The following is a 125,495-nucleotide window of genomic DNA, read 5'->3' on the forward strand; positions in this document are numbered from 1 at the left end:
GTGTTTGTGTGCACCGTGAATCATACAATCCCAGGGGGAGGCCCTTATTTTTGAAAATGGCAGCTTTTTATTTATGATTACCCAATGGCCCATACTTGTACTAAAATAGTATATTATTATGAAAATGGTTTATGTACATGAAACAGGGTTTTACACATGAGCTGTTTTATGCAATATCTTTTTATAGAGACCTACATTGTTTGAGGGGTATAGTTAGGGTTGCCACCTTTTCTGGAAAAAAATACCGGCCTTACTATATATTTATCTTTTTTTCCTATTGATAACATTGGGATCATCCGTCATTTTTACCGGCCAGGCCGGTAAAATACCGGCCCGGTGGCAACCCTAGGTATAGTTTTCCTTTGAACAATGAGCACAAGCATTTAAGCGGTTGTCATTGGTTACTGATGGGGGCATAGTTTGGCCAGTGTTTATAAATGAGCGCCTAATTTCCTCACTGGAGTCCTTATACCTCATGTCAGTCCGGCCCTCATAGTGCCTGTACCTAGGGTTTCCACCTTTTCTGGAAAAATGCCAGCCTTCCTAAAATTGTATCACTTCACTATTAATAACATAGGCATCCAGCATCATAAAATACCAGCAAGGTGGCATCCCTAGCAGGGCACTGTACTTTAACCTTTTAAGTGCCAGCAGAATTTCACATTTTGGTTACGCGAAATGCCAGCCGTTTTTGAAACATTTTGTGCTCTCTCACTTTAGGGGCATTTTCTGAGGGGAAACCTATAGTTTACCTAGGAAAACTATACATTGTTTTTTTTGGTAGAAACTGAGCTTTCTAAATCTGCCTGAGTTTTCATGTATTTACACCTGTGCAAAAAAATTTATAGTGCTAAATACCAAAAAAAAATGAAAAATTACCATTTTTCATCGTATATCAATTTATACCAGAAAAATATTTCATTTTACGGATGAAAATCCAACTGATTTGGAAAGCCTTATGTCTCTCGAACGTGCCAATACCAGATATGTATAGTTTTAGGGAGATTTAGGATTTCTGTACAGCAAAAACTCCCGGCAGTCTATTACCAAATTTTGAAAGCACTAAGGCAGAAAACGGCATGCTTTAGATTCCAAGGCAAAAAATCCTGAAACCGTAGGTTTACCCCAGAAAACCATACATTTTTGAAAAGTACACATTCTGCCGATTACAAAATGGGTAACTATGTCTCTCTACTCCCAACTACCAAACATAAAAGCTTGTCTGAACATAGCGGTTTTTCAACAAAAAATTCAAAATTCTGAAAAATCATTTCAAAGGTTTTATTTTGCTGCTCCGCATATCCCAAACTATATTAGGTACCAAGAAAAAGCACCTGAAATATGATTGCCAGGGGTCCACTGAACAATTTGATACCCATTATGCATAGGTTTACCAAAGTATCTGGCATTTAGAGACACCAATATGTAGTTAGCACATCCAAATTGTTCAGGACTTTACTTCAGCTACTGAGAAATCAACACATTGACTGCATTTTTTGTGGGGTAAAAACACAGAATTATATGTTTACCCCCCAAACCCATATATTTTTGGAAAGTACACATTCTACTGAATCTAAAATGGGTACCCATGCCTTTCTGCTCCAAACTACTGAGTCGCAAGGCTTTCCCAAAATTGTCGGTTTTGGTGAAATATCTGAAAATTTCCTCAAACCTTCAACTTCCCAGCACCATATCACCCATGTATCATTACGTACTAAGAAAAAGCACCCTAAATATGATTGCCAGGGTTCCTCTGAACATTTTGGTGGTCATTGTTCATAAGTTTACCAAAGTATCTGGCATTTAGAGGCCCCAAAATGAAGTTAGCGCATACAAACAGTCCCGTGGGTAACTTCAGCTAATGAAAGATCAACACATTGACTGCATTTTTGTGGGGTAAAAACACAGAAATATATGTTTACCCCCCAAAACCCATATATTTTTGGAAAGTACACATTCTACCGAATCTAAAATGGGTACCCATGCCTTTCTGCTCCAAACTACTGAGTCGTAAGGCTTTCCCACAATTGTCGGTTTTGGTGAAATATCTGAAAATTGCCTCAAAGCTTCAACTTCCCAGCACCATATCACCCATGTATCGTTACGCACCAAGAAAAAGCACCCTAAATATGATTGCCAGGGTTCCTCCAAACAGTTTGGTGGCCATTGTTCATAGGTTTATCAAAGTATCTGGCATTTAGAGGCCTCAAAATGAAGTTAGCGCATACAAATAGTCCTGTGGGTAACTTCATCTAATGAAAAATCAACACATTGACTGCATTTTTGTGGGGTAAAAACACAGAAATATATGTTTACCCCCCAAACCCATACATTTTTGGAAAGTACACATTCTACTGAATCTAAAATGGGTACCCATGCCTTTCTGCTCCAAACTACTGAGTCGCAAGGCTTTCCCAAAGTTGTCGGTTTTGGTGAAATATCTGAAAATTGCCTCAAAGCTTCAACTTCCCAGCACCATATCACCCATGTGTCATTACGTACTAAGAAAAAGCACCCTAAATATGATTGCCAGGGTTCCTCTGAACATTTTGGTGGCCATTGTTCATAAGTTTACCAAAGTATCTGGCATTTAGAGTCCCCAAAATGAAGTTAGCGCATACAAACAGTCCCGTGGGTAACTTCAGCTAATGAAAAATCAACACATTGACTGCATTTTTGTGGGGTAAAAACACAGAAATATATGTTTACCCCCCAAACCCATACATTTTTGGAAAGTACACATTCTACCGAATCTAAAATGGGTACCCATGCCTTATTGCTCCAAACTACTGAGTCGCAAGGCTTTCCCAAAGTTGTCGGTTTTGGTGAAATATCTGAAAATTGCCTCAAAGCTTCAACTTCCCAGCACCATATCACCCATGTGTCATTACGTACTAAGAAAAAGCACCCTAAATATGATTGCCAGGGTTACTCCGAACAGTTTGGTGGCCATTGTTCATAGGTTTACCAAAGTATCTGGCATTTAGAGGCCCCAAAATGAAGTTAGCGCATACAAACAGTCCCGTGGGTAACTTCAGCTAATGAAAAATCAACACATTGACTGCATTTTTGTGGGGTAAAAACACAGAAATATATGTTTACCCCCCAAACCCATACATTTTTGGAAAGTACACATTCTACCGAATCTAAAATGGGTACCCATGCCTTATTGCTCCAAACTACTGAGTCGCAAGGCTTTCCCAAAGTTGTCGGTTTTGGTGAAATATCTGAAAATTGCCTCAAAGCTTCAACTTCCCAGCACCATATCACCCATGTGTCATTACGTACTAAGAAAAAGCACCCTAAATATGATTGCCAGGGTTACTCCGAACAGTTTGGTGGCCATTGTTCATAGGTTTACCAAAGTATCTGGCATTTAGAGGCCCCAAAATGAAGTTAGCGCATACAAACAGTCCCGTGGGTAACTTCAGCTAATGAAAAATCAACACATTGACTGCATTTTTGTGGGGTAAAAACACAGAAATATATGTTTACCCCCCAAACCCATACATTTTTGGAAAGTACACATTCTACCGAATCTAAAATGGGTACCCATGCCTTATTGCTCCAAACTACTGAGTCGCAAGGCTTTCCCAAAGTTGTCGGTTTTGGTGAAATATCTGAAAATTGCCTCAAAGCTTCAACTTCCCAGCACCATATCACCCATGTGTCATTACGTACTAAGAAAAAGCACCCTAAATATGATTGCCAGGGTTCCTCAGAACATTTTGGTGGCCATCGTTCATAAGTTTACCAAAGTATATGGCATTTAGAGGCCCCAAAATGAAGTTAGCACATACAAATTGTCCGGTGGGTAACTTCAGCTAATGAAAAATTAACACATTCACTGCATTTTTGTGGGGTAAAAACACAGAAATAGATGTTTACCCCCCAACCCCATATATTTTTGGAAAGTACACATTCTACAGAATCTAAAATGGGTACCCATGCCTTTCTGCTCCAAACTACTGAGTCGCAAGGCTTTGCCAAATTTGGCGGTTTTGGTGAAATATCTGGAAATTGCCTCAAAGCTTCAACTTTCCAGCATCGTATTGTCCATGTATCATTACCAGCATAAAGCATCCTAAATATAAACATATGGGTCTACTAAACAGTTTGATGCCCAATGTGCATAGATATACCAAACTATGTGGCGCACAGAGACCCCCAAATGACAATATGTATAGACATTTTCACGGCTGACGCTCTGGCTGCTGCAATATGAGCACCTGGAGTGTGTATTATGCGACATTAGACCCCCCTAACAGTACAGAGACCCCAGAAAACCATATATTTTCAGAAAGTACACATTCTGACGAATCCAATATGGGTAAATAAGTGTTTCTACTGCAAACTGCCAAACTGCAAAGCAATGCTGAACATAACGGTTTTTATCAAATTTCTGAAAATCGTCACAAAGCTTGAATTCTACCCCATTATATGCCACACATTTCGTAACGTATCAGCATAAAACATCCTAAATATGAACGCCAGGGGTCTACTGAACACTTTGATGCCCAGTATGCATAGATATACCAAACTATGTGGCGCACAGAGACCCCCAAATGACAATAGTGTATATACATTTTCATGGCTGACGCGCTGGCTGCTGCAATATGAGCACCCGGTGTGCGTATTATGCGACATTAGACCCCCCTAACAGTACAGAGACCCCAGAAAACCATATATTTTCAGAAAGTACACATTCTGACGAATCCAATATGGGTAAATAAGTGTTTCTACTGCAAACTGGCAAACAGCAAAGCAATGCTGAACATAACGGTTTTTATCAAATTTCTGAAAATCGTCACAAAGCTTGAATTTTACCCCATTATATGCCCCACATTTCATAACTTATCAGCATAAAACATCCTAAATATGAACGCCAGGGGTCTACTGAACACTTTGATGCCCAATATGCATAGATATACCAAACTATGTGGCGCACAGAGACCCCCAAATGACAATAGTGTATATACATTTTCACGGCTGACGCTCTGGCTGCTGCAATATGAGCACCTGGAGTGTGTATTATGCGACATTAGACCCCCCTAACAGTACAGAGACCCCAGAAAACCATATATTTTCAGAAAGTACACATTCTGACGAATCCAATATGGGTAAATAAGTATTTCTACTGCAAACTGCCAAACTGCAAAGCAATGCTGAACATAACGGTTTTTATCAAATTTCTGAAAATCGTCACAAAGCTTGAATTCTACCCCATTATATGCCACACATTTCGTAACGTATCAGCATAAAACATCCTAAATATGAACGCCAGGGGTCTACTGAACACTTTGATGCCCAGTATGCATAGATATACCAAACTATGTGGTGTACAGAGACCCCCAAATGACAATAGTGTATATACATTTTCACGGCTGACGCTGGCTGCTGCAATATGAGCACCTGGTGTGTGTATTATGCGACATTAGACCCCCCTAACAGTACAGAGACCCCAGAAAACCATATATTTTCAGAAAGTACACATTCTGACGAATCCAATATGGGTAAATAAGTGTTTCTACTGCAAACTGCCAAACTGCAAAGCAATGCTGAAAATAACGGTTTTTATCAAATTTCTGAAAATCGTCACAAAGCTTGAATTTTACCCCATTATATGCCCCACATTTCGTAACGTATCAGCATAAAACATCCTAAATATGAACGCCAGGGGTCTACTGAACACTTTGATGCCCAATATGCATAGATATACCAAACTATGTGGCGCACAGAGACCCCCAAATGACAATAGTGTATATACATTTTCACGGCTGACGCGCTGGCTGCTGCAATATGAGCACCTGGTGTGTGTATTATGCGACATTAGACCCCCCTAACAGTACAGAGACCCCAGAAAACCATATATTTTCAGAAAGTACACATTCTGAAGAATCCAATATGGGTAAATAAGTGTTTCTACTGCAAACTGCCAAACTGCAAAGCAATGCTGAACATAACGGTTTTTATCAAATTTCTGAAAATCGTCACAAAGCTTGAATTTTACCCCATTATATGCCCCACATTTCTTAACGTATCAGCATAAAACATCCTAAATATGAACGCCAGGGGTCTACTGAACACTTTGATGCCCAGTATGCATAGATATACCAAACTATGTGGTGTACAGAGACCCCCAAATGACAATAGTGTATATACATTTTCACGGCTGACGCGCTGGCTGCTGCAATATGAGCACCTGGTGTGTGTATTATGCGACATTAGACCCCCCTAACAGTACAGAGACCCCAGAAAACCATATATTTTCAGAAAGTACACATTCTGACGAATCCAATATGGGTAAATAAGTGTTTCTACTGCAAACTGCCAAACTGCAAAGCAATGCTGAAAATAACGGTTTTTATCAAATTTCTGAAAATCGTCACAAAGCTTGAATTTTACCCCATTATATGCCCCACATTTCTTAACGTATCAGCATAAAACATCCTAAATATGAACGCCAGGGGTCTACTGAACACTTTGATGCCCAGTATGCATAGATATACCAAACTATGTGGTGTACAGAGACCCCCAAATGACAATAGTGTATATACATTTTCACGGCTGACGCGCTGGCTGCTGCAATATGAGCACCTGGTGTGTGTATTATGCGACATTAGACCCCCCTAACAGTACAGAGACCCCAGAAAACCATATATTTTCAGAAAGTACACATTCTGACGAATCCAATATGGGTAAATAAGTGTTTCTACTGCAAACTGCCAAACTGCAAAGCAATGCTGAACATAACGGTTTTTATCAAATTTCTGAAAATCGTCACAAAGCTTGAATTTTACCCCATTATATGCCCCACATTTCGTAACGTATAAGCATAAAACATCCTAAATATGAACGCCAGGGGTCTACTGAACACTTTGATGCCCAATATGCATAGATATACCAAACTATGTGGCGCACAGAGACCCCCAAATGGATATAAAGTAGATAAAATTTACAAGGCAAAACAAAATAAGGCAGTAAAGAGTGAAATGCAAAAAAATCCAATAAAACCACAAAAATCAATGTTTTTTTTCCAGACTAGTGTTATCGGCCGTCAGAATCACAGTTTGAATATTTTAGCTGGGCCAAACAGGTTATACGGCTAGAAACAAGTGAACACAACATACGCAGAGCTGAAAATGCAATAAAATGGCTAAAAATTCAATAAAATGGCTAAAAATGCACCAAAATACCCAAAATTGCAATATAATCACCGAAATAACATAAAAAAGATATTGCACAGTACGGTTAGCGAATACGCTATTCGTAATGGCAATAAAACATTTTTTTCAGCCAAAAAAAGAGACGATGCGATAAGAAAAAAAAAAAAAAAGCCACAATGCCATGTATGTGCGTGTGCGTGTGTACAAATGGTAAATTACATGTTATGTGCGCGTGTGTGCGTGTGCACATGTGTGTAAGTGCAGTGAGTGTAAGTGACCCCCCCAATCCCCAAAAATGTATGTGTAAGTGTGTGTAAGTGTGAATCTAAGTGTGTATTACTGTAATAAGTGTGTGTTGGTGTGTTTGTGTGTGTAATTGTTGCACTAACCTGAAAAAATCGCTGGAGACTGTTGCAGGCGATCAGGAAGACTCCCTGGAAGACATCTGCCTCGTGGTTCCTGTCTGTGTGCTGTGGGGGCGGAGATCGTCGATCCGGTGCAGGCTGCAGCAGCAGGACACGTAAGTAACACGTGCCTGCTGCTGTTTTTGGGCCCCTGGGCAATCGCGCCCCAGGGGCCACTCGATCCCCTGCTCTGCTCGTTGCCTAGGGGCAGGGGATCGAGCAGGAACGGAGCGAGCGGCTCTAACAGCCGCTCCTCCGCTTCTGAACCCGGAAGTGCTGCAGAACGTAGAATCTACGTTCTGTGGCATTTCAAGTACCTTTGCCACAGAACATAGATTCTACGATCTGTGGCATTTAAAGGGTTAATCATTATGGTTGTGAATTTCCCAGTCTCCTGCAGTTAGGGTTGCCACCTTTTCTGGAAGGAAGTAACAGCCTTTCTATATTTTTACCTTTCTTTGGACTGGAAGTCAAAATAGGACCTGGCATTCTGAGTACACAGAGGCCCAAAACAGCCCAATAGCCCACTAAATAGTAATGGCATCTTACAGCAGCCCCTCTGCCATTTGTCAGAACTCAAAGATTGCCAGTCTGGGTCTTTCTATATTTTTATTTCCTTTTAATGCCATTGTTACTTAAAGGAGACGTAAACTCCTTATTAAAAAAACCCTACCCCCCTACCCTACATAGACCCCCCCTCCCTCCTCCTCCCCCCAGCCTTGCTGCTACCCGGCAAATGACCCTTACAGATTCATGGCGTCAGAATTCACGGACGCCATCTTCTTCGGTTGACAAAAACCCGAAGACTGTTCCAGCTGCTCATGCGCCAATACGGAACTTACTTCCCAATGAAGACTGAAGAGAAGAAGATGACTGCCGTGAACTCTAGTGCCATGAATTTGCACCGAGGGGTAAGTAAAAAGTTAGGGGCATTTGCCCGGGGTAGGCTGGAGGGGGGGGGGTCTATGTTGGGTAGGGTTTTTTTTAATAAGGGGTTTACTTCTCCTTTAAGCATGTTTTACCAGCCTTGTGGCAACCCTAAGTAATAGCTTGATTTGAACCTGAATTAATTTTATTGAAGGTAAGGTTGCTACCTTTCCATACGGCGGAAACCAGGCAAGGGGGCAGGCTGTGACAACGGGGCAGGCCGTGACATAGATGGGAGTGGTTGTGACATCAGGGGGCGGTGCTATGACTCAGCGATTGGCAGATCGCCGTGTCAATCAAGGGAATACTGGCTGGTTGGGTTTATTTAATGTTTAAATTATTTTTTAGTAGACAGCATGGATATCCAAATTACAGATAGACCCTCAGGTCCCAAACATTGTGACTAACAGGTCCCATACCTTTACTTCTAATAGGAAAACTGTGCTCTCATTTAATGAGAATGTCCCCAAAACTCTGTAGTGGTACCACCCAGCCATTTCACTTACAGTGGCCACATCCCAGGAGCGCTGGTGACATCACCACTGGCCAGTAGTAAAAGGAATTCGCCCCTCAAACCCGAATAAATATTCATGTTTGACATCCAGGTTTCTGGGTTGGGTTGTGTTATAGCTGTGCTACAAATTGGCAACACAAGGCATGGATAAATGAAAGCTTGTCACACATCTCTGACATTTTAGAGATGATAATAGACTGGAAAACAGGGTCCCATGTTTTTTAGGGGATGATATATGGGTAGTATATCACACTAGTTTATCATATCGAAAGTGCAATAAATTCTCTTAAGTATACTGGTAAAATGTGTTAAATAAAAAAAAAGGCAATGGCAAATGACTGCACATAATGAGGGGCAACTTGTTGGACTCCAGTTTACCCTGTAAAGCATTTTACTTCTGGGCACAATCCAGTGGTAGTTGGGGAATTACTAGGTACAGCAGCAGTAATGAGTGACTGAAGTTTATCAGACTGGGGGACAGGGGGGGAGAGTTGTAGGGGGCCCCGACGGTAAGAGGGGCCCGGCCATGCCGCACTTTCTTGATTATCAGGGCCCCCTGCTTTCTGAGAGCTGCTGACTTAGGGAAGGCAGGGCGGGAGCACAAGGGAAGGTATCTTCTGTCCATTACTTCCCCTTATTGGTCACTGAGTTTAAGTCCCGTTTGAGCTGCTTGGGGATTGGATAGCTGAGGTTTGAACTTCCCCTCCAGTGCTCCCCTCCTCCCTTCTGTAGATGGCAGCTCACTGACAACAGATGGGCCACACTAATGAAGTAAGTGCAAAATGGCAGGGCCCCCCTAAAGGTAACCCTTTGTGGTCCCTGTTGTGTGGTGGGGCCCTGGGCACCAATATTTTTTAAACTTGTGGGGGGGGGCAAGCTTTTTTACATGGACATTTAAGGGGGGCTCTGACCACCAATTTTCTTACAAGTGGGGGGGGGCCTGGCCACCAATTTTTTTCCCCCATGTTGGGTCCTAGCCACCAATATTTTTTAATGGAGGGCCCTGATCACAAATGTTTTTTTTTAATGGGGGGGCCCTGACCACCAATATTTTTTTTATTAACATGTGGGAACAATAGCCACCAATGTGTGGTGGGGGGTGCAGACCTGTAGGTGGGGCTTGTGGTGGGTGTAGCCCAGGGGGCCCAGGAAATTTTTTCTTATGGGGCCCTGCGATTTCTGATGGCGGCCCTGCTGGGGGTACCTGGGAAACTGACAATATGTCTAGCCCCATGTCAGATTTCAAAATTAAATATAAAAAATCTGTTAAAAAACTGATTTCAGTGCAGAAATTTGCTGGAGCAGCACTATTAACTTATACATTTTGAAAAAAACATGTTTTTCAACGACAGTGTCCCTTTAAGCTGGTCAGTCCAATTAAGGGCCCCTCTGGAACAAGCCTGCATCTTATTGGGTAGTGTATAGCAACAAACCAACAGCCTGTTTGAACAACATTTGACTGAGGATAAGTAAGATATCTATCTAGCAAATCCCATTAGGCAAGGACTACATCACCTCTTGATGATGATCCACATGTTGCCACAGGATCCAGACAGTTGAATCAGCCCAATTTAGCTCAGCATGTGGGTGGCCAAATCAGGCAAATAACTGCTTATTTGTGGAACAGCAAACATATATTTTTTGGTGTGTGGCTGGCTCTCTATGAGGACAGTTGCAAAGTTACTTGTTTCCACTACCTCTGGGGGAAGCGGTTGTATGAAGGGGTGTGCAGTTATGTTTAAAAGTGACAGTATAAATTACAGTAATGAATTAACGCAAGGCCTACTTCAAGGCACCTCGTATACCTGCTTTGTTTTAAGTATGAATAGTTTACTGTTAAGCTCTCTAGTCTCTGTCATTACCAGCTGTTGGGTTGTGCTTATAGTTGTACTTCAACATCAGCTGAAGGGACATAAGTTGTCTAGTGCTTCCTTGTATAATTTGACCTTAGTCTATACAAAGGGCCCATGGATATATAGGGTTATAAGGTGCACACCCAGTGAATAAATGCGAGGTGCAAATCCAGAGAAGGCTCCCCATGAGAGTCTCCAAAGCTGCATGAACAAAAATCAAGTGAGGGATTGCACACTTAGATAATAAATCAAAAGAATGTATTACATCTAAAAAGGTTACAAAGAAAAATTAATTCAAAATAAGTGTCATATTAGCCCAACGTGTTTCAATCAAAAGTGGTCTTCCTCAGGGGCAAATAAATCGAAAATGAAAAGAAAAAGGCTGCAGCCCTGCACAGGTAAAAATATACTGTTCATAGAATGATATATAACCTTTTATTGGACATGTACTCTATTTGCTATAACTGATGTTATCTTCTTTTTAAGGTCTATGTCCACACTCCTTAAAATATGTCATGAACACAGAGCAGCCCATAGAACTCCATGACGTGCTACACTGACTATGTGAAACACTCAGAGGTCTGTAATGTAGCCACTAGGGTGACAGCTGCTGGGGATGACTAGTCACAGAATACTCTCTGGCTCACGTAATCCCACATCAGACTTTGTGATTTGTCCTTTAATTCAATGTGAAATGTCATGGCTGGAAAGTCGTCTATTTTTGATTCAGAACTTTTTGGGTTTTCATTCATACAAAGGTCTTTTGTTGGCTCATAAAACAACATGGATGTTTACTGATTTCCCTGGGAATTAGTAGATCAGGCCTGGATGCTGAACTGCAACTACTATTCGGTATGTGTGTTTAGTTAAACGCAATACAACAGCTTATCCATGGGAGAAATAAACTGTGACAATTATATTGTAACATTAGAAGCAATAGACTCACAAGGCACACTTAAAGATCAGCGCCACAGGCTATGGAAAACAAATAACAGAACCTAGTGCAATATTGTTAATATTCAGTGCAATCACCAAAGTGTTACAACACTAATCTGTGTGTGTCTTGAACCATAGAAAGACTATGCACAGATTTTTTGTGTGTGTTTTAAAGTGCTATAGTGATTTCTACAAGGTCCTCCAAAAAAAAATTCCAATTAAGTCAAACAAAGTGCTTTCTTCCAAAGGTAAAATTAATTAAAATAAGGTGCAATGGTGTTTTCTTCAATCAGTAAAAATCAGCATGTGGCTTCTCCACTCTCTGGTGGGATTGGCAATTTACAAGATTCCTGATTTCAAAACAGCATATCAATATCAACTCCAGGGTATTCCTTTTTCTGTAAAGACATTAAAAAGCAGGGACAGCGCCCATAGTGTAATTTGCCTTTATTTTTTTAAAACTTATTGCACTTACATAAGTCAAACTTCTGAGCGCATATCAAACAAGCCAGTCTTATAATGTAGATCATGGAGGTGAACCTTGGCAATACAAAGAGATGGGTTCTGTTGGTGTCTCCCTCTCCCGTATATTCCATCTGTACATCCACTCACTGCTGAGACCGGAAGTGATGTCACACCTAAAGGATCCATTAAAATGAAGGTAAAAAAGATCTAGTGGGGCCCCAAAATGTGTTTTTTTTTTTAAACATTATGGGGCCGCTTCACTAACTTCGAGTGAAGGGTTCGAAGTTAAAAAACTTCGAATTTCGAAGGTTTTTTTTGGGCTACTTCGACCATCGAATGGGCTACTTCGACCTTCGACTACGACTTAGAATCGAAGGATTCGAACTAAAAATCGTACAACTATTCGACCATTCGATAGTCGAAGTACTGTCTCTTTAAAAAAAACTTCGACCCCCTAGTTCGCCATATAAAAGCTACCGAAGTCAATGTTAGCCTATGGGGAAGGTCCCCATAGGCTTGGCTAACTTTTTTTGATCGAAGGATATTCCTTCGATCGTTGGATTTAAATCCTTCGATATTCGAAGTCGAAGGATTTTAGTTCCTAGTCGAATATCGAGGGTTAATTAACCCTCGATATTCGACCCTTAATGAATTGGCCCCTATATGTTTTTTCTACCGTTTATTATGCTTTAAATCAGGGATCCCCAACCTTTTGAACCTGTGAGCAAAGTAGTTGGGGAGCAACACTAGCATGAAAAATGTTTTTGGGGTGCCAAATAAGTGCTGTGATTGGCCATTTGGTAGTCCCTATGTGGATCAACCTACATTGAGGCTCTGTTTGGCAGTCCAGCTGGTTTTTATGCAACCAAAACTTGCCTCCAAGCCTGGAATTCAAAAATAAGCACCTGCTTTTAGGCCACTGGGAGCAGCATCCAAGGGGTTGGAGAGCAACATGTTGCTCACGAGCTACTGGTTGGGGATCACTGCTTTAAATAGTGCCAACAAGTTTATGGTAAACTTTACAGAGAGAGTGACATCAGTCCCTGCCAATGGCTCATGTGCACACACAAATATTGAGACCAGTGCACACAACAAATTGTGCAAAAACACAAAATTTTACATTTATTATGAACTGAGCACACAATATTTAGAAATGCACACATACGTTTAAAATGTGCGCACAAAAGAATTTATAGTAGAGAAGAAATTAGAAGGAATATTGGTTCCTGCCCCAGTTGAGCTTACAATCTAAGGTATCTGTCACACAAAATAGCAGGGTCAATATAATCAGGAGCCAATTAAATGAACAGTAACACCAAAAAATGTAAAGTGTTTTAAAATAATAAAAATATAATGTACTGTTGCCCTGCACTGGTAAATCTGGTGTGTTTGCTTCAGAAACACTACTATTGTTCACATAAACAAGCTGCTGTGTAGCAATGGCGGAAATTGAAAAAAAGGCTATATGTCACAGGTTAAATAGTGGATAACAGATAACACCATTATGTTCTACAGAGCTTATCTGCTGTGTAACCTGAGCCTTTTCTCCTTTGAATGGCTGCCCCCATTGCTACATAGCAGTTTATTTATATAAACAATAGTAGTGTTTCTGAAGCAAACACACCAGTTTTACCAGTGCAGAGCAACACTGCATTATATTTGTATTACTTTAAAACACTTTCATTTTATGGTGTTACTGTTCCTTTAAGCTGCATGTATCAGAATGTTCAGTTAGCAGCTAAGCACCAAAAACCATGTCTTAATTTGATGCACAAAAATTCCAGTTATGACCTAGGTCTTATGAAGCAATCTAGAGAAGTAAACAATCTGCAGATGCTCTTTCCTCTTCAGAAAAGGCGACACGGCGATGATCCATCGTGCTGCGCTCGCTCCCTGGTTATCTCGTATAAGGAAGGCAGGGAGGAGAAATAGGGGAAAATTTACTAAAGGGTAAAGTGACTAACGCTGGCGAAAAATTCACCAGCGTGACATCATCGGTACTTTACCGATTTACTAACGGTCGTTGGCGTAACTTCGCTAGCAAAGGAGATAGACTCTAGCGCTACTTCGCTCCCTAACGCCTGGCGAATTTGCGATCTGGCGAATGGACGTAACTACGTAAATTCACTAAGATGCAGATTTTACTGAACGTTATCTCTTGCGCCAGACTTGCCTTCACCACCTCAGACCAGGCAAAGTGCAATAGAGTAGATAGGAGTTCCTCAAAATTTAGTTGAAAAAGTCCCAAAAAACGCTGGCGTCTTTTCCTTTTTTCAGGGTGATAGGCTTCAAAAGAGTGTAAAATTTTGTTTGGGGTAACTGGCTTCCCCCCTACATTTCCTAACATACGGCACATAAACTATACACTGGACTCATGTGTAGGGCAATATAACAACTTTATTTTATTTTATTAAGGTTTCCCGGGCTTGTGTAGTGTAATGTATTTGCTGCAACGTATACGTTAGTGATGTGCGGGCCAACCCAAAACCCGCGGGACCTGTGGGTCGGGCGGGTTCGGGTCGACCTCGCATGTGGCGGGTGGGTGCGGGTTGAGCTCTTCTTCTGCTCTCCCCACCCGCCACCTTCAAATGCCGGCTTCCGACTTCCGGGTTCCGGTTTTATAGTCTCGCGTCTGCTCGGCGCGGGTCTATAAAAGGATCCCAGAAGCGTGGGTGTGGGCAGGCGCGGGCTGGAGCAGGAAAACCCTGACCCGCACATCACTAATATACGTCCATTTAACTTTAACTTCCCGCCATATGCAAATTCTGCAATTCACTTTGCTTAGCGTAGTAACTTAAGCACAACTTCACCAGTGCTCCGCACCCTGGATGCAACTTCAGATTTTAGTGAATTAGCGTTGTCCTGGCGAATCTACGCCTGTCGAAGTGTTGCGTTGTGAACAAAGCCGTTACTGGTGAATTTTCGGAGGTGAGTAAATGTGTATATATTGTTATATCAATAAATAAATGTGTTTATTATGTTTTAGCATTCCACTATGTCCTAAGGTTTGATGTATTTGCCATTGTGTGGGGTTATGCAAACTTAAAGCAAGAAGTACTTAGAGTATAGTTGCATACCCCCCATGTCATTGTGTATTCCCCCCAAAAGTAAATCTGTGGTTTAGTGAAGGGCTGTAGTCGACTGATCAGTACAACTAGGAACATCCCAGCCTGCATAACTTTCTTTCTGTACCCACTGGGATTTTTTTCTGGTTGGCCTGGTCGATTGCAGACATTTTTTTGCTGTGCGCACTGCATGGGGCTTGTAAATTAGCCCTATAGTTTAGATTTTTGCAGATATTTAGTGGAGGCTGACACTGGGCAACACAATTTAATTTTGCAGATAAGAACACTTGCAAACATAATTATATCCTTTGTCCTTATGCCATGCTCTTATGTGTTCATATACCATGTAATTATACAGGGCACAGTATTCATAGCTAGTAAGTACAAACCTGTTACATAACCTGATAATAATCAGAAGCTCAGCACTATTGCTACACAGAATAAGGCAGTGCCATATACATAATCTGTGTCACATACAAACCTGTTTTTCCTGTAACAGCATAGGAAATATAGGAAAATATGCTTTGTCTTCATGAAACTGTATTCTCTAACCCATTATCACTCTAATCAGGTCCACGTGTCTACAACCACGCAGAGTAGATATTCACATGCAATTTCAAATGGCATTATAGTATTATTTTGTTTTTTTCTACTTTCCCAGATTAATTAGGTAGTGTAAAAAACGGCAGAATAATTCACTACACATCACCAGGCATCGCTGTGTAAAAGTGGGGTTTTGCACTCTTTTTCTTTGGATTACTTACAGAGGTCTGAAGCAGTGTAAAATAACGGTGGCAAATCTGGAGTTCACATTAAACAGAACACACCTTAATAAATGTACTATTTATTTTACACAGCTAGAATAGACAGGGCTGCCATCAGTAATCACCGGGCCCCATAAAGTTAACAGGGCCTCCTCACCAAGGCACAACAATTTTTTGCCCACTGGTTACCTGGACCTCAGGGTGGTGGGCAGGCCCGGACTGATAATATGCCGTTTCGGGCAAATGCCCGAGGGGCCGCTCTCCTGTATTCAAGTGGGCCGCCCACTGCCTTATTACATGCGGCGCTGCACTTAAACTCTGCCCGGTTTTTTTTTTGAGTACTGCCCTGCTGCCTTTAAAGCTAAAACTAGCGTCAGACTGAGGGGGTGGGGACAGGAGCACAGGGCCGGCTGCTCGCTGACAGCGTAGGAGCAGCTTTTCCTTCCTGCACGTGTCAGGCTGAGGAGGAGGGAGAGGAGCACAGGGCAGGACGATCGCTCAGCATTTAGGACCCAGGAGCAGCTTTTACTTGGTGCAGACTGTCACAGAGGTTTCCCCGATCCTCTTCAGTCTGAGACCCGCCTCCTGCCTGTTATTTTCCTCTGCCAGTGAAGAACAAGCGATCGCCAGCACAGCAGAACAGCCAATGAGCTGCAGACACTCATTCGAAATTCCCACCCGCTGTTGCACTGTGCTGCACTCCTTCACACTGGTAAAACTGTGTAAGACTAATAGTTTGTGGCTGACTGCTTTCCAGATTCCCCTCCTTCTGCCCTCAACCCCCCCCCCCACACACACACCTAAACTATGTGCAGGGAGAATAGTGGTAAGTGGAACTAAAGCTTTTTTTTTTTTTTACTAAAACTATCTGCCAGTCTTAATTTACTCTCCCCTAAGCATTGCCTTTATCAAGACTCTTGCAGGCATTTGGCTTATTTTTGTTTCTCCCACTGTGACTCCATTAATTATTATATGTATAAATATTATATGTATATTATAAGGGATAATGTACCCCCTACTGTAAATGATAAGGATATTAGAAGTCACTGAGGGGTTGTTCTGTGACCATATAAAGGCACAAGGCAGCAGGCTGAGTTATACAGGGAACTCGGAGTATCACTAATGTATTATAAGGAATAATGTACCCCCTACTGTAAATGATAAGGATATTAGAAGTCACTGAGGGGTTCTGTGACCATATAAAGACACAAGGCTGCAGGCTGAGTTATACAGGGAACTCTGAGTATCACTCATGTATTATAAGGGATAATGTACCCCAACTGTAAATGATAAGGATATTAGAACTCACTAAGGGTTGTTTGAACATATAATTTATCGCAGTTTTATATTAGATATATGTGTGTATATATATATATATATATATATATATATATATATATATATATATATATATATATATATATATATATATATATATAAAAAATGTGCATGTGTATAAGCAAAAGACCTGCAAACATTTATGTGTGGACTGCTTTTTTTTTTTTTGCCAGGGCTGCTTTTTACTCCCAGTCCGGCCCTGGTGGTGGGCCCTGCCAACAAGTAAAATGGTGACCTAATGGAAAAATAATGCCACTCATGTGGACCGTCATACCCTCTGATCCACAGCAACCACACCCTGATAATGCCAAAATGCAGCTCATAGTCTACCCAAACTTCACCTACTCACCTGCAAACCCCACCCCTCCCACATCATGTGAATCACACCTTCCCACCTCACTGCAGTAACCCATAAACTCCTCAGATTGCATCTCTGCCCCTAGATTTTCTTATAGGGGACTATGTAATAATAGGTGCAATGTTTGCTACAGGTTTAATCAGCAATAACAACTAATCAGAAGGTATAATTTACTGGCCACCTATTTATAAGCAGGCATCTTATTAGTTGGACCTGGGTAAAGTGCCTTTTATTACATATGGGGGTCTACTGAGTCACCTATACAGCTGCTCTGAGGCTCCATTAAGGGCTGGTTCACCTTTATGTAAACTTTTATTATGTTATAGAATGGCCAATTTTAAGCAACTTTTCATTTGGTCTTCATTATTTATACTTTTATGCTTTTTAATTATTTGCCTTTTTCTTCTGACTCTTTCCAGCTTTCAAATGGGGGTCACTGACCCCATCTAAAAAAACAAATGTTCTGTAAAGATACAAATGTATTGTGATTGCTTCTTTTTTTTACCCGGCCCCGTCCTATTCAGACTCCAGCATCTTCATCTTCAGCATTCAAATAATTGCATGATTACTAGGGTAATTTGTACAAATACTGTATGAATCCAATAGTGGAGGCTGGTTCAGTTTTTCTATATCTCCTTTATCTGCCTGTTATTGATGTGCATGCTCTCATAATATATGCCCACTCTTCTCTGATTGGCTGAGATATAGCAAAAAACAATGTCACATATCTCCAGGCCTTCAATTTCACACCAGCTGCGAGTAGGCTTCTTTGGAGCAGAGCATGCAACCCAAACAGATATAAGTGAAGTTCTGGAACTAGGAAGTGATTGGTGTGGTGCAATCCCTGGTCAAGATGAGATTCCTACTCATGATAAACCCCCCCTGTCCTTCTGAGTGCAAGTATGAGTAGTGATGCCTTATAACAGATAAAGCATAATACATTCTACAAAGTTGAACGAGCAAGGCAGACGACCAAGCCCAAAAAGTTCCTCGCTTCTCTCACCATTTTAAACCCAGATTATGTATTATAAAATACTATTGAAAGTAGAGGAGGATTTTATTAATAATAATAATCATCTTTTTTCATGTGAGTCTATGGATGATCTGAAGAAAGATATTGTTTTAAAAAAATCTCCTTCAAGCTGAATATAAGCAGAAGATTGAGGAGCATGCCACGAAGATGTATGAGAGAATGAACTATACTGTACAGGATCTGGATCAGGATCAGACGTGGCTGTCGGCGCATGCGCAGTTGTTCGGGACCGGAGAATTGTTACAACTGTACATGTGCTGACACTTGGTAGGGGGTAGGGGTTATCATTAGTTTGGGGGTTTAGTTCTCCTTTAAAGGTTAACAACCCCTTTAAGCTAGGCAGTTAGAAAGCAAATATATATTTTTCATTAATGTATAGAAACCACTTATTGTCCATGCCCCGTTATGCTCCCTATATTTCCTGAGCCCCCCGGCAGTTGCAAGGGCTGCTTCCCCAGATTTGACATTATAAATGCATGCCAGTCAATGGTAAGCTACAGTTAGAAGAATTGCTGTGATTAACAGTGTTGCATTGTGGTTGAAGTAGGAAAAGCTGAAGTGAATCCATGGTTTTAGTTACCGTGAAATCCTATCTGTGTTGTGCTTTGTGCCTATGACATTACTCCGTGTAGACCACACTCATTCAAAATGCATGGCCAGTGATCAGGTCCCATGGTTCCTATTTGATTGATAGGTATCCACTGTACTTATGTGCTGTAATGTATTAAGGTACGGTTTATTGTGAGCACCAATTTTCCCTTATCGGTACATATGCTTGTGAGCATATACAGTTGTGTTCAGAATAATAGCAGTGAATAAAGCTCACAATCCTCACATTCACATTGCTCACTGAACTAATATTGAGTTGTATAATCAGTTTTTCTGAGAACTGCTGTAAATCTGTGTTACATGAAGTCCACCAACTTCTGGCACCTGTTACATTCCACAATTCTTCTGCATTTCTTGCTTTTGCCTCAAAAACAGCATTTTTGATGTCACCCCACATGTTTTATATTGGATTAAGGTCCAGGGATTGGGCTGGTCACTCCATAACATCAATCTTTTTGGTCTGGAACTAAGATGTTGCTCGTTTACTGGTGTGTTTGGGGTCATTGTCTTGTTGAAACTCCCATTTCAAGGACATTTCCTGTTCGGCATAAGGCAACGTGAGCTCTTCAAGTATTTTGATGTATTGAAACTGCACTTCTTTATATGTGTTCCCCTCTCCAATCAACTTTTTAATCAAAGTACGCTGTTCTGAACAATGTCTGGAACGACCCATTTTGCCCAGATTTTCAGAGAGAAATGCACTATAACCATACACAACATTTGTTGCCTTCCTTCCTTAAATTAGGGCCATAATTGACCCTGTTTTGTCAAAGAATGAATGATCTCACTACATAGGAACATAGTAAGTTAGATGTCCAACTTAGCCTGCTGCTTGCCTGTATCCCTTCAAATATTACTGTCTTGCCGAGCTTTCCTTGGCAGACTTATCACATGCAGGGATAGAAATAAAACACACACACTGATGAATATTAGAATAATATATTGTAAGAAAATGAATACATCAGCAATTGAACGCAACGTCTAGCCGAGCTTTCCTTGAGAGGAACATCAGCTGGGGGACCCCGGGCCAGGTGCAGCGAACTCTCAAAGCCAGATCAATCGGGTAAGGTTCTACACAACACGTCTGTTTGTAGATAACGTTCCAAATCCCCCTCTACTGAGTTCCTTTTTTATATTCATGTAATAACAAAGTAATAGATAGCTACGTGCTACAATGGCCTGCCATGTCACATTTGTATCACCCCCCCCCACAGTGCAGCCTGAAAACAAATGAGGAGCATCGATCTCCAGACTCAAGCCTGTATCAAAGGGAAATTATAAGGAAAGATACACAGTTATATAATATATATATCTATATATATCTATATATATCTATATATATATCTATATATATATCTATATATATATATCTATATATCTCTATATATCTCTATATATATCTCTATATCTCTATATATCTATATAACAAACAAGGGAAAGTTGTGCTCACCACTATTTTTTAAAACCATTAGGCGGGGGTGTAATGAGGCTGTGACCACAAAATACATATAGTCAACTACAAGAGTCCTCTGCACTCAACCCATTATCAATATATTTAAGACAGAGACATTTTGTGCATACTGCTACTAAAAAATGCCTTACCCTTTAAACAACACAGGGATTCTTTGTCCATATATTGCAATATGGCCAGCTTAAATATATTGCAATATATGGACAAACAATCCCTGTGTTGTTTAAAGGGTAAGGCATTTTTTAGTAGCAGTATGCACAAAATGTCTCTGTCTTAAATATATTGATAATGGGTTGAGTGCAGAGGACCTCTTGTAGTTGAATATATATATATATATATATATATATATATATATATATATATATATATATATATATCTGTCAGTGAGGACCAGCTCATTCATGTCATCTATGAATAAACAGAGATTCTTTATCACATTCAGACCTCATTCCTTTTAGATTGCAAGCTCTTTTGGGCAGGGCCCTCTTCACCTTTTGTAATTATCGGTTGCTATGTATGTCATTCTTGGGTTCTTTGTATAAACCCATTAATTGTACAGCGTTGCAAAATATATTGGTGCTCTAAAAATACATGTTAATAATGATAAATATAATAATTGGGATTTTTAATCTTATATAGGTATTATATCCATTATCCAGAAACCTGTTATCCAGAAAGCTCCAAATAGCGGGCCAGCAAAATAATCCTATTGGGTATATTTGAATGTTTATATTTTCAGATTATGGAGAGAGCCCGTATCCAGAAAACCTGAATATTCTGGATAACAGGTCCCATGCCTGTATATATATTTACTTATGTGAGTATAAGTTGATAAATATCAGATGCCGGAAAAAGATTGTTTTATTGCCAGTGAATAAAGCTCCAGGAGCAAGAGCTCAGTCTATTGGTACAGGGGTCCCACTAGAGTTGATGAGGGCCCTTATCTAGAAAACCTGAGTATTCTGGATAACAGGTCCCACACCTGTATATATTACTTATGTGAGTATAAGTTGATAAATATCAGATGCCGGAAAATGTTGCTGAGAAAGAGCCTCCGTGTACTTTGGCAAGCTCTTAAGAAGTGCAATCACAAATTTCCCCACTAGCTAAAGCAATTGAGACAATGCTTGAGGCAGGGGCTGCCATAGAGAACAATTTGGAGAACTCCGGGGTTACCCAGTGTTCACTAAGGCAAAAACAGCTTTTGATTAATGAGCGCTTCAAAAGCAGCACCTGCAAGCACTATTGGTTGTGAATGGGCCTGGCATTGAGAGATGGAGCATGTACCTGAAACCTGAAAGGGGACCTGCCACCCAAAAAGATTATTCATAATCCTATTTTATCACATTAGTCAAGCAAAATGAACTTTAATTACACTATTTAAATTATTTCAATCTTGTTTCCTTCAGTCTGGGAATTCATAATTATAGCAAGCAGGCAGCAGCCATTTTGTGGACACTGTTATTAAGACAAGCCTTGTATCATCTCAGAATCTTGTTTGTGCACCAGAATGGGGGACCTGATGTCCATCCCCATGCCCTGGTTACACAATTAAATGGTGAAGAGAGAGGGGGAATGTGGGGAGAGCAGTGACATCTAGGAAGTGCTGAATGGAAAGTGAAAGTAATTGTCTGCCCCACCTCTATGCCTAATGCATAGAGGAGGGGCAGACAATATTTGATTGACAGCTGAGATTTTTAAATGAGCTTACAACAGCTATAAATGCTTTAATAAAAAAAACAGAAATTGGATTTCATGTTTAATTTGAAAAGGAATTTTATTATACAGATTTTTATGTCTGGGTGACAGGTCCACTTGAACTGAGAAAAAGTGTGAAGGTGAACAACCCATTTAAGCAAATGCTGCTTTCAACAGCAATTGTGTAGAGACCCTAAGGCTTAGGTATGTTTTACTCAGGCAGTTTCCTCTGTATTTGGACACCTAAATGGTCATTTGATTCACCCAGGCAGCTATGTCCCTTTTCCTGTGTCCATTGCAGTTCAAGGTTTGCTCAGTAGATGGCAGGATAATTATGGATAAAAGCAGAGCACATGTGGGAAGATGGGTACAGGATTGGGTGTGGGCAGTTCCCAGGTCTGTTAGTTAATGTTCAGTATGGTTAACATTGTTATAGTCGCTCTAGGAGCGAAAGGCAGGGGCCAGGTGGATGGACTATTTTGCTAATGCCCCAGGGGCAGCCACTGTTTTTTCTAACCTATGCCAAACCCATTCTCAATTAACCTAAGCTTGACCTGCACCCACTTACCCACTTTCTGAAATCTAAGGAAGCCTACCGGACCTGTTCTCGCATTAAGCATTTTGTGTCGTCATTGACATTTAAACACTTAAATCACACTTAAACCAGAAGTGATGTCACAGAGCAATCGCTTTTATATTGTAAAAGGTAGATTTTTTCTAATTGTTCCCTAAATGTCCCTCGGAGGAGGGCTCCATACATGGGCAGATAAGCTGCCAAATCGATCTAAAGCAGGGGTCCCCAACCTTTTTTGGACCGGGGACCGTGGGTGGGGTCAGGGATGGGGTCAGCAGGATCGGGGGCAGGGCTGCGGGGTTGGCAGGGTCGGCAGCAAGTTTGGACGCGCCGGCGTCCAATTTGGCGCGCCTCGTTTTTGTGCACTGGGCTTGGCGGCCCAGTGCAGGAGTGTCCGCGGCCCAGTTCTGGGTTGCGGACCGGCGGTTGGGGACCCCTGATCTAAAGGGCCCCAATCTGCAGTTTAAATCTGCCTATATATGACCACCTTAACCCTCACATATATACATACTTGATGAGGAACTGCTGCTCCTTATAGCACCAGCGAGTAGGATGGTCAGCGGCCGCTGAACTTCAAGGGGGATTGTGATCAAGGGAAAGGAGAGAAAGCAGCAGTAACAATCACCTGTATCTCAAAGCAGGTGCAAACGTTTTAACAGATATATATGACAAAGTTATATTAGCTATCTTATGCCCTCTTGTGTTCTAAAACAAGATTTTAACTCTAACAGTAAATTATTACGCTGTATCTGTGCTGTAAAACCAGCAGTTCTGGATGAATAGTTGGCCACAGGGATATAAAGGAGTGATTTGCATATCTCCTCCCATAATGTCTTATGTGAAATTTAAACTCTTATTTTGGGTATTAAGGCAGTGCTATGTATATGGCACGAGGCAAGTAAATACCTTCTGTTTTCTGAAGGCTTTACACTGCATGATCCTTATATAAAGCCCAACTTTAAAAAAGACACATGACTCTCAGGCTCCCTCTTGTGGTATGATTATATTTTGCTTTAACCAGAGAAGAAAGATGCAGGTTAGGTCACCCATGTATGAAAGGATTTTGTGCCAGATTTTTCCAATCTAGTTTTATATGGTCCCCCTAGAATGGGAAGTGCTGAGTTGTTAGAATTTAAATGTTAACATGAAACCTATAGGTGAAAATACCCTCTCCATCATATAAATGCATATACAGGTATAGGACCAGAATGCCTGGGGGTTTCCATAATTTGGATTCAGAAAATAATTTAAATGTTAAATAAACCGAATAGGCTGGTTTTTCTTCCAATACGGATTAATTATATCTTAGTTTGGATCAAGTACAAGATACTGTTTTATTATTACAGAGAAAAAATAAAAGTTTTTTTTTTAAAATTTGGACTATTTGGGTAAAATGGGGTCTATGGGAGACACCCTTCTTGAAATTTGGAGCTTTCTGGGTAACGGATTTACGGATAATGGGTCCTATGCTTGTATACAGCTTTTCATTCATTTCCCTGTAATTATATGCTCACATTGATTTATATTCCTTATTCATTAGTGTTAACGCACATTTCTCATTTGCACTTTCGATAGGCACCCTGTGATGTATATACCCCAAACATAATGTTCTGGGATGGTTACAGCAGGATCTGGTCACCAGCAGGAGGATAACCAGGCAAATGCAATCTCCTGCACTGGGAATTGCTGGGAATGTTTGCATGGAAACAGCCTCTTCACATCTGGGACCCTGGCTGGGAGTGTAAAGGTGGCCATACACGGACAGATTAAATCTGTCGATATCAGTCCTTTAGACCCATCCGGCAGCTTATCTACCAGTGTATGATGGGTCTTCCCAATCGATATCTGGCCAAGGTTTCATTTTTCTGGCGATGATTTTTCTGATGTGGTCCTCATCTCGTTGGCGCCCATTTTATTCTTTAAAATTCGATCGTTCGTGCCGTTGATGATCATATCGGGGGAAAGATCTCACCAAACTAGCAGATCTTATAGTGTGTGACCACCTTAAAGGAGAAGAAAAGGCTAAAATTAAGTAAGCTTTATAAATACACCAGTAAACCCTCAAAGTAATGCTGCTCTGAGTCCTCTGTTAAAAGAAACACAGCATTTCTTTCCTTCTATTGTGTACACATGGACTTCTGTATCAGACTTCCTGGTTTCAGCTTAAACCTCCAGGGCTAGGGCTTGAGCATGCTCAGTTTGTTCCTCTCTCTCTTCTCCCCCTCCATTTCCCTCCCTCTATCCTCACCTCCCTGCTGTAATCTGAGCCCAGAGGTATGAGTGAGCAGGGAGAGACTCAGGCAGGAAGTGATGTCACACCAAGCTAATATGGCAGCTGCTATCCTGAACAAACAGAGAGTTTCTAGAGCTGTTTACTCAAGTATGGAAACACATTCTGCAGAATAAATATAGTGTTAAAGCTTGCACTATTGTGGCTAATCTATTGGCAATAAACTTCTCCGATAGCTCTCCTTCTCATTTAAGACAATGCATGCAGTCATCTATCTATATTCTATTGCCTGTGCCCCTGTGCATGTGTCCTGATGTATAATCATTAACCCTTTTATTTACCCCTCCTGGTTGGATGTGGAAGTGATTGCCTTTTGCATATTAACTATATTTCCCTAACCCTTGGTCATAACAGACACATTGATTCCCTTGTATGTGTCATATAAAGGGGAAATATGCCCAATATATTTTCATTCACTTTATTTTCTCTAAATGTCATCTAAAAGTAATGGCTCCACAAGGAACTTTTATCTGTATATTTATGCTTCTTCTTAATGTATAATAAACCACAAAAATAAAAAAATGAAGCACAAGTAGAAGTTGTCTCAATATATCATTGTCTACATCACATTAAAAATGTATTTAAAGGCAAACTACCCGTTTTAAGAGAGGGCTCATCATAGTCTTGTTTCCCTCTAGTGGCCAAATTACTGCATCATGAAAACTGAAACCCTCTCATACATGGGAATACAAGCCTGTTTCTACCCATCAATGAAAGACATACCATATGTGTTCTTGTATTATTTGTTTATGCTGTTGGTCATATATTTTGGAAAAGTGTGGGGCTACCCCTCACCAACTAAAATGTGAGCCGTTTCTGATTCTGCTGTGAAAGTCACCCATGCTCCCAGCCAGAAATACACCTGTAGCAGTCACTGCACTGTGCAGGACCATGTGAGTCTGGGATTTGATTGGGCCCAAAATTAATTAAATTAAATAATAAAGGCCGCCCCCTGAGATCCTACGATTTGCAATGCACACAAACAAACCAAGGGCACACACAGGCTGATACATTAGATAGCTTTTAGAAGGGGTTGAATGGCTTTTTACCAAGTGAGGGAATACAGGGTTATGGGAGATAGCTCAGAGATAGAGTCAGTAACAGTGATGGCTGAATCTGGTCTGATTGCCATCTTGAGAGTCAGGAAGGCATCTTTTCCCCCCTCTGAGGCAAGTTGGAAAGGCTTCAGGCTTTTAGCCTTCCTCTGGATCAACTTTTAAGATTTATAGATTTAAAAGGTTGAACTTGATGGATGTGTGTCTTTTATTCAACCAAACTTCCTATGTTACTATGTAATTCTTGGGTTTCTATTCACTCAGCTTTGCAGTGTGTTGGTATGTCAGCTGAGCCCCTGTAGTAATCAGTGGCAAGTTCTGCCGCAAGTTCTGTTTTTACCTGCGCTCCCCTGCGTTCCGTTTTTCGGCGTTCAGCCGCAGGGAAGCGCAGGAATAGACGCATTTCATTTTTTCAAATGGGGCTGTACTCACACAGGCGCATGTAGGCGCCGAACGCAGGAAAAATGCAGCATGTTGCGTCTCAACCTGCGTTCGGCGCCTACATGCGCCTGTGTGAGTACAGCCCCATTTGAAAAAATGAAATGCGTCTATTTCTGGACTCCCCTGCTGCTGAACGCCAAAAAACGGAACGCAGGGGAGAGTAGGTATAAACGCTCATGAAAATGCCATATTCTGGGTGATATATTTATCAAAGAGTGAAGCCACAGTCGTATTTATCAAAGGATGGACCATCACTTTCACCTGTAGATTAAATACTCGTTTAAAAATCCCATAGAAATGAATGGAGAGTGGTGGAATTACACTCTAGAGGACTATGGCGATCTCTAACTTCACTCTTTGATAAATATACCCCAGGAACTCATTTACTAAAGTGAAAAGTGCAAATTTCAGACAAAAATTGTATGCCAAAAACCTAGTTTTTTTATCAGCAATGAATTGTTTTATCTAAAATGTAAGCATCAACTTTTGTACAACTCATCACTGCAAATTGATTTCAGCTGATACAAGGCAGCTGGAGTAAATATACAGGCAGCTTTGCACACATGGATTTATTCACAATCATGATGCTGTTTCTTGCCTATTTCATATTAAATATAAAAAATAGCATTTTCCCATTTTCCCATTTGCTGTGTTTGTTAAAATATTTAACAAATTGGAGTTTTTATTTGTCTTTATCAGAAGAATGTCTCCCTTTGCTGTTGTGTTGCCGTCGATGTGGGTGATTGCTGGGCAGAGAAGTGAAAGCAGACACAGAACAATGCACTAGGGACTCTCCTGGGGATGTGTTTCCATGCAGCCATAGTAACACAAGATGGTTTGTGTTTGTGCTTTGGAATGTGCACTGAGCACTCATTAGCAAGCAGGTACAACAACAGCAGCAGCAGCAAGGTACCAACAATCACACTGTATCAGAGAAGTGCTATGGCAGAACCCGCTCCAGCTCACAGAAGAGTCACATCATGTTTATTAAGCAGATTTGCACCCTCTCCATCTCTGGCTGAACTGCAGGTGAAGGAGAAGCATTTTATTCTGGATTGCGTGGCAGTGGAACGGATTTCCAGGGACTATAGCTGCTCCCTGCCAAAGCTCGGCTCCGTCATCCCTGCTTACAATGCTCAGAAGGATTCCCATGTCAAAGCCTACTTTCGAAGCCGGCCGGTCCCTCCGCTGTTGAAAAGGACAGGGCAGGTCGGTTCATAAATATTTCATTGCTCCCACATTGTCAGTATTGCACCCTGCGCTGGCTGCTTAAAGGGGTTGTTCACCTTTAAGTTAACTTTTAGTAAGATGTAAAGAGTGAAATTCTGAGACAATTTGTCATTTGTTTCCATTTTTTATTATTTGTGGTTTTTGAGTTATTTAGCTTTTAATTCAGCAGTTTTTCAGTTTCGGCAATCTGTTTGCTCGGGTCCATTTTACCTTAGCAACCATTCATTGATTTGAATAAGAGACTAGAATATGAATAGGAGAGGGCAGGGCCGGAACTGGGGGTAGGCAGTAGAGGCAGCTGCCTAGGGTGCAATAATTGGGGGCAGCTGAGAGCCCCCTAGGCACCCTGGCCAGTCGCGGCGCTGGCTGGGCACGCGCATGCACAGAACCGCACATAGCCCGCGAATATAGAACAGAGACATGGGGACCAAACATGGGGTAGGCGACAGAGAAGGTACATGACTGGTGCACCCAGCTTTGCGTCCTAGGAACATGCCTACTCTGACTACCTCTAGTTCCGGCCCTGGGCAGCTGCCTCTAAAATTGTCTTCTGCCTACCCCTAGTCCGCACCTCTCAGTCCTCTTCCTTCCCTCCTGACACCCTCCCCTCCATCTATTTCCCTCCCTCCCCTCTGTCACTTACCTCTCCCGTCCGTCCCTCCCTTACCCTAAAAGAACGTATGGAGATCTTCTAATCCTTCCTACATCTCTGTCTATGACCATGGCAGAGCTAGGATTAAAAGCCGTGCAGGCGCAATGTGTAGATTGCAAAATTTGAAAGCAACATCCCGTGTTTTTATTACCAACAAGAATTCCAGTGTATTATTGGTAGTCAGAAATGCAGGAACAAATTATGACCATCCATTTTGGTAAATCACACACAAGCACAAGTGAATTTGGGCATCAATGGCATCATTTGAGTGTCATTCGATAGGTGGGTGTGTGGGTGCAACACACTCAGGGAACCTTGGTAGTAACCACTCCTCTAGGCACAATCATGGGCAGTTCATTAGGGGAGGTTAAACCTGGTACCTTTGTTAACAGACCCACCAATCAAAGCCTGAGGCTTAATAAAAGAGAGGAGCCAGTGGCATAACTATAGAGGAAGCAGACCCAGCAGTCGCAGGGGGGTCTGGGGAACAGGGGGGGCTGGACTGTGGGGTCTGCTTCCTCTATAGCTAAAAAAACCCCTCCTCCCCATCTGATCTATTACCTTCGTTCTGGAAGGGGGGCGCAAGTTGGGCGGAGTGGTGGCGGGGAGTGGGCAGGGCGTGGGCAGGTCAGGAAGTAGGCGGTGGGATTGGAGTGCATGGGCCCCTCTGAAGATTTTTTTGCAGGGGGGCTCGGGGGGGCTCGTTACACCGCTGGCAGGAGCCTGAAACATTGCCTGGTCATTATCGCAAATAAATAAAATAATATAATAAAATAATAATAATAATTAAATAATAAAAATAAAATTATCGGAGTGCTGCAGTGTGAATTTTCTGGATTATAAGGAATAATATTTGCTGTGCTTGGCTGCAGCCATACAGGCCTAACAGGTCTAACCAACTGCTGGGTGCAGCAAACTAGGCCCCCCCTTGTGTACTGCACCAAGCCAGCTGCAAATCCTCGACAATATATAGTGAATAAAGTACCCCCTGTTGTAAAATATAAAGATATTATAAGTTACCGAGGAGTTTCATGACCATATAAAAACACGAGGCCGAAGGTCATGGAACTCCGAGGTAACTTCTAATATCTTTATATTTTGCAACTGGGGGCACTTTATTTATTATAATACACACGTTTTAGTGAGTCATGTGACAGAAATGACATCAGAACTCACTGTTTATAACTGATGGCATCAGAACTCACAGTTTATAAGGATATCATTTAGATATTCATGGCTTTTGTGTATTATATAAAATATATTGTCATAAATAAAGGTATTTATTTTCCAGTCACACGGAGGGACGTCTACCTATGGGGAACTGGCTGATCGCTTCCAGTACAAAGGAGCTGCCGCTCTTTATCTGCTCACCAGGAATAATGCAGGGGCGGGTAAGTTCAACAGACAAACATCCCCACACAGGGCCCCTAAATTGAGATGGTTTTGTCCTTGAAGTTCTAAGTGATTTCCAATATCCTAATGCTTAGCAGCAAGGGGCGATTTACCCGTACATCCTTCACAGTATGGATCCCATATCCTAAATACCTGCAAAGCAGACCTCCACTTTTTAAAAAGTGTAACAAGGGAAATACATAGACACAATATATGCACTATATTACTGATTTACAAGCCATGCTTTGTTTGAAATACTGACACTGCATATTAAATACAATATAATTTATACATAATTGTAATGAAATTCTGTTCTGATAACTCCTTCCTTTCAGGCCATTCTCCTGAGCACAATAGAGGCCACGGCTTCTTCCTTTCTTCTGTTAAACCCGTGTTTGGATACAATGGAGAATTCGGCTACAGAAGAAACACGCCCTCCCTCCGACGAATGCCCTCCCCGTTTGGCACCGTTACCCGCTCCCCGCTATATTGATTCTTTACACATAATTGTTACAGCAAAATGTCTTCTCCACATAATGCATATGGTTCACTTTTACATAGGCTGTGCTTATAGTGGGAAAGAGACAACAAGAAATTCATAATCTCATCTAAGAAGCTCTGTGTAGTCTTTGGTATGAAAAGATTGAGTTAATATCCTAATGCTCTGCATTTTAATATGTTATAGGGCTAGAAACCTGACCAAACGTCCCTTTTTATGTCTTTCTTATTAGCACTGGGCGGTTTCTTGTTACTAAATATATCCAGTTTACATAAACTTTCTTTTTTAAACTGCTGTGAAGCTGTTTGCTTAGCCTTGCTATGCTTTCATAAGCTAAATATACAAAGTTTGATACTGGCTGCTTACTACTGAGTGACCAAGTCATGATCCTGACAAATAGTTTTTGTACTGACATTGCCTCCAGACTGACATTGCCCCAGCTGCAATATTACCAATGATGCCTGGGTGCATTTGCATAGGCTGCACAACCCATAGCAATCAGTAGGATATTAGGTTTAATATTAATATTAATTAGGCTAATAAGTACAGAGCAACAGCTTAGACCCAACATCTCTCCAAGTCATATAACAGGAGAAGTCATTGAGAGAATAACTATAACAGTACACTTATTAATGCAATTTGTTTGGGTTGGCCCACAGTTTGGAGTTGGTGTGGGAAAGGTGGAGCTTATTCTATGTCTCCCATCTCCTTCTCACACTCTTACATATTATTACATCTTACATTCTTGCCCTGGTTTTTATTTCTGTGCTCTCTATTTATATCACTCCCTGTAAATGTATCCCTGTTTATAACATTGCATGGCTGTATTGTGCCAATTTAGCCTGTGCTTCTAACAGACGGTGTGTGTTCCAAGATCTAATGAAACTTGTTGCTTTAGGGTCAGTCCACACAAACAGATTCGGGGAGATTAGTTGCCCTAGCGACAAATCACCTCTTCTTCGGGGCGGCAATCTCCCCGAACTACCTTCCCCCTGTCCTCCGTTGGCTAAAATGAAAATCGCCTGCGGCAATTCACACGCGGCACTTCGTTTTCCAAAGTCACCTGAAGTTTCCTCGTGAGGCGCCACGTGTGAATTGCGGCAGGCGATTTTCATTTTAGCTGGCGGAGGACAGGGGGAAGGCCGTTCGGGGAGATTGTCGCCCGAAGAAGAGGTGATTTGTCGCTGGGGCGACTAATCTCCCCGAATCTGCTCGTGTGGACTGACCCTTAAAGTCCTGCTGGTTTTGTCTTTGAGCTAAACATTAATAGAACAGACACTATTGTTAGCCAAGTGTATAGTAGCAATTCATGGAGCATTAATTCTCTTTATCGCACATGATCTCATGAAATAAACAAAGCAAAATAAATATTATGCTTGTTTAGCTGGTTCAGTGCAAATAACCCATCAAAGCAAAACAAGGGAATCCCAGGTGTATCCCAGCTAAACTAATCCCGTGCATTCATATGGAAATAAGCCAACATAATGGGACACCCTTTTCACTAGGCAGCCACTGCCTCCTGCAATAATGCAGCCACCTTGCTCAATTAATATGAAAGGTGTTGGCTCAGTCATGTGTATACTTATGCTCAGAATTCAACCAATTATGCCAAAACAACCCTCTGCTTGGATTTTTAATACCAAGACAAGTACAATGTTTCCAATGCCATGGGGATAGTTAGGCTCATTAGGTATGTGCAAGTGGAGAGAACACAAAAATAACATTATGGATGGGCAGTAACTGTTGCCTCAATTGGCACTAAAGGGTAACATGGGCCAAGGTATTAGTTGAAACTATTTAAATCATTTTGTCTGAAATGTGTTAGGACTATGACACGACATGCAGCGATTTTATGGTGTTTGCCCCACTGAAAAGTAAAAATGTCAACCGCAGCAGGTTTATTATGTACTGAGCCCCAGCTGCAGATGGAAGGACCAAGTAGAGAGGAGGCTCTTTTAGACCTGGTACTGCCAATGCTTAATCTTGAGAAAGGGTTTCAAGAATAAGAGGAAAATAAATGAAAGAAAACTAAAGCACCACAATTATCTATACCCTTGCTTTATGGATTAATTGGAGGACACATAAGATACGTGTGTATTGTTGGGATATAGGGTTTGGAGAACTTATAATATGAAGGGACTTTCACCCTATTAACATCCACAAACTGTTTGGGTCTGAACCTTCCACATGGGCCTCACGTTTGAAACAGACTTTTTTGGTCTGCTACATTACACTTTATAGTAGGAGCCCCTCTTTAACTGCTGTTTCAGGATGTTTTTAACTATTTGGTATGATACCTTTAAAAAAAAAAAAAAAAAAATATATATATATATATATATATATATATATATATATATATATATATGTTTTAAATTTTGTAATTACATTATTTTGGAGTGAAAGTTCCAAGCCTGAAACTTGTGATTTATAGTTCCAATATACATTTGGAGGCACAGTCAGGTAAGAGCTGTAATGCATGGCACGGATTCTATTAGGAAAGAGAGCACCAGATGCATCATTATCATTTTATATAAAGATCCATAACTGCTGTAAAATATATATTTTTTTAATGTAACCTGCACCTTAAGGTAAGATGTAGTAGCCAGGTTTGGACTGTATTTCTCGCTGGTGCTTGATAAAGGGATAATATGTTACAGACTTTGTACAAAGCTTTTGCATAGAGCACCATTTACCCTAATGCCAATTCTGTTGGTTGCTCCCCTGCAAGTACCATGCCTCTTTCCCCCAACACTGGAGCAATTTTGCTCCCCAGCAGAGCAAGCAGCCATGCAGGTTCACAATGGGTGCAGCAGTATGTCTAGGGACCTGGGGGGTTTCCGGATAACTGATCTTTCCATAATTTGGATCTTCATACCTTGAGTCTACTTTAAAACAAAAAAAACTTTAATTAAACCCAATAGGTTTGTTTTGCCTTTAATAAGTATTCGATTTATCTCAGTTTGGTCAAGAACAAGGTACATTTTAAAAATGTGAATTATTTGGATAAAATGAAGTCTATGGGAGACAGATTTCTGTAATTGAGAGCTTTCTGGGTAACGAGTTTCCTCAAATGGATCATATACCTGTACTATTCATCTCCTGTGGCCAGTGCAATGTATAAAGGCACATTAGAGTTTGCAGTCCATACTGGGCTCTGAATTAGGCAGAGACCAAGGGGACACACTATCCTATATATTTCTGCAGCTGGCAAAGAGCCACAGCACAGATTTAGCTCTAGCTCAGTGTCAGTTTGTTTTGTTGCTCATCACTGAGCCCCTTCTGTCCAGGAAATCAGGAAGATCCTGTGAACAGATGGGCTATAGGCATGGGGACTTAAAGGGGTTGTTCACCTTTGAGTTTACTTTTAGTATGGAGTAGAGAGTGATATTCTAAGACAATTTACAATTGGTTTTTATTATTTAAGTTTTTTGAATTATTTAGGTTTGTATTCAGCAGCTCTTCAATTTGCATTATAAACAATCTGGTAGCTAGGGTCCAAATTACCCTAGCAACCATGGGTTGATTTGCATAAGAGACTGGAATATGAATAGGAGCAGACCTTACTAGAAAGATGAGCTATAAAAAAGTAACAGTAATAATAAGTGTGTGGCCTTACAGAGCATTTGCTTATTAGATGGGGTCAGCGACGCCCATATGAAAGCTGGAAAGAGTCCAAAGAAAAAGGCACATAATTATAAAACTATAAAAAATAAATAATGAAACCCAATGGAAAAGTTGCTTAGAATTGGCCATTCTTTTACATACTAAAAGTTTACTTAAAGGTAACCAATCATTTAATTAAGATCATTGTATTTTATATTACTTCTATCCCTTTATGGGAAAACAATAATTAGACAAATCTGCTTTCAAGGGCTAAAATTATATTTGCACTATTTAAACACTCTAATTTTTCACTACCCCCAAGCTCAGTATAGGAATATTTTCCTTGGGGAGAACCTGTTTGTGTTATTTCATAAGCTACATAAGTAGAATAAAGTGAACAGGGGAAAAAAATCTCTCTTTTCTTACATAATTCTACAATATAGGTGAGAAAAACCCAACGTGTTTCAATCCTGTAAATAGGGTCTACGTCAGGGGCACATGCAAGATTAAAAAATGCAGTCCTGATGAAGACCCTATTTACAGGGTTGAAAATGCATTGTTTTTTTCACCTATAGTGTAGAATTATGTCATAAAAGAGATTTTTTGCTAGACTGGTGTACCCTGTTCATACTTCAGTTCCAGGTTCTCCAGTGCTGGTCCCTTCCCAAGGACATTATCCAATTGGACAGGACTCCCACAAATCCTCCAACCGGCATAGAGCACCCTTCTAACTCTTTATCAAGCACAATAGAACAGCTTGAAGTTGTCCAACTTTGGTCAAAATTGCAGGTAGAGTCCATGCCAACATGAGTGTCCATCTAATCAGTAGGCATGTACAGGTATGGGATCCGGAAAACCCGTTATCCAGAAAGCTCCAAATTACATAAAGGCCATCTCACATAGACACCATTTTTAATCAAATATTTCACAGTTTTAAAATGTATTTCCTTTTTTTCTGTAATACCAAAACAGTACAGACAGGGCATCCATTATCCAGAATGCTTGGGACCTGGGGTTTTCCAGATAACGGGTCTTTCTGTAATTTGGATCTTCATAGCTTAAGTCTACTAAGAAATCATTTAAACATTAAATAAACCCAATAATCTGGTTTTGTGTCCAATAAGGGTTAATTATATCTTAGTTTGGACCAAGTACAAGCTACTGTTTTATTATTACAGAGAAAAAGGAAATCATATTTAAAAATCTGTGTTATGTTGATGAAATGCCAACTATGGGAAGATGGGCCTTTTCTTAATTTTGAGCTTTTTGGATAACATGCTTGTACCTTGATGCCATGTATAATTAATGCTTATTGGAGACAAAACAATTCTCCTGGGTTTAATTAATGTTTCAATTATTTTTTAGTAGACTTAAGGTATGACGATCCAAATTATGGTAAGACCCTTTATCCAGAAAACCCCATTCTGGATAACAGGTCTCATACCTGTACTTAGTTTATTATAACACTAGTTTAAACATCTTCACCAGAACACATGTTCCTAAAATGAACAGATATTAGCAACTCAGCCCTCTCCAGCCAATATAAACCAAGAGGATTAAAAATCAAAGCCAGCATTGTGAAACAAATATTATATTGAAATGTAACACATTTTCACTTATAAAACACTTTATTTAGTACTCTGAGCAATATCCTCTATAAACACATCTTGAATATAAAGAGTTTTTTTTTTGTACAAATTTACAGCGACAAAATACAATGTTTTCTCTTGTTCCTTCAGCATCAAGCGACGAGGCTGGTGACATTTGGCATCAAGAGAGCGGGTAGCTAAGCTATTTATGATACACTCATCCTCTTCAAATATATTTTTATATAAACCAACAGACGCATTGGAGTTTCTGTACAGAAATATGTGCAAACGTGGCACTGTGGGATGGCTGCACACATGCCAGGTTTCATGGAGCTCCCTTTTATATCAAGTGATGGTGTTACATTTATTTATCTTCTCATTAAGCCATATTTTCTCATTAAGGCTGGCCTGTGTGCAACCAAACACCCTTTACTAGATATCTTTCTTTTGGCACCCATTAACTGCTGGGGGAAGCCTGGGGGTTGGACCCCCCGAGCAGCAACATCAGAAGATCTAAATGTTTTCTATGACGGGCCTTCCAGTACTAGGAGTACTTTTTGGCAATAATAAGAACTCACAGGCACCTGGTACAAAAATAAAGACTAACCACACACAATATGGCACATTATTGATGCCCTGTACTGATGGTGTCACATTTACCACAGTCTAGACAACAATGTAGCATGCTTGGCAACAAGGTGAGACTCTTTTCCATTATCCACCATTCCGTATCTCTCAAAGAGTTCTAAGTTCTAGGTTTATCAAGTTCTAGGTTTAGCAAGGGCCATGGGTGCCATGTAGCTAAGTGTCAGGAGGATGAAGGTTCTGTAGATACAACAATCACATTTATGTAGTCAAACTGCACCGGCCCAGACTGGTAAGATCAGAGAGTTCCATTGAGTGTCAGTAGCAGAAGCCATTAAACACATGTAATAAGGACTAGATCAGTGGCAAGGAGGGTGGAGCACAAATCTGAGACAGAGAATCTTGGCTCAGTTCCCTGACAATGGTCATATTGCTGCAGCAGGGATTATCAATTTTTTGCAGTATTAAGACGAATACTGAATGAGAACGCTGTTCACAGTACAGGACACATGAAAGTGACAAATTTGGGGGGGGGGGTGCATTTTTGTTTGGCATTGAGCCAAACCTTTTGCATAAAATTTATCATTTCTCCGAAACTAAAAATGATGGACTTGGTGCATCAAGGCCCAGGTGGGCCAGGTGGGCCTGGTGGGGTCAGTATGTATCTGAGTTTTAATGCTAACTTACAGTAAATAAAATGATATTTTTTTACTGAAAAAAGCCTCGGGACAGTTATCTTTTGATAAAGGGGCGAGTCTCTTAGGTTTAACTAAGGTGGAAATCAGATGTGGACTCCCAATTGATGAATAATATATTGTCTATAATGGCTGCCTTGCTTGCTGTAAAAGCTCTTTATAAAAATGATTCCCTTCCCCTTTATAAAGTGCTCACGTCAAACTAGCAATAGAAATAGTAATAGAAATGCCATCAGAGTAGTGAGACGGCTTGGGGCAGTAAATTACCTAAGGCTTTCTCATTGTGACAGATCACATTTTCCTTGTTCCATAGGAAATACTTTGCAGAAGGGGATGTTGAAGTTCTTTATAATGCACAAAGGTTAGGAAATATTTATAAAGTTAAATATTTGGGGCTCACACTAGTGATGTGCGGGTCAGGGTTTCCCTGACCCACACCTGACCCTAAGCCACCCTGCTATGACCCGCGCCCGCCCCCACCTGCTTCCGGGGGTCCTTTTATAGACCCGCGCCGCCCCACCGATGACGTCACAATGACGTCACAAATGGCGAACAGACACAAGACTATAAAACCGGAACCCGGAATTCAGATGCCGGCATTTGAAGGTGACGGGCGGGGAGAGCAGGAGAAGAGCTCAACCCGCACCGCCCGCGAGAAGCACTGCAAAGTCGACCCGAACCCGCCCGACCCGGGGGTCCCGCGGGTATCGGTCGTCGCCCGCACATCACTAGCTCACACTAATGTATAGACTGGCAATGTGATACAGGATACACTGGTGCTCATAAACCTGACGGCAGAAAGAGCAGATCTGTTCAGTTCTGCCCCCCGTTCACAGATCCATTCAATCACCAATCATTGTAGATTGTAAGCTCTTGTAAGCAGGGCCTTGATCCCATTCTGTAACCCGTTTCTTATACATGAATGTAAAACGATGTGTAACTGACGAGTGCTGTATAAATAAATAAATAAACAATGATGACCCGATGTTCTTGGTGCATTGTGACTAATGCTAATATTATCGGTGATGTAAATGCCATGGGGTCTCTGCCAGTGATTTCCAGCTCAACTCTAGTGCAAGATTATTATGTGATTAATGGGAAGTAACTGCTGTAGTCACACTGAATTCTATTCCTAGCAGTGCAAGTATGATTGGATGGAGAGACCCATGTGATAATGGAAAAGAATCTCACATTAGGATCTGTTTGAGGCTAACGCTTAACAAGTAACATTCTCAGTGGAAATAAACTGATTCACATTCAGCACCACTTACTACATTGAACTAGGTACAAAAGCTAATGCGACGCTGTTGATGCAGAACCTCTGACCCTGCGGGGGAGGTCCGTCTTCAAACACATGGCCCAGATGTGCATCACACTGAAAGAAAAAAGGAAGGAGACCCACATTTATATCTAAGACAGTGGTTGTGGACAGAGAAAAGGGGATGTCATTCATTCTGTGTATTTTGTACTATAGCAACAGGTCTAGTAACCCAGAGCAACCAATAAATGCTATGGGCTGTTTGGTTGTCTGGGTTCCTAGACTTCTGGCTGTTATTAATTTATAACTCACTTGCTGATAGAAAAACACAGAACATTGTGTGGGTGCGTCATCAATAATATATTCTATCCTATATTAACATAGCAACATAGTAAGTTAGGTTGAAAAAAGGCACATCCATCAAGTTCAACCTTTTAAGTCTGTATATAACCTGCCTCACTGCCAGTTGATCCAAAGGAAGGCAAAAAAACCCCATCTGAAGCCTCTCCAATTTGCCTAAGGGGGAAAAATTCCTTCCTGACTCCAAAATGGCAATAGGACCAGTCCCTGGATCAACTTGTACTATGAACTATCTCCCATAACCCTGTATTCTCTCACTTGCTAAAAAGCCATCCAACCCCTTCTTAAAGGACCAGTAACAAATTTTTTTTTAAAAATGTTTCTTTTTAACGAAAAAAAAAAACACCAACACAGTTTAAACTTTTAATTTGCAAAGCTTTTATTAAGAAATTACTTACCGATTCTCTGCATGCGCTCCTCTTCTGAAACGGAGACAGGGCGACGATCTATCGTCCGGCGCTCAATTTCTCCTCCCTGGCTACCTCCTATAGAAGGCAGGGAGGAGAAATCAAGCGTCGCACGATGGATCGTCGCCCTGTCGCTGTTTCAGAAGAGGAGCGCATTTCTTAATAAAAGCTTTGAGAATTAGAAGTTTAAACTGTGTTGGTGTTTTTTTTTTTCGTTAAAAAGAAACACATTTTTTTTAAATATGCTTTAAAGCTATCTATTGTATCAGCCTGTACAACTGATTCAGGGAGACAATTCCACATCTTCACAGCTCTCACTGTAAAAAAAAAACCCTTCCGAATATTTAGACGGAACCTCCTTTCTTCTAGGATTGCCCTTTTGGCCTGTACACAGTGGGGCAAATTCACTAAGATCCAAAGTTGCGCCAACGACAGCTTCACCGCACTTCGCCAGGCGTAGTTTCGCCAGCGCTACGCAAATTCACTAAAATGCGAAGTTCCGCTCAGGGAGGTGAACGGTAGCGAAGTTGCGCTATCGTTAATTCGTCAAGCAAATCGAAGTTACGCTAGCGATGCCTCATTTGCATATGGCGCCAAGTTAAAGTACAATGGACGTATTTGTAGCAACAAATACATTACACTACACAAGCCTGGGAAAGCTTCATAAAATAAAATAGAGGTGTTATTTTGCCCTACACATGTGCCCACTGTGTAGTTTAGGTGCCATATGTTAGGAAATTTAGGGGGGAAGGAGGGTACCCCAAAAACATTTACGATCTTTTTCAGCCTATCACCCTTACAAAAAGGAAAAGACACCAGTGTTTTTTGGAACTTAGAAAAAATTTCAACTTTTTTTGAGGCAATTCCTATCTACTCTATTGCACTTCGCCTGGTCTGAGATGGCGAAGGCAAGTCTGGTGCAAGAGGTAACGTTCAGTAAAATGCGCAAGTTAGTGAATTAGCGTAGTTACGTCACTTTGCCATAGCGGAACTTCGCCTGGCGTAAGGGTGCAAAGTAGCGCTAGAGTAGGTCCACTTCGATAGCGAATTTGCGCTAGCGTTAGGCGCTTCTCGCTTTAGTGAATTTGCCCCACAAGGAGAACAGGATCTCCCATACAGAATACTCTCATGTGGCTCTGCTCTTTTAACTTTAGTCTGCTTAGAGAGAGGGTAAAAAATAGACTGAGCATGAAGCATAGGTTTCACCATAGGATATCTAAATCATTAAAGTCAGACACCTATAAATTATGCTACACTGTGGAAGGCAGACAGTTCAGATTGTTAAAGGAACAGTAACATCAAAAAATAAAAGTGTAGGTAAGTAATACAAATATAATGCAGTGTTGCCCTGCTCTGGTAAAACTGCTGTGTTTGCTTCAGAAACACTACTATTGTTTATATAAATAAGCTGCTGTGTAGCAATGGGGGCAGCCATTCAAAGGAGAAAAGACTCAGATAACAGAGACGTGGGACTGCACTTGTACTACAGGTAAATCCGAACATAAGCTGTTTTCCTTCGACTTCCTTCAATTCTATTCTATTCAATTTTCTAATTCTATCGGGAGATTTTCGAGATTACCTCTTTGCAAATGACTTCCGTTCCTGTGGAACCCAGAGAGTTATCCAGCCGCCTCAGTACATTAGTATTGCTCTCATCAGCCCCTTGTGCTCCGTACGCCTCGGAGAAGGAAGGCCACCCTGTCCCAGAGTTGTACTTCTTTTCAGAGCTGCAAATACGGAGAGAACACACGGACATTATGAATGACTCCACAGCTCACATCAATCTTCCACTGCCACAGAGAACTTGTTTTCCCACCAAAGCTGCCCTTCCTCCAATAATTCACTGCTTCCTTTTAGCTGTTTCTTCCCTGAGCGTCAGGCCCATTTATTGTAACCACAGGGATGTGCTGTACATTTATTTTTATAGTTGGTGAAATCCCTGAGACACAGATGGCTTTGTGCTGGACACTCCAGTGATAGGTCTATATGGCTTTATGTAGCTAAACTCACAGAATCAGGAATCAGTGGGTTTGATGCTGTAATTCTGCACAATTAGAATAGACATATTTGCTACATACCATGGAAACCTTTAACAAGAAGTATATAATCAGAAACATATTCATTTCAACCCAGCCTTGTACTGCTAATCAGCAGGATTCAGCATAAAATGCATTAAACTAAAGCTCATCTTTGAGCCTATGTGGTGCCTAAAGTAGCAGTAGGATAATAGTATCTGGGAAGGGATTGTGACTGTGGGATAGCAGGTATAGTAGGGAGAGATGGTGCCTATAGTAACAGTGGGTAATAGTCTCTGGGAAGGGAGTGTGACTGTGGGATAGCAGGTATAGTAGGGAGAGATGGTGCCTATAGTAACAGTGGGTAATAGTCTCTGGAAGGGAGTGTGACTGTGGGATAGCAGGTATAGTAGGGAGAGATGGTGCCTATAGTACACAGTGGATAATATGTCTCCTGGAAGGGAGTGTGACTGTGGAATAGCAGTATATGTAGGGAGAGATGGATGCCTATAGTAACAGTGGATAAAGTCTCTGGGAAGGGAAGTGTGACTGTTGGATAGCAGGTATACTTGGGACAGATGGTGCCTATAGTAACAGTGGGGTAATAGTCTCTGGGAAGGGAGTGTGACTGTGGGATAGCGGTATAGTAGGGAGAGATGGGTGCCTATAGTTAAACAGTGGGATAAATAGTCTCTGGGAAGGGAGTGTGAACTGTGGGATAGCAGGTATAGTAGGGGAGAGATAGGTGCCTATAGTAACAGTGGGATAATAGTCTCTGGGAAGGCAGTGTGACTGTGGGATAGCAGGTAATAGTAAGGGAGAGATAGTGCCTATAGTAACGTGGGATAATAGTCTCTGGGAAGGGAGTGTGACTGTGGGATAGCAGGTATAGTAGGGAGAGATGGTGCCTATAGTAACAGTGGGTAATAGTCTCTGGGAAGGGAGTGTGACTGTGGGATAGCAGGTATAGTAGGGAGAGATGGTGCCTATAGTAGCAGTGGGATAATAGTCTCTGGGAAGGGAGTGTGACTGTGGGATAGCAGGTATAGTAGGGAGAGATAGTGCCTATAGTAAAAGTGGATGAATAGTCTCTGGGAAGGGAGTGTGACTGTGGGATAAGCAGGTATAGTAGGGAGAGATGGTGCCTATAGTAGCAGTGGGATAATAGTCTCTGGGAAGGGAGTGTGACTGTGGGATAGCAGGTATAGTAGGGAGAGATAGTGCCTATAGTAAAAGTGGATAATAGTCTCTGGGAAGGGAGTGTGACTGTAGGATAGCAGGTATAGTAGGGAGAGATAGTGCCTATAGTAACAGTGGGATAATAGTCTCTGGGAAGGGAGTGTGACTGTGGGATAGCAGGCCCTATAGTAACAGTGGGTAATAGTCTCTGGGAAGGGAGTGTGACTGTGGGATAGCAGGTATAGTAGGGAGAGATGGTGCCTATAGTAACAGTGGGTAATAGTCTCTGGGAAGGGAGTGTGACTGTGGGATAGCAGGTATAGTAGGGAGAGATGGTGCCTATAGTAGCAGTGGGATAATAGTCTCTGGGAAGGGAGTGTGACTGTGGGATAGCAGGTATAGTAGGGAGAGATAGTGCCTATAGTAAAAGTGGATAATAGTCTCTGGGAAGGGAGTGTGACTGTGGGATAGCAGGTATAGTAGGGAGAGATGGTGCCTATAGTAGCAGTGGGATAATAGTCTCTGGAAGGGAGTGTGACTGTGGGATAGCAGGTATAGTAGGGAGAGATAGTGCCTATAGTAAAAGTGGATAATAGTCCTCTGGGAAGGGAGTGTGACTGTAGGATAGCAGGTATAGTAGGGAGAGATAGTGCCTATAGTAAGCAGTGGAATAATAGTCTCTGGGAAGGGAGTGTGACTGTGGGATAGCAGGTATAGTAGGGAGAGATGGTGCCTATAGTAACAGTGGGGATAATAGTCTTGGGAAGGGAGTGTGACTGTGGGATAGCAGGTATAGTAGGGAGAGATGGTGCCTATAGTAACAGTGGGATAATAGTCTCTGGGAAGGGAGTGTGACTGTGGGATAGCAGGTATAGTAGGGAGAGATGGTGCCTATAGTAAAAGTGGATAATAGTCTCTGGGATAGGAAGTATGACTGTGGGATAGCAGGTATAGTAGGGGATAAGATGATGCCTATAGTAAGTAGCGTAGGATAATAGCCTCTGGGAAAGGTATAATGGGTGAGATGATGCCTACAGTAGTAGAGATAATAGCCTTTAGGAAACGTATGTTGCAAATGGGTACAGTAAGATAAAGTGACAGCAGTGATAAGGGTCCATAGTGACATTAAAGGATTCTATTTGTAGCATAGTACTGTAATGCTGTCTAGCATTAGTTTCCAGACACTGCCACTGGAATTAATCTGCTGCCTAGAAGTCATCTGGAAACTGTATTATTTCTCTCCTCCTGGCAATGAGAGTGAACAACACTTGACAGAACTGACTATCCCTCAGACTTCCACCATTAACCGTTAGACAGTGAATCCTATTTTGTTTCATGATCTGAAAGTTTACAAAAAAAAATTCCTTTTAAAAAAAACCTGCTGGATGTGATTTCAAGAGAAAGTGCCTTCCCTTTCCCAAAACTTTCCGCAACACAGATATCAAATTGAAGACTCTTTTCCATTTTAATATACTTATATATTTAATTTTCTCAATCAGCGAGCTGGGCATGAAAGGGACAATTCCTGTTGCACTTCGTACCGGCTGAGCACAGTCAAGGTCCAGTAGTAAAATACAGAAACCTGGTGCTTTAACTCGCTTTAAGGGTCCATGAAATGAAAGAATAATGATGGCATTTCAATTCATTTTGTAAAATTGCACTGAGACGGTGGGATGGTAAAAGTCACCAAAGCGTACCGGCCGGCTTTTGGCTGATGATGGGTTTGTGATCTATTTTCCAACCAATGGGTTTATATTGCAGTAATCTGCAGCCCAGCTAGAGACAGAAAACACATACGGAAAAATAATAGTGTTCTTACCTGAACAGCGGGGAGCTGCAGCAAACGCAATGATACATCCCTTTCTCTGTATTGTTAAGGTAGATACCGCTGAAAGGCTAAATACACAACAATACATTTAGCTCAGTGTGATGCAAAGGACAATTTGTACAATTTCAGCCAAAGGCAGATGGAGAATATGCCCATGCATGCGTCAGGGCTGGATGTGGGTTATACAGTGAAAGAGCTACGTCTGTAACCTTTCCATTTACAGGGCACTTTCCATTTATTCCACTGGACGGCTACCACAAGTCTTTGCAGAAAATGACTCTCCCTCATCCTGAATTTCAAGGAGAAATCAAGGTAAAGTGTGAGATTAAGAAAGGAGGCGATGCTGCGAATGCCCTGGATAAGGCGAAAACACAAAAACTCTAAAATATATCTAAATTAAATGGTGCTTGGTGATATATTTTCTAAAGAATATGTATGGATAAAGGATATATGAATTTACACTTGGAGTCCCACTACCTGTATTAAAGACCTTGCCCTGCAGCCTCGTGCCTTTATATGGTCACAAAACTCTGCAATGTCTTCTAATATCCTTAGTATGCAGTAGGGGTTACATTATACTTTATAATAAATAAATGATACTCAGATTTCCCTGTATAACAGCCTGCAGCCTTATGCCTTTATATGGTCTCATAACCCCTCAGTGACTTCTAATATCCTTATCATTTACAGTAGGGGGTACATTATCTCTTATAAGACATGAGTGATACTCAGAGTTCCCTGTATAACTCAGCCTGCACAAAACTCCTCAGTGACTTCTAAAATCCTTATAATTTACCTTAGGGGGTTCAGTATCCCTTATAGTGTATGAGTGATACTCAGAGTTCCATGTATAATTCAGCCTGCAGCGTTGTGCCTTTATATGGTCACTAAACTCCACAGTGACTTCTAATATACTCACATTTTACAATACAGGTTACATTATTTCTTATTTAATATACAAGAACTAGAATGGAGGATATATATATATATATATATATATATATATATATATATATATATATATATATATATATATACACACACACATATATACAGTATAATGTCCTATAATATCCTAGGTGTTTCTAGGTTCTCCAGGATAAAAAGGCATATAATGTCCAGGGATACTCCTGGAACTAATGTAGTTCCTATATTGCCATGAACCTCCCTAGATTTAGATTTATCATGGAGGGTTAATGTTATATGATTAATTAACTCATTAACTGGTCCGTGTAAGCATGTGATTGATACATGGAAGAAGACAGACATTACTCAGTTTACAGCACAAGTGTTGGCACTATATTGTGGCCTCACTATAACTCCCTGCAATGATACAGTCTAAGGTGCAGTGACACCTCATCATTAATCAGAATAAAGTCCACTTTAACAGGAAAGTTCACTTTCAGGTAACAGTTACTGTAGGCAGTGCTACTGTAAGGCCAGGAGCAACCAGTCTCAGGTTTTGAAGATTTTGCATCAGGCTGAACTTAAAGGAGAAGGAAAGGCTAAAATGAAGTAAGTTTTATCAGAAATGTCTATATAAATACATCGGTAAACCCTCAAAGTAATGCTGCTCTCAGTCCTCTGTCAAAAGAAACACAATTTCTTTCCTTCTATTGTGTACACATGGGCTTCTGTATCAGACTTCCTGGTTTCACATTAAACCTCCAGGGCTAGGGCTTGAGCATGCTCAGTTCACTCCTCTACCCCTCCCTCCTCCCCTCCCTGCTGTAATCTGAGCCCAGAGCTATAAGTGAGCAGGGAAATTCAGGCAGGAATTGATGTCACACCAAGAAAATATGGCAGCTGCTATCCTAAACAAACAGAGAGCTTCTAGAGCTGTTTACTCAGGTATGGTATAGTATTCTGCAGAATAAATAGTGTTATAGCTTGCACTATTGTGGCCAATCTATTGGCAACAAACTGCTTTGCTAGCTTTCCTTCTCCTTTAATAGAGCTGTGTATTTTTACCAACCTCACTTACTATGGGTCCAATGTCAAGCTGATATCCAGGATACTTACCAACTCTGTTCCTTTCTCTCTCGTCACATAATATTGCTCAGGAGTGAGTTTCTTCTGCCAGTCGATGGACACTGCTGAATCGTCGTACCTTGTCAGAGACCCTAAATCTTTGGAGGAAAAAATACAAGTCATATCTGGCACAGTGTAAGGGCACAAAATTCCATTTCTCCCAAGTTAAAATCCAAATTACTGATAAATCAACCTCAACCCTGAGGTGGCTGCTGCAATGCTGCCCCACTGCGTTGGAGGGGGTCCATGGTCTGCAATTGCGCTCTCTGCACTAGAAGAGCAGAATTTCCAGTTCAGTAACCAGAAATTCAGCTCTTAAAGGAACTGTAACATAAAAAAATTAAAGCGTTTTAAGTAATAAAAATATAATGCAGGGTTGACCTACACTGGTAAAACTGATGTGTTTGCTTCAGAAACTCTACTATTGTTTATATAAATAAGCTGCTGTGTAGCAATGGGGGCAGCCATTCAAAGGAGAAAAGGCTCAGGTTACACAGCAGATAAGCTCTGTAGAACATAATGGTGTTATCTGTTATCCACTATTTAACCTGTGCCATATAGACTTTTTTCAATTTCCGCCATTGCTACACAGCAGCTTGTTTATGTGAACTATAGTAACGTTTCTGAAACAAACACATCTGGGCAACAGTACATGATATTTTCATTACGTTAAAACTCATTTTTTGGTGTTACTGTTCCTTTAAAGGACAAGTAAACATACACAAAATAGGAACAAAGAAACAAAATACATAAAAATAATAAAATTCCATTTCTCCCAAGTTAAAAGCACAAATAATAAAATACGGAAAAAAAACGTAAAGCAGGCAACGCAAAGATTGTTATTTCAAGCTTCCAGCCAATATGCATTAACCTCTGACTTGATGTCAGTTTTACCAATGCAGGTCAACATTACATAACATTTTCATTACTTTAAAACACTTTCATTTTTTGGTGTTACGGATTGATTGCTATGGGTTACATCATTGGGGCAAATTCGTTGCTATCTTGTCAAATGGGGCGCTGAGTATGCAACATTGTGGCAATTACTAGAGTTTAGTGCATTAGTCATATCTAATATGTGATCACAGGAGTGTTCCCCTAGTTACAAATGGTACCCACCAAGTCCCTGCTCCTCATTGTTTACGGTCTTTGTCGGTGCCTGGGACAGATGCATTTCAGGGGATAACACAGGGGTTAAATCCAATACCCACAGTGTCGGACTGGCCCGGCGGGACAACGGGAAAAAACCCGGTGGGCCCCGACCCTCGTGGGCCCCCGCCGGGCCAGAACCCTTCGACAGAATTGCGAAAAAAAATTCCGGCGCTGCGCAACGCCGCCTGCGTACGGCTCTAACGCGTTTTAGTAGGGGGGCCGGAGGTGGCCCCTAGACAGCAGTCCCGGTGGGCCCCGGGCCCCCCAGTCCGATCCTGTAAGTGCATGAGCCACTCCTAATGGCAAGCAGAAATATTAATGGCAGGGAGGACTGGTTTGGAGTTTGGACACGTTTCTGAAGCCCCATAATAACTGAACTCATTGTACAGCTACTATATGGATACAATCAGTGGCTATAAACACGACATTTATGTGTGAGACCATGGATAACCCTCCAACATTCAGATGGAAACTTGTGGAACCAACCAGGCCTCCTGTGTTTTTGCTTGTGGCACCAACGGGACGAGCTCAGATGACCGTTGTCATGTCACCAGGGCACATCATGGAATGTCCGAATTAGCAGGAATGTTTATTATTAGACATCAGCATTCTCATTCGCATATGCCAGACTTTGGGGTATAGAGTTACCAAATTCTAAAGAGAATAAACGGTTCTTTTCCTGGATAAATCTCATGAGAGTTTGTACTTGATCCATTTAATGTTTACATCATTTTCTAGTAGATTTAGGGCAGAGACACATGGTCAGATTCAGGGAGATTAGTTGCCTGGCGACAAATCTCCACTTCTTTGGGGCGACTAATCTCGCTGAACTGTCTTCCCCTGCCTTCCTGCTGTCTAAAATGTAAATCGCCGACGGGATGGCACTCAGATCGCTTCGTTTTCCAAAGTTGCCCTCACTAATAATAAACAATCCTGCTAATTTGGACATTCCATGATTAATTATCAGAATATACAGACTGCACTGGGTCCTGTGTTGTCATGTAATCTAATGTGGATTTTATAGTTTTTGTATTGTCTAATACAAACTTTCTTCAACTCTGCAGAACCAGTGGCTGCAGCAAAATAATCCTCCAAATAGTTTATCTGTTTAAGTCTGGCTCCATGATATTTGTCCCTGCAGCTGGAGTTGGAAACAGTAAAAGGGGATGTAAGGCAAAAATTAAATCCAATAGAAATTTCTACACAGTCGCCGACTGCTCTAGAGGGAAAAAAACAAAGCTTCTTCGAGTTCTGCATGGCTGGGAAGTAAGGCGGGGGCTCCCCCTGCTGTTCATAAGTATGATTGTTTCCCTGCTCAGCAGTTAAGGAACATCTGACAATTCCTATCCACAGCAGTAAATGAAGGGAGAATTTCACTGCATACAGTCAGGTTTCTTATAAAAACGGTACACATTTTTTAATTAAAGTATATTGGAGAAATTTTTTGTTTACATAGAAGAAAGTAAAAATGGGATTTTATTTTTTTGTCTTTATATGCCCTTTAAGGAAAGAATATCTAAATTACAGAAAGATCCATTATCCAGAAAACCCCAGGTCCTGAGGATTCTTGATAATAGCTCCCATACCTGTACTAGGGTTATAGAGTTATTGGTGCCTGAGGCTGCACAGGTCAGAAATATAGTCATAACTAGTGATGGGTGAATTTGACCTGATTCGTTGAAAATTGCCGAAATGGCTTTTACAAGTGACAATTTTTTTTCACCCATTGGAGTCTATGGGCGACTTTTTTGTGGCAAAATATCGCTCATCGCTTGTCATAATAGCCCTGTCTATATACTTAAATAGGTTATAGGGTCGACACTAAGGGGCCTGGTTATATGTTCTGTGTTTGTGACACTCAGGGGCAGATTTATCAAGGGTCGAATTTCAAGGGTTAATAAACCCTCGAATTCGACCCTTGAATTTGAATATCGAATTCGAAGGATTTTAGCGCAAATACTTCAATCGAATAAAAATCCTTCCAAATGATTTTAAGTGATCGATCAAAGTATTTTTATTCGATCAAAAAAAACGTAGAAAAGTGTTGGGGAAGGTCCCCATAGGCTAACATTGCAGCTCGGTAGGTTTAAAGTGGCGAAATATGAAGTCGAAGTATTTTTTAAAGAGACAGTACTTCGAATATCGAATGGTCAAATAGTCGAACGGTTTTTACTTCAAATCGTTCGAATCATTCGATTCAATCGAATTCGATCGAATTTGAACCATTCGATGCTCGAAGTACCCAAAAAATACTTCGAAATTCAATTTTTTTTTTTTTCCATTCGAATTCTTCACTCCAGCTTAGTAAATCTGCCCCTTAGTGAAAATAAAATATGGGAGTGTTCTGCAGAATAACATAGGTCAGGTTTTTACTTGTGGGAAAGAGTCTCATTGCAAATAAGTGACCTTCTGGGCTATTTCTGTCCTTCACCCACAATTTACACTTTGCCTTTCTTTTAGCCTGGCCTGCTCTGTGGTGCCCTATTAATAGTAAGAACCTTATCATTTCCGCTAAAGATAAGAAACAGCGACGGAATAACCTGCATGGATTTGTATGGATGGTGCTGTTCTTGGAAAGAGGAACCTGTGCCATAGAGAAGATATAAGAAGTCAGCTCAGGTTATCTCTGCCAGAAGCAGCCTGTTTATCTGCACAATTACATACACTGCTGCAAAGAACCCTGATAACACTATCACGTACAATACAGGCCAGTGCTCACAGTTCCTGTCCCTGGATTTCAAGCATTTGAGTCTCATGTTTGAGATGATGGTCCTATTTGCTCACAGACCATTTGGGCACACTGTTACCTGTGTATAGCACTTAATGGGGTGGTTCACCTTTAAGGTAACTTTTATTATGTTATAGAACGGCCAATTCTAAGCAACTTTCCATTTGGTTTTCATTATTTATTTTTTTATAGTTTTATAGTTATTTGCCTTTTCCTTCAGACTCTTTGCAGCTTTCAAATGGGTGTCGCTTAGTGACCCTAACCAGCCCTTCGCCAACCTGCCCCCGCCCGAGCTGATGATGTCACAAAAGGGGCAGGGCAGGAAGTGCGCGCCTTTAAAAAATGAAGCCAGAAGTCGGCAGTTACGGGTGGCGGACGGGGAGAGCAGTAAGAAGAGCTCAACCCCGAACCCACCCGACCAGCGGTTATCGGGCCTACCCGCACATCACTAGCGACTTACGGCCAGATCTCGATCGGGGAAGCCCATCGGGGGGCCAATAAGCTGCTGACTCGGTCTGTCGGCAGCTTTTATCGGCCCGTGTATGGCCACCTTTAGTCAGAGGGCAGGAAGACCCCACAGTGCAGTGATAATGACCCCTCACCCTGAATAATGTTGGAGCCTCGGCGTTACATGATGCGGATCCTCATTAAAAGTCAATCAAAGTGTAACCCCTCTGCGCCTGCTATAATTCAATCCTATTGAGATCAATATAAGGCATTAGGCACAATTAATTTCCCCAGTAATGACATCTGAACGGGGATACTCCATCAACCATGAAAATCCATAATATCAGGAATCAGGAGGGGTTTTGGGAAGGAGGGGGGTGTAATTCCCTGTAAACGGCCACAGATGGTGCAAAGGAGAATGGAAATTTCCAGCCTGTATTATACAGTCAGAGTCACAGTAACATCTGAGCCAAGGGGTCGTGCAATGAGCTGCTTACCTGCTCCTGTGTGCGACATTCTCATTAGGCTCCAGGCTGGCGGTCTCGGTGCAGCAGTCACGTATCTGAGACTTTGCTCTCTCACCCGCAGCAGCAGTCTAATGCCTCTCAGTGTGCGGCTCATGTTGCAGCAACTGCACAGGGAATCGGCCGAGCAGCAAACACAGGGCGACTGTCAACACAGCGATCCTCACTTCTCTGCAAAGCTCAGGAACGCAGATCTCCTTGTACTGCTTCCAGTTGTGCCCAGTGTGACTGTCAGACAGAGAAGTGAAGGCAGTTGTCCTTTTGGAAAGGCGCAGCTTCATCTGCAAGTTGGTCTCTGCTGCTGCTGCTTCTGCTATAACTGTCTCTGCGCTGCCTGAGCCTTGAGCAGTTCCCTCTGCTGCCGTCACTCCCACTCTGACGTCATCCCCTGCCCCGGCAGAATGACGCGCAGCCCAGTCTGTGTATATAAGTGACAGTCGCGCAGCAGCAGCAGCATCATTCCTGCCTGCTCAGCTCAGATTATTGCATCTGGCAGTTGGGAGAAGCCGGACAACAAGGAGCGTTTTATTATGGCTGCTGCTTTCTAGAGAATGTAAACAATAATAGAAAAGAGTCGTGTGTCAGCTTCTTGTGGTGTACAGTCACTGGCAGTTGAGCTACTGGGACACCAGGGGCCTACCCAAAAACCTTAGACCAGGGGCCCACTCTCAGTACTAATATTCTTCATCTCCTCACTCAAACTCTATTCTCCTAGTCTCTTTTCTTTACATACTATAATCTATTATTCCATCTATTTAGCCTCATTGTTCTCATAGAAATAGGGAATGGCCATGAAATAAGACAAAAGTTTAGCAGCAAGAGGGCCCACTGACACCTGGGCCCACCGGGAGTTTTCCTGGTATCCCTGTGACCCAGTCCGACACTATTTTATGAATGTTTATACTTTATTAAGTAACACGCCTTTTAGATTGTAAGCTCTGCTGTCCAGGCACCTCCAGTGAGTGTAACTAGAGAGGAAACAGACCCCAGGGTCACCGGTGTATCAGCATGCCATTGTTCCTCTTGAATCATGAACACAACATTTACATATTATTAGTAACATAGTAAGTCAGGTTGAAAAAAGACACACGTCCATCAAGTTCAACCTTTTAAAGGAATTGTTCAGAGTAAACGGCCAATCAGTTTAAACCAAGAGAGCTGAAAAGCAGGAAGTAGTGTTCTGGCTATTATGTTACAGTCCAGTCACTCCAGCCTAACTAACTATTTTAGAAACATTTTTTTATTTTGTACAGCCTGTCTATTTACCCAGTTTTTATTTTCACACTGAACTGTTCCTTTAAGTCTGTCTATAACCTGCCCAACTGGCAGTTGATCCAGAGGAAGGCAAAAAAAAAAAAAACCCCATCTGAAGCCTCTCCAATTTGCCTCAGAGGGGGAAAAATTCCTTCCTGACTAGTGATGTGAATAAATTCAGCAGGCGATTTTCCGGTTTTCGCCACCTGCAAATATTTTCGCGAAACTGTGGCAAAAATTTGCAGCAAAATTTGCAGCATAATGTTCGCTCGTCAAAATTGTCGCACACATAAAAATTGTCGCATGTCAAAATTATTCAGACACCCATTGACTTTAATGCATTTGGACATAATAATTGCATGTATACTGTAAAATTGATGTTCGCGTCAAAATTGACTTCAATGCGTTTAGCAAATTTTTCTCAGTTTCACAAATTTTTGGGCGAAAAAGGACAGATTCAGCCATCACTGTTACTGACTCTAAAATGGCAATGGGACCAGTCCCTGGATCAACTTGGACTATGAGCTATCTCCCATAACCCTGTATTCCCTCACTTGCTAAAAAGCCATCCAACCCCTTCTTAAAGCTATCTAATGTATCAGCCAGTACAACTGATTCAGGGAGACAATTCCACATCTTCACAGCTCTCACTGTAACAAACCCCCTCCGAATATTTAGCCATAACCTCCTTTCTTCTAATCGGAATGGGTGCCCATGTGTCAGCTGTAAAGGACCTACTGATAAACAAAGAGATTATTATTTGATCCCCTTATATTATATTATATACTAATATATATAATGTACTGACCCCCTGTCTGTTCTAGGAATATATTGTACTGCTGTTCAGCAAGCAGCGCAATACATAAAATATACATAGATAGACTGAGGCCCAGACCCCTCTAACCAGCTGCTGTATCCCCAAAAATGAAAAAAAAAGTCACCAAAATCCAATCTAACTGATTAAAGCAATAAAAACAACAGCACAGCGAGATTAATGTCCAGAATCTTAGAGCTCCACTGGTCTCACTGCGCAATGATGTTTTACAGGCGGAAACTAGCAATGGAAAAAATGCATTAGCACTGCTAGACATGCAATCATATCAATAAAGTAATTAAAAAAGTATCTAGTGCCATTGGTTTATTAAATTAATATAATGTATGCACAATTGCACAATGATGCTATTAATATTGTATTGCGGTTTCCTCTTGAGCCTAGATAGAATATATATTCTTGTTGCATAAAAAAACGACATGTACTGCCAATTAGATCCTCCTGTAGGCTGCCAATTCACATAGGGGCTACCAAATAGCCAATCACAGCACTTATTTTCCAAGGGTTTGTAGGAAGGAAAAAACTCACATGCCCATACTGTGGCCACTCTTCCATTGTGTCCATTGTGTCCAATCTCAGATGTGTTGGTGTGTTGGTTCCCTCATACTGGTCTCCAGTCCAGTAGACATCACATGTAGGGGGTTTGGTAGGTGAGAAAACCATTCTTCACACATGAGATAAAATTCACTGTCCAGCTTTATTGGAATAATAAAACAACAAACAGGCATCTATTGCAGATGTACTCCTACCCTATGACATGTTAGGTCACCTAATAGCCAATCACAGCACTTATTTTCCAAGCTTGTGTTGCTCTCCAGCTCTTATAACATTTGAAAGTGGCTCACGGATAAAAAGTTGGGGACCCCTGATCTATACATTACAAGGATCAATCTATACATTACAAGGAAAAACACATATTTGTCTGAACGAATGTAATTCTAAGCGACTATTCAATATATCGATTTAATACACATTTTTCAATGTCTATAAAATGATTTGCAAATGCTATTGAAAGAAGCATTTCAGTTCTCTGGGTCTGACACTTGAAACGTAGCAGAAGTCAGGTCTCCTCCAGGCTTGTTAACCGGCTGGCTTCCACTACATTGTTTCAGGAGGGCACAGAATGTAAATAAACAGGTAGACATTGTAACACAATCCACATACTCGATTGTCGCAAAGTGCAGAAACCACAGCATTTGCCCCCTTTTTATAAATTAACCCTCTTTAGCTCATGCACTAATATATGAGCAACACTGCAGTTTCCTCTACTTCTGTGAGTGTAACAGGGGGAGACCAGGAGTCATATCTGTCGGAACATAGTATCTGTGTTGTTTCAGAGTTTTTGTATTTGAAGGTTGAAGTGTGTTTAATTAGTAGAACAACCCTCGTTAGTAAATATTTACGCACGTGTAGCACAGATAAAGTGCACAATTGTTCCTTCTACTTACTGTGTTTATGATTTTCCACCATTTGTTTAGGGGCCTTACTCATAAAACAGGTTTACACTGGTGTGTGGCAGAAAAGGTGAGTCTGCGGTGGAGCCAGGGGTAGGGTAGTTGGGCTACGGGTAGGCTACGTGCCTGGCACCCCCACACCATTGCTCCCTATGCATGTGCCTCTTCTGCCTGCCCCTAGTTCAAGCCCTGATATATTGACACTATACAAATAAAATTCCTAATAATACACAATATTTAATACCCAAAGTGCTAATGTAGCAGCTTATTATGACATTAGAATGTATTTTAGTGACACAGCTGACTTGTACAATAATATGAGCTGTTAGATGTGTTGATAGTTGTCTGCATCCGCGCTCCTATGCACCAGACCCTTGCTGGGGGTCCGTCAATCTGACCTCATTCCATGGCCGCCCATATTCTACACGGATAAGGCACGCGGAAACTCCAATTGTCGGCAAGAGCCTATTAATAAGAAGAAATGTTGCAATAATTAAAGTTATATCAGTTATTGGTGATAATAAATGCATTAGTGGTATGTATCTATTCTCTCCGTTCTTTCTACCAGGGATGAACCTCAGGTCATCTTCTTCAATGGCTTCTGGTAGTTCTGTTCACAAGTCAGTGATCCAGTGAGCTGCATCCTTACCTGCTTTATATAGCAGAAATGCTTTCCTGGTTATTTCCGATTACTTGATTCCATGGGTGTCCACAGATAGGGGCAAGGGGGGCACTTCCCTTGCGCCCGGACTTGTACTTTATAATAAATATTATCCTGCCATATGTCTCAATTATATCCTTACTCAGGCCATCCCTGCCATGAAGAAAGGTGAGCACCTTGCCTCAGGCAGAAGTGAGTGACCAGTTACCAGGGGCAGAAAAAGCTCCATCTGATAACCTTAAGAGCAGAATTTCTATTTTTAAATGGGTAAATTGGCTTCACTAGTGTAGAGAGTGCTTAAATGTTGAGTAAGAAGGCACACAGCCTTAAAGTTAATTACGAGGTGCTAATCCATAGGAGGCTCCCCGTGTGGGTCTCCAAAGCTAACATCCAAGAAACGGATTGCACACTCGATTTATAAAGATAAAAAAGGGTTGTTACATCAAAGAAAAAGGGGGTTACAAAAATTACAAAAATAATAATTGTGAGCCCAACCATAGTGGTCTTCTTCAGTGGCACAAATAATAATCAAAAAGGCAGGTCCTTTTATTTTTGATTATTTATTCATGGAAATAAAATTCTTACCCAGAATAGGGCAAAGGGGTGTAGGGAGAACACCAGACTGCTAGGAACGGGGGTGGCACATTTGGAAATTCCTATCCGGAGTAGGGCAGAGGGGAGCATGCCAGGCTACTAGGAGGTGGTGCAAGGATGAGTGGTGCATGAAAAGTGGGGTTGTGTATACACTAGCAGCGGAATGTCCTTTCAATGTAATCTGCAGAACTGTCGGTGTTAACCTGCATGTGAGTCTGTCAGAGAATCTGCATAGATCTGGATGTGACAACTTGGATGAGAGTAGAGTGCATCATGTTAAATAAAATGTGTTTCAGTTACTGGTGTCGGAATCCTGCATTTAAATGTAAGCTCTTCTAGGATTGGGTTTTACACAATTTGAGAGCAGCAACTCACCATATGACCATGAGATGGCGCTGGTAGAACTGACAAACTCTCAGCAATATGCACCCAATAAACTAATATAATAATGGCACCCTTAATTAAGTTTATTAAAATTCCCCATGAAATGTCATGGCTGCTGTGTATAGCAATCTAGAATAATCACGCATGCACAAAAACCCCATTACATCATTAATTCAATTGAATAATGGGAGCTACGTGTTATAATAACCAATGTTCAGTTCCTTTGTTACACTCCAGTACTGCTGCTATTATACTAGTCTATACATGCACGGCTATTGCCTGAAAATCTAGATATTTATACAGCTGCCAGAACCATTTCATAGCAGTTTTGAGCTTATATTCGCTTACTGTGGTTAGGAAAAGGGTTTTAGTATTTATCTTGGATTCAGTGCTCTGGATTAACATTCAGATAAAGCAGGAGCAGGCAGTAACACCACCTTGTTTGGCTTCAGAAGGGAATACTGGGTGCCTGGATGGGCGGCACTGTGTGTAATTATTCCAAAATGCCTCACATCCCAATAAGGAGCACTGAATTTCACTTTAGTTTATCAATATTAGGGCAGCACATTATGAATTTGATTTACATCCTAAAATAACAAATAAAACAACAAACAAATACAAAAAGTATTGTAGAAGGGATACCTATATTGGCTAACAATAAAAAAAAAAAAAAATACATTTCAAGCTTTCAGAGCACCATTTGTACTTTGCCTGACGCAGGGGCCTTGGTGCTCCGAAAGCTTGCAATGTATTTGCGTCCGACAGTCGTGTCGCGTCGGATCAATGCTGCGACTTCATCCGACATTTCTATCTCTCACCTTATTTTTGTCGCATGTGTTTTGTCGCATCACGTCGGATCGTGCCGAAAACGTCCATGTAGTCCTACCCTTAGACAGTTTTGCGAGCCATGCAGGTGCACTGGCAGTCCTTGCCAAACAAATTGGCCCAGTGTCTAACTACATGATGTACTAATGCAGTGTTTTCTGCAAAAGAAAAAGCTACAGCCCTATGGACCTTTTCAGGAAACCATTCAGTAAGGGGTACTAGAGGAGGAGGAGGAGATACTGTTGAACTTGGACCATCACCAGGGTCAGAAGTCTCCTGAACAGTACCAGAAAAACTGGTTAAGGTTACATTACTAGTTAAAGAAGAAGATCTTGTCAACCGTGCAGCAGGACCAGCAGCAGCAAATGTGTGTCCTCCTCTTGCTTCTTTGGAGAAAGTTTCTAACAGGCAGAAGTCTTCCAGCAAGTTCAGCAGCATCCCAAAATGTAAACTCTCCAGCTGCTCTTTATATACCCTTTAAAAAGATTTCATTGGTCACTAGCGCAACTACGCAAGCAAATTTTCACACCAAAGCAAACGCTAGCGTAACTACGTTACTGTTATCGCGCCAAAAAAGCAAATCTATGTAATGGTGGTACGCAGACAACCGTGAAATTGCGCTCCATAGTGAATTGGCGTAGTCGGAGAGACTTTTCACCTGGTGAAGTGTGGCGATGTGAGCGAAGCCGTCGCTGGCTCAAGTAAATTTGCCCCAGAGAAATACAACGTGATTGCTGGGAATGCCTTTGATTTTATATGCCTTGTTACCATGATCGCTGGCGAGTGTAATTTTAACTATCTATAAAACATTATTCAACGTTCCTTCACATGTCACTTTTTATTGCCCACACAAGGATTTAAGAAGATCACAAGTGGCGATCGAGTACTTGTATTCTGATTAACGTCTAAATCATTTGCGCTCTTGTGAGTATTATCAACCTCTAGAACCATCGCATTATGTATTGATTATGTATTGATATTACCCTAATCCCTCTTGCACAGTTATTTGCTGCACGTGTGATGTAAGAATATTCATTTCACTTTCCATATCTATTAGATGGGGCACACTGAATAATGCTCCTTTTGAACACGATGGGTGTGAATGGGTGTGAAACGACACAATATTTTTAAATGTTTCTGTTTTTTCCCCACTCATTGACGCTGGTTATTCAAGGTGTACAGTGATCCTCATTTGAAATTCATGGATGCTAATGTATGGATGAAAAGGATAAACTAGATGTTTTTATAGTTGTATTTACTACAACCTGGATACAACATGTTTTTAATGCTCACACTAAGAGCACTTGTGTTTGGGGTCTGGCTACGGCTGGAACTGGAGTAGACAAAAGGGACATGTGCTTAGGGTGCAACTGTGGTTGGACCGTATTGGGGAGCACATTGGTGAGGGGCACTGAGGTGATAGGGGTAAGAAGCAGCAGGGCTGGGGCCAGGGGGTTGGGGCAGCTGCAGTCGGTGTTCAGACTGACATGCAGGGTAAAGGGAAGGGCAATCTGTGAGCATGCACAGGATGGTTTGCCTTGGGTGCAAATAGTAGTTGATCCATCACTGCGCCTGGCTGCACTCTTCACCTGCACAAGTAGGGGTCGGAATGGGGAAGCCTATGCACCACTGCCACCTGCCCCTCATGAATACAGTCCTGCCGAACACTGTGTTGCATAAGGGAAACAAAGATATCTGTGCTTGCGGAATTTCAAAATAGGATGCAAAGTGTCCAAAAAGATGTGCACCTCTTAACCTTGCAGTGTCAACTATTTGCAATCACAGTATACAAAAAGATATGCTACTTTAATTAAAATTAACCCCAAAACCTTACTAGTATCATCCAGACATCCCATTATAGTCTGTCTGTGCCTTCTGTATCTGTCAGTGTTTGTATGTATCATTGTATTTCATCAGTGACGTAACTAGAGTGCGCCAGGCCCCTTGCCAAAAAATCTTCATCCGTCCTCCTGCCCACTTCCTGCCCACTACCCGCCCATACCATGCCCACTCCCCACCTGGATCCCACCTACTCTCTCCCCAGACCCGCCCACTCTCCACCCTGTGCTGACACGCTCTGTTTGCCGCTGCAGGTAAGATTGCTGCTGGGGAAGGAGGGGAGTTCTTGTTAGCTATATGGGAAGCAGACCCCGCAGTCCCCGGGTCCCCCATGCAACTGCGGAGTCTGCTCCCTCTATAGTTACATCACTATGTGTCATGCATATACCCACTGGGTTTTATAGCACAAACATGATAGTCACGGTTCAGATCCTAATGTCAGACCAGTTTGCCTTTATTCAGGCTTTTAGTGCAGTGTAGGGCTTTTTTATCAGTCAGGGAAAGGAACATTTAGATTAAGGAGACCTTCTTTGTTTTTACATGAACTGCACTGAAGAGCCCTGGTAGGGAGTGAGACCAGTGGCTGCCCTGGGTGTGATTTGAAGCCCAGTGGATGAGCTTCCACATACAGGGTATTCCATGTAAATGGAAAACTCAGGATCAAAACTTGCATTCCTTTCCAGAATTCCTACTATTTTTTCCCCAGGCACTTCTGTGTTAAAATATAGAAATATTACATACCTTGAAAAGCAGTGCTCGGTGATAGAAAATCCCTTTCTTTATTTTTCCAATGGGTATGACATTAGATTTTAGCGCAAATTTAAGTTCACTAATATGAAGCTCCCAGCTGAAGTCATGCAGTTGCTCTTTTTCAGTTGGCCCACCCATCTTTTTTGCAATGAGCCTGTACAAAGTGAAGGCAAATTAAGCCAATTCAGCTTTTTATGTACTTTTTTAAGTACTCTTAAAAACAAAACTAGTTTTTTTTTTTGCAAACTGCCATGGAGTGATTGCTGTAATTAAGGTCGCTTGGTTCAATGAAAATGTTAATGTATGGAAGTCATTTAAGCACTTGTCTGCCGAGCTGCAGTTTATACTAAAAAGGGTTACATAAAAGATTACATCAAAATCAGGTTACCGTAAGTATTAAAACTGCCGAAAATTGAGCAAATGTTTAGATTATATGGTAAAAATATTTCAAATGTTGCGATAATTTGTTAAAACGATGCTGTTTTTCCAGTAAATTGGCTCCTGTTTTCTGGAAATGCACCAGCCCAGGGTACTACTCTAGGGTTGTTTCTTCTTTCTGGATCTTCTCTACATTCTGGTCCAGGTGCCACTAACAGTGAAAAGCTGAATTTAGAAGCAACAATAAATTCATTTTCATTCTACTGTGTATGTGCACCGGCCCAGGACCACAGAGAAGATTACAGAAGCTAAATAAGCTAGAAAATAATGTTTAGCACATTTCAGCCTTTGCATTTTTACATAAACTGACCAAACACTTTATTTGTAAAGCACTGTTAAGGAGCCACAGTGCCGCACACTGCATAGAAGCAGGGCCGGAACTAGGGGTAGGCAGAAGAGGCAAGTGCCTAGGGCGCAAAGGCTGAGGGGCGCCAGGCACGGTACCTCTTCTGATGCCTTCCCCTAGTTCCTACCACTGTGCTCAAAAGCTGCGGAGTAATTCTTGCTAGTGTGCACTCTTCTACGCATGCGCACTTGCCTTGCACATCCGTGGTGCTCTCTGATGCAAGTGCAGTTGTGCGTCCTTGCCATTCTTTTGCGCATGCGCACCGAACGTCCTCGCGACTTGCGCACTTTTGCACATTTGCAAGAAGCGATGGGCGAGTAGATGGCCGGGTTGCCTAGGGCGCCCGACAGACTTGGCCCGGCACTGCATAGAAGTACAAATATATATATTACACCCTGACGACGGTTCCCAGAGGATCGAAACACATTGATGGCCATAATTCTGTAATGGAGTAAAGTTTTCACTGTTTGAGAATTATTATATATATATATTCTCAACGTTTCGATCCCCCACAGGGATCTTCATCAGACAAATACAGAACAGTTCTCGTGACGAAGATCCCTTTTGGGGATCGAAACGTTGAGTCTCCAATAAAGTATCACATTTGTTAAGCTTCAGAAGAGTCCCGTGAGTGTCGCTATTCCTGTAGATATATCATTACACGTTTGCTGGCACCCGGGCATTTACACAGGAAATGGAGTGCACCTTTGGGACATATATATATATATATATATATATATATATATAGTGATTGAGATAACGGCACTCACGAAAAAGTTGTCTTTGTTGCCTGGGTGCAATTCCACAAATCATATGACTCATCCAAGAAGGTAGCCGCACTTGCAGGACTTATAGTGGACAAAAGATGCTTTATTGCATCTTTTGTCCACTATAAGTTTTGCGAGTGTGGCTACCTTCTTGGATGAAGGTAGCCTGGAGGCTATTTAATTGGTTACACTGTTTGTGCACAATATCCTTGAGAAAGAAAAGGACCGAAACGTCGGATTGTGATGTGAAAAATAAAAGTTGTTATTTTGAAATGAAAATGAGAGTGCGGATCCTCTATTGCCTATATATATATATATATATATATATATATATATATATATATATATATATATATATATATATATATATATATATATTATAACATAATAAGCATTGTCTTGCAAAAACTTGTGAGAAGTATTGTGTAGAATCATTCCGTGGGCTTGATTTTCATCAGCAGAGCCTAGGTTAATTATTAGGCAAGAAATGGTAGAAAATACAGTAAGAAAACTTGTTTCAGTCTGTTAAAAAACTAAAGCTTGGGAGAAGGTTCATCTTTCAGTAGGATGTCGATCTTAAACACAAAGAATAGCTCAAAAAACAGAAAGGTGGATAGTTTGAAATTGTCATCCAACCTGGAAAAAATCTGCTTAAAAAAAACTCTTCCAAGCAATGTGCAATGCTGGTACATACTTACTCCAAAAGACTTAAACAGAAACTCCCCCCAGAACAGTGTGTTTGTATAAGGCAAAGATGTAACTGTAAGCTTTACTACTCAAGAAGATGAGAATCTGCTGTGGACAATTTTGAAGTCCTGGGTTATTGTTGTTATAGGGCTGCTGAACCTCTGAGATGGCACTGTAAGTTTACTATATAAAATACATCATTTCTACCCATATTCTTTTTATTCTTTTTTAGTTCTCCTTTAAAAGGAATCCACAGCGAGAGAATAAAAATACCTTTCCAACATATATTAATTACAAATACATTCAAAGTTGTCCCAATCCACACCTACACTGTATGATATTACAAATTTTGTGCCATATTGAAATTGGCTCAGATGAGGAGCTGCTGTGGCTAGTTATGATGGCCTGGGTTTTTGCTGATAAGTACTTTTTTAATGTGAACACATTAAAGGGTATATTTATTTTTTACTGAGGCATAATGCTGGTTATTTAACATATAGGGAAAAGCAAGTCAGTCATTTTGTGTATTTAGTAAAAGTAGTATTTGATGGCGGTCTGACATTCCCCAGTAATGTTATTAGAATTGGGTACATTGGGATTCAGTTATAGTGGATATGGTTAGCCACTTATTGGCACAGAGGTGCCTGAAGGAACGCTGTGCATCGTCTCTAGTTTTGTTTCCACAGTAATGCCAGAATTCCCATCAGACATCTGTATCCAGTGATCTCCTGGCAAGAAATGACTCTCGTAAATGCTCCAACTATGTGCAGCTCTGTGCCAAAGTAAGCAAGAGCACAGTACTTCGAAATAATTTCATTCTACACAGACCGGCAGCCAAAATCAATCATTATGCAACCTTATTCAGTCTCTATTGCAGGTCAAGAGAAATTCTACTGTTAAAGGACCAATAAACCTATAAACGACAAAGCGATTTGTGTTTGCCACAACTGTTACTGATCGTGTGTCCCTGTAGAAGTCACATATTGATGACGAAATGCGTTGGGCAAATGTAATCATTAATTGATGAGTCTTTGATGCCTGCAACTTTGCAAGTGCATTTTATTCTAATAAAGCCCAACATTTTTTTTTAAATAACACTAGGGGAACGAGCCCTTCTTTTTTAAGCTTTAATAGTGAATGGGCTGTATACGCACAAACAATCCAACGTGGGGCAAGTTAACACTGGGCCAGTCATAATAAAACATTCTTGACATACTGTATACATACAAGCAGATATGGGAATGTTCATGTCAAGATTTGTACAAAAAGAGTATGCCTGTGGGTTTCACAAAGCCCATATACCAAGGTGCGTTAAAATATTTACCAGCGTAAGTATTACAATATTCAAAAGCATCAGTAGCCAGATTGTGTCATTGACTTTCATAGATAGGCAAAAAGCAGTGGGTTGGTTAAGGCTCTATTAATTTGGGATTTTGATGTTTGCATTCGTACAGGAAATTGAGGGCTAGTATGACCTTGATGTAACTGTGACATTGGTATCAGCTAAGGGGGGAGGCTGACAAAAGTTTACAATGGGGACTTGATTAATTAATAGCAACATACCTCTGTTCTAAAGATTTTATTAGACTAAATGTGTTGTTTGCATCCTTCTTAGCATTGGGCAAAGTGCAAAAAGTAGGCACAATGCTTTTGCACTTTGCACACTACCTTCTGCTATTGCAGAATTGCCACCGTCCTCTGTGCAAGTAGGAATCCCCCTTGCCAAATTGTACCTTTCCCCTAACTTGTATGTCATTCAGAGCAGCATAGGACACAGGCAACAATGGAGTCCTGTCCTTACAACCTTTCCAATGGCAGCCACTAAGGACAGGACTGGCTTTAATCTGTGCACAGTGCAGTCATTCCCCTGGACAGAAGTGCTGCCTGACCCCTTATATCTGAATCAATATACTTAAATATGCTCTTACTGTAGGGACCTTAAGGGTTAATTTCCCCTTTAGTCAGAGCCTCATGGTATATACCGGGTTTCCTAAGGGGCAGAGCCCTTGTGATTGGTGCAGCATGGCTGATCCCAAAGGCAGCCACAAGGTGTCGCTGTGCACCAATATAAAAGGAGATGCCATGTGCTCAGCCATTACAGGATTACAGATTACAGTTTTACGGTTTTGCTGAGTAACCTTGTTCACTGTGGAGATAGTGAATCCTTTCCGGCAAAATGTAGGCAAAAGGGAGTTCGATAGGCCTGCCAAGGCTGGGCAGGATCCTCCAGTGCTTGAAAGCTCAACCAAGGAGGGTTTTGAGTTTGGATTTCCGGATTTTCATGTTCACACTATGGAGAGTGTTGAAAGCTGCAGTTCAGCAATGGATGTCGGGAGAGCTCACACTATAGACAGTGTTGGGAGCAAATACCCGAAGGATTCAAGCCTTGTTATGTGCTCGACTGGGAGAGTCTGGAGCCTATAAAGAGATCAACGCTGTGGATGACTGTCAGCTCTGTATGAGACTACCTGTCTGTGTGACTCCTTTGGGGTGAGTGTTACCTGAGGGAAGGGGTTGGAAAAGATAAGGATCCAGTGATCTCCTGTTTGTAGAAACAGGCTGTTTGTGTGCCTGCCACGTGGGAGCAAATACTTTCCATCGGGAAAGGTATTTGGGCAGGTAGCGCTACCTAGGACTCGTGCTCTTTTGGGGACATGGGATGGGGATTTTGGGCTGCCAAAATGGAGTTGTGGGACTTTTCCTGGCAGGGAATTGCCAGGACTGGATTGCTACAGGTTCCTAGGGTAGTCGATCATGCTTTGAATGCATTTATGTGTATAATGTTACAGTTTACTTCCCCTTTAAAATTGCACTTCTTTGTATAAAGTTTATATTTTTATATAATAAAGTGTGTGATTGATTTGTTTCCTAATGAGACTATCCGCAGGTGTATTCCCGGGTTTCCCATTAGGTGGAGGCACTGCCAGAGAGGAGTTTCCCAGTACCTTTCACTTAGCAAAGGGGACTCAGGACCTGCATCGGTAAGAATTATGTGATGTACCACCTTGGCATCAGGGGGGTGACCAAAAATGGGTTACATTACCTTCCTTTTTCTTTAAAAGCACTTCTCCCATGTGATAATGGGGTTCTTACAATTGTCTGTTCTGGTTTTTCTTCAGCAGATGCCCTTCAAGAAGACATTGAAAAAATTACAGTACAGGTATGAGACCTGCTATCCAGAATGCTCGGGACCTAGGGCTTTCCGGATAACGGATCTCAATAATATGCCATTTAAGCACTGGAGACCAAAACTATACGGCATATTCATAATGAGGCCTATATAGTATTTTGTAAGGGAAGGAATGTGTAATAATTTGAGATGTGTTCCATGGTGAAACATTTAATTCAGTGGTCTCACTGGGAAACAAAGTACATTTATCTCCTAGCAAGACAGGTTTAGAGGAGAAAAAGGGGCAAACCGTAGAGAGAGAAGTGAGAGAAAGGGGATAATATAGGAAAGGAGAGCACTCAAAAAAGCAGAAGAGAAATGGAAAAGGGAGATGAAGAGGAGAGGATTGAGGAAAAGGGCATCAAGAATGAAACATGATAGAAGTAACAAAAGTAGAAAAAAAGACAAGATTGAATAAGGGAACAGAAGATGATTTAGGGTGACAACAAAAGTTCAGACATTTACAATATATCAGACACATTGTAGTGAGTCTAATATATCTGTATTATATGTGGAACACACTCAGAAGTATTTGTAAACAAAGGATTCTGTAGATATATGCATCGTTTAATACTACACCCCTCAAATCCCTTCATACCACCTGTAAGCGTTGTTTGTTGAATAAAAAGATTGATAGGGGGAATATGATGGCAATATCACTATTCATGAATAAATATGTTCTTGTGTGTGTGTTTATCAATTTCATTATCAATCATTATATCAATCATTAAAGGTATTCGGCAAACATGTATTGCTACGCTATATGCCAAGAACCCATAACCACAGAATGAGAAGATGCAGAATATGCCAGTGTTCTTACCCCACTGTATCTATGGAAGCATTTCGACTTTGAGAAGGTCGTGCCCCGGGTGGTTCTTGCTTCTCTTTCTCTGTAGGTGCTGCTGCGGTTCTGAATACACAAGTTACTTTATTGCAGAGAGGGTCCTGTATTCAGGCAGGACATTATTGAAAACAGTTGCGATTGGCACTGGTGCCCAGTGTCGGACTGGGACACCAGGGGCCCACCCAAAAACCTTAGACCAGAGGCCCACTCTCAGTACTATTATTCTTCCTCACTCACTCAACCTCTATTCTCCTAGTCTCTTTTCTTTACATACTATAATCCATTATTCCATCTATTTAGCCTCTTTGTTCTCATAGAAATAAGGAATGACCATGAAATAGGCCAAATGTTTAGCAGCATGAGGGGCCACTGACACCTGGGCCCACCGGGAGTTTTCCTGGTATCCCGGTGGGCCAGTCCGACACTGCTGGTTCCATGTTTTTTCCAGCATGCCACCCTTATATTTTATTATATCATGGCACGCCTAAGGTAATTATTAGAAAGTACATAGCTGTAAATATTAGCAAGCTTTAAGCACCTTTCAAGCTACAAGTTCCAAAATACACCCCAACACTGAGAAAGGGGGAGCATACAAGAATGTTGCACAGAAGAACCAAAAAAATCGAGAACCTCTAAGGGGGTTATTTACTAAGCTCTGAATACCCGAAATTCCCCGAAATCTGAAAAATTTGTGATTTTTTGTGTTATAATAGGCTTTTAAAAAAATCACAAATTTTTCAGAATTTATTAAACCCCGAGGGCTAAAAAGCCTGAATATAAAAACGTGGCATCTCAAACCTGTCAAGGTTGCATAAAAGTCAATGGGAACAGTCCCATTAATTTTTGGTTGTGTCAGAGTTTTCGGGGAAAATTCATGAAAAAAACGTGAAAATCTGAGCTTTTCCCGCAAAGGTAATTTTCGGGAAAATGTAATAATAAATAAGCGTTAAAAACCCGAGTGGCTTAGGACCTTGATAAATAACCCCCTTAGTATAGGGGAAGTCAAAACTGTATCCCTCCGGCTGTTCTTCACATGGAAGAATGTAATGAGACTTGTGCTTTACAGTAGCTTAAGGGCTGAGAATTTTGCTTCCCTGCTTATGAGGGTCAGAAGCCTTAGTGGCCCATTTACTAAGGGTCGAAGTGAATTTTCGAATTCAAAAACTTTCAAAGTAATTTTTGGGTACTTCGACCTTCGAATAGGCCAAAATTCGATTCAAATTGAAAAAACTTTGAAAATCGAAGTACTGTCTCTTTAAAAAACTTCGACTTCGACACTTCGCCACCTTAAACCTGCCGTATTGCTGTTTAGCCTATGGGGGACCTCCTATAAACTTTGGCTAAGATTTGAGTAGTTAAAGTTGTTTTTTTTTTTATAAATCATTCGATTCGAACGATTTAATCGATTGATCAACGATTTTTACTTCTATCGAAAACTGCTGTTTTCGATCGAAAAAATGCTTCGACTATTGAAGTATCAAATTCGATGGTCGAATTTCGTCGTTTTTTAACTTCGAAATTCGACCCTTAGTAAATGTGCCCCTAAGTGTACAGGTGAAGGTTGTTGCCATAGTCAAGCGTAAATAAGGAGCCTGACCCCAGTTGTATCAAGACCTTTCCACCTATGCCTACAGTCCAGACAGTTTATTAATATAAACTGGAGTGTGAACCATAAACCAGAAATAATCGTATCTGATTCTGAAAAATGCAGGAGAGAACCAAAATGGAATTCTCTTATTCTGTATAAACATTATAATACGCCTGTTACGTATTAAAATATTTACACAATAATTCAGAGTGTCTGGGAGAATGTTTGTTATATCAAATTAAATTGTTAAGTGTGATGTGTATCACAAGTGATCATTCACCTGGATATTTATCTGGCAAAAGGGTTTATTTTGTTTTAGAAGCAAAAGAACAAGCTTGAACTAATACATTATAAGATTAGATGATGGAATTGTACTAGAACAGGGCTGTCCAACTGAATAAATCTAGTTGATCAAATTCAATATATTCTATAAAAAATCTGTTCAATGTATTATGATTATTTGAGAATCTGTCTGTAAGTGGCAGGTGAATGAAAGGAAATAACTATTTAATGAAACCATTCACTATACTTACAAGTCGGGACATTTATCAAGATAATAGCGTGGTTCTGATTCAGCTCCTGCTTGCTGAGCTCTTCTAAAGACAGTAGTCTTGCATCTGGCTTTATCTGTAGAGATATTATAGTAACAGCTGTAGGACAGGTATAACAAACAATGGAAAGTTGTGCTCACCACTAGTTTTTAAAACCATTAGGCGGGGGTGCAATGAGGGTGTGACCACAAAAAACATATAGACAAATACAAGATTCCTCTGCACTCAACCCATTATCAATATATTTAAGACAGCGACATTTTGTGCATACTGCTACTGAAAAATGCCTTACCCTTTAAACAAAACAGGGATTGTTTGTCCATATATTGCAATATATTTAAGCTGGCCAACTACGTCAAAGTCATCCCATATCTGGCCAGTCCTATGCTCAATTTTATCTGATTCATTAAGAATTCTATTGCTTCATTATACATTTTACAAAGGGACTAAGTTTTACCTGCAACTTAACTTGCTGCTTTCAAAGTAAAACTCCCAAACTTGGCTGCCCTTTTATTAGACACCAGTGGGATCACCTGACTATAGTTGGAGGGGGTGGGAGCTACAACATGGAGCTGGTCACTAGCAGTATGCACAGTAGCAGTATGCACAAAATGTCGCTGTCTTAAATATATTGATAATGGGTTGAGTGCGGAGGAATCTTGTATTTGTCTATATGTTTTTTGTGGTCACACCCTCATTGCACCCCCGCCTAATGATTTTAAAAACTAGTGGTGAGCACAACTTTCCCTTGTTTGTTATAGTTATACAGAAGCAGTGACCAGCTCCATGTTGTAGCTCCCACCCCCTCCAACTATAGTCAGGTGATCCCACTGGTGTCTAATAAAAGGGCAGCCAAGTTTGGGAGTTTTACTTTGAAAGCAGCTAGCAAGTTGCAGGTAAAACGTATTCGTCCCTTTTATAAAATGTATAATTAAACCATAGAATTCTTAATGAATCAGATGAAAATTAAGCATAGGACTGGCCAGATATGGGATGACTTTGACGTAGTTGGCCAGCTTAAATATATTGCAATATATGGACAAACAATCCCTGTTTTGTTTAAAGGGTAAGGCATTTTTCAGTAGCAGTATGCACAAAATGTCTCTGTCTTAAATATATTGATAATGGGTTGAGTGCAGAGGAATCTTGTATTTGTCTAGCTGTAGGACAGGTAGCCCTTCTGACTGTATTATAGAGGCAAATTTATTATAGAGCAGCTTGTTGAGAACCAACTCACTAAAGTTGTTTCTGCGACTTGTTCCTGAAGAAGGTTCAGAGCTCTAAATATTTCACAAATTATGGGATGGGTTTCATATGGTCAATACATAGGGTTGCCACCTTTCCCCCCAACGAACTCCGATACAGTGGAAGGGCGGAGCAGTGACATAGTGGGGCGGGACTGTGATGTCAGCGGAAGGGCAATTGGCAGATCGCCGTGTCAGTCTCAGGAAATCCTCCCAGGTTTTCCTAATTTGGAAAATCAGGCAGCCAGTTTTGACCCGCACAGCCCTTCAAAAAACCGGGCTGTCCGGGTCAAAACTGGACAGATGGCAACCCTATAACATTATTTTAATTATGTCTGAGTGGTCTATAACTTTCTTGGTTTCTTTCATGACTGTAGGGTTGCCATCTGGCCGGTATTTTATTGGCCTGGCCAGTAAAAATGATCGTTGATCCCAATGTTATTAATAGGGAAAAAAGATAAAAATATAGAAAGGCTGGTATTTTTTTCCAGATAAGGTGGCAACCCTACATGACTGTAAAATTGTTATTTTACATATTTGCATTCAGGAATTCAAGTACATGTACATTAGACTTCATTTTTTTTTTAAATTCACATTTTTAAAAATGATTAGTTTAGTAGAGTATAACAGTGCTTTATTAGCAGGCTCTCAGGCAGCCATTACACAACAGTAACTTTTAACTGGATAACAAAACATTCTATTGAACAAGTTTCCAATAACAATTAATCAAACATTTTATTCAATGGTTCTAAGGTCATTTGTAAATGTGATTGTTACCGAAAGCAGCATTTGTGTTTCCCTTTTTGGGCCTCTGGGTCTACAAAAATGTTGCCGATGTCAGTTCTCTCCCAGGTCTGTTAATCAGCTGGCTTGCAACATTGTTTCAGAAGTCAGACCCAAAAGAGCCAAGACTGTAAACAAAGCCAGGTAGATGTTGCTTTATATTGCAATTACAGTAGAACTCCCATTTTACATTTTTCAGGGGACCAGAAAAAATCCAGGAAATTGTAAAATCAGGGATATGTTTTATGTATTGCATTGTATGTATTATGCATAATATATAAGTGGGACCACAAAACAACAATGTGAAATGAGGGGAAACTTAAAATCAGGGGATGTAAAATTAAGGTTCCACTGTACTTGAAACTAATCATTTTAAACATATGGAAACTATGTAATGAATGTATATGGAAAGGTTGCATAAAATAACTTTTCTTTCACAGTGCAACTTTTGGGTGGAAATCTTTAAGTTTGTTTTTCTTTCAAAACTTCAGAAGTAAAAACAGAAACATGTTTATCACATATGACCTGCTTCTATGGTATAAATTGGAGAACAACATGCCAGCAATGTTTCTGTGTTCTGTATTGCACTTGATTCATTACCAGGCAACTTGCGACCCTCCTTGAAGGACACCTGTTGGGCAAAAATATACTCCCCAACCAAAAGTGCATGATAATAAAGCCTGCACTCCAATTGGGGGAAACAGTAGTTTTTTTTAATTGCCCCAGCTCCCATATAGAATAGTTTTGGTCTCCAGTGCTGAATGAGAGAGGGTACTAGGGTTGCCACCTGTCCGGTTTTGACCCGGACAGCCCAGTATTTTGAGGGGCTGCCCGGGTCTATACTTCCTGCCCGGTTTTCCAAATAAGGAAAACCGGGCGGGATTCCCTTGATTGACACGGCAATTTGCCAATCACTGATCGCCGCATCATAGCCCCACCCACTGATGTCACGGGCCCACCCACTGATGGCATAGCCCCGCCCACTGATTTCACGGGTCCGCCCACTGACATCACAGACCCACCCCCCGCCCGGTCTCAGCCAGACATATAGGTGGCAACCCTAGAGGGTACATAGAAGGGCAACTAAGCTGGTAAAAGTTATGGAAAATCTTAGCTATGAGGAAAGACTGGCCAAAATGGGGATGTTCATGCTGGAGAAGAGGCGCTTAGGGGCTGATAAGATAACTACATATAATAATCTCTCTAATGCTTTATTTATCAGTAGGTCTTTCCAGCTGACACATGGGCACCCATTCCGATTAGAAGAAAGGAGATTCCTTCTAAATATTCGGTAGGGGTTTTTTTTTTACAATGAGAGCTGTGAAGATGTGGAATTCTCTCCCTGATTCAGTTGTACAGGCTGATGCATTAGATAGTTTTGAGAAGGGGTTGGATGGCTTTTAAGCAAGTGAGGGAATACAGGGTTATGGGAGATAGCTCATAGTACAAGTTGACCAAAGGACTGGTCCGATTGCCATTTTGGAGTGAGGAGGGAATTTTTTCCCCCTCTAAGGCAAATTGGAGAGGCTTCAAACAGGGTTTTTTTGCCTTCCTCTCGATCAACTGGCAGTTAGACAGGATATATATAGACTTCAGAGATCAGCTCTACGATATGCATTGCTGAAAGAGCGCGAGGAGCACTGAAGGACAAGAGAAGGACTCTGTATTGTGTTTTAGATTTAATAGGAAGAAATTCTATAAATATGGAAGCAGATGTCAGCCTCAGGGATATATTCTCATGGAAGAATGTCATATGGGTTGCATGTTGGATATCTGAGTGCCAAACAGTGAACTAGTCATATTCCCAATAGACCCATAAAACAAATCCATCACCATGCTGTCTCATTATCATTGCCAAATGGATGTATGCCTCCATGACTAATTATCATTTGTTAATTATTGTAAACCTATGATTATTAATTCCTTTACACCTATCATCAACACATCAGCAAATTGTGATTTTTTTAAAATCACATTTATCACATCTGACTCGGTACAGTGTGTATTTCCTTTGGCTATAAGCACTAAAACTGCAGCTGTAAAGAGCATCAATAAAATGTTCATTTATAACATCCCTCCTATGTATATCACGAGTATAAAAGATAGAAAGAACATAGGTACCCATTCATTTTAATGTGTGGCTAAATGTCTAAAACATTGAAAGGGTTGTTATTTACAACGTTCGATGTAGGTCAATACATTTTCCAGTCAGTAAAATGAAAGGATGAAATAACCTACAGTATAATAATAACAGATAATAATAACCAATACATTAACCTTTGGTCCTGTAGATTTATGCAGGGGAATTTGTGGTCTGTAGAGGGGGTGAGGACCTTCAAGGGGCAGGAAAATTCCACCCCATGAAAAGTTATGTGATCAGCCTATAAATTTAAAAGCCAAAATGAAATATGTGGTTACAATACCAGCACTCCTCACAACCCCTACCCAGGTCTCAAGCAGTCTTGGTACCCAGAAAGGGGAGGGGGATTCAGGAATGGCCAGGCTCTGGCAGCAGAATATCCCAAAAACATCCTGAATTTACACAATCCAAGCAATGTATTAATTTGTGGATTGTGTTTTTATGTGGTTGCCTCTTTTTGATGCCTTGACTGCTATTGGAATCACATCTAACTGCTAGGATCAGAAAATGGATTCATTTGCACAACAGATTTTAATGATTACTATTATTATATTTTGAAATATATTCATTCTGTTGCTATGCAAACCATGTCCTATTGATCTTTCTTTCTGTCATTGAAACCACTGCCAGGTTTCTAGGGTAAGTAGCACTATAGCTACAAGATAACGCTGGATCAACTCAAAGTTAGGCAGGATTTATCAGGGATGCACCGAATCCAGGATTCGGCCTTTTTCAGCAGGATTCGGATTCGGCCAAATCCTTCTGCCTGGCCGAACCGAATCCTAATTTGCATATGCAAATTAGGGGCAGAGAGGCAAGGAAGTAAAAAATGTTTTCCCCTTCCCACCCCTAATTTGCATATGCAGATTAGGGTTCGGATTCGGTTCGGTATTCGGCCAAATCTTTCGTGAAGGATTCAGGGGTTCCCTAGTGGATTCGGAGCATCCCTAGGATTTATATGGACCAAAGGCTGAACTTGATGGATGTATGTTTTTAACTTAAACTACAGTTATGGGAACTGTAACCAGAAAGCTCAGAATTACGGAAAGACCATCTCCCACAGACTCCATTTTATCCAAATAATCCAATTTTCTAAAATGATTACCTTTTTCTTTGTAATAATAAAACAGTACCTTGTAATGAGCTACAATTAAGATATAGTTAATCCTTATTGGAATCAAAACAAGATTATTGGGTTTATTTAATGTTTACGTAATTTTCTAGTATCTGAAAACCCCCAGGTCCCATGCATTCTGGATTACAGGTCCCATACCTGTATTAGGTTACTATATATGAAATCATGGGACATATAGCAACAAATTGCAATTACGTAAAACAGTTTCAGTGTTGAATTAATAATGCCACATTCATATATACAATACATCACAAATGATTTAAATTATCCAACCTTCTGCACTGAAGTCCTTATTAATCAAAATAACCATTACTGTTCAGTAATCAACGATATCTACAAAAAGTATCTTCCAGGCAACCACCAACCTGAATTACATTTACAGCCATGATTGTATGTTTGTCCAGCACTGGATACATCAAACTGAAGATGAATAAAATACATTTAGTGGTGGTCAGTGGTTGAAAGGAGAAGTAGTTTAGCAATAGGAGGAGCTCAGGGTAATAATGGCCAGTTAATAAAGTGCAGTTAAAGGGAACCTGTTGGCAAAAACATTTCCCCAACCAAAGGTGCACACTAATAGAGCCCACACTCTGGTTGGGGGTAACAGTAGTTTTTTTTTGTAAAAAAATTGCCCCGCCAACGCTAGGCCACCCATACTGGTAGGAAGCACCAGGTACAAGCAGCACATGCACATAATGAGTGAATGCCGCAACTTGCTCGTTATGTGTGTGACAACAGAAGTGCATTATGCGCATGTGCTATGCAGGACATGGCCATGGAGCTCTCTCCTGATGCGAGTGTCCTAACTCTGGTGGGGGCAATTTTACCCCCAACCAGAGTGCAGCTTGGTTTGGTTGGAGAAAATGTTTTTGGCCAACAGGTGCCCTTTAAATAATGTTTTGCCATCAATGTTTTAATCCCTGTGGGTGGAGTTAGATATTTTAAAGGGGTCTGTAGTCTGAATTCAGTATAGCTTAATTAATATATTTTACAATATAGATTTTTTTTTAAGATTATATTTTTTATTTTTGAATATAGATCAAATACTAATCAAATCTGCACACTCCAGTTGAGACTTTAGTTTCCCTTTAAAAACCTATGAAAGGACATTTCAAATGAGTGTTCACATTAGGTGGCCTTTAGCAGTAAAAGAAATTCCTTGCTGGGAAAGTGCATTTACAGTGCGAAGAGCACAGAGAAGCCTGTATGTAATGTAAATATATAGGCTTGTAAAATGAAATCCTATACTTAATCCAATAGATGGCAGTAGTGTTCTAACATATCTCAAATTTAAAGGCTGGTGAAATGCTTTGGTTTTTTTTTTCCTTTAAAGGGAAAACAATAAAATGTATCACCATTTTTCTGAAAGGCTGAACTTATTAAAGGTATTTACATACGTTAATCTGGTATAATACTCTGAATGTGCATGCTCTAAAATTCATATACAGGTATGGGATCCGTTATCCGGAAACCCATTATCCAAAAAGCTCCAAATTACGGAAAGGCTGTCTCCCACAGACTCCATTTTATCCAAATAATCCAAACTGTTAAAGATTATTTCCTTTTTCTCTGTAATAAATAAAACAGTAGCTTGTACTTGATCCAAACTAAGATATAATTAATCCTTTTTGGAAGCAGAACCAGCCTATTGTATGTCTACATAATTTTCTAGTAGACTAAAGGTATGAAGATCCAAATTATGGAAAAAATCCATTATCCGGAATACTTCAGGTGCCGAGCATTCTGGATAACAGGTCCCATACCAGTATATGTATAGATATATATATCCTTACACCGTATTAAGTCATAAAATTGTTCCTGATCTATTAGGCAGATTTCAGTAGGGTAATTGTGACTTTTATCATTATGTTATATACAAGAATTGTGAGATGAGAATCTAGAAAAGTCATTTGACCAATCAGAGGCCTCGATTTTTATTAACTGCAGCAATAATTAATTTAATTTCAGGTTGCAGGAGTCTAATATAACCTCACAGTAACCAATCAGCATGTGCTATTGATTAAAATTTGCCTAATAAATATATGATTGGTCTTTAGTGGTTAGCAGAGCTATGCAAGCTTTATCCCTTATCACATCGCTCATAAAATTCTATTAGTACTAAGGTTCTTGGAGTGATAGAGCTGCGCTGGAGCACAAAGAAATGGCTACTGTGGCATGAACAGTTGGAGAAGAGAGCAAATAGCTGTCAGTCAAGTCTAATGAAACGCAGATATTGAAACGAGTTCTATTGAGTTTAAAAATGAAAGGGCTATTTCTCTGTGCCCCCAAGAAGAATTAGATTAGTTTAGAAATTGACCCTATCAGGTTTTCTTTTTAAACATGAGTTCAATGAACAGGACTTGTTGTGAAAATATTTGCCTATTGTTTTAATGAAGAAAATTTAATGAAGAAATATTATTATCTGTTATTTGTATATTGCTGGCACATTTAGGTAGCACTTTACAGAGATCATATCATTATCATCAACCACTGCCCCAATGGAGCTTCCAATCTAAAGGTGGCCATACACGGGCAGATAAAGCTGCCGATATCGGTCGTTTGGACCGATTTGACAGCTTATCTGCCCGTGTTCCGACGGGTCATCCCGATCGATATCTGGCAACAATATCGATCGGGAAGGTTGGATTTTTACCCGACCGACCCGTCGGAGCCGCTTGGCGCATCGTTATTCGATCGTTCGGCCATACGGCCGAACGCTCGAATTACCCCCGATATAGCCACGCAGTTTAGTGGCATATCGGGGAAAGATCCGCTCGTTTGGCGATGCCGCCAAACGAGCGGATCTTTAAGTCTATGGCCACCTTTAGGTCCCTATCACATTCACTAACAGTAGGAGCCAATTAACCTGCCTGTATGTTTTTGGACATTGGACATTTTGGAAAGTGTAGTTCTCAGAGGAACCCACACACACACCAGGAGAACATACAGAATGTATGGTTTTTGTTATTGTTTGCCCATAAATCTGAAATTAAGTGGACTATCCATGCTCATTCACCTGCAGGTGTCTCTACTGCACTCCATTCCACAGTAATACATATATCTGTTATTAATGGCGTTCAAAGTGTGTGTGGCTCTTTAAATCCATGGTAGAGCAGTGGCCTCTTGTAATACAGTGGAGGGGGCTATTCTAAGCACTTTTGTCATTTATATCCATTATTTATTTATTTTTTATTCCAAGATTTTAAAGGAAAACTATACCCCCCAAACAATGTAGGTCTCTATAAAAAGTTATTGCATAAAACAGCTCATGTAAATAAACCATTTTCATAATAATATACTTTTCTAGTAGTATGTGCCATTGGCTAATCATAAATAGAAAATTGCCATTTTAAAAAATAAGGGCCGTCCCCTGGGATCGTAGGATTCATGGTGCACACAAACATACCAACAAACCATACTTGTTAGGTCACATGAGCCAATTAACAGACAGAGTTGTGTCTTTTGCTCCCACACTTCTTCCTGTTACAGTTAGAGTTGAAGTATTTCTGGTCAGGTGATCTCTGAGGCAGCACAGAGACCATCACAAAATGGTGGCTCAAGGCAAGAGATGTAAAAGGGCAATATTTACTTAAATATATATTCCAGTTTGGTGAGATTCTTTAATATGCCACTTAATATGATATGAACTATCTGTTGCTTAAGTGTTCATTTTGGGGGTATAGTTTTCCTTTAAGGGATACATGTGCTGATAATAAGAATTCATTTTGTTCCAACAGCGACACCTGCTGGTCAGTTTCCGACCAGTCTGACCACCAAGTAGTCAAGGAAGTTGTCAGAGGAGAGAGAGTGAAAGAGGCTGCTCTGATGTTCTTCTGCTTAGGAAAGATTTGAGAGAGTTTGTAATTTTTTTCCTAAGCAGAAGAACATCAGAGCAGCCTGTTTCTCTCCTAAAAACTTCCTTGACTACTTGGTGGTCTGGTGGGAAACTGACCAGCAGGTGGCGCTATTGGAACAAAATAAATTCATATTAACAGTACATGTATCCCTTAATATCTTAGAATAAAAAATAAATATAAAATGAATGTAAATTACAAAAGTGCTTAGAATAGCACCATCATCAATTTTACGTTCACTTGTTTTAAAGGTTTACTTATCCTTTAAGGGATTGAAGGGTTTAGCCCAAATAAAACCTATTTATTGTATAGTGACAGAACATGTAATCTTAATGACATTTTTCAATATCCATTAATATGTTTATATTCTTCTTTTGCATTTTCTTTCATTAAACGCAACATAAAAACACCCTGTGTGACCTTGCCCTAAAGATATGGTTGCCCTAAATAAACATAAGCTTGTGCTATTATGCAAACACCATGAATTAAATATGCTAAGAATGATACTGTGCCCAACACAGGAATATTGGACAGTTACCAATAAAGGTGCACTCACTTTGTATTTGCAGGGCAGTTTGTGGTTAGATTCGCCAGCACAAACGCTGCAGATTCTCTGACTTCAGCATTCTCTTCAAATAATAATGGGACAATCTGAGGAATTCCTGCAGTAGTCATGAACAGGTAAAGTTAGATATCAAGAGACTCTGCTGATACAGGTATAGGATCCATTATTACGGAAAAATCCCTTGTCTGGAAAGCCCCAGGTCATGTTCATTCTGGGTAATAGATCCTATGCCTGTACCAATTACTCCAAGTAACTCCTAAATACATGTCTTGTTTGTTGAAGACATTTTTGATTTCCAAGTTTTCACACATGGCCGAAATAGTGAAGAAGACCACAGCCTTGACTTCATCGTTGTCAGTATCCAGCAGGGCCGTTCCTGCCATGAGGCAAGGTGAGCACCTTGCCTCAGGCGGCAGTGAACGGCTAGTTACAAGGGGCGGCAAAAAGCCGCCTACAGTAACTTTAAGAGACGAATTTCCGCAGTACTCGCTCATTGCACTAGCAATACCGCCCCTTTTGACTAGACGCACAAGATAGACCAGGAAAAGCTACAAATAGCCCCAATCAGGAGTTTAGTTGAAGCAGCCTTCGGGTGGATACTCCAGGGGTACAGTCAGGCCTGGACTGGGAGTCAAAATAGGCCCTGCCATTCCAAGTACGCAGAGGCCCAAACAACCCCCTACCAGCCCAAACAGCCCCCAACCAACCCATTCTATGGTAACTTTCTATGGAACCATACAGCAGCCCTTCTGGCATTTGCCAGAACCCACAGATTGCCAGTCCAGGCCTGGGTACAGTGATAGTCAGGGAAAGCTGTAGAGTGGGACCACAGGCCATAGCCATCATAAAAATTCATGTCCAGAATAACAAGGGGACACTAACAAGGAGCATGGGGTTGTTGAGGGCAGGTGGGGATAGTGAGATCCTAACAAGGGAGGTGGGACAAAAGTGGCCTCAAGGTGTCAATAACCCTGTTGAGAAATTGGGGCATTTATGCAAGTGCAGAAAGACTCTTAACGCCAAAGCACTTAGGATATTATTGTTATTATTTACAAAAATGTATAATGCTCCAAGGATATTGCCGGTAATCAGGGTAAGGTGAGCACCAGTTCTCTCTGTGATGTTTGTCTGTCATCCTTTTTATCTATATAACATATTATGCTGTATATTATATAATTTACAAAAAGGAAAGGTTGTGGGAGCACTCCATGGCTTAATAAAAATGTACTATAATACAATGGAAGTGCTACTGATCTGGCCAAATTAACTACAGACATAGAAAAAAAGAAGAACAATTGATTAATGCACATTCCCTGGTCCCCTGTCATATCAGTAATCTATGCAGATGCATGTATTTACAAAGACAGGGGTTTTTTAGTTACAAAATTATGATCATAAGAATGATAAGCCACCATACCACGTCAAGGTAAAACCCATATGGCGGTCCCTAACTATTTACCTTTGGTCATAATTTCAAATGCCAAAGCCTCCCGGCATAAGAGCATTACCTGAAATAAAAGGTCTCCCGACCTGGGCATTGGTTTTCATCATAGGGCTTAGTCCTCCCCCGCCATTAGCTTTCAAAGGGGAGAGATAACCTAGACCCCAGCATTGGTTCCATGAGATTAATCCTCCCCCGCTTGCAGCTTTTAAGAGAGAGAGACTGCCCAGACCAACACCCATTTCTTATTATATCATTTACTAACCATTTTGCTCTACCCTCTCCTATTACTAGCTACCCTTTCCATAATGATTTCTATTAAAGCCACAGACACCATGCATCTAACAATTAAAAAAACGAGGACGGGTAATATTAGCTGGGAATATTAGCTGTCTGTTACATACCATTCTGAGCCGCTCTGCTAATAGCTTTTGCTGTATTTATTTGTGCTTCGGGCAGTGGAGTTGTTTCAGCGAATTCCAGCCCCCGACTGCTGCAGAATGTGTAATGCCTCAACATCCTCCAGGCAGTTTGCAATTACCAAAAGTGTGTCAACGTGCAAGTCATTAAACTCCTAATAACACATGAAAGAAATATATGCGGTTAGAGACCTTGTATATATGGTACGTTGTGTGAGTAGGCTTGTTCTATGTTACTTCAGTGCTAAATCTTTAAAAGCACTCGTCACTGAATGCATCAATGAATAGCTTGGATGAAAGTCAAACTTTATTCATTACAGATAAATTTATAACATTCTCCAACGGTACACTACCTCTCCGTCTGCTCTTTAGATTGTCAGCTCTTAAAACTAGTAATGAGAGAATTTTTCGCCCAGGCATGGATTCGCAACCAAATTCCGCCATCTCCAAATTTTTTCACAAAACTGTGTCGAAAATTTGTCGCAACAAAAAAGTTGCCAAGACAAATCTGTCGCTTAGCCAAAAAGTCACCATAAGAAAAAACTCTGCATTTGGAGAAACTTGAGAAAAACACCCAACCGATTAATTTTTAGAAATATTCTTTACCTTTGTTTCTAAGAGTTTTAGAAACTGCTCCAGTGCTTGATTTTCTATAAAGATACGCCTGGCTTCCGCTTCAGAGCTCACGCTGCCCAGGGTTCTGAGAGACAGTTGTTGAATAACGGGATATTCAGTTCCCAAATGGCAGATCGACTCTGAATTTCCTATAATAGAATCATCAACGTCACTGCAGTAATAAAACACTGGATAGAGAGAAGACCATAAAGCAGGCATAGAAAATGTGTCACACTGCAGATTTAGCAGAACTACAACTCCTACAGGTGTGAATGAATCTTTTTATCTTACGTGGATGGTTGATAAAGAGGCAGTCTTACAGTGCAGTGGGTATTAGCCATTAACAGAAACATAAATCATTTTTTTTAAGGGACTGGATCTTTGTATAAAAGATGGTAACATTTACCCTAATCGCACACAAGCTCAAGAACCACATAACAGATTTGTTGTTTTGCCCAAAAGCTCTCCATATACAGGCCAATAAAGGCTAATTAGAAATCTAGATATCGAATAGGCAGGTTACAAAGTCTTGTAGGATGGGGACTATATTTGCAAACTGATGTTTCTTCCTCCAACAGGCCTGTATAGGCCTCTATAATAATCCAATCATTGCCCAGATTTGCCAGAAGGGGGCCTAAAGAGCAAGGCCCCACTTGGATGCTCTGTCCACCCCCACGCTCCTCCTTTCTTCTGCTACCTGCTCGTTTTCGGGTATATCTCCTGAGTGCTCAATTCTACAATACTGGTAAAAAATGTCAAAGCAGCTGGCTGGTATGTCGCCCCTTACTTTGTGTCTTTCTAGAAATTCTAATCTTATCTTTGTAAAGTGCTGTGAAATATGTTGGCATTATCAGGACTGCCATCAGAAATGCAGGGCCCCATACGACAAAATTTCCAGGGCCCCCTGGGCTGCGCCCACCACAAGCCCCACCTACAGGTCCGCCCTCCCCACCCCACAGGTCCGCCCCCCACCACACAGTAAAAAAACAAAAAAAATATTGGTGGCTAGGGTTCCCACATGTTGATAAAAAAAAAGATATTGGTGGTCAGGGCCCCCCATAAAAAACCATTTGTGGCCAGGGCCCCCCATTAAAAACTATTGGTGGCTAGGACCCCACATGAGAAAAGAAAAATTGGTGGCCAGGGCCCCCCTCCACACATTATGAGAAAATTGGTGGCCAGGGCCCCTTAAACGTCCATGCCTTCCCGAAGTCAGCAGCTCTCAGAAAGATGGGGGGCCCGGCTAATCAAGTAAGCCCCCTACAACTCTCCCCCCTGTCCCCCCCCTGATGGCTGCCCTGGGCATTATATAAAAAAGTTGCAGCCGTTGAAATGTCATTAAATGGCACCTGTTGCCAAAAAAAACATCCCCAACCAAAGGTGCAGCCCACACTGCAGTTTGGGGTAACAGTAGTTTTTTGTTTGTACATTGCCCCCACCAGAAATAGGCCACCTGCACCGGGAGGGAGGTCCCTGTTCGACTGGGCATGACGTCAGAAGCACATTATACGCATGCGTTTTGACCGGCATGACAGCTCCTACCAGGAGCTCATCCCGCTGGCTGGGGGCAATTTAAAAACAACAAACAAACTACTGTTACCCCAACTGGAGTACGGGCTCTATTAGTGTCAGGGCCCGAAGGCTCCGCTAGGATTTGCGGACCAAGGAGGAAGCGGCAAGTGCAAACACAGTTCAAGGTATCCAAAAAGGGTTAAAGGCAAAGTTCGATACAGGCAGCAAGGTTCTTAGTCGATATAACAGGCAACACCCAGGAACACAACAAGTTGAACATATAATTGGGCAAGGTCTGCTAGGCTCTGCATCTTTTATAGGCAGATTTTCTTGCAAACGAGCGTGATGACATCATAAATCACGTGCTGACGTTGCTCGTTGACTGCATTTTGACTCTCTGGCATCATGATGCTGCGCACGTTTTGACACATTGCCGTCAGAATGTGCAACGTGGAAGTACTGGGTGCCGCCATCTTGTCCATGGCGTTGGCGTGAACCAGCATGCACCTTTGGTTGGGGATAATATTTTTTGCCAACGGGTGCCCTTAAATAGATGCATGAACACAGAAGAGAAAGAGGCATACTTGTATGGGACTTGTTATCCAGAATGCTCAGGACCTGGGATTTTGTGGATAATGGATCTTTTCGTAATTTGGATCTTCATACAGTCTAGAAGAACGTCATGTAAACATTAAATAAACCCAATAGGCTGGGTTTTCCTCAAATAAGGACTAATTATATATTTTCTAGGATCAAGTGCAAGTTCATATTTTATTATTACAGAGAAAAAGGAAATCATATTTAAAAATTTGGAGTCTATGGGAGACAGTCTTTCTTTCTGGATAACGGGTTTCCAGATAATGGACCCCATACCTGTACCTACTGAGTTCAGGGAAAAGTACCTGTGCCAGGAGATAAATGCACTCAACGCAATTCTTCTTGACATCAGGATCAGGGCTGCTTAGCAGTTTAAAGAGGCTCCAGTCCATTCAGTTCATATATCTGTTTCTTAGTACTTAGTAGTATATTCAGCAGTCATATATGCAAGGCAGAGAGTTGAAAATTCATGTATCACTGCATTTTCTGCAGGGGAATAAGAAATATTGTTTTGACTTACTTCCTGCTATCAAAACCAACTGTACAAGGAGAATCGTGGGGTGTCTTTTTATCACTTCTTTTGCCACTCTCTCTTAGATAGATATCCAGATAGAAAGATAAATAGATGCCTAGACAGAGTAGATGGTGGGTGGGTGTTCGGGTATATTTCCCAGACATGCTGTTAGCCACACGATTATTGTAATTGGCTAAATATAGTGTGCCTACGGAGAAACGGAGAAGTTACAGCTGTTTCAAGAAAACAGGAATGTTGTACTGGTGTAGATACTGCAAATTCAGTTCATCAAGTCCCCATATGCAGTTATTAGATTCAAACAGATGGTTGGGTTTGTCAACAAAATATTTTGCAGATTAAAGCTACCTTCTGGTGTGAGTCGAGCAATTAGCGACGGTATGATGTCCAACTTCTGCAGCAATTTCCTTACATCATCTAGGGAAAGTAGCAGGGAAAGTTAAAGATGAAAGAAGATTTAAGCAGAGCACAAGTGTTTGTATGTTAAACCTCTTTTGTAAGACAATTCAGATAACACTATTGAGACAATGGTACCGTAAACTGTTGTTAATGTACCGCGTTATTTCAGTATACATTGTAGAATTGCCAGATTGTAACAATGTAGGGTCAATCACACTATGTTACTGGTTGAAAAAACCCATAAATATGGGGATTATTTACTTGTACCGATAACTGACTATTTCCAAATTCAGCATTAGCAGCAACAATTTGTACAGTGACATGTCACTCAGCCTTTTGGAGTGTGTCACCCAGTTTACAACCTAAGACAAATTTCCAGAGATGCACCTCAGGGCCCATTCCTTGAGCAGCAGCTTTAGGGGAAAAAAATAATTAAAAAAATAAATAAAGATTCTTCATATTCCCCATGGTAATATAAAGGAGGAATGTTGCTGTGTTCCGTACTATAAAATGGGGTTACAAACTGTACGGTCACAGCTGTCACAACAGGACACAGATTATATACAGAATATGTGACTTCTGCTACACTGTTTCTAAAGTCAGAACCAGGAGTGCAGAAAGGTGGAGACAAAAAACTGCTTTCAATTGTGAACATTGGAAAGTTGCCTAGAGTTCCATTTTCTTTCATAAGGAATTTATTTTTAATTGTGGGTTTATATTCCTTTTAACAGCAAAACAATGCAATAAAAAAGCATCCCATAGTGACACAGCATCCAGAAACCAATTTACAGCTGGATAGATAATTTATCCAAATGATAAGACTACACACATGCATGTAATTTAGTGTATGGTGTATGAGTTTCTTTCTATCACCAAAATAATGCTGTTATGTAAATGAGCATGCATGAAAATGATATGATTAGTGATGGGCGAATTTGCGCCGTTTCGCTGAAAAATTTGCGAATTTCGCATGAAATTCGCGAAACGGCGAAAAACTCGCGAAACGGCGCCGGCGTCTCGTTTTTGACGCTGGCGCCCGTTTTTGATGCAGGCGCCCGTTTTTGAAATTTTTTTTTGACGCCGGCGAATTTTTTACGCGAATTTTCGCGGGCGTTTCGCGAATTTATTCGCTGGCGGTGAATCGCGCAAATTCGCCCATCACTAGATATGATTCTTTGTCAATGATAAATGGCACTACCAACTGGAATATTTATCCTAATTTATTGCTAACAATGTATATGAAAGGCAATATAGCCAGGCTTACAGAATTCAAGTCAAATATTTAGTTAACAAAAATACACAAAGAACATGTTTCTTCCAACTGTGCTCTGTGAGAAGTATGTAGTAATAAGAAACAACATGTTGTGAATATAGAGACAGATATCGGACATGGCTTTATAATGTATAAACACTGGCATTTTAGCAAGTTATTTTAGCTTTTGTAGTGAGAATTGCCCATCTGTCATAAGAATTCCTTAAAGGGATACTGTCATGGGAAAAAAAATGTTTTCAAAATGAAACAGTTAATAGTGCAGAATTCTGCACTGAAATCCATTTCTCAAAACAGCAAACAGATTTTTTATATTCAATTTTGAAATCTGACATGGGGCTAGATATTTTGTCAATTTCCCAGCTGCCCCTGGTCATGTGACTTGTGCCTGCACGTTAGGAGAGAAATGCTTTCTGGCAGGCTGCTGTTTTTCCTTCTCAATGTAACTGAATGTGTCTCAGTGAGACATGGATTTTACTATTGAGTGCTGTTCTTAGATCTACCAGGCAGCTGTTATCTTGTGTTAGGGAGCTGCTATCTGGTTACATTCCCATTCACATGACTTGGGGCAGCTGGGAAATTGACAATATGTCTAGCCCCATGTCAGATTTCAAAATTGAATATAAAAAAATCTGTTTGCTCTTTTGAGAAATGGTTTTCAGTGCAAAATTCTGCTGGAGCAGCACTATTAACTGATTCATTTTGAAAAAAACAGTGACAGTATCCCTTTAAAGAAGGGACACAAGGGGTGTCGGTATTGAGATTTCACACTAGGTACATTCGAACAAAAACAGAACAGGGGCTGCTATAAATACAAATAATGGCATGCCAGAACTAAGCCCTTTTCAGTGGGTCACACATTAGGTTAGACATGTCATTATTACTTTATATATAATTTATTATTTGACAACCTAAAAAGTTACCCTACATGTTCCCTATTTCCTCAATAGATTGTGCCACGATTCTAAAACATAAATGTTAAAGGGGCTGTTCACCTTTAACTTAACTTTTAGGGGCAGATTTATGAAGGGTCGAATTTCGAGGGTTAAAAAACCCTCTAATTCGACCCTCGAAGTAAAATTCGACCCTCAAAGTAAAATTCTTTGAATTCGAATATCGAATTCCGAGGATTTTACCGCTACGATAAAATCCTTCGAATCGAGCAATTTTAATCGATCGATCGAAGGATTGTTATTCGATCAAAAAAAGCTTAGAAAAGTGCTGGGGAAGGTCCCCATAGACTAACAGTGCAGCTCGGTAGGTTTAAAGTGGCAAAGTATGAAGTTGAAGTATTTTTTAAAGAGACAGTACTTCGATAATCGAATAGTCGAACAATTTTTACTTCGAATCATTCGATTCGAATTCGATGGTCGAAGTACCCAAAAAATACTTTGAAATTCGAATTTTTTGTTCATTCGCATTCTTCACTCGAGCTTAGTAAATCTGCCCCTTAGTATGATGTAAAGAGTGCTATTTTGAGAAAATTTGCAATTGGTCTTAATTATTTACGGTTTTTAAATGATTTAGCTTTTTGTTCAGCAGCTATCTGGTTGCTATCTGGTCCAATTAAACCTAGCAACCAGGCAATGGATTAAAAAAGAGACAGGAGTATGAACAGATGAGCACCTAAATACAAAGATAAGTAATAAAAAGTAACAATCACATACTGTACAATTGTAACCTCACAGAGCAATATTTTCTGGCTGCTGAGATCAGTGACAGCCATTTGAAAGCTGAAAATAGTAAGAAGTGGAAGGAAAATAATAATAATAAAGACCAGTTGAAAAGTTGCTAAGCATAGGTCTTTGTATAACATACTAAAAATTAACTTGAAGGTGAACCACCAATTTAAATTTATTTATTAATTTATTTTCAGGTATCGTTTATCTTAGACTTAAAGGGACACTGTCATGGGAAAACGTGTTTTTTTCAAAACGTATCAGTTAATTGTGCTGCTCCAGCAGAATTCTGCACTGAAATCCATTTCTCAAAAGAGCAAACAGATTTTTTATATTCAATTTTGAAATCTGACATGGGGCTAGACATATTGTCAATTTCCCAGCTGTCCCTCTGAGGCAAATTGGAGTGACTGCAGATGGGGTGTTTTGCCTTCCTCTGGATCAACTAGCAGGTAGGCAGGTTAGATATAGACTTAAAAGGTTGAACTTGATGTATGGGTCTCTTTTTTCAACCGACCTTACTATGTACAGTATGTAATATAGCAGAAGAGGAAGGACAGAGGTAATGGAGTCTAGCGCAACTATATAAAAGTACAAGGCTTGTGTTTGGTTGGTACCTGGAGTTGTCGGTAAGACTGGGTATGGGAGAGGAGGCAGGGCATAGGTCTGTGTCGGGTTTATACAGGCAAGTATCTCAGGCTTGGGTGCCCCTAGGCCTGCATGGTCCTAGCGCCACAAATTTGGGCAGGGATTTATATAATCAGACATGATATAACGTGATAATTAAGCTAACTGAACTTTGAAGCCTGTAGTGGCAGAGTACACAAACACCTTATAGAACAGAAAGAGATAAGCCCAGGGGAATATGAAGAGCAGCTCTGACATGTTTGCAAGTGAGTAAAGAAGGTTTAGCCAAACAACACAGGTCAGTGTAGCGGGGATCTCCCCTGCACGTTTATTTCGTCAAATGATGTAACGTTTCGGGGGCGTGCCCCTTCATCAGACATCTGTCTGATGAAGGGGCATGCCCCCGAAACGTTACACCATTTGACGAAATAAACGTGCAGGGGAGATCCCCGCTACACTGACCTGTGTTGTTTGGCTAAACCTTCTTTACTGAATTCGTTGGGAGAGGCGCCGACCCCTCCAGCCAGCACCGGGCAATTATCCTCAGGAGAGACTCAGGGGAAATTAGGTAATTGTGTTGATGTTTGCAAGTGAAACAGTGCATGCAATATTAAAGCAGGCATAAATAAAGTCACCGGCTTCAGTGCTTACCTGCTGCTGTTGCTTCTTTAGTCTTGTTGCTAACTTAGTTGCTGAGAAACATCATGAGCTTGCCCAGTGAGCGAGACAAGAACTAAGAAGGATAATAGAATAGGACGAGGCTAGCCATGGTCAGGGCCTTTTGTTAGAAAGCCAGCAAAAATGCAGCCAGAGGCTTGGGATGGGGACTTTGGGAAGGTGAGGGCGAGTGGAACAACAGAGCTCGTGCAGGGGTCAGAGGATTAGGAGGTGGTGACTAGAATGTCCCTGATAAAGGCTAATACTGAGCATCTTCACTTTTAACCTGATATTTGTCTGCTTGCAGGTCTGGTTAGTAAATATGTATTCAGGTTGGAACCACAGGGAAGGAGGTAGATGCACCTGCTGCAATTTGGGGACCTGGAGGAAAGAATGTTTCTTCATTGCCATACTAGCAGTGGCCCTATGCAGAGGGAGACATTACAACTTTGTTGCAAAGTCTGATGTCTATGGGAAGTTGCCTGACCTGCAAATATCTAGTTGTCATTGTCAGTGAATTACATTTCCCAGCATCCCAGTTAGCTGCTAAGCAGCATCTCAATTTATGGCAGGCTGCACCTGATATTTTCCAAAAATTACCCGCAGTCCGGTGCTGATCAATTCAAAACGGAGTCGCTACTTTGCTTTTGCAGATGCGGCTTTATTAAACACACTATGTGATTACATTGGCAGTGGGTATTTTGTGAAACCAACGCGTTTCGTGCCCAAGTATCTCAGCACTTCCTCACTAAAGAAATTTCTGGATTGAAGTAGCCGGGTTTCCGCAAGAGCAGCGATCAACTAGGAGACGCCAAGCTACATGAGGGTGAGCTCCACTTTATTTATTATACATCCTTAATCTGGGCACCTGATATATCCCTGTCACGGTCGGCACCCTAAATTCAGAACCAATGCTAAGCACCCTGGTCTCGGCTCTTGCTTCCTCCTTTAACAGCCACCTTTCACCTCGGGAGGAGCCCTCGGCTAATCAGATGCCGCCAGATCTTATTAAGAGAGGTGCCAAGCGAAGGTTTCTGAATGAGCAAAGGAGCACGACGGTAAGACACAGTCTTTTGGGCAGAAGGTCACAGTAAAAGGCGTAGACAGGAACCGTAGTCAAATCTGGCCGGGTCGGGGCAGGCAAAGTATAATCAGAGTCAGGCAGGCAAGGGTCAAACCAGGAGATCAATCAGAAGGGATACAGATACAGCGGAGTCGGTTACCAGGCAGAAGTCAGGATACAGAAGTCAGAATCGTCAAAAAACAGGCAAGGGTCACAACATGTATCAGAAACAGACAGAATACAGGCTCAGAAGCACCAGGAAATTACTAGAAATGATCCCATAACGGGCAACGACAAAATACAATTTGTCCCTTTAAATATGTTTAAATTTCGCACCATTGCGACTGCGCCTATAAAGAAGGAGAAACGGCGAATCAGAGGAGGAAGACCGGCGTGGCGTGCGTCCTCACCGAGAGCTTAAATGAATGGTGGCCCACTAGGCCACCAGGGTGAGTAATCCACACAATCCCCACTAAATCCCTTCATAAGATCAGCAAACATATTCACTATTTGGAAAAGAGACTTGATAGAAGAAATAATAGTTTGAAAATAATTTGATGATTGTTGATTTACTCATCCGGAACACTAATTAGATGCCATTGCTGAGTATCGGTCTTAAAACACCACTTCTTGCATTACACCACTGAAAAACCAATAAAGGAGTGGAACATTACAAAATCCCGCTGGATTTATATTCATATTTCTAGTAATAATCCTTTTATTCTTCTCCTGGCTGTCTCCAGACAGAACCAGTGGGACAGATGCTTGTAATAGGACACGCTCCCCAAATTTGATCCTGTGTCGGAACTTTTATAATAAAGGCAGCTGCCAAAGGTAAATGTAACAGGATTTATTGTAGATGTGAACATCTCTAAATAATGAAACATCTGTTAATGTCTGTTCAGGTCACAGAGCTGGAAAGGTTACATTTGTTAAATCTTTTCGCATGGAATACTCTTCAAGGAAATCTTCAGAGGGTGCATTTGAATTTGATAAAAATTTCTAAACATTTTTTTTTTTTATAAAGGATCATTTGTGAACAAAGATTTGTCATATTTATTGTGCATTACGTCCAAGACACACAACACTAAATACCACAGCACACAGAGCATATTTTCATACAATGTTTTCAGCTAGTGGAGAGTTACCTAAACCTGGTCACATGACATGAAATGCATGCATTTATTGGTATGGAATTTCACCATTAGATTTTGGCCAAAAAACATTCATTTAAGCATTATCTACACATCTTGTCTAATTTTACCTATGTTGCGGTGTTTCTAGTTTACTCCTCCCTTATATGAAAAAAACAACAAGTTAATAGCCTTCATTTTAATAAACCCAGATAAATGACTATTTGCTCAAGGGATTGGCATAAAAGCAATTGCTAACTGCAATACTTATAGCATGTTACCTTATTGCTTACAGGACAAGGAAAGGCAAGAAAAAAAAATCCCATTTTGACTTTCTTTAATGAAAAAGAAACCTATCTCCAATATACTTTAATTAAAAAATGTGTATCGTTTTTATAAGAAACCTGACTGTATGCAGTGAAATTCTCCCTTCATTTACTGCTGTGGATAGGAATTGTCAGATGGTCCCTAACTGCTGAGCAGGGAAACAATCATACTTATGAACAGCAGGGGGAGCCCCCGCCTTACTTCCCAGCCATACAGAACTCAATCAGCTTTGTTTATGACGATCCCTAAGCAGCCCAGACCACACTGAGCATGTGCACTTAGTCTTAGTCTTGCAAAAATGTTTAACAAAGTTACAAGATGACAGCCCCCTGTAGCCAACTTTGAAAGCATAAATCATTTGTTTGATTAGGCTTTGTGGTGCAGTAAGTTCATGTTTATGTTTAGTATACAAAATACAGCATTTCTAGCCTTATTCTATTTTAGACTTTCCTTGTCCTTTAATATTGCTGCCTTGGAATGCCTGTGTTCCAGGGCAAATTTAATAATACGATTTAAAGGGGTGTTCACATTAGTGGACAAGTACTGACATATGCCTGATATAGGAATGTCATTCTGTCACACCTTCAGTGTACAGCAAAATGTGATTCGGCGACTGGCCGATTGCCACGTCAATCATAGGAAATCCTGCCCGGTTTTCCTTATTTGGAAAACCAGGCAGGCAGTTTTGACCCGGGCAGCCCTTCAAAAAACAAGGCTGTCTGTGTAAAAACCCTGTATAAAATGTTGTAATGGCAGTGTAGCGTTTTCTGGGTCAGGACCCCAGTTTTAGGCTAGGGCTCATGACAAATACGCTCTCCTACAAGTGTGCCTGGGCAAGTCTGCTGGCGTAACATACCCAACAACTGCATAAGGGCAGAGACACACGATGCAATTTGGGGAGATTAGACGCCCAGCGACAAATCCCATCTTTTTTCGGGGAGACTAATCTCCCCGAACTGCCTTCCTGCTGGCTTGAATGAAAATCGCCGGCGGGATGGCACTTGGAGCACGTCACTTTCCAAAGTCGCCCGAAGTTGCCACGAGGAAACTTTGGGCGACTTCAGAAAACAAAGCACTCTGAGTGCCATCCCACCTTCGATTTTCATTCTAGCCGGCGGGAAGGCAGTTTGAGGAGATTAGTCCCCCCGGGGCAACTAATTTCCCCGAATTGCAGCGTGGGTCTCTACCCTAAAGATGAACTGTTTCTACTTTGTGATGGATATAGCCAAACAGTAGGCAACCTGCAGAATTCCTGTTGTTGAAAAATGTCTGCCAGCATCTGAAGGTTGAGAATTCTAGCTCAGCAACATCTAGGGGCACATTTACTAAGGGTCAAAGTGAATTCGAAGTGAATTTTCGAATTCAAAAACTTCGAATTTCTAAGTAATTTTTGGGTACTTCGACCATTGAATAGGCCAAAATTCGATTTGAATTGAAAAAACGATTCGATCGAAAACGGCTAAATTCACTCAAAAAAAACGTAGACTGTTGAATTTCTACAATTCGATGGTCGAATTTCAAAGTTTTACCACTTCGAAATTCGACCCTTAGTAAATGTGCCCCCTAGAGTGTAAAAAGTTTACAAATCCTGATAAGGATAATGTCACATTGGTCAGCCAAAGACTGATTCTAGCAACCAAGCATTAATGAATGTGATTATGCAGATAGCCTTCTGGTCAACCACCAGTGTTAAATTACATGTATTTCCAGTACAGCCCAAAGGACTAGATTCTCTTCAAAAAGACAAATTAGAAACACTTAAAAGTCTAATACACGACTGTCAGGATAATTTAGAACCATAATAAATGACTGTACTCCAAGAGCCTGATACAAGTCGATGTCTTGAATGGTTTCAAGACATTCACGCAGCCCTTAACTTATCAAATGAGATAGTGGCGTGCTGGAGGTAGGGATTTCTTATGCTCTGCAAAATCAGACTGAGATTATTCTCAGAAAACATTAGCAGCATTCATCAAACAGTATTGCAATAGGGAGAATGGCTGAGCTTGGGAAATACTTCCTTTTTGCTTTGTATAAAAGTAGAAAAGATGACTTTTTATGTGTAGGGTAAATTGGGGATTGGTATTGAAATGCAGACGTTACCGTGTCTTATCTACAAATATAGAACGGACAGCTTGCTTAGATGAGCTGAAGCAGGGTGTATCGGTCCAAGTGTAATAGAGGTATGAGATCTGTTATCCAGAACCCCATTATCCAGAAAGTTCCAAAATTATGGAAAGGCCATCTCCCATAGAATCAATTTTAATCAAATAATTAAAAAAAATAATTTTCTCTGTAATAATAAAACAGTACTTGATCCAAACTACCATATAATTAATCCTTATTGGAAGCAAAACAATCATATTGGGTTTAATTAATGTTTAAATTATTTTTTATTAGACTTAAGTGATTGAGATCCTAGCAGGTCCCCAGCATTGTGGATAACAGGTTCCATACATGTACATTAAAGAGGAAGTATGTTTTTTAATTAGCTTTCAGTATGTTATAGATTAGCCTATTATAGGTATGGGATCCCTTATCCAGAATGCTCCAAGTTATAGGAAGACCAGTTCAGCGTAAACAATTCATTCTAATTTTTAAAAAATGTACCTTTTCTCTGTAATAATAAAACAGTAGCTTGTACTTTATGGTGACTAAGCTGCATAAATCCATATTGGAGGCAAAGCAATCCTATCACATTTATTTCATGTTTAAATGTTTTCAGCAGACATAAATGGATTTCCTTGAAGAAGAACCTTCAATTAGATTATAATTATAAAATAGCAAAACATCTGCTATTGTCATATAATATATATAGGCTAACTTAATAAAATCCAAAGCCAGACTTGTGTTTTTTTCCCTGACTTTGATGCAAATTCTCACAGGGAAATATAGTTCCACAAACGTCTACAAGAAATATAGGTTGAAGTTAAATTGAAGAACGCTGCCAAGGATGTCTTTTCCAAATGTAAACACCATAATGTTACAGCTCTCTAATGTCCTGGTCTTGTGTTCTAATCATTATTATTATTACCATGCATCTACAAAGAGCCAATATATACTGCAGTGATATACAATAGAAGGATGTATATATTAAACATGCAAAAAGATACAGATAAAGACTGAGAGGAGGAGCTTCCCATAATTTACTATTTATGTAGCACTTATATTTGGCACAACCAGGGTGTAACTGCAGAGGAAGCAGACCATGGGGGAAATTTACTAAAGGGCGAAGTGGCTAAAGGTGGCCATAGACGCAAAGATCCGCTCGTTTGGCAACATCGCCAAACGTTTGGGTCAAAATCAAACCTGACCAATCGACCAAACGACCGATCTCCTCCGGATGAAAGATGTCGGCACACGCCACACACGATCCTAAAATCGTACGAATCCTCGATTCGTACGATAGGATCTGTGTGTCTATGTCCACCATAACGCTGGCAAAAATTCACCAGTGTGACATCATTTCGGCACTTCGCCGATTTACTAACGGTTGCTGGCGTAATTTCGCTAGGGAGGGAGATAGACTCTGGCACAACTTTGCACTCTAACAGCAGGCGAATTTTCACTCTGGCGAAAAATCGTTACTACGCAGATTCACTTAATTTTTGATTTTACTGAACGTTACCTCTATCGCCAGACTCGCCACCTCAGACCAGGCGAAGTGCAATAGAGTAGATAGGAGTTAATAAAAAAAGAGTTGTTTTTTTTCTAAGTCCCAAAAAACGCTGCGTCTTTTCCTTTTTACAGGGTGAAAAAGATAAAATTTTTTTTTTGGAGTACCCTCCTTCCCCACTACAATTGATAACATATGGCACCTAAACTATACTGTGGGCACATGTGTAGGGCATTATAATAACTCTATATAATTTTATTAAGGTTCCCTGTGCTTGTGTAGTGTAATGTATTTGCTGCAGCATATACGCCCATTGTACTTTAACTGCACACCGTATGCAAATTAGCCAACGCTAGTGTAACTTCGAACTGCTGATCGTATTTTCGCTAGTGCAACTTCGCAATTGTTCTGTACCCTGTGTGCAACTTCAGATCTTCGTGAATTAGCGTTGCCCAGGCGAATTTACGCCTGGCGAAGTGTTGCGATGTACGTGAAGCCAGCGCTGGCAAATTTTCGCAGGTGAGTAAATTTGCCCCATGTGGTTGCATGGGGGACTAGGAGTGTAGTGGGCCCTGTAAGGCTGTAAATAATGAGCAATGTGAATATATCTTTGTAAAATAGGTCAATTTTGTTTGCCATGGGTCCCAGGAACATCTAGTTTTACCACTGGGCCAAACCTTGCAGGAGATTTTGTCTTTGTGTCCTGAGCTGTTAATCACAACAGACAGTAAACACTTCAAATTGTCCTGTGTGCAATTGCTGGCCTGTTCCATTATAACAACCAGGTGCTGGCAAAATAGCATGTATTGCAGCTTGAGCATGTTTATCAATGCAGACTTTCATTTGCACTTATGTTAGTAAATGAAGTGTAAATTGCAGCACTGCTTATTCTAAGTCAATATATAGGTTTTTTCATGTCACTGCTTGTGCAATGAATTCGATGTAAGTAGCTTGTGTGTGCAGCAGCAAAATGCAAAAGAAACCCTGGAAGAAACAACTGCAGAGCTTCCTTGTACCCTGTACTTTGCACCTTACACTCAATTCAGCTAAGCACAAGTCCCTTTGTAACTCAGAAAGCTGAAAATACATGTAAACATTCCCCTCATTTGGCCAAGTAGCCAAACAATGGAATATTTGCATGATTTGGCGAATTGGCACATTCTGGACCAATCTGGGTTTATTCTATTGTTCTCTGGGGCCATAAAATCTGATAAACCCAATCTGCACAAACAGCATATGCAAATCAGTCAGGAGAGGACCAGGGGTGACTCTGTGTCCCTGCCCACCCAAAGGCGGACTCTCAAATGCCACCCCCTCACCCCTAACATTCAAAGCTTCGGCACAGGTCTGGGGGGACCCATCTCTAGTGCAGACAGTGCAGTTGCAATCTTTGCCATAGAAGAGTCACAATTAAGATTTAAAAATTGGAATTTTAAAGGAACAGCAACATCACAGCACAGAGGACAGCAAAGCAGCTTGTTTATATGAACTATAGTAGTGTTTCTAAAGCTAACACATCAGTTTTACCAGTGCAGGGCAACAGTACATTATATTTTGATTCCTTTAAAATACTTTCATTTTTTGGTGTTACTGTTCCTTTAAGATACCAGGAGCAGCCTTTTGCCCCCCCTGGTGACTGCCACTGGGTGCTGCATGCACAATTTTACCAAATCAATCTGGAGGAGCCAAGTCGGCTGCTTATAACAACCCATGTATATATTTATGTATATTTTTATTTATAAAGGCCTATGTGCACAGCTGCTCTGTACAGTCAAAAAACCATTAATAAAACAGACAACGGTCAATACAATAAGAAAATGTAAATGAATACATTTATGATTAATGAAGGAGATCCCTGCCCCATAGAGTTTACAATCAAAGTAAGGCCAGTTTAAGTCATGATAACATAGAAGGCATTGGGACAGATTCACTAAAGCGTGAAGTGGCTGCCGCTAGCAAAAATTCGCCAGTAATCCAATCCAGGTGAATTTTGGCTGTGGTGAATAGTCGTTACTCCACAAATTCACTAAAGTGCGGATTTTAATGAAACCTCTTTCGCCACCTTAGACCAGGCGAACTGCTGAAACAAAGCTACATCTTCCACAATCTTATGCCAGTGACATCATATCCTGCAATGCGAAAAGTCTTAAAATTGTTAAAAAATGCTGGTGACTTTTCTTTTTTTAAAGCGGGATTGCCTTTGAGAGTCCGAACTATTAAAGATTTTTGTGCAAATTTTTTTTTTGTGTTAGACTACTAGCGAAGTTTCGTTGGGCACAATCGAACGCTAGTGAATCTTCGCTATGAAATGCTCGCTCTGAAGAAGTATCACTAGCGAAAAGTCCCCGGCGTTCGGCGCCCAGGATGCAACTTCACATTTTAGTGATTTAGGGGCAAATTCACTAACCTGCGGAGTTGCGCTAGCCCAGGCTTTGCCACACTTCGCCGCACTTCGCCAGGCGAAGTTTTGCCAGGGAGCCGCTAATTCACTAAAATCCGAAGTTGCGCTCAGGGAGATGAAAGGTAGCGAAGTTGCTCTAGCGTTAATTCATCAAGGAAAGCGCAGTTACGCTAGTGATGCCTAATTAGCATACGGCGCCAAGTTAAAGTACAATGGACGTATATGTAGCAGCAAATACATTACACTACACAAGCCTGGGAAAACTTCATAAGATAAAATAGAGTTGTTATTTTGCCCTACACATGTGTCCACTGTATAGTTTAGGTGCCATATGTTAGGAAATGTAGGGGGGAAGGAGGGTACCCCAAAAAAATGTATGATCTTTTTCAGCCTATCACCATTAAAAAAGGAAAAGACGCCAGCGTTTTTGGGACTTCGAAAAAATTTCAACTTTTTTTGAAGCAATCCCTATCTACTCTATTGCACTTCGCCTGATCTGAGGTGGCGAAGGCAAGTCTGGCGCAAGAGGTAATGTTCAGTAAAATGTACAAGTTAGTGAATTAACGTAGTTACGTCCCTTCGTCCACTTCGCTAGTGAATTTACGCCAGCACCCGTTAGTAAATCGGCGAAGTAACGAAATGACTCACGCTGGCGAATTTGCACTAGCGTTCGCACTTTAGTGAAGTTGCCCCATAGTGTAGTGGTAACAAATTTTTGCCTCGCAAAGTGGAGCGGAGTGTGGCGAATCTGTCACTGGCGACAATTTGCCCTTTAGTGAATTTGCCCCATTGTATTCTTAGAATACTGATGCCAATCTTGCTTTATATTATATCACATGATTAAAGAAACAGGACAACAGCTTGTGATGCCGGCGCATTGGTAATATGGGTTTGCTCATAAAACAAATGCATTTTCATACATTTTAATTAGCTCCTGACACATAAAATGTAAACATATATCCTCTTTGCTATCACATTTCGCACTGCAAAGAACAGATTTTTTTTTATTTTTAAACAAGTCAGGCCTAGATGTGTTACCATCTCATTAGCAAGTCCCATTCCGCTGTGTAACAGAACCTTTTTTCATAACAGCCCTATTAGATTTGTGAGCACAATGTATCATCCTTTCAAAGCAATAAGCAATATTGAATGGTATGGCTAAATTGCACAAAAATACATAGAAATTAAATGGCCATACGCACATGAAGCTATAGAGCAATTAATAGCTTTAAAAATGTCACGTCTTTCTCTTCACTTGCCTACGGTTCTGTGTGCTCCTGCTAAACCTTTCCATATATCAAGTAACTAATGAGGTTGAGGAGTGTGACCGACTGGAGGTCTCTTTTATCTTGGACTTTTTATGTTGTCCCGGCCACTGACAGATTTCCACTGTGAGATTTCAGGCTGTGTCATCCATAGCTGTCAACTGGATATTAGAAATTGCCCAATTACTAAAGCCCCCTGTACCACTGTAAATGGCAAAACACAGAAAAGGCTCTCGCTGCTCCTACATAATCTCTTTAATAATAAAGGTCTGATGCAGAATGTTTTTTTTTTAAGTAGAAACATTCATGAAATATTGGCTACATCTTAGACATGCACACCGGCTCTTGTTGTCTCTGCTGCGACATGAAATGGTTAGGAGAAGTAGTTCGCATAACATTACAGACCTCAGAAGGAAAGTGCTCTTAAAAAGGTTTGATTTTGTGATGCTTCAAAAAAGTGTGCCCCAAAAACATTACTAGTACCAGCCAAGTGTTTAATTTTCACTGCCTTTCCCAGGTTGTTGAGTGTCACTAAAAACTAGGGATGCACCAAATTCCTGAATTTGGTTTGTGATGCGGCTGGATACGAGTCTTTTTCAGCAGGATTTCGCCAAATCTAAAATCGAGGCCGAACCAAATCCAAAGCCAAATAAAGCAAAAAACGTGTGCATGTGCTTTCCGTGCTTTTCATGTGCATCCGCTATCTTTACCTGCACGCTGCCAATTTCCAGTGGAACAGAGGGTTTGCATTTCATACGGTATTCAATTACAATGGGAGTTCATCTGTTATCTGCTATCTTACCTGTGTTTTGAATGGATTCCCCCCATGGCTACACAGCAGCTTGTCTATAGTGTTTCTAAAGCAAACACACCAATTGAACTAGCGCAGGGAAATAGCACATTATATTTTAATTACTTTAAAACACTTTACATTTTTGGTGTTACTTACTGTTCCTTTTACAGCCTGACAAATACATATTTAATTATTTATAAGTGATAGCAATTTCACCTAGACTGTAACCTCTATGAGGCATCTCTTACAACATGACACTAACTAACTGTATATCTATTCTTGTGTGTACTTTTCTATAATATAAAACATAACAGTGTTGTGTATCCTAAGTTTATTAAGTGTATTAAGACTTGTCCCCCTCCCATTACTTGATGTTTCTGTTATTGTTCTATTATTGTTACATATAAAATGTATATACACACCTGTAATGCTCCAGGCAGCCCTAAGGAGTAGGACTGTAGCTCACTGGGTAGAACAATAAAGAAGACAGTTTTTTCCTACAGTAGGGGGCCCATTTACTTAGTTCGAGTGAAGGAATAGAATAAAAAAAACTTTGAATTTCGAATGATTTTTTTTGGCTACTTCGACCCCCTAGTTCGCCACCTAAAACCTACCAAAGTCAATGTTAGCCTATGGGGACGGTCCCCATAGGTTTTGGAACAATGTTATGGTAGAAGAAAAATCGTTCAATCGATGGATTAAAATCCTTCGAATCAAACGATTCGAAGGATTTAATCGTTTGATCAAACGATTTTTCGTTCGATTGAGCAAATTGTGGTAAATCCTTCGATATTCAAAGTCGAAGGATTTCCATTCGGCAGTCGAATATCGAGTGTGAATTAACCCTCGATATTCGACCATAAGTAAATTTGCCCCTAGGTGTACTATATCTTCAGTCCTATTTAATGGCCTAATATTGACCCTACCTTTATTTCCCCAAAACACTACAAGTGTAGCAAGTGTGTAGTGGCCTTCCCTGAGTATAGCTGGAACAACCATGCCCTTTGCCAAGAATACATTACTTTCTGAATATACAGTATCTGATTTTTTTCTTTGCAATTCTCTCCTACAAAAGAACTGATAAGACATACATATTTTTCGCTTTATTTTTAGAAATCCCATGTGAGGGCAAAGAAAATGAGGCAAGTAAAAGAACTGTGCCGTGTAGTTTCAATGTACAGTGAAGAATCCTTTCCGCCTCCTTATTGACAATGAAAGGTTTGCTCAAATGGAAACAGAGGTCATAGAATAAAAGGGAATGTATACAGAGCAGTTGTTAGATTGTAACATAATAAATATTTCCTTTAGTTACTGAGAGTCAGAAAAGGATGGTACCATGTCTGAGGGGTAATTCAATATTGTCTGCTTGGTAAAACTATTTTGATCAAATGATTTATATGGGGTTCTGTTACTTTTCTACAGTTTTGCAGTGTACTCAGTGAAGCTGTAATTCTGGGGGGAAATAGATGCACTGTATTGCTTGTATGCAATCTGCAAAAATCGTGAAAATCGGATGAAAAATCAGATTTTTTTCCCCGCAAACAAACTTTTCGGGAAAGTGTATTAATAAATAAGCCCAAAAAGCCCATGCCGATTAGGTCAGAGTTTTTTTCAGAAAATATTGAGATAAATTCGGACTGTGATAAATAACCCCCAAGTGGACACTAACCCTCTACTACAGTTCAGTTCACAACAGTTATGGGAGTAAACTCACTCAAAGAGGTTATGGAGTGGGTGGGATGGGAGCAGGAAAGAGTTAAAGTTCCGGGAATCGTTGTGTGAGATAACTGTGAGATAACACATATTTTCGTACAATATTTGGTGTGTGTATGGTGGGAAAAGAACCGACTGATATCGACAGAAGACTTGGATATCGGTCGGCTCGTCGATCGGGCTGGATGGAAAATTTTGATTGTGTGCCTTTAAAGGGGCCCAAACATCGGCCATTGTTAGTGCTGAATCATCAGATACAGGTAGAATTCTATTGTTTCTATATGTTTATCTGACGATTCAGCTCTACACGTGTGTATTGAAACGAACAATCTTTCTTGGAAAGATCTTTTCCAAGAAAGATCGTAATTGTCTATGGTCACCTTTACATAGCTCCTTGCTCATTGCCTACAATCTCCCTCCTACAGCAAGTTACTACAGCATCTGCAATCATAATCCTACTGAGATGAGAACAATAGTCCCTAAAATCCAGAGATTGTTAAACCCCCCCACCCCCCAAAGTTTTGTTCCAGAAAGATGAAGGTGAGTAGAACAAAGTTATCCGCATACAGTATTCACATATCACTTGTTTTCGGCCAGACCCAGATGTCATTGATAAGAAATAACACTACCAAAATTATTGGTAGGGTAGTGATATTTCAGATTGATGAAATGATATCAGTCTAGCCTAAAATAATCAGTATGCGATTAACTAGATAGCTAGATCCTTTGAGCATGGAAGAAACTGTGTCTGGAGAAAAGGTATCAAAGTGCAGATTGTTTATGGAAAGCTAATTTCCTCTGATGCCAGATTTAGAAAGCTTCTCCTTTTCCTAAACACGGATACTTTCCTTTCATTGTGATTATAAGTTATACAGCTATAGATCTTTGTACTTCAACCTTCTTACTACAAGGTCACTCTAATCACATCTCCATTTCAACTAACTCTTTAGTAAAAAAAAAAAATCTCTAAAGTATTATATTCATTATGTACAGCTATAGGTCTAACTCCAAAACGATAGACTCTAAAGTACCTTCCACTATATATATCTACTCTTAGGGGCATAGAATGTAATCAATTAGTCTGTCAATGTGCATAAAATGTATGAAAAGACATGCGTAAGGCTTCTTTTAAGACATTAGGCAAGTAAATCATGGGCTTTTACCAGAGAGGAACACAAGATTATCATCGATGCCAAACAATTACAAACCAGCTAGGGCTTCAGCTGGCCATAGACGCAAAGATAAAGTCGTACGAATTGAAGGTTTGTCCGATTTTCGGACTGTGTGTGGATCGTCCTGTGATTTTTCGTACCATGTCGAACGGTCATTTAGTAGACTGGACAGGTTAGAAGATTTCCGTTGGCTAACAATAATTTCTCTGCATGTATTGCTTATCTGACAATCAGGCCCGGATTTATGGAGAGGCCAACAAGGCCTACGGTGGCAAGATTTTAAGGGGGTGGCATGCTGCCCAACTACACCCACATTGGTTCAAAAACACTGGGGATGCGCTGAAGATACAATCATTTTTTAAATTTCCTGTGCACCAATCCCCATTGCTCCAGTCCAGATGATGAAAATTTGCACGAATAAAGGGGAGGGGACAAGGGTGATGAACGGCAATGGGCCTAGGGGCGCCCACTATGTAAATCCGGCCCTGCTGATGATATCAATGGGTGACTGTCTATTTGTCAGACATAATTTTGTCTAGCACGTCTATAACAATGTTTGTCCAAGAGCAGTAACCTAAGCCAAAAAAATTAGATTAGTCTTTTGCAGGTTATTTAATGAAAGCAAATCAACAGACCTTCCATGTGCAGCTTCCTTTACAATAACATAACCAAAACACTTGTGCAATTCTATACTTTGCAACACTACTACATTTTACCCCAGATTTCCAGCATAATTGAGGATGAAAACATTTGCAGCAAATACAGTAGGCAAAAGATTCCTGACACACAAGCAGACCAGTGACATGCACTTACTGCTTTTTTACTAGTGCACAATGGGAATGGAAGTAGGGAGCCCTGTACTTACCACCCCTGCATGAGTGCACTATAAACTATGCTTTTTGCTTCATGCACAACAGCACAAGACCATATGGAGCAAGTATAGATTAGCTAAATCAGGAGTATGTGCCTTGAGTAAGAATATTTCAGCCCTCCTATATATATCAGGATTCTTTTGAATTGATATAATTGACTTGGGTGCAGGTCTGGATTTAGATTCATAATACACCTTGGCATTTCAAATACACAAAGTCCCAAACAACCCCCCTACAGGCCCAACAAATAGTGAGTGTGTATGAAATCTTACAGAAGCCCCTCTGGCATTTGCCAGAATCTACAGATTGCCATAAAGAAATATTAGCATGGAGCAAACTATGTAGATCATTAGATGCAAGTGGCAGTTGCATAAGTATGGCTTTATCAGTCTGGACCTGACAAAAATATTTTTGGAGAAAAAACACATTGACACTTTTGATATAATTTATTTATTTTTTTAGAAAAATACATCAAATTTGTCATTTAGCATTTAAGCAAATATGCTCCTTGATATTTGCCCAATGCTAAGTACAAGGACACATAAGCTTGAGCTAAAGTGGGATGATACCCACGGTGTGGGTTTAAGAAAATCCATGAACCCTAAAAAGAACCATAGGTATATTTATCCCTTTAAGCGCCACATATCTCAGAAGTCAAATACAGGTGCATACTTGAGAGTGTCAAGGGACACTTGAGCTAAATAAAGTCTGAGACTTATGTAATTCCTGAACCCAGGTGAGTTAATTTTGCTTTCTCATCATCTCATCATCCTGTGTGCTTGTTTTTAGCATTTTGTATTCAATTTTGAGAAGGAACACTAAATATATGGCTCCAGGTGTCTTATTATGTCACCAGTCTGGCTTTATTCTTGTATAGCTCACCAACTAAAAGTAAAGCATCTTTTTCCAGGGAGAAAAATGGTCTAGAACAGAATATATGCAATCTCTATGTTTTTTTCCCACAAGCAGCATTTTTATTCTCATTCTCATTGTGGACGCGATGGGTATGAATCCAGGGTTGGACTGGTGGGCCCCGGCTCTTATGGGCCACGGCGGCCCAGATCCACACCCAGATCCGGAGACTTCTTCCTGCCACGACCTCCCTTTTTCAGGAGGTCGCGGCAAAAACATACACAAATGCACGCAAATGCACACAGTGGGGGTGGAGGGGACCCTGGGCCCCCCAGTCTGACCCTGGTTGAATCGTATGCAATTGTGCTGCGCCTGGTGAAATGACGCCTAATTTGCCAAAATGAATGCTATTGCACATGCATGATTGCAAATTGAACACAGTACAATTGAATATTTTCAAAGGCTGTCTGCCGTCATTTCTGGTGTTCGGGATGCAAGTGACTCAGGTTCAATAGGCACCCTGGAGCTATTTCCTGGTCAAGAGTTGGCATTAGAGATATAATAACGGTCCCCTTTCATCTGATTTTTTGAATTTCTGGTTTGGAGGCAAGTAGTTTAAAAATTTTCGTGCTTGTGTTGCTCCCCAACTCTTTTTACATCTGAATGTTGCTCACAGTTGAAAAAGGTTGGGGATCCCTGCAGTATCGCATGAGCAACACACATGGGAGTAAATTTACTTACCTCCAAAAATCCGCCAGCGCTGGCTTCACACACATCGCAACACTTCGCCAGGCGTAAATTTGCCTGGACAACGCTAATTCATGAAGATCCGAAGTTTCATGCATGTTACTGAACGCTTGCGAAGTTGCGCTAGCTATAAAATGATCAGCAGTTCGAAGTTCCACTAGCGTTGGCTTATTTGCATATGGTGTGCAGTTAAAGTACAATGGACGTGTAGGGACCCTGAGGCTTAAGTTCCCCTTTTCATTCGGATGCCTCATGGTGGATACAGGGTCTGCTAGAGTTTCCAGGGGCAGAGCTCTTGGATTGGTGCAGCATGGCTGATCCCAAAAGCAGCCACAAGGTGTCGCTGTGCCCTATAAAAGGAGATTGCCATGTGCTCAGTCAGCCATTACTGCTGGAGGATTCTGCTGAGTTATATGTCACTAAGGAGTAGTGAGTTCAGCTGCCACTATGTAGGGGCAGGAAGGCCTCTGAGGCTGGGGTGGCGACCCCATGCCTGAGAGCTCGGCCAAGAGGATCGGAGGCTCCTGATTTCCTCAACTGAATATGAAATGCTCGCGCTATATACAGTGCTGTGAGCTACAGTTCAATTATGGATTCAGCAATAGTGTGTTTGCGTTTTAGGCAGTGCTGGGAGCTATGTCTGAAGGATAATACAAGCTGCATATGTTTATGGAATGGATTCATTGCTGTGGATGCCTGCTCCAGCTCTAGCTGAGCCTGCCAGCTCTGTGTGTGAGCCCTCGGGTGAGTGATGCCAGGGGAGGGTGCAACATGAGAGGATCCAGCATATTTCCATTTGTGGCACAGGCTCTGTTTATGCCTGCCACGAGGGAGCCAGTACCTAACTGGAGGGAAAGGTATTTTTGGGCTGCTAGCGCTGCCTGGGACCAAGTGTGCTCATTGGGGATAAGGGACTGAGACTTTGATCTGCCAATGAGTAGTGTAGGACTTTGCCTGGCATAGAGGGCCAGGAAATGGACTGGCACAGGATTCCCAGGGCAGTGGGTCATGCTAGTTAAATGCATATAGTATGATGTAAATGTGTTTTACTTACCCTTTAAATAACACTTTCTTTATATAAAGTTGTTGTTTTTATAAAAGCAAAGTGTGTGTTGCATGTTATACATAATGGGGCCACCCGCAGGTGTATTCTAAGATCCCATTAGGTGGAGGCACTGCCAGAGAAGAAGAATTCCCAGTACCCTTTCACCTTGCAAAGGGGGACTCAGGACCTGTAAGTGGTAAATATTGTAATGTACCACCTAGGCACCAGGGGGGTGGCCAAAAATGGGTTAGGTATATGTTTCAGCAAATACATTACACTACACAAGGCCAGGGATCCTTAATAAAATAAAATAGAGGAGTTATATTGCCCTACACATGTGCCCACTGTATAGTTTATGTGCCACATGTAAGGAAATGTAGGGGGAAGCCGGGTACCCTAAAACAAATGACGCACTTTTGCAGGCCATCACCCTGAAAAAAGGAAAAGACACCAGCGTGTTTTGGGACTTAGAAAATCCTATCTACTCCATTCCATTTCGCCTGGTCTGAGGTAGTGAAGGCAAGTCTGGCGATACGGTAACGGTCAGTAAAATCAAAAACGTAGTGAATTTGCGTAGTAGCTCTTTCGCCAGAGGGGAAATTCGCCTGGCGTTAGAGTGCGAAGTTGCGCCAGAGTCTATCTCCTCCTTTAATTACGCCAGGGACTGTTAGTAAATCGGCGGAGTGCCGAAATGAAGCCACACTGGCGAATTTTCGCCAGTGTTAGCCACTTCGCCCTTTAGTAAATTTGCCCCATCGACTTAAGTTTGAAGGTTCAGCACTGTGTGAGGAACAGTCAGTTCTAAGTTTATTGTCCCTAAAGTAATGTTATATTTGCTCCACCTGATGCTACATTTGGATATTTTTTTCTTTGTAAGGTTAATTGTCTAGATCAGCCATTTGATTTGATGCTGATATTTAGAGAATCAATATTGCCCTAAGCTAGACCAGCTGATCAACACTGTAAGAAAACAAAGAAGTCAGGCAACAAGCACCATTGGCAGGCATTGTATTCATATAACATACTTACTGAAGTTCTTACAAAGTAATTATCTAGGGGACCTTCTACCAACATGCCTATCAGCTGGGCAGATTCAGAGCTCTCCATGGTGCAGCTACAGAGAAAAACAAGTTATTTGCAAGTGCTATGGGGACTCGGGAATTATGAGTCATGGCTTGCCATGTAATTGCGCTCAGTTTGTATGGGAATATTTAAAGCAACAATCCCATGAGGAGACTTGCTTTTTACTGTATATATATTAAGTTCTCACCATTTTGTTTTTCTTTGAGAGTCATTTAATGTTCTGACAGTTTTCTTAATATTCGGAAAACAGTTTATAACAACACATAGGGCCAGATTAGCTAAACCATAAAATAAATGCACTTGGGAATGTTATTATTTTTTTTTAAGTATGTCCCAGAGTATGTATAAACCTAAAAGTTTAACATATTATTTGTCTGTTTTGAGGAATAAAGGCTGTTATTGCATTTACATAGATAGTGCCAAGATATTATTTTCTGTTCCTTGAAATGCCTCTGGTTTTTAAAGCTGACCATCTGCTCGGATGAAGTGAAATATTTTAGTGATCTTATGGGAAAAAAAGTAGTCTTTGTAACCATGTCATTTTGTAACCAAGTGTTTTTCCACCTGATCTGGCATGCTACTGGTTCGTGGGCCAGAATTAACTAAATTTCTACTAATTTCACAGAAATAAGTCTATTAAACGGAAAATAAAGGCTAACAAGTTTAAATATGTAGCACATTGGGGCAAATTCACTAAGATTCGTAGTTGCGCCAGGCGTAACTTCGCCGCACTTTGCCGCACTTCGCCACACTTCGCCAGGCGTAGTTTCGCCAGCGCTTCGCAAATTCATTAAAATCCGAAGTTGCGCTCAGGGGTAGCGTAAGGTTGCGAAGTTGCGCTAGCGTTGATTCGCTATGCGAAGCGAAGTTACGCTAGCGGTGGTTAATTTGCATATGGCGCCAAATTCAAATTTCAATGGAGGAATACGTAGAATCACTACAAATGCCTAGGAAACCTTCAAAACATCAAATAAAAATTTTATTTTGTCCTACACATGTGCCCACTTTATAGGTAAGTTGCCATGAGTCAGGAAATGTAGGGGGGAAGGAGGGGAGCCCCAAAAAATTTTTCGATATTTTTCAGCCTATTACCCTTAATGTAGAAAACACGCCAGCGTTTTTTGGGACTTAGAAAAAAATTTGACTTTTTTTGAAGCAATCCCTATCTACTCTATTGCGCTTCGCCTGGTCTGAGGTGGCGAAGGAAGTCTAGCGTAAAAGGTAGCGTTCAGTACACTGCGCACGTTAGTGAATTTGCGTAGTTACGTCCGTAGCGAAAATTCGCCAGGCGTAAGGGTGCGAAGTAACACTAGCGAATCTACGCCAGCATTCGTTAGTGAATTTGCGCAGTAACGAAAATGCCAAACGCTAGCGAAGTAACGCTAGCGTTCGGCGCTTCGGCGCTTAGTGAATTTGCCCCATTGTCTCCAAAACACTTTCAAAATTTACTTTACTTTTTTTAAGCGATCTCTCTGCCCTAGTGCTGGACAAGAAAATAACTATTGAAGGGGCAGCAGACAAGTATGGCATGTTATGCCATTAAATTCCAGTACAGGGTAAAGGGCACAAGGGCCAGGAATTTTCAGTGTTGGCAACTGTGGAATTTCTTTATGAGAAATATTTTAGACCTTTAATATTTTTTACACCATGTAACAGGGCCAGGCAAAATGATGGTTGGTGATTTTGCACCCCTTAGTACTCTAGCACTGGCAGCAGTGGATTTAGTATGACCCATATAGCCTGATCATTTAAAGGAGCCCATATCTACTAACTTAGATAGTCCCCCCTCCCTGCTTCCCCCACATACTTCAATAGCCCTGAAAACATCCCTAAAAGATTTCTCACCCATCAGTGCAGAGTAAGCACAGCGGAGCTCGTAGGAACCATCTTCCAGATCTTCGGATTTATTCGGATCTTGTTCTGCAATTTCTGGCACTTTTAGCACATGCACAGTTGGTACAATCCGGAAGACTGCTCTAACTGTGCATGCGCCAATACAGAGCTCTTTTAGAGATGAAGCCCGGCAATCCACAAGATGGCACCCAAAAGCTCTGCTACATTTACTCTGAACTGATAGGTGAGGTGGGGGGGAAGCAGAGAGGGGACTATCTAGGTTAGTAGGTAGGGGCTTTTTTTTAATTGGGGGGTTGAGTTCTCCTTTAAGTTTAACTTGTCCTTAAAAAAATGTAGATTCAGTGGAATCAAAGATACCCTTAAACATCTATGGACATTCAGAAAATACTACATTTCTGCTTGTATAAGAAATGCCAGCCTTGGGCTACCATCAGTATGCATATGTTTCATCAATAGTTGGAGGAGAGTGCAGGTTAGATTCCCCTGCCTTAAGCTGGGAGGAACTTACTGAGGCGACAGCCCCCTAGGGAAAAAGTTAATTTTATCAACACATTTCTTATATTCAAAACAAAAGTGCTGAGACACACTTTAGCACACCTGTTCTATGGATTCAGTGGCATTACAAGCCATGCGGCATCCATTACCAGGGTGTGCAAGCCAAATGCAGTCCAAAAAGCCCATCTTTGGAAGCCCCTGGGGAAATGGCTAGAGTTTAGTGCGTAATGTGTGAATATGAAGTTTTGGAACAAGATGATGTCAGCTGCACACTCGTCGAGAGGTTTTATTTTTGTGTTTCTCCAATATCCTACTTGAGCCTTTCCGGCAGCTCTATTAGGCTAATAGTCAAGTTGTTACTGGTTTCTGTGAAACTACTTTACACATCTCTAAATATGGAAAAAATGTAAGAGTCCATCTCTATAGGGATTGTAACTAATCTTTAAAAGTCCAGTCAATGTAATGATACTCTGGCTGCTGAATGCTGCTTAGAGAATTGCTTGGCTGATGATATTCTTACATGATCTGTTTATATACAGACTGTTGGTAATATAAGTGCCACAGACCCAAGGGCCTTTGAGAGCCTGATACCCAGAGGTAATGGTAGACTGGGGGCACACACAGGTGGGGTTGGCATTCTTTTTAGTGATAAGCTCACAGTTCAGCAAATTGGCAAATGAGGTTCATTGTTGATACATGCAAGGTAGTGATGTGTGAGTCAGGAAAAACTCAGCCCACACCCTAAACAGCAAAACCATAACTTGCAAAATGTTTCCATTGTAGGGCCTGCAGATCAGTGTTGCAAGTCACAAAATGCCATATCTCAGAAAATACAGCCACTCCAGTATTCTAGTACCTCAGTGTGACCCATACCCACCATAGACACCTAAAATTCAGCCGAACCAGCGGGTCCTGCAGATATCAGATCAGCTTGCACGTCACTTATGCAAGGTTGAATTAGCATATATACAAGTTATACTAGGGTTCCCAACCTTTTTCATCTGTGAGCAACATTCAGATGTAAAAAGAGTTGGGGAGCAACACAAGCAAGCATGAAGCAAGTTCCTGGATGGTGCCAAATAAGGGCTGTGATTGGCTATTGATGCCCCCCTATGTGGACTGGCAGCCTACAGGAGGATCTGCTTGGCAGTACATGTGGTTTTTATGCAACCAAAACTTGCCGCCAAGCCAGGAATTTAAAAATAAGCACCTGATTTCAGGCCACTGAGAGCAACATCCAAGGAACTGGGGAGAAACATGTTGCTCACGAGATACTGGTTGGGGATCACTGAGTTATACACTATAATGTCATGTTGAGGGAATTTTTAGAGTTTCTGCTTCTATTAAAGCAAAAATACTATCTTTAGATAGTGGAATGGTACTCTGCACAATTCATTTTCCTGAAATCGCCCGAAGTTTCCTGCACTTCGGGCGACTTCGGAAAAGGAATCGCAACAAGTGCCATCCTACCGGTGATTTACATTTTAGCTAGCGGGAAGGCAGGGGAAGCAGTTTCGGGGAGATTAGTCGCCCCAAAGAAGAGGAGATTTGTTGCCGGGCGACATCGGCGCATGCGCAGTTGGAGCAATTTGCCGGTTTGCGACAACTGCGCATGCGCCGAAATGGACGGAAACTGCTGAAGCGTCGAAAGAAGACACGAAGACCAAGAAGATGGCTGCGTGGAACTCCGATGCCTACACCAAGTTGTAAGTATAAAGTTAAGGGCATTTCCCCGGAGGGCAGCTATGCTGTGGGGGAGGAGGGAGAGGGGGGTCTACATGCCTGTGCCTCTGCAGCTTTGAGAGTAATTACCGGTTACACATACTCCAAGAGCAATGCGGTTTGCGCATATGCCTCTGAGCTGTTTTGCTGGACTGGGGCTGACCTTGTATCCTGTGTAATCTTCACAGTCTTTCCTAAATGCTCTGCGGATTGTGCTCAACCAGCTGAGAAACTAAGGCTATGGGCATACAGGCTGTTGTTACACTACATATTTTTTCAGGCTGAGAGAAACAGATCTGCTCAGTGCTCCTGCTCCATTGAAATGAATCTGATAAGCCTGTGTGTTGTTACAGGGTTAGTGCAGGGATCTGGTCTGGGCCAGTGGCGCCCACAAGAGCCGGAGGCCTACTGGGTTTTTTCCCGTTGTTTCACCGGCCCAGTCCGACCATGGGCTGATCAGATTCAATTCAATGGAGCAGGGGCACTGAGCAGTGAAAATACACTTGGCAGACTCCATACATTCACAGTATGTGAACAAAAGCTAATTGGACAAATTCAATAAAGGAACAATTTTCGCCAGCAACCGCCTCACCACACTCCACACCACTTCGCCAGGTGCAAATTCCTTATTCTCTTATTCTCTATATAGAGACAGAAGAGATCCTCTAATGCCCTAGACATGAGCCCATCCTTAAACAAATGTGGCATGCCCCTCAAATTATTTTTAAAAAATTATTCACACATAAATCATTTTAAGGCAATCCCGCTGTAAAAAAAGAAAAGTCCCCAGCGGGTTTTTTTACAACTTTAATGCATTTATGGCATACAAGATATAATGTCACTGACATAAGATTGAGGAAGATGTAGCTCCATTTTATCACTTCGCTTGGTCTGAAGTGACAAATTAAACTCTCGCGAAAGAGGTAACGTTCAGTAAAATTCGCATCTTAGTGAATTTGCAGAGTAACGAGTAACGACCGTTCAGAATGAAATGTCACCTGGCGATAGAGTGCGAATGAACGATATCGACGGTCTCATTCGCTAGCGAATTTTCCTCTACGCCTGTTAGTGAATTGGCGATGTCCCTGCGGATGAGATTTCTGCCGAATTGTCACTAATAACTGTCACTTCGCCCTTTAGTGATTCTGCCCCATTGTGTCCTTCTGGCAGATAAGCCTAGGTAATATTCCAGGCAAGTAACCCATTTTACTTGGTTGCTGTGGTTTACTATACCAAAGCATGACATTTACTACTAATGGGAGAAAAATTAAACCTTTCTAGGTGGATTCTATGTAATTTTAGACAAACTGCTGTATTTTATAATCCTGCTGCAAAAGTTGTTTTCTCAGCTGAGTGTCTAAGGGGGTTATTTATTAAAGTCTGAATGCAAAAAACTCAAATAATTCAATTTGTTTTTACTATAAAATCAGAATTTTTAATGGAAATTTTCTTGATTTATTATACCCCGAGGCTGCTAAAAGTCAGAATCCGAAAATACTCCATCTCCAAGCTGTCAGGGTCCTGTAGAAGTCAATGGCAAAGGTCCCATTTCAAATTTGAAGATATCATGGTCTGCGCTGAGTTTCGGACAAAAATCTGAAAAATGTAGTTGTTTGATCGATTTCACAAAAAATTCAAGCTTTTCGAGCATGAAATTCGGAATAATTTTCAAGTTTTTTTCTGAACCGATTTTATTGAGTTTTTTCAAATGATAAATAAGGTCAAATCTAGTTGTCTTTTTTTTTTTACTTAAAAAATCAGAAAAAAATGGATTTTATTAAATAACCCCCTAAGTGTCAGTATGCTGCTTATATTTTTATTGTATAAAGCTGCTTTTTTGTATGCTGCCCTTTTATCCCATATAGCAGCCAGCTGACATTTCCTCGGGTAGTGCCACATGCTGTACAATAGGAACACTGAGCAACCAAAGCTCTCTGTATTGCAGGATATTCAGTCATGTCAGCAATAAACGAAGACTGATCTTTCAAGATGTCTAGTTCTGGCAGATCAAAAAAAAAAATCTGAGCAACAGTGACTTGATTGAGAGGGAAAGCATGGAGTTTTATGCACAGAATTACAGAGAGATTCTGCCTTGGGGAACAGTGAAATTTGCTTTCCATTGATCAGACGCTGGGGTCTGTAATTGCTTCCTGCTCAAACTGGCATGATACCCTTGGTGGGTTAAACCCAGAAGGTACAGACAGTTATAGACTGAAAGATAGAGGTACTGTATAGTGGGTATAGAGTTTCATACCTTCTGGTACTTAATCAAACACTTATGATTAAGTACCAGAGGGTACGAAATGCGTAAGGTGGGTCATATGGGGTCAGTATGTACTAATTTTAACGTTATTATGTTAAATTGAATAAAATTTGAATTTTATTAATTTTTGGGCTATAGGACATATATTTTGATTAACAATTATTTAATGGTGCCTTGGGAATTGGGGCACGTCCCTGCTGTGCTACCTTTTTGGACTGATAGCACCTATTCTCTTTAAGAATACTATAGTGGATATAGAGGACAAGATAAAGTTAGCTGGAGCACAATAGAAGCAGTTGGAGACATGGACTTCAGGTGGCATATAGAATCATATAAAATATTGTTTTTCTGGGCCCATAAATTCATAATGAATTGCCTAATAGCCCTCATTGTGACTTCCCAAGTGCTATGCTGTGCTGCTGGGTCTATTTGGCACACCTGCTGGGAGAAGAAGGCAGGCAAGGTGCGCGCAGATCGAGTGATGTCACTGGCGTGTTCAAGCTCAATTGCACACATGCCTGAATGCACGCATCCGGACCCAGCAGTAGCCTAGAAGGGGGGGACTGTCTATGTATGTCTAAGTAGCCTAGGGGCCTCACATCTCATTAATCTGACACTGTGCCTAGTGTTTATAATTTAGCACTGGTGGCACATTCTGGGTGAGACCAGACATACACTTGAAATTGGTAAACAAAAGTACCAGTGTTAGTGTACAACAGATCTATTCACTGGTTATGTTCATTCCCTAGCTCTGCTTTTATCTAGATAAAAATGGCCCTAGCTTGGCCGCACCTTGGGCTAAAGGGCACTTGTCTCTCAGGCTGAGAGCAGTGCAGCAGCCAACACAAGTTGGGGTTCGTTTATAAACACTGAGTAAATTTGCACCTGGGTAGTAACCCATGGCAACAAATAAGATGATTGCTTTCATTGTTCAATGAAAAAAGCTTATCACTGGTTGTTATGGGTTACTGCCAAGGTGCAAATTTGCCCACTGTTTATAAATGAACCCCAATAGTGTCTTCTCTTGGCCTTAGGCTAATGCCACAGGGGCTGAAATCTACCAAGTGTGTCTGCACCCAGGCCAACAGAATTGTTTCAGGTGCAGGCAGGACAGAAGGCTAATACCAATGTAGGGGATGATTCTGAGACTGCATATTTCAGCAGGCTGGTTTTCAGTCCAGTGTGGCCTTAAACTTGTGGAGGCAATATCAAACAAATAAATATGCATAACAAAAGAAACCCAATGCTGGGCTATGGTTCATCATGAAAAGTCCCTATAATTTATCTCTCTTTATATTTATAGCTCCTGGTGTTCCTCTTGTTTTTGGGGCAAAAACCTGAGAGATTACCCCAGGCCACATACTGTATACCATTGGTACAATAAAATAAAGTCATATATTATTATAACAATATGTTTTAATAGTTAATGTGTTTATATAATCCAAACTATCTTTCCAACTGTTAAACATACAACTCAAGTACAATGTCAGAGGGTGCTGGGAGTCGTCAATGTCTGAATGGCCATAGATTGTTAAACCCTGATCCTTTGAAAAGCTGGTGTAATGAAATTTACTGTGCGGCGGGGTCGCCCGCCGCACCATCGGCGGGGACGCCCGCCACGTGGTTCTTAGGCATCATCTAGTTTCCTAGGGCGTGCCTCTTAAAGGTACATGCGTGCTGGCGTGATTGCGCCAGCGTGCATTGACGCACGTTTTGGCGCGAAATCTGACTGTATTTAAGGCCCATTCTGACTCCCAGCCAGTGCCCGTGATAGAACTCTGTTTCTAGTGGTTTCTGAGCCTAGTGCGTCTGATCCTGTTATTCTGATTATCTTGATTATCCGTGTTTGACCCGGCCTGTATCCTGACTACTCTGAACTCTGTATCCTGACCCAGCCTGAACTTTGACCACTCTCTTGCCTGATCCCATCTGTTTGATTACCAGGTTTTGACCCTTGGCTGCCTGACGATTCTTGATATCTGCCTGCCTCAACCCAGCCTATCTGACGATTCTCTTGCCTGCTCCATTTGTACCGTGACCTTCGGCCCAAAAGACTCTGGTAACAGCCGTGCCCCTTTGCCAGCCAGAACATCTCGCCTTGCACCCCTCATTAAGTCCAGGTGGCACCCAAGGAAGCTGAGGGCTCCTCCCGAAGCCCAACGTTGGTCACACTACTGGTGAAGCCGAGCCGAGACCAGGGTGCTTGGCACTTGTTCTGGTATTGGGTGCCGGTCGTGACAGCTGGATATTGATGATATACTGTACATGATATTTATTCCCCCTCACCCACCGAATACTTCATGCACTAATACATGCTGTGCACAGTTTGTCATTGTAGTGACTGTATCCTGTGAGACATCAGAAGAATAGTACATGCTTATGCCCCTCTCATGCAGCTATTCTATACAGCCTCTTTCATATTTATCAGCTTGTAAGTAGGATTAACATAAGAGACGGAACAATCATTATACCTTCACTAAAAATACACGTTTCCATAAACACTAAATAAAATACTTTTTCAAGTGTGTCATGCTTCCTTAGATCAAGGCTGGAGCTGAAGAAGATTGGGCCCTTAGCATGCAGCATTGCCTGGGGCCCCATTTTCCCCATCTCTAGCACGACTCACTTGAAAAAGCATTTTATTTAGTATTTACTAAAAACATGCATTTTTAAAATTCTTTTTCCATCTCTTATTTAAATCCTACCTATAAAACTGATGAATATGAAAAAGGCTGTAGAGAATAGCAGTACAAGAAAGCCATTTCCATTTGTCAGCTTTCTAATGTCTCACTACAATGACAAACTGCATATATTAGTGCATAAAGGATGTCTCGGGCAGCAGATCAATACCATGCATGAAAACACACACAAACACAGCTCTTTGCTCTTTTATTTGTTTTTTCTAAAAAAAAAATGTTTTCAAAATCAGGATGAAAAATTACGAGTTATTTCAAAGATCTGCTTGCTCCTACTTTTAAAGGGCAGCTTAAAGGGGTAGTTTGCCTTTGATTTTTAATGATGTAGGCTGTGATAGTGAAGTTGGTCTTCATTTTTTCATTGTTTTTTAATTTTTAAACTTTTTGTTGAGCAGCTTTCCATTTTGGGACTTCAGCCTCTCTTTTTTTGTTAGAGTCCAACTAAGCAGTGGTTTGAATGGCACATGGGAAAATTAATAGAATGACCCTGAATAGAAAGTAAAAACAAGTATCAGTACCAAAAATTGTAGCATCACAGGGATCATTTTTGCCTGCTGGGGTCTGTGACCCCCAACAGCAAGACAGTATTTTAATGAAAATGAGTGGAATGGAATGGAATGAGACAAAAGAGGGAGGCAAAGAATTAAATAAAAACTACAGTGAAACCTCAATTTTAAGTACCCTGATTTTAAGTTTTCCCACATTTTACATTTTTTTTTTGTGGTCCCACCATTTTATAATGCATTTCAATAGGTGCATTTCCCTGATTTTAAGTAATGTTTTCCCGGATTTTACGTCAAACTTTGTCCTAATTTACCCAAAAACTGCTTATTTTCCTTTATGAATGTTATTTGTGAAATAAAGATGTTTGTTTTACCATGGTTCTGCCTGTAAATAAGCAATTCCAATTAATCTGCCCTTTATACAGTCCTGCACCAATCACTTTATTTCTTTAGGTTGTGTATGTGAGGCCTTGCACATGCCCCCCATAGTGTAACATTAACACTGCAATGTTTAACCCTTGTTAGTAACTCAGTAACTATTGTATCTCAAAGAAAAACTGACTCCTTTGCTTATATCCTACCAGTACTTGAAGAAAAAGTTACTTAAACAGATTTCCCTGATTTTACAGTTTCCCGGATTTTACATAATTTTTTCCTGGTCCCCTGAAAAACGTAAAATGGGGGTTCTACTGTATAAAACAATTGAAAAAATGAACATGAACTTAAAGGCAAACTACCCTTTAAATGAGTGCTATCTGCTGCTATGGGCCTAGACTCAACAGGGCAAAATGAGGTCAGTTAACATATGTGTGTAACGCTTTCTTGGCCTATTCTGCCAATTAGGAGTTAAGGGTGACCAGCTAGGTAGTGAGCATGGGTTACATTGCGAATCATCACCCAGGGCAGAGCCTTCGCCAAATGGAAGCTTCCCCTTTAAACTGTAGTTGAACTACAACTCACAGGCATATAAGTGCAAATAGAAGAATGGACGCCAGGAGGTTCTTTTAAAAGGTTAAACAGGAGCAGATTTATTATGCCAGAGGCAAATGACCACAGGTTTTACTTACAACAGTTCTGAGGACACAGCAGATGGAATCACTTTGGACAGTAAAGGTTCACAGTCAAACAGATGCGACTCCCAAAGGATATTGCAGATAGGTATATATCAAATCCCAGTTCAACCGACGTTGCACAGTGAGGGGATCGGGATCAATCAGGTAGGGGTCAGGTAGTCCTTTGCTCACCTACTGCCCTAACAACTGAGTTCCCTGCTCTAAAGGCAAACAGGCCTTGTGGGAAGCTACTCCCTACTACAAATCCTCGTTGGAGCGACAGCTGCTCTTTCTGCTACACCTCTCTGTCTTTCTCTCCTAGAGAGAACTATAACAGTATCTTACTATTTTAGCTGGTCCTCGTTCACGGGGTTTACCTGGTCCCCGACTTAGCACTAAAGGTGTCAGGTCCCTTTAGGGTAAAGGCTTTACTGGGGCCTATGGTGATCCCAGGCTCAATGGAGATTCACCTAGCAGCAGCACCAGGAGCCAAAGAGGAAGAGGACACTCCCTGCACACACTATATAGCTGTGTGGTCCCGACAATGGTGAAATGATATAGACACAATAGTAACAAAGTGAATATATAAGTGCAAACCAACAATACCATTGAACATCACTCTTCTGGTATCCCCTCCTGAGGAATACCTGGTAACAATGGGTACTGTGGAGAAAAGAACAGTAAAGAGCAAAAGTGCAATACTGTATTGGATAAGTTTCAGTGCAAATAACTTCAGTTGCATAACTTTATTACATTCATGAGGTCCTTAAAGGAACACTCAGGCACTTAACTTACGACACTTGAACCATCCATAGTGTATCAGGAGGTCCAGGCACAGGCTTGGCTGAAAAGAAAAATTAGCATAGATTTCTTTTCACACATGAACACTCATTTTTATTGCAGTTGAGTTACATGACCCCACCATAACCAAAAGCTTTATTCATATCACACCCCCCCCTACCCAAGTGTACAAAGTCACTGAGAGCCACTTGGGGAGCAGTAAGGTGAAGAATAAAGGTGCTACTCAGCGAGTAGTTAGAGGTAGAAGAGTTTTTGGTGGGGCTCAGCAGTCTTTGTCTCATGAACCCAACTATTTACAAGTTCCAGACAATGTTCAGAAGTCCAGAAATGGAACAATGAGTGAACAAAACAATGAAGAAGGCCCAAAACTTGGGGCATCAATCTTGAAGAACAATGAAGAAGGCCCAAAACTTGGGGCAATCAAACGACGTCCTCAAGTGTAAACAAATCATCTCTAAGAGGAATTCTCACTCTTAGAGGCATACTGAAAAGTTACAACACACAGGGTCCAGCCGGATCCACTGTGGACAGCTTAAGAAATCATCCCATACTTTTCCAGGGTATGTTCATAGGATAGATAGTAAGAAGGGTGAGGCTTATCTACCTTCCCTCCATTAGGCAGAGTGGTTGACAAGCTGAAGAAGCGGTCCTCTTGAAACTTCCCACAACTTTTAACATGGTGCTTTAAGATGGTACGCCCATACCACCATTCGCTGAGGGTGTCACAGAGGAAGACCATGTCACGCTGCCGCTTCTGTGGATCGCTCTGGAACAATCCCTTGGGTCCCACATCTGTTTTCCTTAAAAGTTCTCCATAAAGCCATTCTTCCAAATTCTTCTCTACTTCGTCATAAACCCACTCAGGTGCATAGGGCATTGGATATCCCCAACGGTCACGCACACGGGCATTGATGATGCGTTGCACCCGTGAAACTGTGCGTGCCTTCTTGGGGTCGGCCCTTCCCTGAGCGACCCAGAAACCTTGTGCCTCTGGAGAAAGCAAGGGTGTTGACAAGCAGGCAACAGGCTGCTTAGAACTGGAATGCACTGATGGAACCACTGTGGATGAAGCCTCATCCTTTGGTGCAGTGGTTGGCTTTGGAGTAGCAGGCCTAGGCATGGCAGGCTTGGGTGTGGCCGGCCTAGGAGTGATAGGCCTAGGTACAATATCAGGGTTCCTGCGCATAGTACTCCCCCTCCCTCTGGATGGAACACGTGTTTCCTCACTTTTTGTGGCTGCATCCCCACTAGCGCCTACTCCATGTGAAATAGACAAAGCTTTTATAGGAACGATCAGGCTTTGCTTGCTGGGTGGACACACTGAGGAGAAGTGAAGAGGATATGCGGGAACAGGTGCAGGAGCAGAGTCTCCTGACACTGAAGACAATCCATCTGTGTCTGTAGCGATGGATTTTGTCTTTATGCCCTTTTTAGGATCAGCATAAAGTACATAGGGACCTAACCAGCACTCGTGAAAACAATGAGGGCACGATGAGTGGAAATTACAGGTCTCTGTGGATAGCTCACGGGTACAGTGCCCGCAATAGGGAACAACTATCCGGTTATAGTGGACATTTAGTTTTTCTCCATATGTCCCGGCCCAAATATATCTAAGGCCAAAGTCTACATCTTCTATGTCCTCATCCGAGAACAACGGAGCTCCAGATAGGTTCTCCTCCGCATCCGCCCAACCCTCCCAGGAATGGTCAGCCATAATAACTGAAAAGGGTTTTACCGGAATGAAGAATGTAGAATAGTCCTCCACTATGCCCGCAGCCGCAGGGCAGTCAGTAGTGAAGTCCGGAAGGTCTGCACGTGGATGGGCCACAGCCGTGGTCCGTGATGGTGCAGCACCTTGAACCAGGAGCGGTGTAGAAATCCTCCGGTTCGCTGAAATGAGAAGCGGTAAGGTAGCTGGTACCGCTGAGATGTAGAGGAGTTGTAGGGCATAAGCCTGTAGCAGCCGCTAAGGTTTGATCCCAATGTAGAAGGGAGCTGTAGCACACGCATCCGTCTTCTAGGAAACTCCTGTACAAAATGGCGGCGGGACGTGACGTCAGGGACCGCCTTACTCCCAAAGCGCGCCAACAATTACTGCGCGGGAAAAAGATTGGCGCCAGCTAAATCTCGCGCTAGCGAGACTTGAGCTATGGCGCAGGCTCGTGTATCGGGAATAGAACCTCCAAGCCCGAACCCACGGCCCTGAGATACCAGGGGAAAAACACCTAGCAAATTTAGTAGAAAAAGACGTGCAGGCAGCCTTTTGCCAATCAGGTCCGCCGCCTGTCACGAAAATTTAAAGCGACAGTGCACCAAAACACTAAATCACAAAAATACAAAAATAGCCTGGATTTAGGGGCGGGGCCCCACGTTGGGCGCCAAAATGTAACGCTTTCTTGGCCTATTCTGCCAATTAGGAGTTAAGGGTGACCAGCTAGGTAGTGAGCATGGGTTACATTGCGAATCATCACCCAGGGCAGAGCCTTCGCCAAATGGAAGCTTCCCCTTTAAACTGTAGTTGAACTACAACTCACAGGCATATAAGTGCAAATAGAAGAATGGACGCCAGGAGGTTCTTTTAAAAGGTTAAACAGGAGCAGATTTATTATGCCAGAGGCAAATGACCACAGGTTTTACTTACAACAGTTCTGAGGACACAGCAGATGGAATCACTTTGGACAGTAAAGGTTCACAGTCAAACAGATGCGACTCCCAAAGGATATTGCAGATAGGTATATATCAAATCCCAGTTCAACCGACGTTGCACAGTGAGGGGATCGGGATCAATCAGGTAGGGGTCAGGTAGTCCTTTGCTCACCTACTGCCCTAACAACTGAGTTCCCTGCTCTAAAGGCAAACAGGCCTTGTGGGAAGCTACTCCCTACTACAAATCCTCGTTGGAGCGACAGCTGCTCTTTCTGCTACACCTCTCTGTCTTTCTAGAGAGAACTATAACAGTATCTTACTATTTTAGCTGGTCCTCGTTCACGGGGTTTACCTGGTCCCCGACTTAGCACTAAAGGTGTCAGGTCCCTTTAGGGTAAAGGCTTTACTGGGGCCTATGGTGATCCCAGGCTCAATGGAGATTCACCTAGCAGCAGCACCAGGAGCCAAAGAGGAAGAGGACACTCCCTGCACACACTATAAAGCAGTGTGGCAGGGGAGTGTCATTACACTCTTTGTCCAATAGGTGTGGGTGTTACACTTTGCCAGTTACAAGGGCTTGGCCCAATAACAAGGGAAAAGAGAACTACATACAAACGGTAGGGGATTAACTCTATAGGGATAGGATATCCTATAGGTCCCTACATGTGTTACAGCGGTGGAAGGCACGGAATGCATGGAAATACTCTTGTGGCCTAAGAGACTAAAGGTTTCATAAATGCATAAAACTATTTTAATTGCTGTTTATTCAGTGGCAGCAGAGTGTGGTGGCCTAGAGGGAGCACATTTCCTTTGAAATCTTCACTTCCTGTTTTGCATAATAGGAAGCTGCTACTGTTGCAAAACACAGTGGGATATGACTCTGAGCCATTATAAAGATAATCAGTCCATTTTTTTTCTTTTAAGATGCATTAAAAAATAATTACTGGATGTGGGAAATAAATAATAGAATGTTTCTTCTGTTGCTCTGATGTACAACAAAGAATAATCAGTAGCCAAGAGCAGACACATATCTAGAGGCATGAAATTACCTCCTGTTTCTGTCCGTCTGTCCTTCGCGAATATATAGAAGATGCCAAACATCAGTGTACATTTTATTTAGCCATTTTCAGCACCATAAGAAGCATTTCAGAGGAGCTATATCTTGGCCCACAAGTCCTAACCTCCTTTATGCCGTTTGCAAGGGATTTCTATCATTACAGAAGGGCATTTGGCAAATGATAAGGAAAGTTGTGGTATTCAAGCTTGTAAATAATGGAGGCTTAGGAAAGGCTGAAACTGCCAGCAAATCCAGAGACACCATCATATACACCAAGGAAAACAGTAACAATAAAGAGAACAGATCATTGATGCCCAAACCAGTGTCGGACTGGCCCGGCGGGACACCAGGAAAAAACCTGGTGGGCCCTGACCCTCACGGGTCATCAGCGCACGAGCGTGGACCCGGAGCCTTCATGTATGGGAGCAGAGAGGCTCATCTGGTATATGAAACAAACTCACGGTGTAGACCACAGGCTCAGAAACTGTATACCCCACTAGGGGGCAACCAAACCAGAGGATATTTGCTCTCCAGGATGCTCCTACAATAGCAGAGTAACGTACACATTGTTTCATGTATAGTATACTTGTTATGAGCTAAGGGGGGGGGCTGAACAGAATAATGGATCTCAAAGAGGGCTTGTTCACTCCCCTCAAAATTAAAACCCTCTGATCTTCTCTGATATACAGAAATGGTAAATTGCACCATATGTACTGAATCCTCCACCAACATTACAAAACCATCTGTATATGACACCAATATATCATTCACTGTTTGAACGAAATTGTATTTGGCACTGTATATGCATTGTAAATATACAGTACATAAATATCATATTTCTTACGTTATCAGAGCTTCTACAGGCTTCTCAGCCCCCATGATAAGAAACAATGCAAAAACATTGGCTTCCAGTTACCTTCCATTTCTCTTCACTCTATAACCCCCAGTTAATATTCATGTCCTTGCCAGTTGTAGGTCAAGCTTGTGATGCAGCTGTTCCCATCCATTTCCTAACTCCCGACCTTGCTATTATTGTTTTAGGAGTTTGCCTGCCCTAACATGTACTAGGGACATGGACTTTCATATTAACAAAAAGGAGTCACACACACACAAAAGTAAAGCAGGGTGCTTCCCCACTTATTAATAGAATAGATCCATACAAGATACTGCAGTGGTTGGCATTGCTGTCTTCCAGTGTTGAGGTCCTGGATTTACAGTCCTGGTATAAATCCATAGAAGATACTGCACTGGTTGGCATTGCTGCCTTCCAGTGCTGGGGTCCTAGGTTTTACAACAACCAAAGCATTATCTGATACATATAGATAAGATATAAATGTGCTATGTACTGTTACCCACAGGGCCGCCATCAGAAATCGCAGGGCTCCATACGAAAAAAATTCCTGGGCCCCCTGGGCTGCGCCCACCACAAGCCCCACCTACGGGTCCGCCCTCCCCACCCTACAGGTCCACCCCCCACCACACACACAAAAAAAAAAAAAACAATGGTGGCTATGGTTCCCACATGTTAATAAAAAATATTGGTGGTCAAGGCCCCCCATTAAAAAAAAACATTTGTGGTCAGGGCCCCCCAATTAAAAAATATTGGTGGCCAGGGCCCCCCCCCCATATTAAAAGAAAATTGGTGGCCTGGGCCCCCCTTAAACGTCCATGTAAAAAAATTTGCCCCCCCCCCCAGAAGTTTAAAAAAAATTTGGTGCCCAGGGCCCCACCACACAACAGGGGCCACAAAGGGTTACATTTAGGGGGGCCCTGCCATGTTACACTTACTTCATTAGTGTGGCCCACCTGCTGTCAGTGAGCTGCCAACTACAGAAGTGAGGAGGGGAGCACAGATGGCTGCATCTTCTTCCAGTGACAGCATTTTCTTCCACTATTGGTCACAGAATTTCAAGTCCTGGTAAAGATGCATGGTGATTGGATGAGCTGGAGGAGAAGTTCAAACCTTAGCTATCCAATCCCCAAGCAGCTCAACCGGGACTTAAACTCAGTGACCAATAAGGGGAAGTAATGGACAGAAGATACCTCCCCTTGTGCTCCTGCCCTGCCTTCCCTAAGTCAGCAGTTCTCAGAAAGCAGGGGGGCCCGGCTAATCAAGTAAGTGCGGTGTGGCCAGGCCCCCATTACCCTCGGGGCCCCCTATAACTCTCCCCCCTGTCCCCCCCCAATGGCTGCCCTGGTTACCCATGTTGGGAGCTCTAGATAAGCAGCAACTGTAACATGGTGATTTGAAAATCCTTGAGTTTTATTTTGTCTCGCTGTTCGGTTTAGCATTTGTCAGACATTAATCATTAAAAACACTGTGCGACTTTAACCATGAAGCAAAACAAGGAACAGCTGTTGGTCTAGGAATCTGCTTTGGGCTGGAACCAAGACGGGCAGCTGCCTTCTCTCTCGCTCTCCGGCTTTGCAGTTCTAAGCATAATACCTGCACTAGACTTACAATGTGGATTGTGCTAAGCAGCAGTAGCAGTCTTACTATATATCTTACTATATATTACTTTATGGCTTTTAGGAATATTAGGGTATTGCTCTGGGACCCAGCATAGAAGCAGCACGTTTTTAAGTTTTAATATTTGCATTGTAACATTTTCCCAAACAAAGATAAAATTAAGGAAAAGTAAAGAAAGCAGATAAATGTTTAATTTGCTATTATAGCAATTTAAACCTATGTTATACTCTATTCTGCAGGGGTATCCCATAGTGCACTAATCTTCCTGGCGGTCACAGCAAAAACACAACGCGCATGTGCGGCGAGGCAGGGGGTTCTGCAGAGGAACTAGAGTTGTGACAGGGGGCCCGCCAGTCCGACACTGATTGTGTTCCTTAATGAATACTAAACCATGTTTTTCTCACCCTTACACTGTCTCTGGTCTGTTTGGATTTAAGTGGTTTAAGTAGTTTACCTACTGTATATCATACCTTGCAGGTTCAGTCGCGTGATTTTTATGAAGCATGAAAAATAATTTTGCCTTAACAAAGAGGTCCCCAAACAACTACCTTCCCATTGACTCAAATCTGTGAGGGGAAAGCAAAGTCTGAAGGCCATACTAAAGCTCCCCATAAACGCGACGATTCTTCTTGCCGAACGACCGATTTTAGGGAAGTCCGACCAATCCTTCGAAATAATCGAAGTTAGTGGGACTCGAACGATCGTACATCTTACGATTTTTCAGCCGACATCTGTCAGGAAATTGATCGGCCAGGTCAAAAAATCTTTGTCGGTCCCAGTGCAATGTATCTATGTCTGCAGGGCCAAGCAGGCAGCTCCCCTTTGTTTTCCTGGCAAATTGGTCTTTTTAGTTGATGGTAAATTCGTACGATCGTACGATCGTTCTGAGAAGATCGTGGTCTCACAATCAGGATCTGATCTTTTAAAAATCTCAACATCTATGGCCAGCTTAACAATCCAGTCTACTTTTGCCTGTCACTGTGTGCAGGTTTTGCTTGTTGCTTATAGTTTAAATATCCAACATCTTATTTCTTAGTTACCTCAAAGGCAGCATTTATACTTCTGCGATGCACAGCAATATGCAATTGTACTAGATGTATAGTCTTCCATGCTATAGCAATCTACACAGGCACTTAATAGAATTGACTTGTTCTGTATCGCAAGGCAGCCTACAGGGAAAATCCAATTTCTGTCTCTTGTGACAATGGCAAGTATTATATACTCACTTCTAAGCAACACATTTATAATATCTATACTCTCTATGAGTGTTTGTTGCCCTTCACTAACTTGTAAGAGGGTTATTTGGTGTCCAAAATATGTTTGCCCATTTTATATTTTTCTTATACTTCATTTATCGTGTACATCATACTGTTCCCTATCACATTCACACTATGATGTCAGTATGAAGTCAATGAGCTTGGCTGCATGGCTTTGTAATGGGAGGAAACCCATTCTGCTATAGGGAGGGATGGACACATTTTTTCGCCTTGTTTCGCCATGAAATTGACGCCCATAGACTTGTATGGCGTTGTGCGAGAAAAAAAAATTCGCCATAGACTTTAATGGGCGACATTTCGCCAGCGGCAATTTTTTGTCGAAACAGGTCAAATTGCCCATCCTATTAGGGAGAGTATGTATAAACTACTTGTAGATAGCACCCAGGTCAGTATCAAGCTTAGGCAGGGGCACTGCTGCCATGAGGCTAGTTGAGCAGCACAGAGCAAATTACTGGGGGCAGCAAAAAGCTACTCATCAGAAATTCAGCTCTAATAGTGCAGAGAGTGCTATTATGCTATTTGCACTAGAGATGCACTGATCCAGACCCCTCCAGTACAGGAAAGGTAAGCACTGGGGCGCTGGAGGGAGTATCATGCTGGAGTTGCTGGGAATAAGGTATCCCGGTGGGACAGTCCAACACTATCTCTCTCTCTCTATATATATATATAATGTATATAACAGTCCAAGCGGTATCTGCACTCCAATGCAAAATTAGTATGTATGTATAATTGGGGTGCACAGTTATGCTTGATATATATCCACGAAATTCAGAACCGGCACACCCATAAAAATCGTCACCTGATTATTTCAATACATCATATTAGAGTCCAACGTTTCAGTCCTCATTAGGACCTTTTTCAAGGAAAAATAAACAGGTTAAGATTTTTATGGATGTGCCGGTTCTGAATTTCGTGGATATATATATATATATATATATATATAGATATATAGATATATATATGTATATGACAGAATGTTCTACTGCAAGT

The 125,495-nt window shown here is 41.2% G+C and overlaps 2 protein-coding genes and 1 pseudogene across 2 annotated transcripts; 1 reads left to right on the top strand and 2 right to left on the bottom strand.

Annotated features, from left to right (window-relative positions):
* The first annotated feature begins 27,704 nt into the window (after positions 1-27,704).
* On the top strand, positions 27,705-31,028 carry LOC108719860 (uncharacterized protein C17orf98). The gene is made up of 3 exons (XM_018269095.2): positions 27,705-28,170; positions 30,135-30,234; positions 30,571-31,028. The coding sequence occupies exons 1-3, from the start codon at positions 27,763-27,765 to the stop codon at positions 30,726-30,728; spliced, it is 666 nt and encodes a 221-aa protein (XP_018124584.1). The 5' UTR covers positions 27,705-27,762; the 3' UTR covers positions 30,729-31,028.
* A 4,918-nt stretch (positions 31,029-35,946) lies between these two features.
* On the bottom strand, positions 35,947-51,521 carry msrb2.S (methionine sulfoxide reductase B2 S homeolog). Its single transcript, XM_018269096.2, has 5 exons — positions 51,109-51,521; positions 46,276-46,382; positions 44,245-44,321; positions 40,811-40,958; positions 35,947-38,581 (listed from the first exon to the last, which is right to left on the bottom strand). The coding sequence occupies exons 1-5, from the start codon at positions 51,230-51,232 to the stop codon at positions 38,477-38,479; spliced, it is 561 nt and encodes a 186-aa protein (XP_018124585.1). The 5' UTR covers positions 51,233-51,521; the 3' UTR covers positions 35,947-38,476.
* A 3,159-nt stretch (positions 51,522-54,680) lies between these two features.
* LOC108719668 lies at positions 54,681-120,802 on the bottom strand (annotated as a pseudogene).
* Positions 120,803-125,495: the final 4,693 nt, after the last annotated feature.

This window comes from Xenopus laevis, chromosome 6S, assembly GCF_017654675.1.
Source record: "Xenopus laevis strain J_2021 chromosome 6S, Xenopus_laevis_v10.1, whole genome shotgun sequence".
NCBI lineage: Eukaryota > Metazoa > Chordata > Amphibia > Anura > Pipidae > Xenopus > Xenopus laevis.

Excerpts from the sequence above, each read along its gene's own strand:
- LOC108719860 (XM_018269095.2), top strand. The coding sequence starts at position 27,763 with ATGTGTTTCCATGCAGCCATAGTAACACAAGATGGTTTGTGTTTGTGC. Across the intron at positions 28,171-30,134 it reads TGTTGAAAAGGACAGGGCAG|TCACACGGAGGGACGTCTAC; the intron begins GTCGGTTCATAA and ends TTTATTTTCCAG. Across the intron at positions 30,235-30,570 it reads CAGGAATAATGCAGGGGCGG|GCCATTCTCCTGAGCACAAT; the intron begins GTAAGTTCAACA and ends CCTTCCTTTCAG.
- msrb2.S (XM_018269096.2), bottom strand. The coding sequence starts at position 51,232 with ATGAGCCGCACACTGAGAGGCATTAGACTGCTGCTGCGGGTGAGAGAG. Across the intron at positions 46,383-51,108 it reads AATGTCGCACACAGGAGCAG|ATTTAGGGTCTCTGACAAGG; the intron begins GTAAGCAGCTCA and ends TTTCCTCCAAAG. Across the intron at positions 40,959-44,244 it reads TGCAGCTCCCCGCTGTTCAG|CTCTGAAAAGAAGTACAACT; the intron begins GTAAGAACACTA and ends CCGTATTTGCAG.